Source organism: Neoarius graeffei, chromosome 6 (genome assembly GCF_027579695.1).
Source record: "Neoarius graeffei isolate fNeoGra1 chromosome 6, fNeoGra1.pri, whole genome shotgun sequence".
Classification (NCBI taxonomy): domain Eukaryota; kingdom Metazoa; phylum Chordata; class Actinopteri; order Siluriformes; family Ariidae; genus Neoarius; species Neoarius graeffei.
In genome coordinates, this window is record NC_083574.1 from 7021264 (window position 1) to 7165442 (window position 144179).

Sequence of the window (144179 nt, forward strand, 5' to 3'; positions counted from 1 at the left end):
AAGTACGTCCCATGCACAGCTTCCGGGCTGATGAGTGCAAATTTGCCTCCAGTATTTGCTGATAACGTGCTGCATTCATCTTTCCTTCAACTTTGACCAAGTTTCCTGTGTCTTTGTAGCTCACACATCCCCAAAGCATCAGCGATCCACCTCCGTGCTTTACAGTAGGAATGGTGTTCCTTTCATCATAGGCCTTGTTGACACCTCTCCAAATGTAACATTTATGGTTGTGGCCAAAAAGTTCAATTTTGGTCTCATCACTCCAAATTACCTTGTTCCAGAAGTTTTGAGGCTTGTCTCTGTGCTGTTTGGCGTAAATTTTTGTTGGTCTACCTGACCGTGGTTTGGTTTTAACAGAGCCCCTGATTTTCCATTTGTTAATCACAGTTTGAACACTGCTGACTGGCATTATCAATTCCGTGGATATCTTTTTGTATCCCTTTCCTGTTTTATACAGTTCAACTACCTTTTCCCGTAGACAATTCTTTTGCTTTCCCCATGACTCAGAATCCAGAAACGTCAGTGGCTGGATGAAAGATGCAAGAGTCTGTCTGGATCCCAGAAACTCACTCAGCTTTTATGCACACACACTGATTACAAGCAAACAGATCACAGGTGAGGATGTTACGGTACCTTTAGTAGCCATTCAAACCCATTTGTGTCAACTTCTGTGCATGTTATCGGGCCAAAATCACCAGGGTATGTGAACTTTTGATCAGGGTCATTTGGGTAGTTTCTGTTGTCATTATGATTTAAAAAGAGAAAACACAGTCGTTTGACAATAAATGGTTTCACCCAACCACTAAGCATGAGTGGAAAAGATGTTTTTATGTTATCATTCATATTCTCTGAAAAATGGTCAAAAAATAATAGATTCTGCCAGGGTATGTAAACTTATGAGCACAACTGTATATACACAAACATGCAACAAATTAAAGGAAAGTAAGGTGGTGGGCAGGGCAACTATGAGGCACCAGAAGAACTTCACTGCATCTTGTCTTGAAGAGTACTGAATAAGTGAAAAGTATTCAGTTGGTGTTTTGATAATAGTTTTTGACGATAATCTTGCGTTGCTGTCCCATTGCTTTGAGATCTAATTACTATGAGGGTCGTAGTATATGATTTACTGGACATCATTTATCATCATCATCATCAAACCCTTCAGTGAGCGCTTGTGTCCTGTGAATGGAAGCAGGATCACGCACACGCCCATGAGGATGGAAATGATTCAATAAAAGTGATCAGTCAGAAAAACAGATTACACAAGAGAGCTTGATTCTGTGGGAAGAAAAAAAAAGCTCCAGTTAAGTGCTTTGGTGTAACTCTAGATGCTGATTTTTCTGTACACTCAGTAACCTCTCAAAATATGAATATCATCATTTTAGAAACAGCTAAAATACAACATTTACCAACGCTATATGATGTTGGGAAAAAAAAATTCATGCTTTGGTTCATAAAATCTAGATTCAACTATTATGTTTCTGGCAGGCTGCTTTTCTGTTTCTTTAAATAAAGGTTCAGCTTTTTCAGACTGAAGCAGTTTGCGTCTTTCGTAGGAAATAGGCATGTACCGATATATCGTTGTCAATTTATGTTTTGAATCGATGAAATAAAAAAATGAACCTTGATTATTATCAGGCTGCATATCGTCTTAGTTTTTCCAAGCTGTAATTGTGTTGCTTAGACATCTCCGGGTGCAATAACATACATACAGGACACTTTATCAATGGAATAAAAACCTGTGTTCTATCCCCTTCTAGCAGGTTTATGCAATATTGTTAGCATATTGCTTGTCCTACGTGTATTACGTCACTCTACCCAATGGAGAATGAGCGTTGAGTATGGTTCACGATATTGCATGGCTGTCAAGACAACATGACGTCACATGTCGGAACTGAAAAAGTTTTCTGCCGCGCATGTGCAGAAGCATTTCTTTGTTCGCTGGGAAAGAGAAAGATGCGTTTAACATCTACCAAAACTTCATTAGATACTCATCTTTGACTCATTCAGTATCATGCTAGTGAATGGAATATATCGGATTTCCCACTCGATGCCAGCCAATATTATTTAAATAGAGGGAATACATGTGACTTCGCCGTAGGCGGAAGTAACACAGCTCTAATGCCATGAAAATGCACAAAAACTGATCCAAAATTGGAAAGAACTTATGTGATTGACTGTACAAATAGATTTAACAAGAAATCAGAGCTCTCTTTTTACAGACTGCTGGAAGATAAAGAAAAGCAGATGTGGGTAGTACAAATGCTCATAAGTTTATTAAGAAAAGGCCTATTTGTTGTGCTTTATTTTCAATAAAAGAAATATTTGAGTTAATCGGCTATTATATTTATTTTACTCCAGAACAGGGGGAAAAAAGTTGATAACATGACTAACTTGGTGCACTCTGGTGCAGGAGGTCCTGGGTTCACGCCCCTGTTGAGGCAACTCCAGTGAAGGCCTGTAGGCAAAGCCCTTAATATGACCTGCCTACCTCATAAAAATGAGAGACAGAAAAGCAAGAGTCATGCCAGCTCAGACATCAACAAGGTCCACATCAGGTGTTTAGGAACCAGGGCAACCTGATGAGAAATGGGCAACTGGAACAAGACACTCATGGACAAGAGCTGAGAACACTGGTCTATTGGAATGCTACGTGACCCCCAAACTGGGAGTGGCTCTAACAGAAGAACATCCGAGATCTCGGTCCAGAAAAGCGCAGTCTTAGGAACAGCTATGATACTGCACGGGACCTTCACACTCCCGGGCCCTCTGCCAGAGGGCCCGAGCTTGAGGAAAAAAAGACCGCCCAAAGGAGGGGCGAGTGGGGAAGAGTGTGCATTTGTTTGTTTATTTCACACACACCCGTTGCATTTTTTATTTTCAAAAAGATCATGGGAAAATGGAATTATGAACCCAATACCGTGAATTATGTGAATCGTTACAGACCTACAAGGAAAATCCAGAAGCACATCATGCCATTCTTAATTAAGCCTTACCGGCTGCTTATTAAGTTCTTCACACTCATGAGACAGGAATACTTTTAATCCTGATGTTCCCTCACAGCTCAGTCAGTGGAAGATTTTTTTTTTAAGGTTTATGCAGAAAAATAATAAATCGGCACAATACAAACCCAGGCAAAAGTATTTTAATGAATAAAAGCGTTAATTAATTGAGAGAATTTGTTACTATTTGTTAATACAACAGTCCTAATAACAAGTAGGATATTTTATGGACCAATTATTACCATGACCTGGATCATGAGGTCAGATGGAGTCGTGCAAAAATAATGATTTGAGTAAAGTATCTGATATCCAAGCTAGTGTTTGATAGATTGTTCAAATCTAGAAACCAGTGTTGGGTCCTTGAGGAAAACCTTTAACCCTTGGTTGCATAGAATTATGCTTAACACCATTATGTTTCAGTTAAACGTCACTTTGGATAAAAGCGTCTGTCAATCTCAAATATAAACTTACAATCTGGAGGCTTCAGTGTAATTCAGTCAGTCGAAAACTTTAGATTTAATCTTGGAAGAAGAAACAGGATAGAAATATACTGACTGTACAGATTTCTTGTTTTCCACCTAAACTTGTCACATTGTCTTTTGTTATAAATTTTCTCCTCATCATCCCCCGTCTCAGTCCCATTCCTCCTCGTCTCGGTCTACGTTATCGTCCCTGGGTGGATCCTGGAATTGGATATTAGCCAGCATGTCCCTCATGGCCACCATCAACCGGTTCACTTCCTGGTTCAGTTCTCGACCTGCATGTGGTACTTCGAGGTCATCCTCAGGTCTCTGTCCACCCTGAAATCAGAACAGTCAGTTTGCACATTTCAGGATCTCAGAGAAGATGCGAGTGGCGATGAGAGTCCACTCACCTGCAGGTTGAAGTTGGGCAACAAAGAGCGGAAGAACAGCGACAAAGTGCTCTCATTTGAGGCTCTCGGATTCTGCCTAGAAGGGGTTTTAGAAAATTTTAATTACTAAAACACATTCTTAACACGCACTCTGCACCAAACATCAGGTATAGAAATAAGGGGGGGGGACCCCAACCCACATAAAGAATGGACACTTGATAGTGTGGTGTTATATGAAAATAATCAGTGACCAGGTAAGGGGAGATACTGCGAGGTATGGAGCACTTGCATGTGACGTCACAGCCGATCCAGATTGTGACAGACGCCATCTTGTCGGTCAAACGCCATATTCCGCCTTCTACTTCTACCTTTTCTTCTGGAAAACCCTACTATATACAATTCTACTACAACGGCTGCGGCTACAAGCTCTCCCTACCTGTGCACGGTTTTTTTAATGTTTTTTGTGTGTATTTTTGCGTGTTGTTCGTCTGTATCAATATCCACTACAACCGTATGGACTTACTGGACATTGGTTTCCAGCAGAAAATGACGGTTTGTAGCGATTTCCATCGCATGCACAACATTCCGGACGAGATAGCGAGACCAGTGGGGTCTCCGTGGATTGTTATCGGAAGCAAAGCGAAGGAGGCGGCGCCGGGAGCGGAAGCAAAAGCGAGGCTGTAGAGCGGCCTGTTGACTAAGCTCAGAAAACAGCCACTCAAACCTCCACTGCTAAGCCTCTACCTCTCCAACGCCAGATCCATGGTAAACAACACGGACGATTTGGAATTACAGCTGGAATTACCTTATTCTATTCTATAATCGGCTGGTCAGTGCTATACTCAATACTTAAGTGACTTACCCATCCAATGAGGATTCTTGTTTACAAGACGCCACATCTGAGTCGCTGACAAATCCTGAATTTCTGTAAAGATAACTGTCCAGAGATTTATAGGCACGCAGTGCTTCACCACTGAACAGCGAGGGAAAGTTAATGAGGTAATTATACACGTCTGGGTATTCCGCTGGCAGTTCAAAATCCGGTCGTGAAAACTCCGTCCGGAAAGCCATAAGGGTCACAAATCTGTAGATCGTTTATTTTAGACATATATCTAGTTATCTGTTCATTAGAAAAATGAGCTGTGTAGTCCGCCGGTTGAAATTGATCCATTCTGTACACGAGTGCAGCAGTATTCAGCTGTGTTTTTGACCGACAAGATGGCGGTTGTGTACTTTCCGGTCATGTGACTGCAAGATCTCTATAGTTTACGAAATTATAGCATGTAATATCTTAAGTGTTGTATCTCTCTCATACCACAGCTGTTTGATCTGTCTAATGTCCTCATATTTTTTTTCTTTTCATCTGAATTTAATGTTGCGGAAAGGCCACAAGACAAGTTAGTGTTCCTGTTATTAATGATGTAATTAATATCAGCTATAAACATACGGTTAAGGTTTACTGGTCAGAAGGTTGGGGGTTCAAGCCCCAGCACTAACAAGCTGTCATTGTTAGGGTCAAGGGCTCGATGTCATGGCTGACCCTGTGCTTTGACCCCCTAACTTCCTAACAAGCTGGGATTATTGAAGAAAAGGATTGCACTGTACTATAAAGCCATGGCCTAATAGTAAAAGAAGCAGCTTTGGGACCAAAAGGTCACCAGTTTGAATCCCTGGACCAGCACGAATGGCTGAAGTGGCCTTGAGCAAGGCACCTAAACCCCAACTGCTCCCCAAGCTGCTCTGGGTATGTTGTATGTCAATCCGGATAAGAGCGTCTGCTAAATGCCGGTAGTGTAATGCAGGGCTTAATTTGAGCCGGAACCTCCGTTGTCGGATCCGGCAGCTATTTTCATTTCATTCGGTGTTCCGGCAGCTATTTAAATGGATCAGATCACCTCCGTGACCATCACAAAGGGAAAAAAAATCAAACAAATTAAATAAGTAAATAAAAATTTGTTTAGTGTTCGGTTTTGATTTTGATATCTGTTGTTGATTTCTCTCCTATGACATCCACAAAATCTATGCGAAAGGGGAAGGGGGGGGGCATGAGGTGTATACTTCCGCTCAAAAGAACACCGGGTTTTTTGTAGCCGTTAGCTTGCGCTGTGGAAAAAAATGGCAAAAAAACAAGAAAGCTTACTAAAATTTTTAAAATGAATTCTCCAACTTGTTTTGTAAAGCCTTTATTTCTTAACTATTACTTGAATTGATTGCACTTATGTTTGCTGGCACTGCTTTTAAATTATTCTCTTTTTTGGGCTTTTTCCACCTTTATTGGATAGGACAGTGTAGAGACAGGAAATGAGCAGGAGAAAAACAGGGAGGGCTCGGAAAATGACCGCAGGTCGGAATTGAACCAGGGTCCCTGAATTTATGGTATGGCGCCTTATCCACCTGAGCCACGAAGTCCCGCTGGCACTGCTTTTAAATACCCTACTTAAATCCTTAAAATGAGTCATTTAACTCATGTCTTGTGTGATCTGATCTCCAATGGTGAAATAAATCGGTTGTGACAAGAGTACAGTCTTATTTTAGAAGATAAATTTAATATATAGCCTAATAAAAAATAATATTTTATAACATAATATCACGACATATTACTGTCTGTAACTGTTCGTCACTAAAGCATTTTCTAAGATCATAATGTCTGATATTTTTTTTTTTTACACACACAATAGGCGTATGTGCGTAAAGTTATAGTAAACCACCCCCAGACTTTTTTTTTTTTGAGTCGCCGGACCCACCCACCTCCTGCATTCTGGGACCTCCCACTTCACAAATTAAGCACTGGTGTAATGTAAATATAAATGTGTGTGTGTGTGTGTGTGTGTGTGTGTGTGTGTGAGAGAGAGAGACAAATAAAAGCTGCTTATTCCTGCTTTATTTTCATAATTTCTCATAATATTTCTTTTCCCATTATTCAGCAAGGTGACCCTGGAAGTAAAACTCTTTTGGCATGGAATTTCACACAACTTTTTTTTTTTTTAAATCACCTGGAGCCTTGTGTTGTCTCAATACAATACATTTTCATAATGTGCTTTAGATTCACATTTTCAATTTAAAAAAAAAAAAAAAGCTAGAAACAAGCTTAATCTTTATTGTGCAGTCCAGGCTTTTTTAAATTCACAATCAACGCATGCATCAGGGAAGTGCAGAGCCTAAATCCTATACTTTAGAGTAAACATAATGTGAAAAACTCTTCAACTGGACTGTCAGACTATTCATACCCGTGTCCGAAACCACTCACTCGTTCACTTCTCCCTACTCACTATAGAGGGAATTACTATATAGTGAGCTCATTGGTAAAATGAAAAAACGCTTTCGGACACTACTCCACCGCGCCGTTATTTACGTCATTACTGTCGCACAATTAAAACGTGCCGGATCAGTCGGCTGGTGGGTTTTCAAAATAATAAACACATGCATGTAATTTTGTGATAAATCCACATTATACGGAGTCTATTTCTCACATTAATAAATACAAAGTACTGTGTGTCTGCTGCATCTTTCAGTTCTTTTAAATCAAAGCTGAATACTTTCTTTCTTCTTTGCTGCTGTCTTTTATGAGATCAAATTTGAGGCTTTTGATTAATTCCTCGCTCTGCACTGGAACATTTACTCTTGTATTTTATCTGTCTTAATCCATTTTAGCTTATTTTCTATTCTCTTACTGTTTTTAATTGTACTTGAATGTTCGTTTAGGGGCGGCACGGTGGTGTAGCGATTAGCGCTGTCGCCTCACAGCAAGAAGCTCCGGGTTCGAGCCCCATGGCCGGCGAGGGCCTTTCTTTCTGTGCGGAGTTTGCATGTTCTCCCCGTGTCCGCGTGGGTTTCCTCCGGGTGCTCCGGTTTCCCCCACAGTCCAAAGACATGCAGGTTAGGTTAACTGGTGACTCTAAGCCCATGTTTACATTAGACCGTATCAGCGGATCATCAGATTAACGTTTTTAAAACGATTAGTGTGCACACAGCAACACCAATACACGATTCGCGTGCACACAACAATACCAATACGCGGATACGCTCGGCTCCGCAGGCATCCTGCGCTCCAAATCACTCCGCCCTGAACAGCGAGTGCCCTCTGGAGGGTGCGCACTCCGGCCCTGCGCAGCTCACAGAACGCGCGAGTGAAGCACACTAGCAGTGATTCGGGACTGAGCCGCTGTGTGTGTGATCTCAGCGCATATCACTTAACACTTGCAAGTGGAAGGATGGCAAGCCTAAAGACAATCATAACTACACAATGGGCAGTATTTGCATCAGTATTTGCAGTATTTTCATACTTTTATACTCTTTAATGAAAGGTGATACAAGGCGGAAGTCCGCGCCGTTTTTCAGCAGTCGCGTCACATGACCAACGCCAGCAAATCAGGAAGGTGGATGTCACAGTGACGTTGTCCAATGACGACGCCAGCTAGAGCTCAGCACAGCGTATCCGCGTATTCTCAATGTTTACACAGCACCGGACCAGACACGATCTGGATTGAATACGTGGACGCTGGCGGATTCCCGTTTCCCGACGTTTCCAGGTGGTTTAATGTAAACGGACAGTGCATCCACGAAGGAAACGAGACAGATATGGTCTAATGTAAACTTGGCCTCAATTGACCGTAGGTGTGAATGTGAGTGTGAATGGTTGTCTGTGTCTATGTGTCAGCCCTGTGATGACCTGGCGACTTGTCCAGGGTGTACCCCGCCTTTCGCCCGTAGTCAGCTGGGATAGGCTCCAGCTTGCCTGCGACCCTGTAGAACAGGATAAAGCGGCTAATGAGATGAGATGTTCGCTTATAATGTGTTTCTTCCTCCATCCGTTCATCCCAACACACTTTTTTTTTTTCAGCATGACCACAATGCATGCTGCTTGGTTAGTGCCCATCGGTTGTACACTGCTTTTCATGATGCATTGTGTGATACTACGAGTGCACTATATAGGGTGTAATAATTCTCACTATACATTCGGACAGCACTACAAAATGGCGAACTCACTATATAGTCCACTACATAGTGAGTGATTTCAGACACATGGATAATAAGGTGTATGTCTGAAAGCGATCAAACAGAGCAAATTTGCCCCCGATTGCTTTCTGTACAGTTAGTTTAAAAGCATATTGGTTAGCATTGAGGAATTTTTGGTCAGCGTACTGAACAGATCGGAAAATCAACAGACCGAGTCTTTCCACCCAAAACTCTCGTTTAAGGAAATTCCTCTCCTTTTCTTTAATTGCATTTGGTAGCACTGTGATCTACTCAAGGAATACACATCAATCTTTCAGTACCCTTATTTAGCTTGTTAACATGCATCACAAGACCTGTTTATTCTCTCTCTCTCATACACACACACACACACACACACACACACAGAGTGAATAGAGGAGGAAGAAAAGTTTTGAACCAGCCTAAAAAAAATCATGTAATTCAAGTGAACACCAAAAAAGGAGGGGGAGCATTAAAGAAAGGTTGACACTAGTATACGTAAGAATAATTCCTGCACTGTAAAATAAAAAAAAAATTAAAAATTAAAAAAATAAAATAAAAAAAGGCAGTGAGATGATGGAGAAATAAAATAAAACATTGAGAGACAGCTGTACCTCTCTGGCCTGGTGTAAGAAACGATATCATCTAGAGGAGGAAGTGGATCGTAACTCATCACTGGTTGTGTGGTCACTTCCTGCGTAAAACAAAACCACCAACAAATGGTGAAGTAGATTACAGAAAAGGTCCAAAACGTCTGGGTGCAAAACTGTTAACTCATCAGTTAATAAATAAGCAATTAACCTTTAATTACCATAATCAAAAAAGTTCACGTGCATGCCTAAAACAGAATAACCGAGTCCAGTTTGAATGATGTTTCTTAATTAATTATTACTTTACAGTCATTTCATTGTTGTAAAGAAAATGATTAGGCTTGTTTCATGCAGTCTGAATTTTTTTTTTTTTTTTAAATGTTGAATACGGTCATGCATAACAAAATTAAAAAATTCACCAGAGGCAGTGCAGATGTGGCCTCCTTAATTTCAGACAGAAGTACGTGTCTGTGAACGTTCCTGGGAGCGATCTGGTATCTCTGCTTCCTCCTGACCATGGGAGAACACGCAAACAGACACACACACACAATCAGAATTTGCTACCAACGAATATCATCTCCGTTTGAGAGTACGCTGTGCACATTCTGGATGCCACGTCTCACCGGAGATTTTAATTTTATTTTCCTTTTTTGTGTCGTTTGATGTTGAGTGTTTTGTCCGCCGGCTGTGATGTAGCTCTGGACCCAGTTTTGGGTGTTGGTTCCATCCAGGCCTTGGTGTGCTGTGGGTAATGCCTGTGCTCCTCGCTATGGATTGCACTGAGCTTGTTGCTCTTTTAACATCGTGGTTATCCAGCGCTCTGTTCGGCGGTGCTTTTGTGCTTGGCGTGGTGTTCCGAGCGATGTTGCTCGGTGGCATAGCGGTGGCTGTACAGGTGGTTTGGGACATGCCAGTGCTCTGCGTGGCAGTGCTTCTGTGCTTGCTTTGTGGATCCACGGCGCGGTGTTCCAAGCGATGTTGCCCGGTGGCGTTATGGAAGCTTGGGACTTATTTTTATGCGCCTTTTGATGGAACTGTAGTAGCTACACCACTGGAATGACATCCTGACCTTTTGGTGAAGTTCCCCCCCCAAATTGTAACGCGACCTTGGGTATGAAAAAGGCACTATATACGTAAATTTAACTGACTACCATCATGCCCTATCTCAAGAGGAGATGAGTAGTGTTCTCCGAGAGGAAAGCTGATGTCCTTTTTGGTCTCCTAGTGTAATTTAGAATTAAATTTCCTTTTCGACTGCATCTTTTAATAAAAACAGATAACACGCAAATGCCATGAGCACAAAATACAATTTTGTTGTAAGATCTACGTGTATGTCCATGATGCCAATCTCACACACACACACACGTTTGTTTTTCTATTATGCTGTAATGGTGCTTTGCAAGAATAGGAGCAAAACTGTAAAGTCAAAACTTTAATCTATCCCGCTGGCGATCTTGGAAGACTTGTACGGTAATCTTTTGCCACAGCTCCAGGGCGCACTGGAAGCATTGGAGTTGCGCATTATGACCGGATGTGACACGTTTCCCCACAGGTCTGAAACGTACTTGTAGTGGCAGCTGGTGGAAACAGCCACAATAATAATGTACTGGATCACTAAAAGGAACTGTGTTGTGCTGGAATGATCATCCGACCACATGAACACACTCCGTGTTATGGTAACGTTGATAGTAACGCGTAATGTGCATAGCTCTCCGGTCATGTGGCTGGATCATCGCTCCAGCACACCACAGTTCCTTTTAGCGATACAGTACACTCATTATTTATCCATCACACAGAGCAGAGCATTCTCGTTCTACAGTGGTGCTTGAAAGTTTGTGAACCCTTTAGAATTTTCTGTATTTCCGCATAAATAGGACCTAAAACATCATCAGATTTTCACACAAGTCCTAAAAGTAGATAAAGAGAACCCAGTTAAACAAATGAGACAAAAATATTATACTCGGTCATTTATTTATTGAGGAAAATGAGCCAATATTACATATCTGTGAGTGGCAAAAGTATGTGAACCTCTAGGATTAGCAGTTAATTTGAAGGTGAAATTAGAGTCAGGTGTTTCCAATCAATGGGATGACAATCAGGTGTGAGTGGGCACCCTGTTTTATTTAAAGAACAGGGATCTATCAAAGTCTGATCTTCACAACACATGTTTGTGGAAGTGTATCATGGCACGAACAAAGGAGATTTCTGAGGGCCTCAGAAAAAGCGTTGTTGATGCTCATCAGGCTGGAAAAGGTTACAAAACCATCTCTAAAGAGTTTGGACTCCACCAATCCACAGTCAGACAGATTGTGTACAAATGGAGGAAATTCAAGACCATTGTTCCCCTCCCCAGGAGTGGTCGACCAACAAAGATCACTCCAAGAGCAAGGCATGTAATAGTCAGCGAGGTCACAAAGGACCCCAGAGTAACTTCTAAGCAACTGAAGGCCTCTCTCACATTGGCTAATGTTAATGTTCATGAGTCCACCATCAGGAGAACACTGAACAACAATGGTGTGCATGGCAGGGTTGCAAGGAGAAAGCCACTGCTCTCCAAAAAGAACATTGCTGCTCATCTGCAGTTTGCTAAAGATCAAGCCAGAAGGCTATCGGAGACATGTTTTGTGGATGAATGAGACCAAAATAGAACTTTTTGGCTTAAATGATAAGCGCTATGTTTGGAGAAAGGAAAACACTGCATTCCAGCATAAGAACCTTATCCCATCTGTGAAACATATCATGGTTTGGGCCTGTTTTGCTGCATCTGGGCCAGGACAGCTTGCCATCATTGATGGAACAATGAATTCTGAATTATACCAGCGAATTCTAAAGGAAAATGTCAGGACATCTGTCCATGAACTGAATCTCAAGAGAAGGTGGGTCATGCAGCAAGACAACGACCCTAAGCACACAAGTCATTCTACCAAAGAATGGTTAAAGAAGAATCAAGTGAATGTTTTGGAATGGCCAAGTCAAAGTCCTGACCTTAATCCAATGGAAATGTTGTGGAAGGACCTGAAGCGAGCAGTTCATGTGAGGAAAGCCACCAACATCCCAGAGTTGAAGCTGTTCTGTATGGAGGAACGGGCTAAAATTCCTCCAAGCCGGTGTGCAGGACTGATCAACAGTCACCGGAAACATTTAGTTGCAGTTATTGCTGCACAAGGGGGTCACACTAGATACTGAAAGCAAAGGTTCATATACTTTTGCCACTCACAGTTATGTAATATTGGGTCATTTTCCTCAATAAATAAATGACGAAGTATAATATTTTTGTCTCATTTGTTTAACTGGGTTCTCTTTATCTACTTTTAGGACTTGTGTGAAAATCTGATGTTGTTTTAGGTCATATTTATGCAGAAATATAGAAAATTCTAAAGGGTTCACTAACTTTCAAGCACCACTGTATTTGCCGAAATGGGTCGCCAAATTAAAGTCCCGCCCACACAAGTAAAGTGTGAAGCTGAATCCGAATACTCAGTATGCTCCAACGCTAATTAACTATCTATCTATTACTTGACCATGTTCTGTTACCTTTGCATACTACAACTGCTCAAGTACTACTAAATGCCTGGGGAGTATTCGGACACCCTACTGATTATATCCTACGGTCCTTATCTCCCACGAAGTCAGAATGTCCAGGGATCCAACGTTTTGGACTCCCATCTATTTGGAGATACTGCAATGCGGTGTGTGGGCGAATCCAGGTAGAAAGCGATTCCTGGGGTCAATGGACACACGCAAAGACCTCAACGGCAGAACTGGACATGCTCCTTTAATCCGGCAGAAATGGCAGACGAAGCCTGCAGCACTCCTGGCATCTCCAGTGATCTTGCTATTAAGTAAAGACGCCTTGAATGCAAAGTGTGTGCACCTAGGATTGCACCAAAATCAACACATTGCATAAGTCTCTCTCTTTCTCTCCGATTATGGTGTAATGTTTCTCGTGCGCTACACAGTAAGACAGTACGAGTATTCAGACGCAGTCTACGTGTGGGAAACTCTGCATGAATGACGACGCAGTGATATTGTGATGGAACTACCGACACCTAGATAATCCGAATACTCCTATGTCGCCTTGCTATCAAGCGACCAGAGACATATTTAAAACGAGTGCTCCGAGAGCACAATATACCCCCAGGCAACTTGGCCATAACTCTGGGAAAATGCGACTGAACTGAACGAAATTGCAATTGACATAAAGACTCCTGTCAAGTTTCATGAAATCCCTCCAAAAACTGAGAGAGGAGTTGATTTCAGATGGCGAGCACCCTTACCCGGACGGACATCGCCACGACATAATCCCCTTTCGGCCAATAAAAATTGTGAAGGAAGTTGATTTCAGAAAGCAAGCACACCTTGATGACATTGCCAAAGTTTGTTAATAATCAAGGGCATAATTCTGGTAAAATTTGCCCAAATTAAACGAAATTTCAATCTGCGTATAACGGTCATATAACAAAGCCTTTGGCCAAGTTTGGTGAAATTCCTCCACAAACTGTGAGAGGAGTTGATTTCAGAAGAACGTACACCCTCATGAATTTGTCCAAGTTATTTAATCAAGGGTCAAAACTCTGGGAAAACGTTCACAAACGAAATTAAATCGCAATATGGCAGATTCTACCATAACAGAGGCCAGTTACGTCCCATCTCCTTAAATTGTTGAATTGATTATTTTGATCATTCTATTAAGTTTTTCGAGTAGCATTTGGGGTCTTGGACATTCACAGTAAATTTTAGGACAGTAGTCCTGGTAACTAATTAATAAAAGCCTGACATGACAGACATGCTAAATGACAATAGAAACACATCGGTTTCTATCATCAAAATCTGACAAACTAACGTCTACCATCATATTCTGACAGACACTCTAGATGACAATAGCAACAAAACTGTTTCTTACATTATTAATCTGACAAATTTAGTAATAATATTAAAATACCTCATCACTAGAACCAAATAAAATAAAATATTGAAATCAAAAAGATAAAATTTATTTTCAAAATTGAAATATCAACAATAATTGTCAGAACAGTGACGACAGACACGACTGTCACTTTCGCGGGGAAATAACACATTGAAATGGCCTGTCGGCTGAAAGGGTCGCAAGTGGCTCTGATTTATCTCAACTTACGATAGTTTTCCTCCAGAAAAATTTAAATATGAATGCACAAATATATTCTCAATGTTTCTATCGTCAAAAATTTCTATCGTCAGGATAGCTGACTGAAAATCTTACCTTGATTTATTTGATGAAATCTAGCTGTCAGAACTCCAAGTCTTGCCCAGAAGTAAATGTCTGCCGTCACAAAAATCACGCGCAGTAGAATTTCCTCTTTGCGTCAGTCAACATGTGCGTGGCGAGGGCCTGAATTTTGCTATCGTCAGGTGCATTTGACTGACAGACTGACGATAGCATTTTTTAAAAATAACTGTGGGCTTCTCTCGTGAACGAAATAGTGTTTTCGCTGTTAATCTATTTCAACTCTATCTGTTGACACCCAAAAATGATAAAGCCTGCTTCCACACGATAACTACCAAAGATCCATAATGGCCGAGTCTATCGTCAGGTCATCTGACAGAAATCCACTGACGATAGCAACAGGGATAATGAAAGTGATTTTTAAAATGGGAGTTATGTCTGTCAGATATGTCAAAGAAATAGAACTTTATTCTTTAAAAATCTTTTATTGATATACTCAGTGTATTTTTAAATGACGTGCTGTTTTAGAAGACCAAATACCATATTTTCAATCTTGAAAATATTACCTCACTGAAAAAAGGACAAGAAAAATTTCTTATTTTGTGGGCAAGTGGTTAATGGATCCAGTTACGGTAGAATCTGCCATATGTGTATTACCGTCAGGGCCTCTGCATGCTCTTGCGACAAGGCTTTCGCAGATAGCTTTTCGCAGACAGTTGTAATTTATCGTTGAGCGGGGAGTAATAGGCGTGCGCGATGTTATTCACCGCCACAACGCAAGGGGGCGTGAAGTCGCGAAATCGCTAGGAGTAGTTGGTGGGTGTGGTTAGTGGAGTGTTTATCCTCCGGTTACTTATAATGACTAGAACTGGAGTCGTATAGATGTACGTACTTCCTCACTTCCTCGATCAACCGCTCTTCGTGCTGCTCCATCTTCGCTCGTGTTTTTAAAAATGGCAGTCGTGAAAACAAAACAAACCGGGAAAGTAGGGAAGCGGAAGTGCGTGTACAGCGGATGTAGAGTGAACCAATCAGAGCCCTCGTCTGCGACGCTGTCTGCGAGGCTTCTGCGGTGGTCACAATTTTTGGGAGGTGTGCGCAGAGCGTCTGTGAAGGGGGGGGCTACGCAGATGCCATCTGCGACGCCATCTGCGAGGACTGCGTTGTCAGCATAAATTGGCCTTCATATAACAAGGCCTTTTGCCAAGTTTCGTGAAATTTGTCCAAAAATTACGAGAGGAGTTGATGTCAGAAAGCAAGCACACCTTCATGAAATTGTAAAAAAGTACAAGCCTGTTAATCAAGGGCTGCAACTCTGGTAAAATGCGACCGAATTGAACAAAACAATATGCGTATTACCGACATATAACAAAGCCTTTTGCCAAGTTTCGTGAAATTCGTCCAAAAATTGTGAGAGGAGTTGATTTCAGAAGGTGAGCACCCTTCCCGGGACGGACAGAAATAAATCGCCAAACATAATCCCCCTTCGGGCCTTTCGGCCAGCAGGGGATAACAACAAGGAAAGAAAAAAGATTGGTAGGTACCGTACGGTATGGCTGGAAATTGTCATGAATTATAGGTCATATCTGGTCTCGCATGTTTTACACGTTTCACGGAGGTTCGTGCTCTGTAGCATCCTGATAAATACAGTCAGCTGGGAATAAATGATGTCCGTTACTTTACTGTTATGGAAGACTGAGTGGGGATGAAAATTTGTTTTTACACGATACATTAATAGGTTTTTGTACGTGAACAGGGCTTGTGCTTCTTACTTGTTCTGGCAGTCCTCCACCACTGGGTCCTTATTATCGACCCTCCTCAACACCTCCCGGACATTTCCCTCCATCCACAGCATCACTCCGGCCTCCTTCCACAGGCTGTGACAGCGACCCAGGTACAGACCCAGGAGCTCCGACAGAGCAGGGGGCTGCCTAGAGGGGAGAGAGAGAGATTACATTTAATGCTAAAATAGAGCAATTAACTGTGCAATTAGAGGACATCTGCCCATGAGCCAAAATCTAATTGAATTTAATCTCAACATTAGATTAAAACACGGACAGCGTGGACATGAATAACTACCCCAAACGACTTTTAGGACCAAAGAAGGCATGACAGGAAACGGCAGCATCGGGCTGGACTGAGCACTGGTCCAGCAAAGGCATCAGCACTGCAAAACACACACACACACAGCCAAAAATTATTGTAGGGGTCATTAAGCCTTACTCACATCACAAGTCTGATCACTTGAGGCTGTTTCGAGACCATTTTAGCCCCTTTTCCACATCCTGGGTGGCAATTCAACCAAAGTTTTGGCACCTATTTCAGTTTCACCTGCCATTCCAAATATTTTCCCCCCACAGTACTGAGGAGCACTGATTTTGCAAGCCAGCCAAAATATCCTAGTGTTCCATTACATTCAAAAAGCAATTCACGCACACGTTTCAACTTGTGCACCTCACAGTCGGCCTGTAATCCTGAAACGCTGGAGCGTTAGTGTTGTGTTCTGCTTCATAGATTGGACCAATGATGCCAAGCATCCAAAGGTGCCAATACTTCAGAATTAGCACAAACTGATGATTCAAGGGCCACTATTAAGGTTCGACATCATTAATGACCGTATGTAGGGAATATATATATAGTGATCATGAAGCTAGTTAGTAAAACTGGTGGATTTTTCTTGGAAATGCAAGATTTAGCAAAATGTCAGTGAAAAAAAAAAACATTAAGTAAATTTGACAAAACATTTGCTCATTGGATTGTGCACTTTTTTTTAGTGCACCATGCTGTAACCACACTGCCTGGTGGAATAATGTCATTGTGTGTGTCTCACCATGAATCACTATACTGTAACAGTGTGTGTGTGTGTGTGTGTGTGTGTTTTCTCACCTCCAGGGAAGAAGATGAGCGCATCCTGCAGCAGTGTGTCAGATCTGAGCTTCATGCGTTGGCTCTCCTCAGGTGTCGTCTCCTCTTGCTGACTCACGTGGTAGCAAGCCAGAGCTACCGAGAAGGCAAAGTTAGGCAGCTGGGACAGGTTCCGATGTACCTAAAAAAAAAAAAAAGGTCAAGAAATAAAACCACATCACTTATTAGACATGAGAATTAGACTTAAGTATCATAATCATCTAGTAAGGGCAGAAATGAGAATTATGATGTGCACTGAAGCCCACACTATTGAAAAGACAGACAATTCAGGAAAGATTAACGCAGTCTGTTTAACAGAAAACACTGTTAATTAACAATTATTCGCTGAAGCAAATATCGGTGAATAATAACAGAGACGAAGCTGAGGTTGTTATTCACAGATATTCATTGAGCCTGAGGCAGATAATTGTTTTAGTATAAATATACAAGTAATTTTAAAAAACAAATAAAAAATAATTTCAAACTTCAAAAGTGGGACGTAAATGTAATAATGGCGCGATGCAGACTTGCGTCATTTATCGATGCCGGGTCACTATTTTGAAATCGATAAAATAAATCACAATTCAACCTTACCTTTGAGTAGTTTTAGATCAAACTTCATAGCATCTTTAGTGCTTTTAGGAACAGCATTTTTTTCCCTCCTATTATTTCTATCTCTTCCTCACTTGCGGTGATGAAGCGACTTGCTCGAGGCGATTATCGAGAAATAGTCTGAATTTCTTGACCAATCAGCATGCATGATTTGCTACCGTATAATCGCTTGCGTATTTATACTAGATAGCATTTAAACACCTTTTCGAATTCTTCAAATCTGATTGGTCAGAAGGTGTTGATTAATATTCTAAGAGCGAGTCTGACAACAGTTCCAGCTACAAATCCAAACCTGCTGATACGGTGAAATTTTCTGTAAAGTGGTGTTTATTTAACATTTAGGGAAGGAGTCTCCAGTGTCAGCGTTTTGCACCAGTCAGCAAGCGGTGGTTTAACGGTTAAGGCTCTGATCTGAAGGTCAGGGGTTCTAGCCCCAGCAGCTCTTAATCCTCTCTGCTCTAGGGACGCTGTATCATGGCTGACCCTGTGCTCTGATCCCAACTTCCTAACAAGCTGGGATATGCGAAGAAAAGGATTTTCACTGTGCTGTAATGTATACGCAATAAATAAAAGGCTTCTTCAAGTCTTTAGGGGGGAGAGAGAGAGAGAGAGAGAGAGAGAGAGAGAGAGAGAGAGATGCAAGTTTAAGTTTTATTTTCTCAGTAATGTGACCAGGAGTGGAATGTGTCTTATTAACTTTATATTTAAAAAAAAAAAAGAGAGGCTGTTGAGGGAATGACTGTTTATAGCTGCTATAACGTAACTCATAACAGGACCCAACATCTCAGGGATGTTTAATAATACTAACGGTCACTAAAAACCAGGGCTTTGAACTGGTTCAAGGAACGAAAACCAGGAACTTTTTCTATTTCACATGGAACAGAAACGAAACCAGAAACTTTATTATTTTTTTATGTTCCGGAACAGAAACGCTTTTTAAAAATAATGGTAACCGGTTAATACCAGTTTTTATTTCGTTCCTCAAAGTTTCCGTAGCCTACAAATAAAAAAGTCATTCTTCTCCTGCGCAAGTTTCTATGACCCGCTGGGGTTCACTTCCTGTGTGACGTTCGCTGACTGAATGGAGAGAGCGGGAGGGTGGACTACTATTACATCTCCACATCTTAAATAAGAGGTAAATATTGCAGTCTATCGTTATTCAAAAACGTCAATTTCAAACACGATATCAATATATTTGTCCACGTTAATGAGAGGCTCGCGAACATTAAATGACGTTAACCTCTGTTAGCCTATCAATGCATAGGGCCTGACTCGCCTTTGGTAACACACTAAACGAATTATCTTTCATTTTTGGCACTTTTTCTGTTTGTGTAGATGGGAAGACATACTGAGAATCCAAATCGCCAACATTTGAAATAATAATTGTTTTGAATTATTTCTTGTCTTATTTAATGAAGGTTGTAATAGAATTAGCCTACATTTGGCTTAAGCTGGATGAGACAGACATAATTTTATAGCCATTTGTTAAACAGCTGACAGGGAACGTAATTAACCGTTCTGGGAACGAAATTTTTTTGTTCTAACCGGTTCGGGAACGTCTATTTAATGGTGGAACCCAAACCCGGAAAAGTTAAAATTCCGTTTCTGTTCGGAACGAACCAACAGGAAAAAAAATTCTGGTTCAAAGCCCTGCTAAAAACGGTTAAAAAGAATGACTTGTTTATTAATGAACTGAAAAATGTAAAAGTGTTGGGTGGCGCAAGAGGAATAAAATCGCTTCCGGATCAGCTGTTCTAGGAAAATAATCAACTGCTAGGTGTAATAGAAATCTGCTTCATCACGTCACCCTGTTGTTGTTGTTTATTTTCCAATTCCGGCACACCCACTAATGTTTATTCCTGACAGAGAAATGTGTACAGATGAGATCTGGAGGGGTCTTACCTCCCACTCATCATACAGTCGGATGAGAAAGGTGTATTCTCGACAGCGCAGACACAGAAAATCAATCAGCAACAGCATGCACAGAGGATCGCCGTCTGGGTCCAGACTACACACACAACACTTACAGGTTAAAGAAGAATTCACAGGCACTTTGATAATACTAAGTGTATATTAATAAACTGGTATATAAAAAGCAAGGCATTACATAAAAGACTGTTTTTCACAGGCTGGGAAAAAAAAAAAGCGTAATAAAGAGAACTCCACAAAGAGATGTACCTCAGGATGAGTTTGCAATACTCAAGAGCTGTACGTGGACATCCTCTTTTCTCCAGGAACATCATGTGCTTGTATACCGCCAGATAAAAAGCCCTGCACAAGAAGGAGAGAGAAAAAAAAAAAATATACAGAACTTAAAGCTATATCAGTGTAACAGCAGCAAAGCATGAAGCCTATTTGAAGAGTCCACGCTTAGAGAAAGTGTGATGATGGGCTCTAAATATTTGATTCAACTCCAGAATTACTGGCACACCATGTAAAGGAGTAAGTAAGGATTAAAACATTTGGGGGAGGGGTTGGGGCTGTTATCGGAAATTATTATACATACAGGACACTTTTTTTTTTGATGGAATAAAAACATGCATTCTATTCCCTTCTAGTGGGTTTCGTTCATTTGGTTTGATAGCATGCAATATTGTTAACATCTCTCTTATCCTACATGTATTACGTCACGCTACCCAGTGGAGAATGAGCGTTGAGTATGGTTTACGATATTGCATGGATGGTTGTCAAGACAACATGACGTCACACGTCGGAGACGTAAAACTTCCGCACTAGCGAGCGACTGTGACAATTTGTAAACAAGCATGGCTGCCAGGTTTGCTTTGTTACAGAATATTTTGAGATAATTTTCAAAGAGAAAGACGCATTGAACACCCGAAAGGAACGTGCACGTTGTAGGTACCGCCTGTCTCGTCTTTTAGGACTACAAATCCCATCAACCAACTTCCGCGTTGACCTACGTCATGCCTGGGCGGGATTACCTACGTCACATCCTCCATGAAGCCATAAGTAACTGGCCAACACTTCTGTCTTTCTCTTTGGTGCTGTGAATCTTGCCGCGGACCGGCGCGTTCTACAGACAAAGAGGCCCGCTCACCAGAACATCTAAAACCAAGACATCTGCTTTGCAAGTAAGAATTCAGCGCGTTTTCATTTACCACTGGCCACGGTAAACTTCCAAAATCGCGCGATCTAACTCAGATTGAGTTACAACCGGTTTTTATGTGTTCATTATAAGTAACGTTACAACTGCAGCCCAAGGCAGTTAATTAAAAGTTAGAAGCGACCAGATTCCTTCTGACTAGAGCGCTGTGCACATTGTTTGATCAGAGACTTTTCCTCACGAACGCTGAAGTTCGGACCAAAGACCCTCCTCTGCTTTTCCACAGAAACGACCTACGTGCTCCGGTGGACTCCAGAAGTTTCGGAACGTCTCCATAATCTTGCATAAGCAAGATACTGGAAGTAAGACTGGCATTTTTGGGCAAAAAGACTAGTCTTAGGAATTAGCTTTATGAAGTAGTGTGAATTTAAACTCAGGAACGGTTTAATTGTGTACACTGTAGACACTCGGTGTTGAATTAATTATTGTTCTTTTTGATCTCTCAATTGTTAATAGATAGGCTTTTGCATGCTCTCTATTCCTTTCTAACACTTTAATTTCATTATTACACATATTTTGACCTCATCAAGATTTCAGTGGATTTAGTAGTGTTATAAGCTAGTGGAGTTAGCTACCAAGGCTAACCCTTTTGTTTTAGGCCACACACACACACACACACAAACACACCTCAGCTAGCAACCAAGGCTAACCCTTTTGTTTTAGGCCACGAGGCCACACACACACAAAAACACACCTTAGCTAGCAACCAAGGCTAACCCTTTTGTTTTAAGCCACACACCCACACACACACACCCACGCTCGCTCTCTCACTCACGCACACGCACTCTCATATACATACATCCACAAATATCACTGACGACCATTTGAATGTATTTCAACTGCTATTACTCATTTCTATCTTTGTTATAATAAATTCAATTATTATTGAAACTGTGTGTTTATTTGTTGCTCCTAATATACTATGGTCATGAGCTTTGGGTAATGACCGAAAGAACAAGATCGCGGATACAAGCGGCCGAAATGAGTTTCCTTCGCAGGGTGGCTGGGCGCTCCCTTAGAGTTAGGGTGAGAAGCACAGTCACTCGGGAGGAGCTCGGAGTAGAGCCGCTGCTCCTCCACATCGAGAGGAACCAGCTGAGGTGGCTCGGGCATCTTTTTCGGATGCCTCCTGGACGCCTCCCTGGGGAGGTGTTCCAGGCATGTCCCCCGGGGAAGACCCAGGACACGCTGGAGGGACTATGTCTCTCGGCTGGCCTGGGAACGCCTCGGTGTTCTTCCCGAGGAGCTGGCCGAGGTGTCTGGGGAAAGGGAAGTTTGGGCTTCCATGCTTAGACTGCTGCCTCCGCGACCCGGTCCCGGATAAGCGGAAGAAGACAAGACGAGACGAGAATATACTTGAAGTCACACAATCTAAAAGCCCTCCAAATTACCTTCAGTGTGCTATTGGCTGTAGCATTTATGTGATACGGTAAGTTATACATTATTGCTGCATTGGTAGTGATCATAATAATTTGGAATATATCATAATTTAGCTGTTTGGTAATTTATTATTAAGCACCAAAATTAATGGTATTACTAATGAGACTGATTTAATGAGATTGATCACTTAAGACCAATTGCCCCTACAACGTATTATAATAATAATAATGGCTTTTTTTTCCCCCGTGGTATATCAGATATATTCCATTCAGCTAGCATGATCCTGAACTCGTCTTCAACTTGTTCGACATCCTGCTAGCTGAATGGAATATCTCTGACAGCCCACTCAACACCAGCCAATATTATTTAAATAATCACAGATGAGGTAGTGACATGCAGCCTGATATGATGCAGACTTACTGTTACCAGTATACAGCATGTCCAGAAGTGCCAATGAATTCCAGTTCCAATTTTTAATTAATTATATGCTCCAAATGTTTGGGACAGAATACAGAATTATACTTTTTCAAAACAACAACAACAAAAAAATTATATATATAAAGTTCATGGTCCAAGGAAAAGAATCACAAACCTGTTCTCTGCTCTCCGGTAGTCCAACCTGCTGCTCCCTGAGGTGAGGCTAAACATGGGGTGGAATGCACACTCGAAGCTGTACAGAGCCCTCTCTGATGACAATACACAGAAAAACAGGACATAAAAGTCAGGAAACTTAAAGCTGTACTGATTGAAGAGAGCTTTCAGAATGAAGAGCAGGATCCGGCGCAAAACAAAACGCGCTTGTTCGTACTTTCAAACCAAAAGCATTACTGGTGACATCTTTCAAAATTAAGGACGCTTCTGAGAAGAACGAGGAATACTGAACAATCACCAATCTGCTCCTGCTCGTAGCACTGACTGTATTCCCTCCTAGACGCATCCCCCCGGTACATGAGCGAATATTACCCTGTTTTCTACATTACATTACAGGCATTTCGCAGACGCTTTTATCCAGAGCGACGTACAGCATACTTAGAGCAGCCTGGGGAGCAGTTGGAGGTTCGGTGCCTTGCTCAAGGACACTTCAGCCATTCCTGGTGGTCCAGGGAATCAAACCAGTGACCTTTTGGTCCCAAAGCTGCATCAGTAAACCATGGCTTCTTCACATATTACATTCTAAAATGTAAACTGGGGTCCTATCTCCGTTTAACAGAAAGAACACCTTATATTGTCTGGGCGGGTGCGGACAATTGAGTGCGTTCTAGCCAGCGGTCCTAACCTCACGGTCTGGTAGGGCAAGTAAGGGCCTCTGCATGCTCTTGCGACAAGGCTTTCGCAGATAGCTTTTCGCAGACAGTTGTAATTTATCGTTGAGCGGGGAGTAATAGGTGTGCGCGATGTTATTCACCGCCACAACCCATGGGGGCGCGAAGTCGCTAGGAGTAGTTGGTGGGTGTGGTTAGTGGAGTGTTTATCCTCTGGTTACTTATAATGACTAGAACTGGAGTCGTATAGATGTACGTACTTCCTCACTTCCTCGATCAACCGCTCTTCGTGCTGCTCCATCTTCGCTCGTGTTTTTAAAAATGGCGGTCGTGAAAACAAACCAAACCGGGAAAGTAGGGAAGCGGAAGTGCGTGTACAGCGGATGTAGAGTGGACCAATCAGAGCCCTCTTGTCTGCGAGGCTTCTGCGGAGGTCACAATTTTTGGCAGGTGCGCGCAGAGCGTCTGCGAAGGAGGGGGGGCTACACAGACGCCATCTGCGACGCCATCTGCGAGGACTGCGTTGTCAGCATAAATTGGCCTTAAACCTTCTCAGAACGCAAGCTCTTACAGCAAACCGTGCAGAGCCGAGATGATTATCGGGTTCTCTCTCTCTGCCCACCAGCATTGTGGACACTCCCTCCCACGAACACTTACCGGAGGCATCAAAGCATCTGCGCTACCACCAGCAGACGTCAAGAGACTCGAAATTAGTCTCAGTATAAATCAGTAGTATTTTAAACACTTCAAAGCCCTAATTCAATAACTTGGATTAAATTAAATGACTTTATTAGGCACATCTACCTTGTTGCCACATTCACTGGTCCTTTAAACTTTGTAGATGTATATAATTTATTATTATGTATTCGTGGCTTTGCAACTGCACAAACAGTCTGCCAAATCAACTCCTTGCTCAGCCTGATCCAGCAAAGTCGATTTAATTAGATAATCATATCACCAGTCAGCTAAACACACCACATGCAACAAATTAACATTATGTAAAAATGTGTACAAAAGGGACCAAATCAATCTGAACAATGCAGGTTTATGTGCATATATATATATATATATATATATATATATATATATATATATATATATATATATATATATAAAGCCTCAGTGCCTGTATTTAGGTTATACAAGTCAGTTGACTTTTCAAATAGGGACGTGATTTGTTCCATGAAGCCAAAAAGTAAACATCATTCCAACACTGCTGTACGTTTCAGGTACAGCTTTCCAAAAAGGAATTGCAATTTCCTTTCCAAGACAGAAGAAAAATCGCATTGTATAAGAATTTTTGTGCAAATTTGAAGCTGAGCATTTATCAAATTTGGGGAAAATTGCATAATGTAATTATCCACTGTATGATAATTGAGTTAAGTTGATTTGACTCAGCAGTCTGCTTCCAAAACTGATTATGGAATTTAATATCCAAGCAGGAATGTGAAAACTGAAAAGAAGGTAACAATAACAAGAGTGATTTCCTTTTCTTTTTGGAAAGAGGCATCTGGCTCACCGATCAGGTCTCGGGCCGTCTCCTGGTCCTCCTGAATGCGACACACGTCGGAGAGTTGCAGCAGAGAGTCGATGTGGTAGGGGTTAAGCTGCAGCAGGGCCTGTTTAACAGTTTGACAGTCATTTAACCATCGTGACACCACAGTGATGCCGATTTCTCAATTCTGATTGGTCAGAAGGTGCTGAGAAATGTAATTGTTGAATATTTTGATAAATAAAGATTGCCAAATTGCTTGGAGGAATAAAACACTTATGGAATAACCAGCAGCATCTCTGGTGTGGCAACAGTAACTGTTTAACATCAGGCGGTATGACGCAACCAGGCTGTTGATTTTTTTCCTACAACAGCATGCTGCGAGTGTTTTATTTCTTACTTATAGAACCATCTTGATTCTGATTGCTCAAAACGTGATTTTTTTTTTCTTCCTATAACTGCAGCTCTGACTGTAGTGCAGCTGCAAGTTACAGGTTGATACCAACAGTTCGTTCACATTGTGTACATTCATGCACTGAGCTCTGTATAAAATCTGGAGAGCTTATAGCCTATTCCCTGCTATAGAGATCTTGCATGTGACATCACAGCCGATCCAGATTGTAACAGACGCCATCTTGTTGGTCAAACACCATATTTCCGCCTTCTCCTTCTGGTTCTACTTCTACCTTTTCTTCTGGAAGACCCTACTATATACAATTCTACTACAACGGCTGCGGCTACAAGCTCTCCCTACCTGTGCACGTTTTTTATGGGGTTTTTTTGTGTGTATTTTTGCGTGTTGTTCGTCTGTACCGGACTTCAATATCCACTACAACCGTATGGACTTGCTGGACATTGGTTTCCAGCAGAAAATGACGGTTTGTAGCGATTTCCATCGCATGCACAACATTCCGGACGAGATAGCGAGACCAGCGGGGTCTCCGTGGATTGTTATCGGGTCTGGCAGGCGAAGGAGGCGGCGTCGGGAGAGGAAGCAAAAGCGAGGCTGCAGGCAGAGCTGGCCTGTTGACTAATGCCGCTTTTCCACTACAAACGCGGCTGAGCCGTGCCGTGCTGAGTCGAGCTGAGTCGAGCTGAGCGGGGCTATTGAAGTTGCATTTCGACTACAACTGCGCTGAACCGTGCTGGCTGGAAGTGGGTGGACACATTGGGTGGAGTTAGCGAAAGTGGGTGGACGTCACGTGATGTCGTTAAGCAGCGCAAACAGTGACATCAGTGACAGTGGCGGAACAAGTCAGAGCCGGGCCGGGGCAAATGACCGGGCATTTTATTAAAGCTTATCATAACATCATTTTAGGCTACAAAATGTCCGCAACTGCGGTGTTTACCAATTTCAACACTACCGGGTGCAACTATGTTATTTAGTACATCAAGTCCTTCAAACGAACATGTAACTCAGAAACAAAAAACATTAGGATACTGTACATGGCTCATAATAAAAGATCAATAGCCTATACTGCGCACATTATTTGAAGGGCATACGAATGAGCGCTCAGAGGTTGCAACGGTGACAGGAACAGTCAGAAATAAAAGGAGGGCGGTGCAAACCTCACTGAATGCACTGTGATTACCAATTTCAACACTCCGGGGTGCAACTATGTTATTTTGTACATTAAGTCCTTCAAACGAACATGTAACTCAAACAAAAAAACATTAGGCGACATACTGTACATGGCTCATAATAAAACATCAATAGCCTACTGCGCGCATTATTTGAAGGGCATACGACGAGCCTTGCGCTCCGCGAACTCGTCCACGATGCTCTGTATGTCACTGATTCAGTGATCTTTTAAGCGGTAGTCTCACCACCCGGATAGTAAACAATAAACATGGAGGACATGGAGTCGTTAGTGTTGCTGGTCTTGGTGCTGTGGCTTGTTGTCACCGACAACGCCAACAGATACTGGCAAGAGCGTATAGATGAGGCGAGGCGCATAAGGCTTCAGAAATTCTCGTAATTAGGGCCCGAGCCCTATAGGGCGAAGGCCCTATTGTTCTTGTAAGAGTTCACTATTATTATTCTTCCGTCTTCTTCTTCTTCTTCTTCTTTATTTTTCTCCGCTGTTGGGCCATTTTCGGGGTGCTTGCCATGGGCGAAAACGCGCCAAATTTGGCACCAGTTCCGAGAATTGCCACCGCTACTCAGAACCAGAAGCCCAAACTTGGCCGGGGCTCAGGGCCTCTATAGCGCCCCCTAAGTCGTTGTGATTTTGGCCTCCCGCATTACGGTGCCTGGGTGCCATGTAGTTTGTAGTAGTGGCATGCCATTTGGTACGCATATGTATCTCACTAAGCCGGACAAAAATCTAATGCCAATGCATTAGACACGCCCAACAGGAAGTGAGGTAATTTCACTTTTGTGCGAAATGCATGGCCACGAAGACGGCGCAACTCCTCCTAGACCGTTCATAGGAATGTCACCAAAATTGATACACATCATCTAGAGATATGGCTGACAAAAGTTACTAAATACGTTTCACGTAGGATAAACCGTTCAGAAGTTATACGTCAATCAATTTTCGATGCAAAATTTTACATGCTTAAAAATTCATAAATCTTCTGATTGCTCAAAACTGCTCATAATTCACACGCAAATCACTCATTGGGCTTCTGACATGTTACCCAGTTTCTGTGATATTTCGCCACTGGGGGCGCTATTTTTGGGCAAAAATTCCAATCTTTCCTCAAATTTGGTCAAACTTCACGGCCACCCTCTTACTACCTCCCATGTCATGTATACCACGTTTTGGAAATTTTCGTCCATGGGGGGCACTGTTTTGGGCCGACGCAATTGCTCCAAAACGGGTTTTTGGTAAATTATTCCATACTGCTTTTCCTTCACACCACTACCTTGTGATAGTACGTTGCTGTTGTAGACACTTATTTTTCCAACTCATAATCACTCATGTACAGCACAGCGCCACCTACTGACATGGGAAAAACCAAAAAATTTATTCTTCAAATATCTATATCTCATCTTCTATTTACTCAATTGTCATCAAACTTCATACGCAAACTCTTCATAGCTCACCTGACATATACGCCAAATTTTGTGCACTTTCGCCACTGGGGGCGCTATTTTTGGGCAAAAAATCCAATCTTTCCTCAAATTTGGTCAAACTTCACGGCCACCCTCTTCCTACCTCCCATGTCATGTATACCACATTTTGGGAATACACGTCCATGGGGGGCGCTGTTTTTGGCCGACGCACTTGCTCCACAACGGGTTTTTGGTAAATAATTCCATAATGCTTTTCCTTCACACCACTACCTTGTGAAAGTACGTTGCTGTTGTAGACACTTATTTTTCCAACTCATAATCACTCATGTACAGCACAGCGCCACCTACTGACATGGGAAAAACCAAAAAATTTATTCTTCAAAAATCTATATCTCATCTTCTATTTACTCAGTTGTCATCAAACTTCATGCGCAAACTCTTCATAGCTCACCTGACATATACGCCAAATTTTGTGCACTTTCGCCCCTGGGGGTGCTGGTTATGGCAAAAATGATATTGCAGCTTCTGATTTGTCAAACTTGGCAAGCAAACCTTTTACAAGACCCTTATTGGGGCGCTTGCCATGGTCGACAACGCACGAAATTTGGCTCCTTTTTCTTAGACTGCCACCGCTACTGAGAGCCAGAAGCCCAGATCCAGGCCGGCCTCAGGGCCTCTATAGCGCCCCCCGAGCACCGTTCAGTGCGAGACCCTATTGTTGCCATGTTTCCATTTCTGTGGTTTGTCGCCATTGTGGGAGTAATGTCTCTTGCCGAAGAAGCTGTGGAAGGTATTTCGCGGGGACGCATGCCCCCGCCCCCCTTGGCCGCTGGCGCGAGGGCCCGTCGAGGCCGCTTGCGGCTTTAATTCATAATTATTCTTCTTCCGGGTTTGCGGTGTTTACAGATCCCAGCGTGCTCGAGGGCGTGTGTGGGCATGTGAGGACACTCCTCCTCACCAATCAGTGCACAGGGGAGTGTCTGCTCACGCCCCCAGCCTCACTCGGCACGGTTTGGCTCGCTTCAGCCCCACTCCAAAACCGTGCGAGTTTTAGGGGCTAAGCAGGGCTGAAGCGAGCTGAGTCGTGCTGGTTTTTGGTAGTCGAAACGCGAGCCGTGTCGGGCTGAAGTGAGCTGAAGCGAGCTGAAAAAGGGTAGTGGAAAAGGGCCATATGCTCAGAAAACAGCCACTCAAACCTCCACTGCCAAGCCTCTATCTCTCCAACGCCAGATCCATGGTAAACAAGACGGACGATTTGGAATTACAGCTGGAATTACCTTATTCTATTCTATAATCGGCTGGTCAGTGCTATACTAGATACTACTCATATATCTAGTATCAGTACTAGTAATACTTAAGTGACTTACCCGTCCAATGAGGATTGTTATTTTCTTGTTTACAAGATGCCACATCTGAGGGCGGCTGACAAATCCTGAATTTCTGTAGAGATAACTGTCCAGAGATTTATAAGCACGCAGTGCTTCACCACTGAACAGCAAGGGGAAGTTAATGAGGTAATTATACACGTCTGGGTATTCCACCTCTGGCAGTTCAATATCCACTGACACGGTCGTGAAAACTCCGTCCGGTAAGCCATAAGGGTCACTAATCTGTAGGTCGTTTATTTTAGACATATATCTAGTTATCTGTTCATTAGAAAAATGAGCTGTGTAGTCCGTCGGTTGAAATTTATCCATTTTGTACACGAGTGCAGCAGTATTCAGCGGTGTTTTTTACCGACAAGATGGCGGCTGTGTACTTTCCGGTGAAGCCACCTGGCTGCCATCTTACCACTCACATACAGTATATGGTTTGTGTGGTAAACTGTCGTATCCGAACAAATCTGCCCAAAGAAACGGATCTCCTGACTTTTTAATTCCCCTTCATTACCTCCTCTTATTCTATTTTCTCAACTTCACCCACATTCCTCGCATATCTTTATAGCGATTTTATAATACATAGATATTTACCATCTGGGAGGTCCGTATGGTGAAATACCGTGACCGAGGTCTTGAAAGTACTGAGCGAGGCCCTCTGGGCCGAGGTCAGTATTCAAGGCCGAGGTCACGGTATTTCACCAAACGGACCGGCCTTAAGCTGGTAAATAATATATTTATTTTTTTCTTTACCAAAGTCTAACAGAAAACGAGAGCGTCCGAAAGGGACAACCAAACCGAGCCGAGCCGCCATTTTGAATCCTCATTCACAGCTGTAATGCAAATGGCTTCCTCCTCGGTATACAAGTGCACTTCCATAGCAGGAAAAAAAAAACAAAAAAAAACTACATTTTGCCGCCTATGTAGTCCCCTATTTATACAAATAGAAGTCATTCAGGATTCAGCCATGATTTTGCTCGGCGTTAGCAGCAGTTACAGGTTTTTAGCTTTCTCCTGAAATGTTTTCTTTTATTTCTTCTTCGTCAGGGTAGTAAAACTCGCTTTCGCTGTGAACGCTGTCGTTATCGCGATCCAATATGTAAAATTAATGCTACTCTCCTGAGAAAAGCGAAAATAAATGTTGACAAAAATTGCTACTGTTTGTTGTTGTTGTGAATAAGCGAGTCGCCAGAGGTCCATAACGTAGGATACGGACACGCTCAACAGCCAATCAGAGCGCAGGATTTGATGGAAACCGGACTGCGAAAAAAATAAATACATATTATGCAATTCCTGATTTGTCATATTTCCTGATCAGTTGTCAGTGAAATATAAACATGATAAATGTCTCCCATTCACTTTGTACAGGAAATCATATAATCGGACGCCGTCTGGGAAATAACCCGTTGACCGGGAACTATGACCAACCCTGATTTAAGAGTACCGTATTTTTCGGGCGATAAGGCGCACTGGATTATATGGCGCACTGTGAATTAACGTGTCTATGTTCACACACAAGGCGCACCGGATTGTAAGGCGCATTAAGCAAAACAACACAGTCCGGTAAATCAAACTTTATTCCACTCAGTTGTAACAACAAATACCGGTACAGAAAAATACACTCACTTATTGATTCATTCCTCTTCCAACCCGCTTGAAACCCACTTCGTAAGCATGCCTCTTAACAAGTGCCATTTTGGGGGTCCTTTTACATGTACTGTAATATAATGTTGAAGCACAGTACGTATTACGTATAAAAAGTGGCAGGGGTAAGCGTACTAAATACTGTTCTCTGATTGGTTTATTGTTGCTAGCGTGTACTCCGGGCCCGGGCTGCCTTACATGAATGCGTTTCTAGTTTAGACATTACAGTCAGGCAGTCTTGTAGACTGCTCAGGGGTCCTGTTACGAGGCCGATCAGGTAGTGACACAGCGTACCATAATGCTCCGAATATCCATTGAGCGGAGTGGCTTCGTTGCTTACCAAAGTTGTACTTATACATTTCGACAAATTTTTGAGCGCATTGTACCACATAAAATCGGTCAGTAAGCACAACAAGTAATCATACATAAGGCGTGCTGGATTATAAGGCGCACTGTCAATTTTTGAGAAAATTTAAGGATTTTAAGTGTGCCTTATAGTCCCAAAAATACGGTAATTATCAATGCACTTGGACTCAATTTAAACTAAAATCATGTAGCAAAAACAGACAATCATGCCCATTTTGTCAATTTGTGCGACACGCGTAAATGATCTACACGATCAGTTGTGCTTAAATGAAAATAACTCCTGACCAAACAACAACAATAACATCTCTCACTGTCATTTCTGCTTAAGGCGATGGTCCTTCTTTCATTTAGGCTACTGAGGCTAATTTACTCAGTTCATTTTTCTTTCTGAATTTGAGCCGTGGAGCTCGAGCTCTCACATTCAATATTAAACATGTCTCGACTTGGGCTTTGATCTAGTCTGGGATATTTCCATCAAAAATCTGACAGTGTTCATCCCAGATATCAGTGTCAGATTTTCAATCTGTTTTTTTTTTTTTTTTGCTCTTGCAAACAATCATAAAATGCTGTAGGGGGTCCACGCAAATGGCATTGTGCACGTGCGTAAAAATGATTACACACTCGCAGCTGAACTGTCCGTTAGAGCTCTGCACTCCCGCGGGAGTCCCACGGGACCCGACGCAAAGCAGTGCGGCGCGGGACAAATTTTGAAAACTCATTGCGGGCGGAGGCGGAGTGCACAATGCGGGCGCGGGTGGGAGAGGTGATAAGCTGCAGTTTTAAGCTAGCTTAAAACGTGTTTAAAATAAAATTTATAAATTATTAATTTATGTCTATCATATATAATTTGTGCTGGATATTTTATTTGGCATTAACAAAAACATTTTAAGATGCCTAAATTTGCGGATGTGGTTGTGGCAGCGGGGGCGTGGCCAAGCAGCAGTCTGTGAATGGAGGGCGGGGTTGGGGAAGGTAGCATGTTTCAGCACCACTGTAGTAATCCCTGATGCGGGTGGAGCACAGAAGCACGGCAGGCGAGAGTTCGTGTTCACACCCACTCACTTTATTGAGCTTTTCAGCTTTCTTTCTTTCTTTCACTCGTTCACTCACTCACACACGTGTTGTGGTCGGGGAGCGAATCCCTCTTCTCTCCTCTCTCCCTCCCTTTATACTCCATCCTTGCAACAAACAAACACACACAACTTGACATCAGGTGTAATGACCTAGCCACTTACCTTCCCCGACCCCGCCCTCCATTCACAGACTGCTGCTTGGCCACGCCCCCGTTGCCACAGTGGTCTAATCTCGCGTACGTTTCCGATTCCTTTCCGCTCTTCCGTGTTTGAGATCTCCGATCATGGCAGAAGAGCAGAGCTCCTCTAGTGAAGCTCACAATGGGTATCTCTGTAAAGCCTCAGCTGCGCATGCCGCCTGGCAACGCGAACCCTCGCTACGTGCGCAAGGTGAAGGATCGGTCAGTGGAGAGCTCAGCTAAGCTCAGCATGTTTAATTCCCCAAGCCAATGACAAGAACTTTCGTGAGAAATAACGTGAACGTCTGCATCATGCGGGATTTGCAGGCGGGAGCGGGACAAAATATGGCAGGCGCGGGTGGGAGCGGGACTGAAAATCATAATTCTTTGCGGGAGCGGGTGGGAGCGGGACTGCACAATGCGGGAGCGGGACTGAAAATTCTGTCCCGCGCAGACCTCTACTGTCCGTCCACAACTTCTGACTTGACGGTTTGTACAGCTCACTGCTGCACATGCAGTCATTTTTCTTATAACTTTCTTCTCACCAACTACGTAAATAACTTGTCCAGTTTTGTGTAGCTTCCAGTAGTCTAAATAACCGTTCCACTCCGCGATTCGAGTGGCAAGATGGCAGCCAGATGGCTTCAACTCTGACGGACCTATGAGCTCTCCAGATTTTTATACAGAGCTCAGTAGCACCGACACTGCAGGATATTCCAGTATACATTAAAAAATAAAAAAAAGTCCCACAAAGTCTGCTCCCTGAACGCAAGTCTACCAATAATCGATCTTCGGCATAACCCTGAGAAGCATAATGAGCACAGGCCCTGATTTATCTTACCACGATGTTATTCGGCTCCATAGATTCCACAGCGTCGAAGAACTTGAACTGGACTTGCTGGTAATCGCGACTGTGCTCGAACGCAAAGAAGTGGAGGCCATATTTTGACTCCAGCAGACTCATGGAGATGCCTGGATCAGGATAAGAAAGAGAGGCAGGAAATTTCACAAATTATTTCATCTGACAGTCTGTATTAAAGATCTGATGACACGAACATGACTCTATGCAATTTCTTAAACTATACAACATGGCAAACATGTTAGATTTCTGTTAATAATTACGTGAAAAGAAGCTGTTGTTACGCGAATATCCAACTTTTAATTGCACAGCGCAAGAAAACTGGGTCCGTGGCTCGCGGCCATGCTGTGACGTCAGCGGAAGAACACGCTGCGGTTCACTGGCTGTTCTACTCTGGTTCTACTCAATGGAAATGGCGCATGAAAATGCCGGTGAACTCTCTAGTGCTAGCTCTTCCTCTTCTGGGAGTCTAGAATTGTGTTGTGAGTGGGACAGATCGGAAGAATCTAGTGATGACGAACACGGGTGCATCCAACCGTACAGGTTTGAACCTGTTACTGTGCACCAATCTGAGAGCGACTCCGACTCCGAGATGGACAGCGGACTGGCAGACAGCCCAGCATTGACGAACACCACAAGGTTGGATAACAAGGATTGGTAGGTCAACCCGTATTTGTTCAAAATGCTACGGAATCAATATTTTAATATTGTGTATTGTTGTCTTGCACGTGTAAACACTGCTTATATCATGTAAGCCGTATGCTACACTGAATACATAGTTCCTAATGGAGCATGTAAACGGCTAACATAAGCAGCTTACGACTATGCCTGATCCGTGATATATTTAGGATAATATTGGCAGGCACGTCTTCTAGTTTATGGCTTCTTTAGTTTTATCCTTGAATGAAGCAAAATATTTGATAACCTACATCAGCATAAGCAAATGACAATCTGTAGCCTACCCTCTTTACCCTTTGCCTCTCGTTGCTAGGCGGCAGTTACATGAAAGCCGCAAGCTTTCACAAGCAAATACATGACTGATATCACGCCGACTTTATGATTATCATGAATGTGTACTCTATGATGTGTACTCTATGAGCGCTCTGGAGCGAGTCACTTCCAAGATGGCCGCGCAGACCGCAGTGTTACTATTCTTAGCATCATCTCGGAGCACTCTATAGCTCTACGTACCTTTATCTTATGTCGTTTCACAACACATGTTCTGACAGGAGGACTGTTTTTGGAGGAGTCGCCTTGTCCCAGGCGACTGCTGGATCCGGCATAGCTACTAGTAGACCCCCTCCGGAATACTGTAGGCACTGCTGATGGTAGTAACACACGTTTGTGCTGAACTGAACACCCAAGAGATTCTTTTAAGCTGGGAAGGGTGTCAAAACAATCCAAATCGAAGTGTTCAGAGCACAGGACGGATGTTGGTGAGGGCTCCCACTTGTCACGAGTGCGCCTGACTTGCTTCACCCACTTCGCATGCAGCTCGGGATCTCTGGGAAACTTGAATAAACTTACCCCATCCTTGTGGGTTTTGGAGCAAAAGCCGGCAACACAACGCGAAGGCATAATAACTATATAAAATGTATAATAATACTACTAATAATGACAAACTGAACACCTGTCGCATCAACAACAAACTGGTAAGTGAGGAGGAAGATTCTTTCGCTGACGTCATATAGCTCCTCCTCCTCTTTCGTCTCCTGGGTGCTGCAGCCCCGTCAAATTTGCCCAAATAGCCGCGTTTTTTATCATAACTTGTAAAATAGGCGCCTTCGTGAATTAATATATGGATCATCGGGAATTACTTTTTATGTTAATAAAACATCGCCAAAGATGTCAAAAACGTGTCATCAGATCTTTAAAACCAACAACCACATTCAAATACACAGAAGAAATCCTGCTCAAGCATGAGACACACTCTGCATGAACACCAGGCCCTGTACAGTACTAGGAGTACTACGGTACTCCTGGCACAGCCGTCCTCTAACTTGCACAGGTTTATAAATAAACTTCGTATAAATACGCAGGTGATTCTAGAAAAAAAAAAAAATCGCACACGATGATTGGGCGAGAATTTCGATAATCACCTCGAGCGACTCGGTAAAATGACGGCCAATCGCGTCGTCACTGTAAGTGAGGAAGAATTACAGATGATGAAAGAAAATGCTGTTCCTAAAAGCACTAAAGATGCTACGGAGTTTGGCCTAAAACTATTCAAAGGTAAAGTGGGATTGTGATTTACTGTATTTCATCAAAGTATTTTCTGTGACTCGGTGTAGATAAGTGACAAGTCTGTGCTGCGCCTTCATTACATTTACATTCCACTTTTGAATTTTAAATCATTTTTTTTCTACTTTTTTTTTTAAATAATCACCTGTGTATTTATACGAAAACAATTATCCACCTCGGGCTCAGTCAGTGAACATCGGTGGACAATAACCTCAACTTCATCTCGGTTATTATTCACCTTTGCCTTCAGCGAATAATTGTTAAATATAAACTAAAATCCAAATGATTGCAGATTTTACCTGGTCGACTAAAGCGAGCCCACGTGTCTTTCGGGGCGGTCATCCACGTGCTGCGATGAAACTGTCTCTGTCTTTGCCTGGGTCTGGATGGAACACACACAGAAAAACAGGAGACCTCACTGGGAACATGTGAAGGATATTGATGCAAATTTCTGTTATAATTACACGACCGTTCAAAAGTTTGGGGTCACTTTGAAATGTCCTTATTTTTGAAAGAAAAGCACTGTTCTTTTCAATGAAGATCACTTTAAACTAATCAGAAATCCACTCTATACATTGCTAATGTGGTAAATGACTATTCTAGCTGCAAATGTCTGGTTTTTGGTGCAATATCTCCATAGGTGTATAGAGGCCCATTTCCAGCAACTCTCACTCCAGTGTTCTAATGGTACAATGTGTTTGTTCATTGCCTCAGAAGGCTAATGGATGATTAGAAAACCCTTGTACAATCATGTTAGCACAGCTGAAAACAGTTGAGCTCTTTAGAGAAGCTATAAAACTGACCTTCCTTTGAGCAGATTGAGTTTCTGGAGCATCACATTTGTGGGGTCGATTAAATGCTCAAAATGGCCAGAAAAATGTCTTGACTATATTTTCTATTCATTTTACAACTTATGGCAGTAAATAAAAGTGTGACTTTTCATGGAAAACACAAAATTGTCTGGGTGACCCCAAACTTTTGAACGGTAGTGTATAGACCCCTTTCACATGACGTCACCGCGCCGCGAGATTTTGTTAGGCGCCATATTGGAAGACCAAGTACATGCACTCACAATATAAAAACAAAGTACGAGCGAGAGTAAAGTGACACGATGGATGATAATTCTGGTTATGTGAGTACATTACCAGCTGCAGAAAGGGCACGGTATGTGGAGAAACTGGCTGTGATTGATGGCTTTGACCCATATGATAAGACTCGCGGCAAGGGAGAATAGAAACATAAGGAGGACCGGACACCAAGTCTGCCATCTGTTTGCTACCCAGACATTGTAAACTATTTGTTGTTTACACCCAGTGCCTACACTCAGTGTTCGAACTATGCCGATATTTTCGGGGGGCCCCTTTTTTTCCCTTGGGGGTGTGTGTGCTTGCGCTTGTCTCGGAGCGCGGATCTCCAAACACATGAGAAGCCTATCTTACGCACATATCACGCGGACTCCACACCACACACGCATCGCGTCTGAAGTCATAACTCATCAGGGGAAATCGTGTCCGCATTGGCATGTTCAAAAAACAACCTCGCGCCAACAATGATACCACACGCAAGAAAAAAAAAAAAAAGTCAGGCTACTCAACAACCAACCTGGCAGCAGCGAGCAAGCCCCAAACCATCCTAAATTATTATTATTAAATTGTAGAAGTCTGGGAGGCTTGCTCCTCATACAGTTATCAACTTGGGGCCACTTTAGCATGTTTTAAATCTGAATTTCTTGCGTTTGCTTACCTCAAAGTGTCCGCAGATCATGCACAGACTTATCCATTATATCCACAGTTTTTTGCCAAGTCTCACACAGGTTTCTTTCAAGTCTACTGTTGGGCCAATAAATCATAAATAAAACAGCTCAGATTTTTGTTTAAGTCGTTTGCCACTCCACTTTATTCTCGTGGGTTCACATACCGCTGCTGTTATTATCCCCTTATCACGAGTTTGTTGGTCTTCCAAAATGGCGCAGGGTCGGTTTACTTCCAGTTTCGGGTGACGTCAGTGAAAGGGGTCTATACACATTATGAGGTCTTTTCTAATACTGACAGCATTAACACTAGCACATTTCATTCAGAATAGACGTGAAGCAGGTTTAGTATGCACATACGCAAACAAACAGTAAGAACCAACCTTTGGTCTCCAAGCACAGCACGAGCTCCAAAATATCTCTTTAGTTCATTCTCAGGGTTAAGATTCCTAAACATGAACAAGACATGAAGCATAAGACGTTATTCTTTAAAGCTACAGAGACGTGGGTTTCAATCTGAGTGCACAGAATGAAGCGGTCAGGGTCTATGCATGTGACCACGCAAGCGCTTCTAAGCGATACGTTCTGTGTAAAACAAGTCTGCAGTGAAGTAACAAATTCTCACAACTGGCTCAAACGAACGTGCAAGATGACGTTTCTTCAGGCTCACGATGCTGGTTCCCATTTACTATCTGGCGTGCCAAAATGGAAAATGTGTACAGAGAAAGAGGTATGATGAAGGAAAAAAAAAAAAAAAACAGAGCTTGGAAGAAACTAGTAGACATCATTTGCATTTCTGGCGAGTTTACATAACTAGCTTGCTAACAAAGCTAGTACAAGGCAAAGCTTCAGAAGCCACACCCACAAGTTAGGACAGTGGTATTTGACACGCCCACCGCAAGAAGAGACAAACTACAAACGACTCTGCTCTCTTATAAAACGCAGAGAAAGTGAATCATCAATTAGTCGTCCTAAATCACAAGGAAGACTGATTGGAGAAATATTTGCAGGCTCTAGAAAAGGAATTTCAAACAGATTGGAAATCCGTACACACATTGTTAAAGTGCATATTCTGGACCAATTTCTTTTTTTTTTTTTTATATGAAAGTATGTCCCTTTACACACTCATCCAGAAGGGTAATTTTGCACAAGGCCATCTGTCTACAGCAGAAAAAAATAAAATAAAACGCGTCTGGAAAAATCCCAAGGGAGTCTGGAGCCAGAATCGTGACGTTACCTACGGAAGCGCCAGCAGGCTGCGAGAGCTTTGCATGGTTTCAGTGCACAGCCTGTGTACACCAAGCGCTCCCATTTCTCTCTCGTTGTCCGGTCTTTTGGGAAACGATGAGTACTAATCCCATCAAGATTGGTGTTGCTACACCCTCCTATGATACATCTGTTAACCATTTTAATAATTACACGATAACGTTGAAGAAATTTGCAGAAAACCACCAGGTCGTTTTCTCATAAACAAACCAGCGCTGACGTAGGATTCACAGGGATGTGATTTGGGGCTGGTGAAATCATCTGAAATTTTCACCGGGGGTTTGGGGGCCGCAGGCCCCCAGCTGGTCCAGGGCAGAGCCCTGGTGGGGGGACAAGGGGGGCGAAGCCCCCCGAAGCTCCTGGGTTCTGGGGTTTTCTGACTTAAAAATTGTACTAAAATGGCAAGCAAACACACAAGAAAAAAAACTTGTCATGATTAACAAATTCAAGCCAATTTAATGGTCAGCATGCAACTCTGAGCCCCTATAGTAAATTCAGTCACTACGTTTACATGCACATAGAGAGAATCGAATTTCTGCCGTTGCTTGACTGAAATCGAAGTTCAAAATGCCATGTATACACCTTAATTCGGCTGAAATTGAACCGAACTTGATTTCTCGGAATCGAGCTACACGACCTAGTTTATGCGATTTCTGCCGAGCTACTTTGTGCATGTATACCCTATCGAGCTAGTTGTTGAGCTACTTCCGGAAGTGACGAGTGACGAGACCACAAGCGGGAAACACAACAGCCTCGGTCGGCATGACAACAGTAGTAGCGAGCAGCAGAAGAGGTCAGGAGGAACAAACGAAGAAGAGAAAATGGCGATGTAGAGCTCTCTGAAGTGTGGGTGGAGCACAGAGGACGGCAGGACAAAGCTTCTGGTACTAATAGGCTTTTTATTGTCAGACTTTTCAGTTTAACAGCCTACTTTTATTCTTGAGAGAAAAACACACATGCACACTCGCACACTGTGTTCTAGTCCCGGGATGAGCTCTCCCCTCTGCTCTCCCTCTGCCTCCTTAAATAGGGCGCGGTTACTGGGAAGACACACAAACACAGGTTAATTACCGTCAGGTGAAGTGATTCTGTCACTCACCTTCCCTGGCTCCGCCCTCCTGTCACAGACCGGCGCTTGACCACGCCCCCACTGCCACAGGCAAGCAGAAACGTGCACTTCTGGAGCAATGAGGAGACAGAGTTCATGCTCATTCAGCTTAAGGAGTTGAATATATTAAAATTCATGGACGGGAGAAAAACGCGCAATGGAGAACACGGAACTGATAACTTTGTTTACACTCTTGAATAGCTCTTCTTCATGACGACAACCGGAAGTGTACCAACACGATGGGGCGTGTTGCGCCACCTGTGGCTCGGGTGCACAATGTACCTCACACAATAGCCCGATTTAATTGTGTGCATGTAGGATTGGATTTCTCTGGCACCCCTGCTGGGACCTTCAAGTCGATTATCGACAGCAGCTCGATTTGGATGTGCATGTAAACGTAGTCAATGATTCTTAACTGACAAAAAGCCAAAACATGAAACCTAAAAATGTCATTCTAAATTAAATCATCTGCATTAGAATAAATAGAAAATTGTATAAGGAAAAACAACATTTATACTTTCAATTACTGTAGAATTTGAACATACCTAAATGTGCCTTTTCAAACGAACATGATGCAACATAAGAATTCATCCACAATCTTCAGGAACTCTCAAAGAAAACAGATTCTAGCATCCATGTCCAGTTCCAGCATATCAGTCACTTTTTTTCTGCAGTTTCTACTCTAGCAATGTCAACTTCATATACATAACTCTATAGCGTTCACTCACCAAAGGATAGTCATAACTCCACAGTGTTCATTCACTTAAGGATATTCAAAACTACTGCGTTCACTCACTTAGGTTTCGTTTCTATCCCGGGCTCCAGCCCGACTTTGCACGCTCGTAGCTCGGGCAGGGGAGGTCCCAGCATCCCCAAACTTGACAGCCAGAGTCCTCTGCCCTCCCCCCAAAGAACCAGCGCGGGCAGGGTGCGCCAGCCCCGCGCCTCGGGGCGGAGAGCCACGGTGCTCGGCTTCAGTTTCGCTTTCCCATCGGCGGCTCCAGCCCGACTTTGGACGCTCGTAGATCGGGCAGGGGAGGTCCCAGCTGCCCCAAACTTGACAGCCAGAGTCCTCTGCCCTCCCCCCAAAGAACCAGCGTGGGCAGGGCGCGCTAGCCCCGCGCCTCGGGACGTAATTCGCCCCGAGGCGAGCCGCGGCGCTCCGCTTAGGTTTCGTTTCTATCCCGGGCTCCAGCCCGACTTTGCACGCTCGTAGCTCGGGCAGGGGAGGTCCCAGCCACCCCAAACTTGACAGCCAGAGACCTCTGCCCTCTCCCCAAAGAACGAAATCGCTGAACAAATGTCTCACAGTCTTATGTCCAACGTCTGTAGCAACCTCTTTCTCCAACCATTCCCAGCGGAACTTGTTTTTCACTATTCTGTCGATTTCTTTAACTCGATTTGCATCTTAACGCTCGATCACGGAGGCTGCCATCTTTCAACTCTTTGTTTGAAGCGAGCTTACATACAGCTATCTAACAAGCGCGTTCATTGGTTGTTACAGAGCGATGGGCCAATCACGTACCTCGTTTCATCTCAATGACGGAATTACTGAAAGTCGGAACGAATAGGATATGAATGCAGATTTTTGAGCGAAAAATCGGAAAATTTTTTTTCGAATTTTGAGGTGGAAAAAAGCGGAATTCCGCGAATTCGCGGAAAAATCACATCCCTGGATTCAGAAGGAGGCGTCCCGCACGCGACGTCACGAAAATCAATGTTTCCCGGGAAATCCAAATGGCAGGTTTTTTCAGAGGCGGACCAATTCGCCTCAAATGGCTTGATTTCAACTGAATTTTTCTGGTATTGCGCAAGGTAAAAAAAAATTGCACAAAATGTGACAGATATTTGACCAAAGTTTAATATAAAATAGGAGAATTACATTGATCTTGCTCCTGAATTTACCTGTGATATGCACTTTAAGCTGGTCGGTAATTAAGTGACCGTTTTGACCAAACCACGGGGCGCACAAAAAAGGGGGACATCCCTTTCTCGATTCTGAGCGAGTTTAAAAGATCTTGAAGAATTTCTTGGGTAAAACATGCAAAAGGAAACCAGTCTCTCATTTATTTTAAAACACGGTTGGGTTCTTGAACTCAAAGATCACAAAATCACATGATTACTGCTTTAATCCAGTGTGATGAAGACGCCTTTACCTGTGTTCCACATAAAGCAAAGGTCTGTGTCCTGAAACTCCACCATCCTCACTCTGAACACACAAACTGTTCTCCTTCTCTATGGTCTCCAGTAATGCATCTATATCATCATCATCTTTAAGTGGCTCCTCCTACAAAAAACACACACAGAGAAAAACCACAAAGAAAAACGCTGAAAGAGGACTTTCTCTCTTCTCAAGCTGGATACTTGCACATTTATGTGCAAACTGTTCACAGGAGCGTTGTGATATTCTTGACGATTCTATCCACATTCACTGGATATGAGCAATCGCATGCTCCGATTGGCTACTCTACTCCGAGGATATCAGCTCATATACCGTGAGTAGAGAAAAACAAAATGGCGGAGCATGTTGCTGAACCAACCGAGGACGAAATAAAAACAAACCCCAAAAAAATACTACAAAAAAAAAAGTATCTTTTTTGATTTTTCAAGAATTATCATTCTAGCTTTTTCACAAATTGCTCCCGTCATATCGCCGGTTTGTTTACATTCTAAGCGGAAATTATTTTGTCAGATGTTTTGTATAAAGTGTTTATTTATCAAATTTGCAAAAGAAAAATGCTCCATTTCTCAAAATCCAGTGAATGTGGATAGAATAAAACCGGTTAATCCACCCAATCTCGTCATACATGGATTATAGCCGGCTATCAGTTCATGTACGACTCGATTTCGTGGAATAACTCTTCAATATCCGGTCAGTTTTGTTACCTTCAGCTCTCTGTGAGCTGCCCTGCTTTGAGTTGAGTTTTGTCGATGTGACTGAATATAAAAATCAACTGTCCTACGAAGCCAAGATTTCACTAAATCAGTGATTCCCAACCACTGTGCCGTGGCACATTAGTGTGCCGTGAGAGATCATCAGGTGTACCGTGGGAAATTATCCAATTTCACTTAATTGTTCTGAAAATTATTATTTATTTACTGCAAATAATTTGTCTTCGTTCGTCTATGCCAGCGACGTATAGTGACAGGCAGAACAATTAAATACTCTTCCACTAGATGGCAGCAGGTAGCTAATTAACCTGTGTATCTACCTGTTGCCATTCAAACAATAGAATTAGTAATGCTTTGGGTGTGACAGCGGTGATAGCAATGGATAAATATTTGAAAAGAAAAAGTACACAATCCAAACTGGGTCCTGGAGAAAATTCTGACCCAGATGAAGGCCCTAGTATGAGTAGAGGTCAGAAGAAAGAAAAAAAAAGTGATTTTCCACAACCTATCTATGCGAGCTGGGCTTTTCAAGCATGACTGCTATAAAAACTAAAAAAGAAGAGTGACTCAAAGCTGTTGAGGAAGATCTTCGTGTGTGTCTTTCTTCAATTCCTGCGAGTATAGACCCCTTTCACTGACGTCACCCGAAACCGGAAGTAAACAGACCCTGCGCCATTTTGGAAGACCAACAATCTCGTGATTAGGGGGAAATAACAGCAGCGGTATGTGAACTCACGAGAATAAAGTAGAGTGGCAAACGACTTAAACAAATCTGAGCTGTTTTATTTATGATTTTTTTGCCCAACAGTAGACTTGAAAGAAACCTGTGAGAGACTTGGCAAAAAACTGTGGATATAATGGATAAGTCTGTGCATGATCTGCGGACACTTTGAGGTAAGCAAGCGCAAGAAATTCAGATTTAAAACATGCTAAATTGGCCCCAAGTTGATAACTGTATGAGGAGCAAGCCTCCCAGACTTCTACAATTTAATAATAATTTAGGATGGTTTGGGGCTTGCTCGCTGCTGCCAGGTTGGTTGTTGAGTAGCCTGACTGTTTTTTTTTTTCTTGCGTGTGGTATCATTGTTGACACGAGGTTGTTTTTTGAACATGCCAATGCGGACACGATTTCCCCTGATGAGTTATGACTTCAGACGCGATGCGTGTGTGGAGGTGTGGAGTCCGCGTGATATGTGCGTAAGATAGGCTTCTCATGTGTTTGGAGATCCGCGCTCCGAGACAAGCGCAAGCGCCCCAAGGGGATAAAAGGGACCCCCCCCCCGAAAATATCGGCATAGTTTGAACACTGAGTGTAGGCACTGGGTGTAAACAGCAAATAGTTTACAATGTCTGGGTACCAAACAGATGGCAGAATTGGTGTCCGGTCCTCCTTATGTTTCCATTCTCCCTTGCCGCGAGTCTTATCATATGGGTCAAACCCATCAATCACAGCCAGTTTCTCCACATACCGTGCCCTTTCTGCAGCTGGTAATGTACTCACATAACCAGAATTATCATCCATCGTGTCACTTTACTCTCGCTCGTACTTTGTTTTATATTGTGAGTGCATGTACTTGGTCTTCCAATATGGCGCCTAACAAAATCTCGCGGCACGGTGACGTCATGTGAAAGGGGTCTATATCAGCTTTGTGTTCAACTCAACAGGCCCAGGTTTCACACTGAGTAAGTAAATTGAGACTAGATGATCATTATATTTCATTATATATACACTTTTTGTGACATTTTTGTTTGGTGGTGTGCCGTGGGATTTTTCGAATATAAAACATGTGCCGTGGCTCAAGAAAGGTTGGGAAACACTGCACTAAATGATTGATCATGGATGTCAATAATTAAAGAAAGAAAATAAAAACAACAAAATACACAAATCATACCGGTGCGTCTGCAGCAGACGCCTTTTTTCTCTTCTTTTTCTTCTTCTTTTTCTTATTGTTTGTCTTTTCATTAGAATCAGACTGAAAAGAAAAAAAACAATAAAAAAGTCACCTTTTTGCAGAGACGATGCCGCCTTCATCAATGAACATTCGATAAAGATTTGTACATCACGTCTAAGTCTACGACTAAACCTCAGATAGATTTCATGGTTATTATATAAAGAATTAAAGCATAAATTAACTGCTGTGTGCACGCGAGTGCATTTTAAAGGAGCAGCCTGTAATGTTTCCAAACGATTCTAGATAAGTAATCTTCAGATAATTTCTGAGATAACTCAGCAAAACTATCATCATCATCTTGCCCGGGACGGAGTCCACCAGGGGTCGAGGTATTATTTTTGGTCGGGTTTCTTTGTTGTTTTTTTAAAAAATGATATTATGGGAAAACGGCTAAATCAATCTTCATGAAACTTTCAATAAATATAGATGGGCACTGGTCTCAAATAGAACCTCCAACATTTTGAAGGTAATCTGGTCAAAGTCAAGGGTTTTGTGGCTACTGCTTCATATACAGTGTTATCGTGCTGTAAGAATGTAAGAGTGTAACAATCGCGCACTGCGTATGCGCATCACCAGAACGGTGAATCGTGATCTCGTGATATGAACAGTTGACAACAACACATCTCAAAAAAGTTGGGACAAGGCCATGTTTCCCACTGTGAGACATCCCCTTTTCTCTTTACAACAGTCTGTAAACGTCTGGGGACTGAGGAGACAAGTTGCTCAAGTTTAGGGATAGGAATGTTAACCCATTCTTGTCTAATGTAGGATTCTAGTTGCTCAACTGTCTTAGGTCTTTTTTGTCGTATCTTCCGTTTTATGATGCGCCAAATGTTTTCTATGGGTGAAAGATCTGGACTGCAGGCTGGCCAGTTCAGTACCCGGACCCTTCTTCTACACAGCCATGATGCTGTAATTGATGCAGTATGTGGTTTGGCATTGTCATGTTGGAAAATGCAAGGTCTTCCCTGAAAGAGACGTCGTCTGGATGGGAGCATATGTCGCTCTAGAACCTGGATATACCTTTCAGCATTGATGGTGTCTTTCCAGATGTGTAAGCTGCCCATGCCACACGCACTAATGCAACCCCATACCATCAGAGATGCAGGCTTCTGAACTGAGCGCTGATAACAATTTGGGTAGTCCTTCTCCTCTTTAGTCCGAATGACACGGCGTCCCTGATTTCCATAAAGAACTTCACATTTTGATTCGTCTGACCACAGAACAGTTTTCCACTTTGCCACAGTCCATTTTAAATGAGCCTTGGCCCAGAGAAGACGTCTGCGCTTCTGGATCAGGTTTAGATACGGCTTCTTCTTTGAACTACAGAGTTGTAGCTGGCAACGGCGGATGGCACGGTGAATTGTGTTCACAGATAATGTTCTCTGGAAATATTCCTGAGCCCATTTTGTGATTTCCAATACAGAAGCATGCCTGTATGTGATGCAGTGCCATCTAAGGGCCCGATGATCACGGGCACCCAGTATGGTTTTCCGGCCTTGACCCTTACGCACATAGATTCTTCCAGATTCTCTGAATCTTTTGATGATATTATGCACTGTAGATGATGATATGTTCAAACTCTTTGCAATTTTACACTGTCGAACTCCTTTCTGATATTGCTCCACTATTTGTCGGCGCAGAATTAGGGGGATTGGTGATCCTCTTCCCATCTTTACTTCTGAGAGCCGCTGCCACTCCAAGATGCTCTTTTTATACCCAGTCATGTTAATGACCTATTGCCAATTGACCTAATGAGTTGCAATTTGGTCCTCCAGCTATTCCTTTTTTGTACCTTTAACTTTTCCAGCCTCTTATTGCCCCTGTCCCAACTTTTTTGCGATGTGTTGCTGTCATGAAATTTCAAATGAGCCAATATTTGGCATGAAATTTCAAAATGTCTCACTTTCAACATCTGATATGTTGTCTATGTTCTATTGTGAATACAATATCAGTTTTTGAGATTTGTAAATTATTGCATTCCGTTTTTATTTACAATTTGTCCCAACTTTTTTGGAATCGGGGTTGTAGAATATAAAAGTACAGACACTTGGTATATTTTACTTCTGTGATTTTTAAATTGTTCATTTTTGAATTACGCTTCATTTTTGTGGCTACTGCCTCATAGAGTGTGTGTATATATATATATATATATATATATATATATATATATATATATATATATATATACACACACACACACACACATATATATATATTTTTTTGTTTCCGTTTCCGGTTGAGAGTACGTTGGCTGCCGCTTCTCACCAGAGCTTTTTTTTTAATTTTCTTTTCTTTCTTTTTCAATTTTCATTTTATTTTTTTTTCTGTGTGTTTGTGTAGTTTGATGTTTGTTTGAGTGTTTTGTCCGCTGGTTGTGGTGTAGCTCCGGACCCAGTTTTGGGCGTTGGTTCCCTCCAGTCCTTGGTTCGCCGTGGGCGATGCCTGTGCGCCCAGCTGTGGACTGCAGTGAGCTCGCTGCTCATTTTACATCGTGGCTGTCCAGCGCTCCGCGCTTTAACGCTTGGCGTGATGTTCCGAGCGATGTTGCTTGGTGGTGTCACGGCGGCTGTGCAGGCGGTTTGGGACACACCAGCGCTTTGCGTGGCAGAGCTTCTCTGCTTGCTTTGTGGATCCATGGCGTGGTGTTCGAGTGATGTTGCTGACGGCGTCACGGCGGCGGTGCTGGAGATGTGGGAGTCGTTTTCATGCGCCTTTTGGTGGGACTGTGGTTGCTACACCACTGGAATTACATCTTGACCCCTACTTGGTGGACTTTTTACTTTTATTTTTTATTGATTTATTTTTTATTGTTTTTTTTCTTTGTCTATAATTGTAAAGCGCTCTTGGGTTTCTTGAAAGGCGCTATATAAATTTAACTTATTATTATTATTAATATGCTATATTCACTGTATGGACATGGGATCAGAAAACTATTTTATTTATAAGCAGTAGCCACATGGACCCAAAGGGTACCTATTTTTTTTTTTTTTGCAATATCTTCCTTCACATTCATCATAAGTGCTACTGGGTGAGGTTTGTTTTGCCTGGCAACACATAATAATAATAATAATAATAATAATAATAATAATAATAATAATAATTTGTCAAATGAAGTGCACATGTTTTTAATTTTAGGTTTGTCTACATATTTCTGGCCCAGAAATTTGCCCAGCCATTTCCTTAAACAGCAACTCACAAAGAATACACAAGTGGAGTCACTTGGGATGAACAGGAGGCTTCTTTTTTTTTAAAGAATGCAATTGTAATACTCCTCACACGCAGCAGGGGGCACCAAAAACTAAACAGCTCCGTTAAATACTGCAATAAACTAGAATTTAGTCTAGCGTAAAAGCTGCTAGCTGTAGATTTGTCGCCATTTTAAAACACAGCCTATTACACAAACAGACAAGTTTCTTGACATTTAAATACTTATCAACCTTTTCCTGCTTTCCTGGTGCTGGGATGCTCTCGTCATCGCTCTGAGTTTTGTTGCCATCGGTATCAGCAGCTTCGCCAATCTGTAATTGAACAACACACGTAAACACAAGCGTTATAACACCAGCAAGCTTTAAGAAAGGTGTATGGGGGTGTACTTCAGTTATTTACTTCATAGCTCGCCAACTCGAATCTACATGGAATTAACAGAGAGAGAAACTTGCGCAGTTGTTTACATGGCGTCAAAAACGGGAAAGAATAATATGCGCCGGTATGCGTAGAACAGACTTCTGGCGGTGTACACGCTCTGAAAAAGTTGATGACGCATACTTTTACTTTTTAGGCTCTATGTGATTATACACTCACCAGCCACTTTGTTAGGAACACCCATACATCCACCTGCTGTTTGATGCGGTTCTCTAAATCAGCCGATCCCTTGACAGCAGTACAGTGCATCAAATCATGCAGATACAAATCAAGAGCTTCAATTAATGTTCACACATCAGAACGGGAAAAATTGTGATCTCACGGTGAAGTGTGACTTTCTTTCTTTCACAGTGGTATGGGTGTTGGTTTGAGCCAGATGAGTGTTTTTGGTTTGAGGATTTCAGAAACTGCTCATCTCCTGGGGTTTTCACACACAACAGTCTCTAGAGTTTATACAGAATGGTGCGAAAAACAAAAAACAAGCATAGAGTTGACTGAGTGAGCGACAGTTCTGTGGGCAGAAACAAACGCCTTGTTGATAGAGATCAGAGGGAAACGGACAGATTGAGCAGTTCAAGCTGCCAGGAAGTAATTCATTTAATCACTCTTTACAACCGTGGTGAACAGAAAAGCATCTCGGCATACAACAGCAGAACAACACATTGGGTTCCACTCCTGTAAACAGGAATCTTAGGCCATGTACACACATAGCCGGGTATTTTTAAAACCGAACATCCCCCCCCCCCGTTTATAAAAATGTTTTATCCACACCACCTCGTCTTCGAAAAAAATCCCTTCCACACATAACCGAACATCTGCGTTTTCAATCACATTCATAAGCATTCCAAACCTGTAGATGGCATTATTTCCCCAAATCCTACCTCCTAATCACATCAGAATAGCCCTCTGTTGGCGTCACTTCCGCCTAAACATAAAACATGGCGCCAAGCTCGTTCGTCTGGACAGACTCGGAGACAGAATTGCTTCTAAACACAATTTTGGAGTATAAACTTCAAAAGACGCAAGAAAACGTTGATTGGGAATCTTGTTAGTAGTTGGGCTTCTAAAATTAAACATGTAAATAGCACCTGCACAATAATTAACGCTTTCAAGGCACTACTCCGATCCATTACTCTTTGTCCATGCTTAATCTGGCTTCTGCAGTAAACAAAGGTCGCACGTTTGACGTCAGGGCAGATTTGGTGTCATTTTTTTGGCGCAGATTGTGACGTTCTAAAACGCAAACCTCCGGTTATCTCTGTCTACACGAAAAGGCATACACGGAGTTTTCAAAAATCTTCACTTTGCCCGGAGTTTTTTTTAAATATTCGTTTTTGATGTGTTTTCATGTGGATGACAGGCCAAAACGTAGAAAAATATCTTCGATTTAGCAGATACCCGGCTACATGTGGACGGGGTCTCAGGGCCCGTTTACACGAGGACGCTGTCGGGTAAAAACGACTAAATATTTTATCAGAAGTGCCTTTCGTTTACACGAGGATGGCGTTTCCGAGGCTGAAAAACGGATAAAATTGAAAACGCCTTCCAGAGTGGATAAGTTAAAAACGGCCCCCGTTGCATATCCGTCTAAACTACCCAATACGCGAAACTCTGCTCGGATCTGCTCACGTCGGGTACGCGTTTACGTCATACATATGTCATATACTGCACATGCCAGCCCGGGAAGTAAGAAAGTAAGTAAAAAAGTAAGAGCATGTCTGATTACATCGATCTAACGGACCTTCAAGCTGCTCTGTGTTTTAATGCAGTAGACGTGTTTTCCTGCTCACCCGCCCGGCTGGAGCTCCTCAGTTTGGTGTCGCCAAGTTACACACACACGCGCGCGCCGCCTATTCAAGCCGCTCGTGAAACCATAAACCCGAGACTGAAAACAAAACTAGCAGCTGAACGGGTTTATTTTGCTGAGATGGACACTGCCTTTTCTCTTCTTCACCGAAACAAGAGTGAGTGTTACTTAATAAAGGCAGATTAAAAGAGTTTCGGTTTGCTCCTGCTCCTCCCTCGAGCGCTACAGTACCTCAGCCGGACCGGTGTTCTGTAAAGTTATCCTAGCAAGTTCTCATACAGACCGTTTTATTATTCAAAACAAGTCATTACAAATTATTTGACTCGGCCAATACGCACAAAACATAAAAATCGGCAAATGCGTGAAATTCTCACTGATTTTCTATCAGCCCAGCTGATCGGTGGGACAAAACTACTGTTAAATTTTCCTACCCTCCTGGACTTCGCGCATGCGTAGTAGGCTTGGTAGGATAACTTGACAGAACAGCGGCGCAGATGTGCAGATCAGACAAGACAGAAGACGTTGCGCATGCGTGCAGACATAGCGGAGACATTTATGCGTCACCGTATAGACGCAGATTTCCTCCTTGAAAACGGTCGTGTAGACGCGGAAAAAAGTGAGAACGAAAACGGACTTTTGCGTTTTTGTTTTATACCGTCCCCGTGTAAAGTGGGCCTTAGAATCAAGTTCCTATTAATGCGGCCAGTGAGCGTACATACGTTATAACCGCTTCAAACTAACAGAGTACAGATCGACGACTATGTTTACAGTGAGCGTGATGCGAGAGGACAAGCTCAAGAGAGCACCGAGTTCTCCAAAACTCTGAACGGTTGCATTCTCGGACTCCGAGTCCAGCGTTTGCTGTCTGCACCATTTCTATCCTGAATTTTTCATACGTCAGTGAACGTCTCTGGAAAATAGCGAGAAAAGAAACTCGTTTTTACAATCCTACAGTGAAATCTGATGATTATGCCTCATGTTTGAGTGTTGATTTTTTTTTCCTCCTCAAGAATTGCGCTTGCAATAACAGGCTTTATTTATCAAATCTTTTTATTAAGTTGTTTGTAAATGCTTGTGCAAGTCAAAACAAAACTAAACTCTTCCACCACGCTGATAAAAGTTCAGGAAATGCTAATTTTCTTCACACTCGTTTGCACATGTTGATCACTCGTAACATGCAAAGCGTAATCCTGACACAGCTCATTTGCATGTTGTGACGCCCACAAAACTCCACAAAAGACGAACACGCACAGACAGATCGGAGCACAAAATGAAAAAGGAAAAAAGAGAATAAAGTTGTGCTTTCTTCATCAAACACTTGTGAAATTCCTCTCTGCATTTAACCCATCTGAAGCAGTGAACAGACACGTGAGCAATGAGCACATACACATACCCAGAGCAGTGGGCAGCCATGCTAACAGCGCCCGGGGAGGAGTTGGGAGTTAGGCGCCTCGCTCAAGGGCACCTCAGCACAAGGCCGTCCCGTGTTAACCTAACCGCATGTCTTTGGATTGTGGGGGAAACCGGAGCACCCGGAGGAAACCCACGCAGACACGGGAAGAACATGCAAACTCTACACAGAAAGGCCCTCGCTGGCCTCGAACCCAGGACCTTCTTGCTGTGAGGCGACCGTGTTAACCAAATGAATGATCAGGGTAAAGACTGAAAATGCTGGAAACGAGTTTAGGTTTATATTCATCCGCCTTGTTACGCGTAAATGCGCACACACTCAGGAGCACGAATAGGATACAAGCGCTTTTCAGAATTTAGGCTACAGGTTTCATGGATTTACACGAATACCAAATTTCTTGATAAACGAGACTCATTGTCCTGCCGTGACACCAAAACGTGACACGACCGCTCACTTCTGGTGGGAATAACCAAAATACAGAACCAACCAACCAACCAGCTCGTTCATACCAGAAATCACTAAACACACATCAGAAATATTTCAGGATAAACATATTTAAAGGTGCGTTATGTAACACGAGTCTTTTTCAAGATTTGGTCTCGAAAGTTTCGGTGGGTTCAATGTTTGCATAAGCCCCAACCATTTTCACAAAGCTCCACCCCCAGGATCTACAGCGGCCAATAAAGCATCTATAAAATGACAAAACCAGAAATCAGTTTTCCAAACAATTCTCTCAGCGATTTAATACACTTTTCCTCAGGCCAAGTTTAATATATCTTTTTACTTTCATGTTCTACATATCTTTGGTTATTTGTACAAGTGAGGAATTAAAAAAACAAAAAATTTAAAAAATAAATAAAAAGATTGCCTATTGCACCTTTAATGTGTCCCAGGATAGAGTTTTCCTTTAAGATTGTCTATTATTATCAAATGTGGTTGGCCAAGGCTCATATTTACTTGGACTGGAATGAACAATTGAATACAAATATCTGAGAAAATCAGAAATCATTTGAAGGCATCATGAAAACATTGCCATGGTGTACAGTTCTGGTCAGAAGTTTACATACACTCATCATGGACATAACTATCATGGCAATATTCAACAGTTCCTTTGAGCTGTTCGTTTTTCTGTCACAGAATGAAGTTTGTAGTACGTGTTAATTTATTTTGAGTTTTCTGAAATCAACACAGAGTCATACATACAGCACACTTAATATTTGGTTAAATGTCCTTTTGTAAGTCTCATCTTGACCAGATGCTTTTGGTTGCCATCGGCAAGCTTCTGACAGAAGTCTGGTTGATATTTCACCGTTCTTCTTCGCAGAATTGATAGAGTCAATTAAATTTGTGTTTCCTGGAACAGACCTGATTTCTAAGCACAATCCATAAGCATATTTTCAATAGAGGGTGAGGTCAGGACTTCGGGAAGGCCATTTCAAAAGCTTAACATTAGCTGGCTTTATCCATTCACAATCTGACTTGATGTGCGTTTGAAGTCATTGTCCTGTTGGAACACCCAATTGTGTCCAAGTTTTTTCTATCTAGCTGACGGTTTGAGGTTCTGCTGAAGAATTCTGAGGTCATCCTTGTTCTTCTTTATTCCATCCAGTTCCACTGGCAGCAAAACAGCCTTAGAGCAGAATGCTACCACCACCATGCTGAATAGTTGGTACAGTTTTGATTAGTTTGTGAATGTTAGTGAATAGTAATGCTGGTGTTCCAGCAGCTTCCAGTCCATGGCAGTCCTATAACTTATTTGTCACATGCACACTTCAAGCACAGTGAAATTCATCCTCTGCATTTAACCCATGTGAAGCAGTGAACACACACACACACTCAGAGCAGTGGGCAGCCACACTACAGCGCCCGGAGAGCAGTCAGGGGTTCGGTACCTTGCTCAAGGGCACCTCAGCCCAAGGCCACCCCACGTCAACCTAACTGCATGTCTTTGGACTGTGGGGGAAACCCATGCAGACACGGGGAGAACATGCAAACTCCACAGAGAAAGAAAGGCCCTCGAACCCGGAACCTTCTTGCTGTGAGGCAACCGTGCTAACCACTACACCACCATGCCGCCCAACCAACTTGGTGGTTCCTGACCATCCAAACCAACTTCCTTTCATCTGAAAAAGACAGTTTGGGTCTTCTTCCAGCAAAGCAGCTTGACAAATTTGTTACGCTTCCAAATATCTTATACTTGTTGAACTGATAATCTTGGAAGCTGTACTTGTTTAGAAATGGCTTCAAGAGACAGATCTCTGATCTGCACTGAGCTCCTTGGACTTTCTCACCGTACAGCACATTGGTCAACGCAACTAGTGATGTCAAGAAATCCTCATCTCATCTCATTATCTCTAGCCACTTTATCCTGTTCTACAGGGTCGCAGGCGAGCTGGATCCTATCCCAGCTGACTACGGGCGAAAGGCGGGGTACACCCTGGACAAGTCGCCAGGTCATCACAGGGCTGACACATAGACACAGACAACCATTCACACTCACATTCACACCTACGCTCAATTTAGAGTCACCAGTTAACCTAACCTGCATGTCTTTGGACTGTGGGGGAAACTGGAGCACCCGGAGGAAACCCACGCGGACACGGGGAGAACATGCAAACTCCACACAGAAAGGCCCTCGCCGGCCACGGGGCTCGAACCCAGGATCTTCTTGCTGTGAGGCGACAGCGCTAACCACTACACCACCGTGCCGCCCTCAAGAAATCCTTTGTATGTCAATTAAAAAAAAAAAAAAAAAAAAAATCACTATCAGGAAGTTAAGAGGTCTTGGCAAATTAAAAGACATTCTGGGACTGAATCAATAATCGAAGTACTTGTGTAAAAATTTGATCCTGTAGATAATTTTGACTCCGTGTTGATTTCAGAAAACCTAAAATAAATTGGACTAAATTCTTGTTTTTTTTTTATTATTTCTATTAAAGTCGTATGATGTACAATTATTCTTCCACAGAAATAAGAACAGGTCAAAGAAAACACTAATGGTGTCCATTAGGAGTGTCTGAACTTCTGACCTCAACTGTATGTTTTAAAAAAGAAAAGAAATTAATTACAAGATTTAAAAACAACAACAACTAGCTAGCAAGTAATGCTAAACGCTGTAACTCTGACCAGTTCATAAATGTTGCTGATATTTTTCTGATTTTTGCTCTTCTTCTTCTTCGCTTTCTCCCTGCTGCTCTTAGCCGGCTGTAAAACCACCACCTCCTCTTCTTCTTCTTCCTCCTCCTCCTCCCTCTCCTCTTCTTCCTCCTCCAATTCTACTCCTTTCCTTTCTCCACCGGTCAGTTTCAGGTCCCGGATGTTTAGGTCCTCCTGTCCCCGCTGTTTCCCTTTCAGTCTCCGCAGCGCTCGGCTCGACATTTTTACACAAACCGGCTCAAACAGCTGCTTCGTGGTGCTAACGCTGTGCTAAACACACTCAACACGGCCATAAACAGGATCTGATTGGACAATCATACGGAAGCACTTTCAGTCTTTAACGGAAGTTGCGTCGTTAAGCAGGTATCACTGGATTTTTTTTTCTCCTACCTGTATTGCGCCTGCTTCAATACGATTGGTCAGTTGTTGACAAACTAACCAATCCTTGTACAGAGGCGGGGTTTGATGTTTATCTGGATGAATGCTCCAGGGGAGACCTGTACTTCAAATTATTGTCCACTAGAGGGCATTGCGGTCTCATCTCATCTCATCTCATCTCATTATCTCTAGCCGCTTTATCCTGTTCTACAGGGTCGCAGGCAAGCTGGAGCCTAGTTAACCTAACCTGCATGTCTTTGGACTGTGGGGGAAACCGGAGCACCCGGAGGAAACCCACGCGGACACGGGGAGAACATGCAAACTCCGCACAGAAAGGCCCTCGCTGGCCACGGGGCTCGAACCCGGACCTTCTTGCTGTGAGGCGACAGCGCTAATCACTACACCACCGTGCCGCCCTGCCTACACTGTATGATCAAAAATATGTGGACAGCTTGCGATTACATTCATATGTGTTTGTTAAACAACCCGTTCCAGATCCCTTTCCTGTAATAAGTCAAAGAAAGAAAGAACAACTTTATTCATCACACACTTGTGAAAATTCCTCTCTGCATTTAACCTATCTGAAGCAGTGAGCACACACACATACCCAGATCAGTGGGCAGCCATGCTAACAGCGCCCGGGGGGCAGTTGAGAGTTAGGTGCCTCGCTCAAGGGCACCTCAGCCCAATGCCGTCCCATATTAACCTAACCTAACCGCATGTCTTTGGACTGTGGGGGAAACCGGAGCAAACCCACGCAGACACGGGGAGAACATGCAAACTCCACACAGAAAGGCCCTCGCCAGCCACTGGGTTCGAACCCAGAACCTTCTTGCTGTGGGGCGACCGTGCTAACCACTACACGACCGTGCCGCTCAAGTCAAGTTTATTTGTATAGCACTTTTAACAATAAACATTGTCGCAAAGCAGCTTTACAGAATTTGAACGACTTAAAATATGAGCTCCCTAATCTATCCCCAATGAGCAAGCCTGTGGCGACGGTGGCAAGGAAAAACTCCCTCAGACGACATGAGGAAGAAACCTCGAGAGGAACCAGACTCAAAAGGGAACCCATCCTCATTTGGGCAACAACAGACAACATGACTATAACATTAACAGTCCTAACATAAAGTCAGCTTCGTTGATGCTATAAACCCCCCACCGACGGAAACCCGAGCGCAAAACCGTTCATGACAACCGCAGTCAGCAAGTCAACTGCAGTCCCCAGCCACAAAAGCACCACTGCCAGAGTCCAGAGCATCCTCCAGGCGCGACCCCCAACTGTCCATATGGGGCCGCCCTCCACAGGAGCGATGCGATGAGACTCCAACCAGACACAGGGCACCAGGATGGATCAGGTAAATAATAACTCCCACTCTTCTAAGAAAACTTTCCACTACACTGTCAGAAATAGGGATACAGTAGGAGTCCATTTCTGTACCCCAAGGTAGAATCTGCATTAATAAGGGCTCATTATTGGACCTCAAGGCCAAAAAGCCAAAAAGGTACTTATATATTCCCAAGCAGTATATAAAGGGTACAAATCAGTACCTTAGAGGGTAGTGATCCAGTGGCAAGCTGTCTCATCTCATCTCATTATCTGTAGCCGCTTTATCCTGTTCTACAGGGTCGCAGGCAAGCTGAAGCCTATCCCAGCTGACTACGGGTGAAAGGCGGGGTACACCCTGGACAAGTCGCCAGGTCATCACAGGGCTGACACATAGACACAGACAACCATTCACACTCACACCTACGCTCAATTTAGAGTCACCAGTTAACCTAACCTGCATGTCTTTGGACTGTGAGGGAAACCAGAGCACCCGGAGGAAACCCACGCGGACACAGGGAGAACATGCAAACTCCATACAGAAAGGCCCTCGCCGGCCACGGGGCTCGAACCCGGACCTTCTTGCTGTGAGGCGACAGCGCTAACCACTACACCACCGTGCTGCCCGTGGCAAGCCGTTGTACTCATAAACATACAATAATGTACTTTATTTTCTGAGAGTGTAAATTCTGAAGTGTGGTCCAGGCCTAGGGGATTTTTGTCAAATCAGCTTCAAGAGGATTAGTCCGGTGAGGAGGTCTGGGGTGCAGTCGGTGTTCCATTTCATCCCAAAGGCGTTCAGTGGGGATGAGTTCAGGCAGGGACACTCAAATTCTTCTACTTTAATTTTAACACACAACTGAGCTCTCTTTGTGCACAAATGCAATGTCATACTGGAACAGGTTTGGGCGTCTTAGTTACAGTAAAGAGAAACTGTAACACTACAACATACAAAGACATCTCATCTCATCTCATTATCTCTAGCCTCTTTATCCTGTTCTACAGGGTCGCAGGCGAGCTGGAGCCTATCCCAGCTGACTACGGGCGGAAGGCGGGGTACACCCTGGACAAGTCGCCAGGTCATCACAGGGCTGACACATAGACACAGACAACCATTCACACTCACATTCACACCTACAGTCAATTTAGAGTCACCAGTTAACCTAACCTGCATGTCTTTGGACTGTGGGGGAAACCGGAGCACCCGGAGGAAACCCACATGGACACGGGGAGAACATGCAAACTCCCCACAGAAAGGCCCTCGCCGGCCACGGGGCTCGAACCCGGACCTTCTTGCTGTGAGGCGACAGCGCTAACAACTACACCACCGTGCCGCCACATACAAAGACATTCTAGAGTGAATTGTTTGCTGCTAGTATTTTTTTTTTTTTTAATCTCATTTTTCAGGGCCTGGTGGAACCATCAAGAAAGACAAAAAGTGGCCCAACGTGGCAGCTTTTTGGGGAAGAACCACATATGGGTGTGATGATCAGGTTTGTACAGACTTTTGGCCATGGATTGTATCTGTGCATGAAATGAAACGAGTTACCTTGAAATAAATCGTCCTTTGTTACACCAAGACCAACAACAGGAAGTTAAAAACATTATTAAGATATCTCTAATAAACAGCTGTCAAATTCAGATTAGGTGTTAACTATGTGACTAAAGTACGGTATGTGGGTTTTTATATTTCATGTGACTATTGCAAACTGGTCTTAAAATTATTATTGCTAACTTTGACAAATCCTTTACTCCACATTTATTCATCGTTTGCATTAGCAAACCAAGGAAAATGCTCAACTTTTTTTCTTTTTGTATATCAGTTTTTTCATCCTTGATTCAGCTAGAATTAAAATGAATAGACCCTATCTCTATAAAATGAAAACTATTACTATAATATCTATGACTGGAGCCATTTTCCATGAAAAAACAAACAAACCATTTCAAACTCTTTAGTATTGTTGTTCTTTAATTCGGACCAGCTCTTCAGATAAGAAAGTCTGTGTCCTGCAATATGTTCTATCCCTTAGCAAAAAGTAGTATACTTAAAGTTCATTTTATTAAGTATGCTTCAGTATAAGTATAGCAAGTATACTACAGACCATGTACTTTTAGTGTACTAGAAAGTATACAAATTTAATACTTTTTCGGACTAAATTGGAACATTTCAAGTTTATAAAAGTATACTTTAAAGTTCATTTTAAGTTTGCAAAAGTACACTCTAAAGTATACAACAAGTACACTCATCTATATACTAGGTATATCCCTCTTGCATGCTTAAAGTATACAAGTACACTTATTGATATACTTCTTTTTGGGGGCTTTTTTCACCTTTAATGGATAGGACAGTGTAGAGACAGGAAATGAGCAGGAGAGGGATCAGGAAATTACCTTGGGTTGGAATCAAACCCAGGTCCCCAGATTTATGGTATGGAGCTTTAGTTGACTGAGCCACAACACCCCTTAGTTACATACTTCAAGTCCCTATTTTTAGTTTATTATTGTATACTTTAAGTATACTGTTATAAACTTTGGTTATTTCACTAGTTTACTTGTTATACTTTAAGTTTGCTTGGCATATTACTTGTAGCTTACTGTTTATATACTGGAAATATACTCCTTAATGTATTCTTAAAGTTTACTCATACTGTATGTACACAAGAGTGTGATGCATTTACAAAATCACAAGACAGAATGTTGAAAACAAGTTTGATATATTTTCAAACATTTCAAAAATAAAGACCTATGAAATCAAGTCCTTCCTTACTGGAGAAATTGATCAATAAAGTCAAGTCAAAAGTTTTTCTGTTTTTGTGTATGATTTTAAGGTACATAAAGATAATGCAATTGAGCACACATACTATATACTGTAAAGTTTTAAACTCCAGCATTATATTATATTAATATATAAATTAAATGTTAAGCATGAGTCAATGACTTGACCTTATTATGCACTTGGAGCAAGATATACTAAGTATTAGTACTTTGTGGCAGAAAAACGTGAAAAGTATACTAAAGTATACGTTTTAGTATTAAAGTATAAGTCTTAGTATTAATGTACTTAGTCTTAGACTTTTATTTATACTTTTCAGTATAAGCCAAGTATACTTCACTATACTATTCTTAAGTATACAAAATATAGTTTATAAAAAGTCAACTTCAAGTATACTTCTGCAGTTTTAGTAAAAAAATAAGTATACTCATAGTACACTTGAATAAACTTCTTTTTGCTAAGGGATCTTTATTAGGATGTACAGCTATAGGGAAAAAAAAATGAAGAGACCACTTTTAGTGGCCATTTTATCCTTTATTGTCCTTTATCTTTATGATTAGTTCAAGTATTCCAGTAATGTTGAGCTGTGTGCTATTTAGATATGCTGTCAAGTAATCTGTCATCAAGATGTTTGCGAACGTGATAAAGATTTGCAAGGAAATCGTGAAATGTTTCGAGGAAGTGTTTGCATATATGTGTGTGTGTTCTTCCTTCTGGTACAGAAGTAAAAGATATGGATTAATTCATGGCATTCAACACAGTTAACCTTCTCTGTACTCATAGACACAAAACATTCCTGGCATAAAGGTCATTCTCTTAACAACAAAAGCCAAAGCACTGAAGGAAGTTTTCTTTTTCTCATCAAGGAAGTCATAGTTGTAAAAGCAAAGCTTTGCTGGTGTTATTTGCCTAACACAAAAGGCCAGAGAAATACACAGTTTCCTCTTTGCTAAATATGTGATGTGAAACACATTTCGCCACTATGGTTCATCAGTCCATCAGTCTCAGCATATGTGCTGCTGTTAAAAAAAAAAGGGAACGAAAAGATTTCCCCATATTTTGCAATTTGGGTGAAATAGAGAGCAACGAAAAAGGAGAACATTAACTAACTTAAACCCTGCTGTGTGTGAATCTCTGAGGAAAATAGGAGATGCTTACCATCCAGGCTTAATAATTAACATCTTACATGTCACCTTGATCATGACAGAATAAAGCACGATGAATAAAACTCTGATTTTACTCAAACAGGTCATGTGTTTAATCTCAGAACATCCAAAGGCCTTCCAGTAAAGTGTCGAAACTCGGCAGCCATCTTGGTAATACTTAGTTCTTTTCGGGTCATAAAAAACACACACACAACCCTAACCTCCTGCTGTATTTACTTGAATAAAACTTCCCCACGTTGCGCCTACTTCCTCAATCTACCCACCGCCAGACGTTTTCTGCTAACGTCCTACAGGACACACTGTATGTAATACAGGCGCCATGTTGAGCATCACACCCTGCCCCATTCACATTTTTACAGAATATTCAGCCAAATAAAAACATCTGGGATAACATTACAAGCATGACATATAGTAGGCTATTTATTATCACTGAATACAGAGCTGTAACACAGTCCAAATAAAAAACAGATTTGTCGGTTAAGGTGCATCAGTAGCCCCCTAAAAATGAAAAGTTCCTTCGATCATGTTCCTTTTGGTAAGGAAACACACTGGGTGAAATATTTTGACAAAATTCTAAAGTTTAATGGTGGCACCAGGAGCTCAAAGTTATGGAAAAAGCTGCTATTTTATGACAAAATTTCGATCACTTTTCATGAAACATTATGGCATCTTATAGAGTATACCAAATATCTTAGATACACATTTTTAGTGCATATTCTAAATATATTATCAAGCACAGTTTGAGTTTTAGCGGGTCATTGAATCATTGTTCAACTACTTTTAAACAATACAAATGTATTATGAATCACATTAACGCTTCTCAGTCCCTTGCAAAAGGTTCTTAACATGATCTCTGGGTCACAAGAAATCAATAAACGGAGTCCAACATTGTGATTCAAACCTTACGCGGGAACATAAAATAAGCGTTTTTTTGGCAAAAAAAAAAATGAACCTCATGGTGCCACCATTAGACTTTTGAATATGGTCCAAAAATTTTACAGGATGTCTTTATTGGTGAAAAAGAACACCCAGACAAAAACGCATCAGATTTTATGAAAGTGAGGGCAACTGATGCACCCTATTGTCGGTACAGATATACTGTATCAGTCTATCGGATGTTTCATTAACATTTGTTCTTTTTGAAACAGTGTAGATATTAAAATATACATATATATATGTAAAAAAAAATTATAAAATTGTGATAATATAAATACACTGACAGATTGATGACATATGAAGCACATAGATTATTAATCACCAGTGAGTTTTGCTTTCATTTCCTTGAAGACAAAAATCCCAAGTTCAGCCCTTTTTGTGATTTTATACACACACACACACACACACGTGTTCATACACACCTTCTGAACGAATGCGGGTGTTAACTAATTGTGGTGGTTTTGGACAGAAAAATCATCCAGTATGACGTGTACACACTAGGATTTTTTGGTCAACAGTAATACTTATCTGTACAATGTACAGTTGAGTGCACCTCCCTGGTTTCGAGTATCTTAATATCAAAGCAAACGAGTCTAACGAGCTCTCTTAGCAATCTCAAAAAACGTTTGCACCCCTTTTCACAAACCTCAGTGAATTTATTTAATTTTTATATTAAAAGTTCAAACAGGTTCAAAGTCCGGAGCACTTTGCCATGACTAAGATCTGACCAAAGAGTTGAAGATAAAATCCTCCAAGACAAGTGGAATGAACGTTAGGATTCAGAAATATTATTTCATTCCTTTCATTGTTGTGTTATTTAATAATTATGACTGTAATTAAAACCAGTCATATCTTGAATTAATTTGAGGGTTGGTACTGTATCATGAATGTGATGTAAGGGTGCACAAACTTTTGCACTCAACTGTACAAAGCTGTATAAATCTTCTCCATAGTGTGACAGAAGCAGAATAATCAGTGTGTGACCAGACCATCTTCTTGCAAACTACCTCACAAAAACACTGATAAAATAAGCAGTAACATGACATTAAGACTGCAAACAGGACCGAACACATCTCTTTAAAAGTCGTTCATGTGAACGGAGTGATTCTGCAGTAAAGTGTGTATGCACTTCTGTCTCGTTGGTGCAGCAGGTACTCCGTCCTTTCTCTCTCCCTCCCCCTCGGTGTGCCAGCTGAATTAGAATCCTTACGATTTGGCTGTTCATTGTTCGTCGGCAGTCACAGGCATGGGGTTGGTATATGATGCAGCCTCGAGGTCATCCGTTCTCTTCCTGCGAATCTCAGGAGGAGGGCGTGGTGGGGGGTTCTGAGGGGGCTGCCTGATGCTTGGAGCAACACGTTTCATGGGTTCTTCCTTTGGCAAAATGGGTTCCCAGTGCTCGCCGTGAATGGCTGCCTATGGAGCAACAGTGAAGAGTTATTTAAAGCAGCATCCAGTCATGCATTAGCAAGAAACAAGTATAAAGATGACTTAATATCTCAGTATCACTCCTGAGGGTTATGATGTATGTTACTGAGGGCTCACTGGGTAGGGATTTGTACAACTAATCAGAAGATTGTGAGATCTTATTTTTTACAAGATTTGAAAAAGCTTGCAAAATTTTTAACCCTAATCTGCTTAGCACAAGTGGCTTGTAAGTCGCTTTGGACAAGATTTAAGATTTTTTTTGGTTGTAAGTCACTTTGGCTAAGATTTGGACAAGATTTGTCACTTGTAAGTCGCTTTGGACAAGATTTGTAAGATTTTTCGGTTGCAAGTTGCTTTGGATAAGATTTGAAGAATTTTGCAAGCATTTTAACCCTAATCTGCTTAGCACAAGTCGCTTGTAAGTCACTTTGGACAATATTTGGACAAGATTTGTCACTCGTAAGTTGCTTTGGATAAGATTTGGACAAGATTTGTAAGATTGGTCAATTATGAGTCGCTTTGGATAAGATTTGTCGCTCGTAAGTTGCTTTGGATAAGATGTGGACAAGATTTGTCAATCGTGAGTCGCTTTGGACAAGATTTGTCGCTCGTAAGTCGCTTTGGATAAGATTTGGACAAGGTTTGTAAGATTTGTCGCTCGTAAGTCGCTTTGGACAAGATTTGTAAGATTTTTCGGTTGCAAGTTTCTTTGGATAAGATTTGAAGAATTTTGCAAGCATTTTAACCCTAATCTGCTTAGCACAAGTCGCTTGTAAGTCACTTTGGACAAGATTTGTAAGATTTGTCACTCGTAAGTTGCTTTGGATAAGATTTGGACAAGATTTGTAAGATTGGTCAATTATGAGTCGCTTTGGATAAGACTTCTAAGATTTGTCGCTTGTACGTCGATTTAGACAAGATTTGTCGCCCCCAAGTTGCTTGGGATAAGATTTGGACAAGGTTTGTCAATCGTGAGTCGCTTTGGACAAGATTTGCAGCTTATACGTCGCTTTGGACAAGATTTGTAAGATTTGTCACTCGTAAGTTGCTTTGGATAAGATTTGAACAAGGTTTGTAAGATTTGTCGCTCATAAGTCGCTTTGGACAAGATTTGTAAGCGCTTGTAAGTTGCTTTGGACAAAATTTCAATTCTTGCAAGATTTTTAACCCTAATCTGTTTAGCACAAGTTGCTTGTAAGTTGGTTTGGACAAGAATGTCTGCCAAATACATTATGGATTTTAAATTCATAACAGTATCCATTTCTTCTGCTTATTTGTTGGGGATCATTATTGGTGCATTGCAGTGCAAGAGATACCACAACGTGTGTAATTTATAAGAAGCCTTTATTTTGTACACTAGAACACAATGAAATTCTTCCTCTGCATTTAACCCATGAAGCAGTGAACACAAGTGAGCAATGAGCGCGCGCACACACACACACACACCAGTGTGCAGCTATACTACAGCGCCTGGGGAGCAGCTGGGGGTTCGGTGCCTTGCTCAAGGGCACTTCAGCCACGATACAGAGGGAGGGGAAAGTGCTGTTCATTCACTCAGCTCCCCTCACGTTTTTCCTGCCGGTCCTGGGAAGCGAACTAGCAACCCTTTGGGCCCAAGGCTGCTTCTCTAACCTTTAGACGAAACTTAATTTAGGATTTGCTTGACCTTACCCAAACTAATGATATTTCTTTAAAAGGGGTAACAATAGTACCAACCTCAAACTGTCCCGACACACCCAGGACGTCTCCGGAATCATCTCCGTATTTAACTCCCTCTGTCCACAATGATTGAGCTCAACTGCTTTCTCTATGTCTCACTCGTTCTGTCATACTGTACAATAGCTGCCACAGGTTAAGAGGTTGTGGCCTCAGTATATTAATTTGTGCTCACACTTTATTAAAGAACAATCACCATTTCACCTTAACACTTCTGTTACCTGTTAAAGCATGTTTAACAGTTGTCTTTATTGTCAATCTCAAAGGTTTGTATCGCCATTTAATTTTGAATTAGTCACTGTCTAGTGACATAAAATACACTAGGGTTAAAGAATAACCAGTCCCTGTGGTGCTGGATGCTGGTTTCTTTTTTATTCACTGTGAAATGAAAGTTGAACTGGAAGTGCGGATTTTTTTTTTCCCCTTTTCATAAACCAGAGAAGCATGTGGTGTCTACAGTAGGATAGGAGGGTTACCATGTGATAATTTGAGGGAATTTAAAAAAAAAAAAAAGTTTCACCAGATCAGAGTAGAAATAAACTATTAAAGACACACAAGCTGTTCATGAGAATGAAAGGAAAATATCTACAGTGTTATGAAATACAGTATGCCTGACATGTTTATAGTTTAAAATATTACAGTGAACTAAAGTGCAGCCTGGTCTACGTTTCATATAAATGAGATGTACAATATATACGGATATAAATAGATTTAATTGTTTGTGTTTTTGTCTTGTTTAAGTGAGGTTGTGGTGAAGGGGAAAAAAAAAAAAAAACCTGTGGCATTTCCTATGACGAAATAGTGAACGTGATGGAACAGGAATTTTCACAAAGTTATCCAATACTCCCACACGGTCCAGTTCATAAAACTGGGCGAGGATCTAAAGTTACTTCCTTGTCACTGGATTTAATTAATCTCATCTCAATTTCTCTAGCCGCTTTATCCTGTTCTACAGGGTCGCAGGCAAGCTGGAGCCTATCCCAGCTGACTACGGGCCAAAGGCGGGGTGCACCCTGGACAAGTCGCCAGGTCATTACAGGGCTGACACATAGACACAGACAACCATTCACACCTACGGTCAATTTAGAGTCACCAGTTAACCTAACCTGCATGTCTTTGGACTGTGAGGGAAACCGGAGCACCCGGAGGAAACCCACGCGGACACGGGGAGAACATGCAAACTCCACACAGAAAGGCCCTCGCCGGCCACGGGGCTCGAACCCAGGACCTTCTTGCTGTGAGGCGACAGCGCTAACCACTACACCACCATGCCGCCCCGGATTTAATTAATATTTAAGCTAATCTTCTACTACTTATTATTCGGGGAAGTCATGGCCTAATGGTAAGAGAAGCAGCGTTGGGACCAAAAGGTTGCTAGTTCAATTCCCTAAACCAGCAGGAATGGCTGAAGTGCTCTTGAGCAAGGTACCCAACCCCTAACTGCTCCCCAGGTTGCTCTGGGTATGTTGTATGGCACTCTGGATAAGAGTGTTTGCTAAATGCCTGCAATGTAATTATTATTACGACAGTACTGGGTATCTCCAAGATCCCTGGTACTATACTGAACTTGGGCTACTGTTTGTACTTTATCTACATCTTTGTTTTCCCTGTGATCACATGGGCTTCGTCCAGGTTTTCTAGCTTCCCGCTACCTCCCAAAAACATGCCAGTAAGCAGACTGGTTACACTAAAGTGCCCCAAGTGAGAATGTGTGTGCATGGTGCTCTGTGATGGATTAACGCCCTGTCCTGGGGGTATAATTTTAACTTATACCAGGGCGTGATGTGAATAGGTCTGGGGCTGTGTTCAGCAGTATAACATGAACTGTTTAGAAGACAGACAGACAAAAAAAAAAAAAAAAAAAAAAACTTATAAGAAGAACTGCTGAAGTAATTTCCTGTGGCCGTGTTGCTGTTGAAGGTACTAAAAGAACGTGAAAAAAAAATGGACGTGTGGAGAGTAATAAATATAAATGCATTTTAATCTGTATTTATATCAGTGCTAAAATCGTTAGAACACACGAGACAAACGACATGACTGTGGCACAAGCTTGGTGCAAACTTTCTACAGGAAATACAGTACATTATTGTACCTTTAGGTGTACAATGGCTTGTGACTGGATCAGTACCCTCCAAGGTACTTATTTGTACCCTTTATATACTGCTTGGGAACATGTATGTACCTTTTTGGCCCTGAAAAGGTACACAGTTACCTTGAGGTCCAATAATGAGCCCTAGGGGGTACATTAGTGTAGACTGTACCTTGGAGGACAGAAATGGACTCCTACTGTACCCCTATTTCTGACAGTGTAGACATGAGCAAAAAGACGAAAAGCAGTTACAGGACAGAAATGATGACACTGACACAGCAAATGTTTCAACAACTATTCAGCCAGAGATGGACAGCAACGAAGCACATTCGCTTGAGTACTGTCCTTCAGTACACCGAGTATCTGTACTTTACTTGAGTATTAATTTTTTGGCAACTTATGACTAACTTCACTACATTTGAAAGACAAAATATCGTACTTTTCACTCCACGACATTTCTATCAAGGTCCTCGTTACTATGAAGCAGCTTTTTTTTCCTTTTCTAAATCGTGACGATTTTTTCACAGGTGACGCTGAGACAGCCGATCAGTAATCACTAGGGTCACGTCATGTCCATAGACTGTATAAAATCAAGTTCAATGATCTCTCCGCAGCATTATTTAACACGATCAGTTGATGGCAGAATGGAAGGAGGCGGTTCTTCTGGGGAACGTACGCACCCACCCATGGCTTTACGTAGAACCCATGTTTCAGTTTTCTGAAAGGGTTAAAGATTCATTTTGGTTTAAACGTTTGCTTTGTTTGCCTAAACCGGACCATATCACAGCCTACAAAAACTCGCCGTCCGACCTGCGAAAGCATATTGAGGTATATAAACGTTTTATTCCAAGAGAAAGCTTGCAATGAAGTTGTCTGTGCTTTTAGAGCTAGCGATAACGTTTCAATAGCTATGCAGTCTGGTTAGTCAAATGACTTTCTCTGGATTTGCCCGCCAAGTTGCCGTAGCCTTGTCCACAGCTAACGTTAACACATAGCTAGTTAACTTGGACACTGTTAGTTAGCATGTAAACACAGAGTTACACTAACATGAATAACGTTAACTTACCTGAAGTGCTTTCAGAAATAATGTTTTCGCATAATCTTGCCAAATACACAGAATGTAGAAATCTCTTTTCTAGTAACGTTAGCTACCCAATATGTCAAGCTTGAAAAGATTTTGCTAGGATGTCAGGTGGAGCTTCAGTGACTAGCTAGCTTAACGTTAAACCACCATGATTCCACAAGCAGATTCATATGTGCATCAATACATACAATTGTGTGCACACACACACGAGACCTGTGAGATGGACAGTATTGTACTAGTTAGTCACAACAACTTTGTTGAAATTTTTTATTTTGATGTCAGATTATGGTCTTGCTTTTTTTTTTTTGTCTTGCTTAAAGCAGTGTTGCTGTTGGGCAGTTATTAAGCTCGAGGTGCGGACTTTGGTTTTAATCAGGTTGGATTGTCGTTTTTATTTTCTGAGCAATCTGTATTTATAGCTATTGCTATACATATACAGAGCTGGGTCAGAACACGGCCATGCTGCTTTGTGGGGGTGGGGAGGAGCGTTAGAAAAAAATTTTTTTTTAATGAAAATGACAGTGGTTTTTTTCAGTTCAGTTGTGTTTCATTTTGTTACATTCAACCAGGCGTTGATTCTACAGGTTCTACAAGCAAGTCAGTAAATCCAGTCGGTTGCTTCGGAGGAATTAGGTTTTGTAAGCGTTGTGGCAATACAACAATGCGTTGACGGAAAATGTACTTTTAATACTTAAGTATTTTTAAAAGCAAGTAAAAATTTGACTGGACAACTTTTGTATCAGAGTAACATTTGACCAGCGGGACCTGTACTTTGACTTAAGTAATGAAGTTTGGGTATTTTGTCCACCTCTGTACAAGCAACAAGATTAAGGAGAAGTTTCAAAACAAAAGGCAGCTGAAGCTGAAGGGTTTACTTACTGAGAAGTAGATAAGACTGGCTATCCCAAGACAGACACAGCCTAAAACTGTCGCAAGCATGAAACCTCCAGGAACACTGAGCCTAAAGAGGAAAACAGTTATGTGACATTGAAAGAACAGAAATATGAATGGCATTTTGACGAATGGTGTGAATGGCATTTTGAGGAAGTATCAAGAAAACAAACACACCTCTGTCTGTCACACAATGTGCTTTTTTGATAAGACAAAAAAAAAAAAAAATGCAGTCGGTACAGGATTCTACTTACGCCGCATGAAGTACTGCTCGAACGTAGTAATTTCTAGTCAGAGGGCCAAATGCCTTGACACACACAGTGAAGCAATACTGACCACTGGGGAAAAAAAAAAAAGTTTTACAACAACGAAACAACTTCAACTTCCTCATGACACACATCTATAAATACACTTTTATTACAGACACTAGAAATACAGTACAAGACAAGTGTTTTACTGGGAAATACACCACTCGTATTTTTCATAGGAATAGGATATAGAGTAACAAATTTTTCAAAATCTTCACTCCTGAGAAAATCGATGAATTGTTTTGATAAATTTGGGGACTGTGTGAATGGATCAATAAAATAAAATAAATCACACGTCAGCTTGAAGATGGGGCGGCACGGTGGTGTAGTGGTTAGCGCTGTCGCCTCACAGCAAGAAGGTCCGGGTTCGAGCCCCGTGGCCGGCGAGGGCCTTTCTGTGTGGAGTTTGCATGTTCTCCCCGTGTCCGCGTGGGTTTCCTCCGGGTGCTCCGGTTTCCCCCACAGTCCAAAGACATGCAGGTTAGGTTAACTGGTGACTCTAAATTGACCGTAGGTGTGAATGTGAGTGTGAATGGTTGTCTGTGTCTATGTGTCAGCCCTGTGATGACCTGGCGACTTGTCCAGGGTGTACCCTGCCTTTCGCCCGTAGTCAGCTGGGATAGGCTCCAGCTCGCCTGCGACCCTGTAGAACAGGATAAAGCGGCTAGAGATAATGAGATGAGCTTGAAGATGTGAAGTTTATCTTCTCGTGTTAAAAAACTTGCATTTTTCATACAAAATACATCGCGGATCCGAGGGACAATTTAAATAATATTAGCTGGCTGTTCTTCATGGTATATCAGATATATTCCATTCAGCGAGCATGATACTGAACAAGTCGAAGACAAGTAGCTGAATGGAATATATCTGATATACCACGAAAAAAAGCCAATTATCATTATACATACACATTCCTTTCGGGTGTTCAACACGTCTTTCTCTTTCAAAATTCTCTCAAAATCTTCCGTATTTAGCAAAGCGAAGCAAACCTGGCGGCCATGTTCGTTTACAAATTGTCACAATCACTCGCTTGAATGGAAGTTTTACATCTTCGATGTGTGCCACGATGTTATCTTGACAACCATGCAATATCGTAAACCATATTCAACGCTCATTCTCCATTGGGTAGAGTGACGTAATGCACAATATGCTAACAATATTGCATGCTATCAAACCAAATGAATGAAACCCACTAGAAAGGAATAGAACATGCACTTTTATTCCGTCAAAAAGGTGTCCTGTATGTATAATAATTCTTGATATGGTATTTCCCTCCGATGATGTCACTCCCAGTGTTTTCCTGTTGACTAGACGTGTATTGTCAAAATGGTGAACCAGTTCAAAATTAAAATTCTTTTGATTAACTTGCGTGTTTTTTTTATCCATATAATATAAAGAAAATTACACGGTGGGGCGAAGATATGAAGTTTCTTCTTGTGTTGAAAAATATATCACTCGTTCGCTTCACTCATTCGTATTATATACATTCGCCACTTGAATATAAACTTCATATAATATCCTCCATTTATATACCATTTTTACAACAGAAGAAACACATACACAAAAATGATACAACTAAAGAGTGGAAGGAAGAAAGGTAACTAAAAAAGAGGGAGGGGGGGGAAAAAACCTAAAAAAAAAAAAAACTACCCAGTATGATGACCTGGAAATTTCTTAAAAGGGAAACAGACTTTATATCACATGATGATTTTAGAGTGTTTCATCATTAATGTTATTTTTTGTTACTTGTGAAATCCTGGAACGTCTGTAAATGCAAACTCAAATACATAAAATACTGGTTTCATTATTTAAATGCATGCTTTATGTGCACACTTTTTGCACTCAACCGTATTTCCTGAAAGGAGCAACAGAGAGCTCAGAGCACATCAAGCAGAAACACTTACGTTCTCGCAACACTGGTTCCTTTGGCTCTCCTGCTGCGTGGGTACTCCAGCACACACACGAACACACCTGCAGCTCTGTACCTCAATTAAGGGCACTAAACAATACATTCATCATAACATTCAACAATAAAAGTGAATGACTTGGAAATAACCGTGAAACTAAACAGAAGGTGTGGCGTTCAAAGAGGAATGTCAGCCTATACATGGATGCACTGACTGACAAACCCTGGAGTGTTTCACCACACACAGTGCAACACCACTGGACTTAATTCATTTTAAATATTAAAATGAATTATTAAAAGCATTTAGAGTCCTTTGAAAAATAGAAGTATAATGCTGGAAGTAACAGATGCTTTTTATACAGATTGAGTCACTAGAGTCGCATCCAAAAATATTATGTAGATGACATTTTAAACCCATTAACTCTGTCCATGTTAACATATTTAAATGACTAATAAACAATATTCATTTGTACACAGCCCTAAAATCCAGAAAGGTGATTTTTTTTTAAAAAAGTGCAAATTAAATCCCGAAGTGATTCATACAGTATCAGTGGTTTGTAGTACACACACACACACACCATACCAGTCAAAAAAAAAAAAAAAGTTTGTACACCCCATACTCTACTCATTCATAGGTTTTTTTCTGTATTTTGATCATTTTGTCTGCTGAATAAGAATAAGACATTATGTGATAAACAAGGTGGTTTTTTTTTTAATATTTTAGATTCTTCAAAGTAGACACCATACCAGTCGAAAGTATGTACATCCCATACTCTACTCATTCATAGGTTTTTTCTGTGGCGGTAATGCACCAAATACGCTAGTTTGCCAACCGCCATAAAACCAGAAGAAGAAGAAGAAGGTTTTTTCTGTATTTTGATCATTTTGTCTGCTGAATAAGACATTATGTGATAAACAAAGTGGGTTTTTTTTTAAATATTTTAGATTCTTCAAAGTAGCCACCATACCAGTCGAAAGTTTGTACACCCCATACTCTACTCATTCATAGGTTTTTTCTATATTTTGATCATTTTGTCAGCTGAATAAGACATTATATGATAAAACAAAAAAAGTGGTTTAAACACACACTAATATATGAGTGATTCCACGCTTATGGGTACTGAAATGGGGACATGAACTTATTTTTAAAAATCCACCTAAAACCATTTCTTTTTTTACCATCAGGTCACAAAACATGTAATCTTTAATGAATGATATGTTAAAAGATAACTTTAATTTTCTGAGATGTAATAAAAACATATTTATATGCCAAAGTCAGAACGTAACAGAAGTGTTGTGGACATATATATTCTCAATTTTAACAATGTAGAATTACTTTTTGAAACATAGGAAGGTGATGTTTTAGCAAATATAATTAATAAACATGTGTAGTAGAATAAACATACACATTCTTTCAATAAGATTAACATGGTATATAGCTAGATTGTAATTAATTTGTAACAGACGCGAGATGGACAATCGTAACAGAAGTAATGTAACAGACATCATTTTGGAACTCATAGGCTTGACTTTGGCATATAAACATGTTTTTATTACATCTCAGAAAATTAAAGTTATCTTTTAACAGATCATTCATTAAAGATTCCATGTTTTGTGACCTGATGGTAAAAAAAGAAATGGTTTTAGGTGAATAAGTTCATGTCCCCATTTCAGTACCCATAAGCGTGGAATCACTCATATAGTTTTTTTTTCTAAACAGTATTTTATTTTATATTTTAGATTCTTCAAAGTACCCCCACTCCATTTTCTCCCCTTTCTTGGAAGGAAAGACTTGTTAATAATGACTTGTTGCCAAAGTGGATAAACACGATTATGATTTTTTTTTTAAAATAATAATTCTGTGAGTCGACAATAATAATAATAATAATGAGTCGTTTGAAAGAACTGATTCGTCCACAGTTCTTCATAAACAAATCCCTGAACAACAGCATGTAAGTGGTTGTGTATTTATGTGCACACAGATGATTTCTTCAAAACCAACTGATTGATTGATTGATTAAAGCATGAAATGAAAGGATACATCCCATAAGCAGCGAACTCCCAGTCTCTGAACTGACCTGCCACTCCTACGATGCCACCAGTGAGATAAACTGAAACAGGGAAGTTGAGAAAAAAAAAAACTTTTATTCCTTCCAGTAGGCCACTTCATCATCAATTCATCACATTACAGATGTTTAGTGTTAAGCAGAAAGACTGTTTTTCCGTGTTATTGTTACTGTTGTGTAGCTGGAGATGTTTCAATAACTCGGTATCAAACACATCCACAGGCTCCAGGAGACATTTATCTGAGTTTATGTTTACAGCAAATAAATCACAAACCCTGAGCAATCCCTGATTTCCTGAAACTGTAAACATGCTGTAAAGAAGCTCGGGCTCCACTTTACAGACACTACATGATCACCATGATGATGATGATGATGATATATTAAAAAAAAAAAAAAAAGTTTTGCGTGAAAGTTGAGTTTACTCACTGAGTCCAGCCGCTAGAGCTTGTTCATTAGCCCACATTGCCCACTCGATCTTGCCCATTGTCACTGAGGTGGTTTACAGAGCACCGATCTGCTGCTTCTTCTCACTTTCTACACCTTCACTGAGCCGAGGAAACACGCGCCTGGACACTTATTACAGAGAACAAAGGTGGGCGTGGCCAGAGCACCCAAGCTCCGCCTCGTGATTTCGTCACGTCCTTGTTTTCTTGCTTGAAGCGAGTGATTTCAGTCTGGATTTCACGCGCTGATTTTTATCTCTGACTGAGAGTTAATACCAGTTCAGATACAGCCCATTACACAATTATTGGCACCCTGAGTCATATTTAGAGTTTAAACATATGGGGACGCTTCAGCTTTATTAAAACTAGACTTCTTTTTCAAACACAACGTTTTCTCAAGTAGTGTGATCCTATCTATCTATCTATCTATCTATCTATCTATCTATCTATCTATCTATCTATCTATCTATCTACCGTAAAATACCAAATAATAGCCGAGTTCCAATTAACCGCCGAGTTCCCTTTAACGGCCGGGTGTACGCGTGTGTTGTGACAAATAAAGGCCGGTTCCGAATACTCGCCGGGGTCTAAAAAAAAAAAAAAGCGTCCGAACGTTCTATCTAGAATCTTGAGGCCCAGCACTTTTCTGGTTTTCTGGTGTTTAAACGATTTTGCATTGCATAGTTTTCTACCGAAACAATATGAATGAATGAATGAATGAATGAATGAATGAATGAAATTATTTCTATAATACTGTTTACAACATTTTGTTACGTGATAATAAACATGCCATTTCAATGTTATAATCTTGGTCTACCGTAATATTTCTTGAGGAATGCAACTCCGTAACTTTTGACAGATGTCTTAGCCACCCCTTTGGGTATACCCAACGAAAGCCAGCGTGTGTGGTGACATTGAGGACTGCGGGTTTCCAAGGTTGGACTGCTGCTTCTGTTAAACGACCTAAATTGCCGAATGCATGCGTCAAAGCACACACTGAGTTTTATTAAAGACCTTATACCATTTCACTTGCCCTTACCCATTCGGATCTGGAAGACGCTTTACAAAAAAGGTGAGAGCGTTCTAACATGCATTTCAGTCTGCTCGCGGCCAATCTAATCCAAGGGGCCTTTTCAACAAGTAATCTGTCGTGCAAGTTGGGCAGAAGCGCGCGTCAGGCAGGCAACATGTAGGCCTACAAGTCAGTAACCTATTCAACTAACTTTCATCCGAACTTTAAGTTTTCTACGGGGTCGAGCCACCGTACCAACTCACTCGGGGAATAGGCTCATATCCGCCAAATAGGGAGACGTCTTGGAGAGAAACGTGAGAATGCAAGATGACAGTATGTAGCCACTGCAGGTCACTTATTTTTCAGCATAAGAAAAAACCCTTTGGTTTGACACTTCGCACCCTAATTATGTTGCTTCAACGTCGCGCCCTCCATGCAATTTCAGACTGACAGACATCGCGAAGCGCAAAGGGTGGAGGCTGCATGGGTGAGGGTGATAGCAAGTGACCATAACTTCATCTCATCTCATTATCTCTAGCCGCTTTATCCTTCTACAGGGTCGCAGGCAAGCTGGAGCCTATCCCAGCTGACTACGGGCGAAAGGCGGGGTACACCCTGGACAAGTCGCCAGGTCATCACAGGGCTGACACATAGACACAGACAACCATTCACACTCACATTCACACCTACGCTCAATTTAGAGTCACCAGTTAACCTAACCTGCATGTCTTTGGACTGTGGGGGAAACCGGAGCACCCGGAGGAAACCCACACGGACACGGGGAGAACATGCAAACTCCACACAGAAAGGCCCTCGCCGGCCACGGGGCTCGAACCCAGGACCTTCTTGCTGTGAGGCGACAGCGCTAACCACTACACCACCGTGCCGCCCTGACCATAACTTTGCAGAGTAATTAAATCACAGTGCTGCGCACAGACAATGGTGTGGTTTCTTGATTATTTTGTAAAGCATGCGCTTAACTAGTCATTAACAGGAAAAGGTGTGTGATTTATCCTTTATCCACCCCGACTGTGCCATGCGAAGATGCATTCTGCGTCTTCAAAATTCCCCGAAGTCGGCACCGTGCTATCTGTAATCTAACTCTAAACAAACTGTAAGTTATACTGGTTAAAAGTAGGCCTATCTGAGAATGATTTTTCCCCGTTTTGAGGTAGATTTTGGGGAAGGTATTTGTGAAGAAGGAATTAATCGCCTGTTCCAAATAGCCGCCTAGTCTCTAATGTGATTGAGACAAATAATCGCCCGGGCTATTATTTGGTATTTTACGGTATCTATCTATCTATCTATCTATCTATCTATCTATCTATCACTTTAACAGGAACTTGTTCTTGAGTCTAAGATCCCTGTTCTTGGCTGCAGGACTGGAACCCAATATCCATCCATCCATCCATCCATCCATAGCTAGGGTTGCCACCTGTGTCTGACAAAAATCCTGGACATTTCGACCATCCAATCGACCTTTTCGCTTGTAAGCAACGGCGCCCTTCGCATATCTAACCCAAGACAAAAAAAAAAAAAATCGCCCTTCTACGCTGAAATTGTATTGCTCTAATTGGTAAAAATGACGCTTTTGCTAGTTATTTGTTTAGTTAATTGCTTTACATAATAAAGCAGGTCTTCATTATTTTGGTTTATTTCCAACAGTTTTTGGTTGTGGACACCTGGGGGCAGTAGTGGGCACAGGTAAAAGGGGAATACATAATTAAGTTCTGTTTGTTTGCTTATGTGGAATAAAAATAATTAATTTTTCATTGTATCTAAGAATACCTGAATGTAACAATGTAAGGTGTAGTGTCAAACAGCTTACCTGGTTGCTTAGAGTGTGGTGTGTGCTTTGCTTGTGCTTGCCGGTGCCTCTGCTGCTTGTTGCTCTTGGCTAAACAAATACATAGGAGGACATGTAACTGATATAACTGGGCACATACAGGAGTATGTACTACACTACACTATTTCATTTAATTCACCAAAACCTTACCTAATCTTCCATTTATATTTGGTGTTTTTCTTTGCTGCTGCTATGAGTCCTGGCTGATTTTCAATGAATGTCTTGAACTCAGTACAGGACAACTGAAAGTTTAGCCTGACTTGAAGCTCAGCCTTCACCATTGCAACAGAGAGTCTGTTTCTTTTATCAGTCCAAGCATCCTCCATTGCCCCTTTTCCACCAAAGCAGTTCTAGGGCTGGTTCGGGGCCAGTGCTTAGTTTGGAACCGGGTTTTCTGTTTCCACTGACAAAGAACTGGCTCTGGGGCCAGAAAAAACGGTTCCAGGCTAGCACCAACTCTCTGCTGGGCCAGAGGAAAGAACCGCTTACGTCAGCGGGGGGCGGAGTTGTTAAGACCAACAACAATAACAAGACCGTGAAAGATCGCCATTTTTAAGCGACGAGAAGCAGCAGCTGTACAAACGCGAAGTCAGCCATCATCATTATTATTGTTGTTGTTGCTGCTGCTTCTTCCGTGTTGTTTTTGCTTTGATATTCGCGCCAAGGTTTATGCAAATGTAGCGCCGTAACTGACGTATACAGCGACGTAAGTGACGTATACAGCGACGTAATGACGTGGCTCCGCTTAGCACGGCGAGCTCGGAAAAGCAAACTGGTTCTCAGCTGGCTCGCAAGTTGAAATACACATTTTGCCCATTATGTACAAAAAACCGGGACATTCAGTGTCCCGGATTTTTTTTTTTTTCCCGGGACAGACCATGAAAATCCGGGACAATCAGGAAAAACTGGGACAGGTGGCAACACTATCTGTAGCCACTTATCTTGTTCTACAGGGTCGCAGGCAAGCTGGAGCCTATCCCGGGGTACACTACACCCTGGACAAGTCGCCAGGTCATCACAGGGCTGACACACAACCATTCACAATCACATTTAGAGCCACCAATTAGCCTAACCTGCATGCATAGGGGAAACCGGAGCACCCGGAGAAAACCCACGCAGACACGGGGAGCATGCAAACTCCACACAGAAAGAAACACCCTCGCCAGCTACTGGGCTCGAACCCAGGACCTTCTTGCTGTGAGGCAACAGTGCTAACCACTACACCACCATGCCACCCTGGAACCTAATGTGTTCTGTTTTCTGAGATGCTTTTCTGCTCACCACGTATATGAGTCCTTCCTGGCAGCTTGAACCACCTTGAATCTGGGCATTTTCTGATCTCTGACCTCTCTTATCACTGGCGAGTGGCCTAGTGGTTAGCGTGTCCACCTCTCGATCGGGAGGTCACGAATTCTACTCACGGTCGGGTCATACCAAAGACCATCATTAAAAAATGGTACCTACTGCTACAATACAGATGCAAGTCGGGAGACAAACTCTCACAGTTACCAGAGTACTAGCCCCCCACTGTAACCCTAGCGATGTGAGAGGCCAAGGGCTACAGATATCGGCGCTGCCCTATGCACCACATAGCGTGGGAAGGACTTCCACCCACAGAACTGTCACTCACTCAACTCACTGTTTTTTGTTTTTCGCACCATTGAGACTGTTGTGTGTGATTAGCCATTTCTGAAATACTCAAACCAGCACCCATGCGACAGTGAAAGAAAGTCACACTTCACTGTGAGATCACAATTTTTCCCATTCTGATGTTTGAACATTGTGAACGTTAACTGAAGCTCCTGATTTGATGCATTGTGCTGCTGTCGAGGGATCGGCTAAATCAGTAGGTGGATGTATGGGTGTTCCTAAATAAAGTGGCTGGTGAGTCCATCCATCTATCTATGCTGTATGATTAGATTGTTTTCCCTTTTCTTTTTTTAATTTATTAACAGATTATCAGACTAGCCGTAACCAGTGCAGTTGCTTTGACGAAGAAAACGGGCACAAAAAATGACCTGGTCATAAAAAGGACAGACACTTATACCATCAATAAATGTATTTTTATAAAACATTTTTTCTTTTCAAATTTGAATGCAAATACAATAGACAAGATGGTAAAAAATCTGGACACAAAAAGTGCTCGTCAATTGTAATAATAATAGGTTTAATTCAGTTATATCTTCATTGCTCTTTTGATTCTTGGGAAGGTTGATAGTCTTCATTCAGTCCATTAACGCTCAGGCCGGAAGTTTGCTTGGGAAGTCCATCGGCACCTAACAGATGAAACGTTGGATCGTCTACTGTACGAGGACCAGGGCCAACCTGGAGACAAATAATACATATACTGTATAAGTGACTCTCGAGGGTTTTAGGTTTTGCACTTCACGTCCTGTGAGGTGTAACTGATACTCAGAGATGTATGGTGGGTAAAAGTACATTTCCACCACGGGCGATTGCTCTAAGACAACGAGGGAGGCTCAGCCTCCTCTAAAAATGACGAACATCGTGTAGGATGAATTGCGCTAGGCTTATTTTATAGCCGACCTTATAACATTGCTATTTCAGATCCAGAATCATAGAAATGTATGTGCACAACCCAACTACAGTGCGAAATCATTCCGTTATAACTTTCCCCAGTTCGCCTAATGTGTGCGTGAGTTTTTCCCCCTCGTGTCAGCGCAATGCAGCCCAGCCTCAGTGGACTTCAATGGCATTTGAGAGCTATGCGCTTTTCAATCTCAAAATGGAAGACGATTATTGGATAAATACTGCGAAAACGCCCGCCCACGGACTCCCAGCCTCACAGTGGGAGGGATATGGCAGTTTCCGCGAGGAGACTGGTGATTGGTGAAAGCGGCCGGATATTTTCTTTGATTGACAGCTCGTTTCAAATATAGACAGGCAGCGGTGAATCTCAGTTCAGTCCCATGCGGATTCGCAAGTGCTGTGGTGTATTGTAAGAGATCAGCTTACATTTCGATTTCATTCATTACATACGGTTTCTACCAGCTTTAGTTTGTATATATTTTCACTGTAAATAAAGTGTAAATATAGTGTTGTCAAGTTTGCTATCTTAATTCCAGAAATTTCGTTTATTTGAGTGACTGAACTTGAACTTGAGGGGGCTAGTCAGCTAGCAAGAAAGCTGCGCACGGATGCCAAGCATTGCGGATTTAATTTTGGCGAAGCCATTTGCCAGTCTTCCTTTCGAGGAAAAAATTAAAATTAAAGAGCAGGGTAGACCAACGCCTCAAATTGACTTGGTGAAAAAGGTAGGGAATAATACTCGTTCCTTTCAGCTCTCCTGGTACGAGAAAGTGAATTGGCTAACAGCAAGTGACCCACATCAACAACAGTAAATAGGCTACTTTAGTAATATGTCATGGACGGACCAAAAATATAGAATCTATTTAAAATGTTTATGCTGAGTATATTATATTGGAATATATATTTCTCTGGACATGAATTAAACACAGCTACAATTTGGAAAACATTTTTAAACAAAAACACAGCCGAGAACATTTCACACTACAGACCTGGATTAAAAGTGAAGGGTTATCAAAATTGTCAATAAAACATTTCTCAGTCAAAATAAGTAAAATATAGGGAAAGTGTCATTGAATGAAACGTGTGGCACCCAGCTCTATGTTTGGCTCCCCAAGGTCAGTGCTTGTGCCTATTCCAGAACACTCTGCTGTTACTGCTGAGGTTCCTGACAAAGAGCTGCTTTCAATAATGATCAATTTTTAAACAACATGCCACAATTTTAAAATATAAAATGTTAGAATATACCCCCCCCCCCCAACACCACCATCATGTATATTGGACAGTAGGCTAATGGGCCAAAAGAACCTGTTATTTCACAATTTGTGACCTTGCCAACAATCAGCCAGATCAGAGGCAAGAGTATGGGCAAAATTGATGTGTTTTTTCTTTTTTCTTTTAAAATCTGGAAATATCGTAACCGACCAGCCTCCCCTGTTTGAAAGACTACCAGCCGCCACTGATTTCCACAATGCTGTAAATACGGATTTCATTTCACTCACTGATACATGGATTAACTTATCACTCCACAATTTAAAACCGTCTCAATTTCACATGACTTCCCATCAACTGCTCATAAAATTTAGAGACTTATGTTACCTTGCATCACTTCACAGTTCACACCTTTTTCTGTCTAAACTGGCACCGGTCTTTGAAAATTAACGAGTTGCAGACATCTTATTGTACTGTGTCACTGCAGTGTGTTGAAATGACTATTATATAAATATGTGAGTCAGTCTGGAAAATCCCTTCACATGGTGCCATTTTCTATAAAGTATACAAAGACCTCTGAAAACTACAGGCTTTCCTGAAGTGAAACGTTTCTCTTCCTCTTATCTCAACCAGACATCCAAACATTTTTAAAGTCTTATTATACCCGAAAGAGAAAAGGGAGAAAATCTCATACAAGAAACAATTTATTGATCTCATTTGCATGTAACTTAATATTCAATACATAAGCTGTAATATTTTAAAATGTTAAAGCTCGACGGCCTTTCGATTTCATAAAAATCAGTGAAATTTAGTTCTGTCTGAAATTTGCTTATTGTGATATATGTTTGTTTCTGTAATATCTCACAAAATATCAGGCCGTTCTGTGGCTGGGAAGTTATTTAATTTGAGGGGATTAAAGCAAATAATGTGCATGAAATCGCTCGCTTCGCGCAGTCAAGCAGACAGAGGAAGTCCGTGTGTGTGTGCATGCGCAGGTTTACCTTTGAGCGTACACTGACAGTTCCATCATTCTGTCGCTAAACACTGAGCGCTGATATTTATTAGTTTGGTCCTGCGTTTCCTTTCCTTCGTATATAATATAACGTCTTTTCTTCTCGCTTTCTTTCCATTACTGTAGTCAGTCTTTCACGTTTCATTCGCACACTCACGTCCTACATTTTTCTCTCTGGTTTCAAATTTGTATCCCACAATGCCTTGTGTGAACGGGGAAAGCTCACCACGTGATGTGATGCATGACGTAGTATCTTGAATTGGGTCATGGTGAAGCAGGAAAAAATAGCAGAGAATTTAGGGCCACGTGGCCCTAAATTCATTAATTGTTCTGTTTAAAAAAACAAAACTAATAACATTGGAAGTCTGTGATTCGAATTCAGTATCTTTCAGTCCACTAAACAAAAATGATCAGGTGTCGAGGAAAATTCATTTTATGACCTACACTTGAAAAATCTGGAAGGCAGTCTAACTTTAATCACTTAAAAAAAAAATTATAAGGTTACGACAGGAAATCAGTTTGATCATCAGGGTAACTCCATCTCGAGCTCTATGTTCACCGTTCGCTCTTACGTCGCTGTGTGTTCTCTTTGGGTTGGTTAAATTTCCTATATATTTATCAAACACTGTAAAATAACATGAGTAAGAGCTCTTCTCTGTTTTGATGACAAAACATGACATTATCCAACAACTTGATTAATGCTGTGTGAGGAAATCACACCGAGCTAGTGAGGTTTTAGTCATCTTTATGCAGATGGACTGTTTTTATCGCCGTGTATTGATCGGGGCTACGGAGACGAGAAAGGCCGCCAAGTGCCGTAAACATGAAGTGAAGTGAATAGAAATATTGCGAGGCCATTTTGATTTTTTGCAAGAATTCAGCCACAGTGAAATTCCGATACATTTTCCCAGACTGCAGTGCAACTCACATGAAATAAAGCATACATGCATCATAAATGTGACTAAATGAATAAAAAGATATCCTTTTTTCCCCATAGTCACATGACTAGGTGTCAAAAGTTGTCTCCATAACACCACACCTCATGATGATCATTTAGCATTCTGTGAGCTTTCCCTGATGCGGAAATAACCACTGCTTTGCTGTGTTAGGTATGAGTTATGTACCTTCGTGCAGATGATATAGCTGATGCCCTTTGGCGTAGGCTCCATGCCAATATCACTTATTAACTTGTCAGGCAGTGAAGTGGAATGCACAGGGTGTCCTTTTATAAATCTGCAGAGACGAAAAAAACATCCAACACAACACCACCGTTCATTTTTATCATATGATCACTGAGAAAGATGAAATCATACTAGTTTGGACAAATGCAGATTTAATACAAGTGTTGCCAGACAAAATAAACCTCGCCCGGTAGCACTTATGATGAATTTGAAGGAAGATATCGCAAAAAGACGATTTTGACCTTTTTGGTGACCTTGACCTTGATTTTGACCTTGTGTGTGAACATACTTGGCCAACATACTTGTTCCCCCTCCTCCCCTGGGTGGGAAGAAGGGTAACAGGTGGATAGAGGATGGGAAGGAGCAGTAGCCTAGCCTAACAATAAGCAATACCGGACAATGTGCAATATAATGTGCAATATAAAGTGCAATATCTCTCCTGTTGCCCCCCCCCCCTTCCCCATATCTTATTCGTTTTATATTTGTATATACAAATAATTTACTTTAATTTATCTAGAAGTGTTCTCTATTTCTTTTCTCTGTTTATCTGTAATGATGCTGCTGGAATCTTAATTTCCCTGAGGGAACCCGCCCAAAGGGATCAATAAAGTTTTATCTCATCTCATCTCATCTCATCTCATCTCATCTAATCTAAACATGGTTCTGATTACCATTCGCACACTGTACTGCTCTCGGCCAATCAGAACACACCGTACTGCTCTCGGGCCAATCAGAACACACCGTACTGCTCTCGGCCAATCAGAACACACCGTACTGCTCTCGGCCAATCAGAACACACCGTACTGCTCTCGGCCAATCAGAACACACCGTACTGCTCTCGGGCCAATCAGAACACACCGTACTGCTCTCGGGCCAATCAGAACACATCGTACTGCTCTCGGGCCAATCAGAACACACCATACTGCTTCCGGCCAATCAGAACGCACTATACTGCTCTCAGCCAATCAGAACACACCGTACTGTTCTCGGGCCAATCAGAACACACCATACTGCTCTTGGGCCAATCAGAACACACCATACTGCTCTCGGCCAATCAGAACACACCATACTGCTCTCGGGCCAATCAGAACACACCATACTGCTCTTGGCCAATCAGAACACACCCTACTGCTCTGGGCCAATCAGAACACACTCTACTGCTCTCAGCCAATCAGAACACATCTGAATGAATATGAAGGAAGATATCGTGAAAAATCAATTGTGACTTTGACCAGATGACCCTCAAAATGTTGGAGGTTCTATTTGAGAACAATCCTGAAAGTTTCATGAAGATTGGTCCAGCCGTTTTCCCGTAACATCGCTTCCAAAAAAACAAAGAAACCCGACCGAAAACAATACCTCGCCCCCTGGTGGATTCCATCCCCGGCTATCTTATGTCATGTTATGATATATGATATGATATATGATGCTGTTGATGAAAGTACTGACTCTCCACCGCTGGATTCTGGAGGGAAGAAATGACGGACAGCCTGGACAAATTCAGGTACGTGGTCTCGCAGGAGGTAGATCACTGCATTCGGGCCCGCATCGAACGTATATGCCGCCTGAAGGATTTAACAGAGACAAGAAAAGTATATTTGTCTTTGCACTGCACATGAATAGAATAGAAGAGAGCTTTATTACACACTTGTAATTATACATTCTTATGAAACTTTTTTGTTTCTTTGCTATCCTATACGATTCACACTGATTACTGGACTATAAATATGAATTACAGTAATTCAAAATCAAAAAATGCAGAACACAATTTCTGACATGTACTCAACTCCAGAATTTATGGCACCCTTGGCAGAATGAAAGCTTTACTATAAAAGAAATATTTATGGTTAATTAGCTTAATCTCATACTGAAAAAAAAGAGAGAGAGAAATCTAACCTTGGGAAATGCAGAAAAATAAAGCTGTTCGCAAAAAGTAATTTTGGTCATAATTATTGACACACCTAAAAATTCTTCTGGGGAACCCCCCTATGAACTTTTGGACCCATCTTTACCACAGGTGCCAATACTTCTGGAGCTGACTGGAAAGAGCTTCGGCTAAAGTTGCTGCACGAAACACAAAAGTGCTAAATTGAGAAATATAATGTTAAACAACTCTCAGTCATGTTTCGTGGTCATTAAATGACTTGTACTGAGATGCATATGAATCATTTTTACGTGCTCTGGTGTCCATCATGGAAGGACATGATGGAGCTGAAATAATTTGTTACTGTATGAGCTGTAATAATTAATATTGGCTGTCTGTTGGATTTAATAATATCGTGAATAGTGAGACTCTGTAAAAGACGTAAATAGTAATTAGTTAAATTCAAAAACAGAGCAATGATTTCGGGGAATCCAGGGACTGCTGTACTCACTCTGGTCTCGCGGTAATGTTGATTGTAGCGATGCACCAGGTTGATGACTTTGCGGGAAATGTCATTGAGGTAGAATATGGGTGGGAAGGTGTCCAGGCAGGTGGCGTGAAACTGGTTGCTGTCTTTCATGGTGAGTTCAGCAAATGTCGCAAAGTCTCGTTCCTGAATGGCCCTGATCATGCTGTCCATCCGAGCGGGGACCACGCTGTCTGCACGGTGCTGTGTTAGACCGGGGGGAAAGTTCACAAGAGTTCATTTCATTTCTATTGCTACAAAAAGAGCCTGAGTTGATAATAATAATAATAATAATAATAATAATAATAGTAATATAGGTTGAATTCGAGGCAGTGTTTAGTTTCTACCTTCAGCAGTTTGCTTGTCTTCACACTCGTCTGCATCCCTGAAGTGCTTCCAACTGGCTTCCGCTCTGCACTGACCTGAATGAACGTGAGAAAATAAATAAATAAATAAATAAATAAATAATATTCACTTCATTAAAAGAAAAAAATCCGTCAAAAATAGCATGATTTGCTGATTTAGGAATTGCATATTTACAACCCCGATTCCAAAAAAGTTGGGACAAAGTACAAAGTGTAAATAAAAACGGAATGCAATAATTTACAAATCTCAAAAACTGATCATGTATTCACAATAGACCATAGACAACATATCAAATGTCGAAAGTGAGACATTTTGAAATTTCATGCCAAATATTGGTTCATTTGAAATTTCATGACAGCAACACATCTCAAAAAAGTTGGGACAGGGGCAATAAGAGGCTGGAAAAGTTAAAGGTACAAAAAAGGAACAGCTGGAGGACCAAATTGTAACTCATTAGGTCAATTGGCAATAGGTCATTAACATGACTGGGTATAAAAAGAGCATCTTGGAGTGGCAGCGGCTCTCAGAAGTAAAGATGGGAAGAGGATCACCAATCCCCCTAATTCTGCGCCGACAAATAGTGGAGCAATATCAGAAAGGAGTTTGACAGTGTAAAATTGCAAAGAGTTTGAACATATCATCATCTACAGTGCATAATATCATCAAAAGATTCAGAGAATCTGGAAGAATCTCTGTGTGTAAGGGTCAAGGCCGGAAAACCATACTGGGTGCCCGTGATCTTCGGGCCCTTAGACGGCACTGCATCACATACAGGCATGCTTCTGTATTGGAAATCACAAAATGGGCTCAGGAATATTTCCAGAGAACATTATCTGTGAACACAATTCACCGTGCTATCCACCGTTGCCAGCTAAAACTCTATAGTTCAAAGAAGAAACATGATCCAGAAGCGCAGACGTCTTCTCTGGGCCAAGGCTCATTTAAAATGGACTGTGGCAAAGTGGAAAACTGTTCTGTGGTCAGACGAATCAAAATGTGAAGTTCTTTATGGAAATCAGGGATGCCATGTTATTCGGACTAAAGAGGAGAAGGACGACCCGAGTTGTTATCAGCGCTCAGTTCAGAAGCCTGCATCTCTGATGGTATGGGATTGCATTAGTGCGTGTGGCATGGGCAGCTTACACATCTGGAAAGACACCATCAATGCTGAAAGGTATATCCAGGTTCTAGAGCAACATATGCTCCCATCCAGACGACGTCTCTTTCAGGGAAGACCTTGCGTTTTCCCACATGACAATGCCAAACCACATACTGCATCAATTACAGCATCATGGCTGCGTAGAAGAAGGGTCCGGGTACTGAACTGGCCAGCCTGCAGTCCAGATCTTTCACCCATAGAAAACATTTGGCGCATCATAAAACAGAAGATACGACAAAAAAGACCTAAGACAGTTGAGCAACTAGAATCCTACATTAGACAAGAATGGGTTAACATTCCTATCCCTAAACTTGAGCAACTTGTCTCCTCAGTCCCCAGACGTTTACAGACTGTTGTAAAGAGAAAAGGGGATGTCTCACAGTGGTAAACATGGCCTTGTCCCAACTTTTTTGAGATGTGTTGTTGTCATGAAATTTAAAATCACCTAATTTTTCTCTTTAAATGATCCATTTTCTCAGTTTAAACATTTGATATGTCATCTATGTTCTATTCTGAATAAAATATGGAATCTTGAAACTTCCACATCATTGCATTCCGTTTTTATTTACAGTTTGTACTTTGTCCCAACTTTTTTGGAATCGGAGTTGTATTATTAATTATTATTAAATATTTATTATGATCAGGGGTATGTATGAAAAAAAAATCAAAAGGAAATTAAAAAAAACTTAATAGACTTGATTGATAAATAAAAATATTAATAATCATCATTATTATATGTACACTATATATAATCTGCTGTACCTTGCTTTTCCACATATTATAATCTATTACAATATTATAGTTACACTAGTAAATAGTTCAATAATAACTATTATTTTTGTTGTTTCTTATTCATTTATCATCATTCATTTATCTAAAGCAAACGTTTTAATGAAAAACATACTTATGTCAGAGATTAAGTTCAGTTCATTTTGACTTGAGTGTAACCAACATTAAAAAAAAAGAAGGCGATTTACTTCCTGTCACCTGACCTCCTTCAGGATCTTCCAGGAATTTAATGTACGGTATGCTCAAGCATTCCAATAAAAGGTGTGCAAAGTATTTCGTAATTTAACAATTCAATAACAAAAGAGATCAACTGAGTCAATGCGGCGTCCATTATCATAGAATTAATGATCAGAAAACATAAAAACAGAAAGACCCAAAAGGTCCAGTGTGACTCACCACCAGGACGAGAACTCTGAGCTCGGGCCAATGTGTCTCCGGTGCCACCTGCTCAGCCACGCTGTCTTTCCCGTCCTGTCTTTCACCTATCTTCCACTGCACAAAGCCTCCATACATACTCCTGCAGGCGCTGCCCGAACCCTGGCGTGCCACCACCGACAGCTCTGTGTCCACGCCGAACAGACGGGACAGCGAGTACACTGAGAGACACGCAGACGCGTTAACGACAGGTCATAAAAAGTCACAACAAGTATGTAGACTTACAGGTGTCCCTGAGCAACTCTGATTCGGATTAGAACTGATTTTAATTAACAGGTTCAGGAAAAATTCAGTTACGCGGAATCAGACTTGCTCACACTGATACAGAAATTATCTCATCTCATCTCTAGCCGCTTTATCCTGTTCTACAGGGTCGCAGGCAAGCTGGAGCCTATCCCAGCTGACTACGGGCGAAAGACGGGGTACACCCTGGACAAGACGACATGACATGACATGACACGTCAGAGCTGATGAGAATATCCAGTGAGAAACTTCTCTGCTGTGCATACGCACAATCATTTCTTTGTTCGCTGGGAAAAAGAAAGACGCATTGAACACCTGAAAAGCTACCAAAAATTCATTAGATATTCTTCACGCATATTTACAAGAGAAAAACATACCAATGGACATCGAAAAACTGGAAAAGAGACACATCAGAGATGTAAAACTTCCGTGCGACTGTGACAATTTGTAAACAAACACGGCTGCCAGGTTTGCTTCATTAAACATGGAAGATTTTGAGAGAATTTTGGCTGCCAGGTCGCTCCGTTGTGTGTAACTGTCGATGTTGATTTTAAAAGTAACTCAGAAAATTACAGACAGAAATGAATATTTAAGTCTGAGTGAAAAATACTGTAGTGAGCGTGCAGCGTGGAAGAAGAGTCTCATTCTCATTATCTCTAGCCGCTTTATCCTTCTACAGGGTTGCAGGCAAGCTGGAGCCTATCCCAGCTGACTACGGGCGAAAGGCGGGGTACACCCTGGACAAGTCGCCAGGTCATCACAGGGCTGACACATAGACACAGACAACCATTCACACTCACATTCACACCTACGGTCAATTTAGAGTCACCAGTTAACCTAACCTGCATGTCTTTGGACTGTGGGGGAAATCGGAGCACCCGGAGGAAACCCACGCGGACACGGGGAGAACATGCAAATTCCACACAGAAAGGCCCTCGCCAGCCCCGGGGCTCGAACCCAGGACCTTCTTGCTGTGAGGCGACAGCGCTAACCACTACACCACCGTGCCGCCCCGGAAGAAGAGTCTGGAGACAGAAATCTTAGTTGCTCGGTTGTTAGTCTGTGCTACTTGCTCTCGAAGCACTGGCTTGACCACTTTATTAATTAGCATTCGCTAACACTAATGATGAACGCTATACTGGCTGGAAGGGGACTTCACTGCTGCGCTAACAGCACCAATTCGCTAGCCTAGCAAACTACAGTAGACCCACCCGCCTAGCGGCCAAAAATATTTTTGCCTACGAGTGGGTCTAGCCTCGGACCATATCAACAACACACCCCGGGCATCAAATCGTGCCTGCCAGTCACAACGCAAGGTTTTTGTTTGGATTCTTTGGGCGGGCTTTTGCTAGTCTGGCTAACGCGACTTCAAAGCTCTGCGAGCATTTCGTCTGGCAAAGCTATTAAGCCCAACCGTTTCCCAAAGCGTGTGGTTGACCCGCCTCCCTGAAATGCCTCAGTTTGCTACTGGTTGAAGCCAGAAAAGGCTGTGACGAAGCTTAAACCAATCACATCACTCTTTCCTCTGACGTATGTGACGCGACAGGGCTAACTGGTAGATTAAACCATAGACATCCTATTATTAAACTCTTACCGAAGCCGGTCGGAAGCAAGGCGAAAATGTCCTTCCTTTCAATAAATACCTCCAGGGCTGCTCTTTGCTCCGTTTTCAATGAGAACTTCCCGTTGAATGCTTTCAATACAGCATTCGTGAATGAAGCGCTTCCGGCATAGATTCTGTAAACAATCTATGGCTTCCGGTCGCAGTTCTACTACGTCAGTGCCTTGAACACGCCTCTACCCAGGGCCGTTGGAGATGCTCAAAGTTGATTGGCTCCCGATTTTTCGGGAGCTTGGAAAAGCTGTAGATAGCTTGCCTTGCCAGACTAAGTTCGCAACAGGCCCTCGTGTTGCATCACACTTAGGATGGGCGGGCCCAGGCTAGGCTTTTGTAGGAGTGATGACAAGGCTGTGCGACGCTGGAGAAAGCACAACAGGAAAGATGGCTACGGCTATTGAGCAGGGCTCGTTTGACTCCACTTTGGAATCAGTTTTAGAAGAATTAGACTTGGAGTTTTCGTTGAAACATGAGCAGGAAGAGGCTCTCCGCTCATTCCTTTTCAAGAAGGACGTTTTCGCTGTTTTGCCGACCGGCTATGGCAAAAGTCTGATCTACCAGCTGGCTCCGCTCGTAGCCAAAAGGATGGGGCTAGTTTGTGCAGTACGAAGAATTAATAAACAGCTTTGAAACATTACTTTTTGATTGTTTCTTATTTTCCCGTTATTTTAAATTTAAGGGGAATTATTTCACCAAACACCACTAAATAAAAACTCTCAAAAACAGTTTAAGCAAACCCTTGAAAAACACTTTAAAAAAAAAATAAGAGTGTATGTTAAGTATGTGGTACAGACTCCAAACTTGTGGTCATTATCTCCAAACTTCTTAATATCTAGAACCTGTTTATTAATTAATACGCATTTTGAAAAATTATTTCAAAGCCTCCCCCACTGCTTTCTGTCGCTCTGACTACGTCGCAGTCACTGTTGCGCTGATTGGTCAGAGCGTTGGCCTATACGCACAGAGACAGTTTGAAAGACAGCGGGTTGTTCCTCCTACACCCTTCGGAAATGTCTACGACCGAGACCAGACTAAATATTCACATTTAGTCTGGCTTGCCAGGCTACCAATTCGCAGGTAAGCTAGTGTTGGCCTTTGAGTATGCTGATATGAAGCGTGTATGTATAACAATAAGTCTTTTTTCGTAGTCTATCCGATATATTCCATTCAGCTACTCATCTTCGACTCGTTCAATATCATGAATGGAATATCTCTGAGATACCATGAAAAAAGACAGCCTTTAATTATTTAAATATCAGTTACCTCTCCAAGACAAAATACCGACTAGTGGCCTAGTGGTAGCGTGTCCGCCTCTCGATCGTGAGTTCTATTCACGGTCGGGTCATACCAAAGACCATCATAAAAATGGTACCTACTACCATCTGGCAAGGCACGCTGCAATACAGATGTGCATGGGGAGTTGAACTCTCGTGGTTACCAGAGGACTAGCCCCCCACTGTAACCCTAGCTATGTAATAGGCGAGAGGCCGAGGGCTACGGAAACGGAGATCGGCGCCGCCCGATGCGCCACCATCAGAGTTGGGCCTGGTTAGTACTTGAGTGGGAGACTGCCTAGGAATACCAGGTACTGGGCGTGGGAAGGACTTTGACTTTTTTGACTCCAAGACAAAGGACAACCACATGACTACATGCTGGATGGATGGTTAAACTAGAGCTCGGTGATATGACCATATAATATCAATATCATGACAAATTACAATATCACAGCACACTTTTTTGAGACATCGCAAGTACCATGATCATTTTTCTCACATTTCTTTTGACCAGGAATTACAAATTCTAATCGAAAGTAGCTGATTTTATGATAAAAGTTTGTCCTGAACCTTTAGAATTGTAAATGTATTGTAAGAATGCATAAAAATTATTACAGTTTATACTTTCATTTTAAAGAAATGGATTTTTGTGAGACTTTTTTGTGCGTCTCTCTTCCCCCCTTCACTCCCAACAACAAAAGCTAAACACTCCCATAACCGATAATTTAATTTTATCCAGTGAAAAATAATCCAGCATTTCAGGCTTTAACAAGCTACAAAGTACTCCATTATTTTTATAAGAATTTTTTTGCACATTTCCTTCCACACACAAGTGTTAATTGTGCAAATTTGTAACAAAAGCATACTCTTAAATTGCATAATTTTTTACTGATCCTTCTTAAAACAGATTTCATGCCTTTGCTATGATAGTCATGCGATAAGAGTTTTCATGCTGTTTTGATGATGAGGACAGGCTTGTAGTACTCGAGTCTGACTCGTGCCCTAATTTGAAGGACTCATGACTCGACTTGGACTTGAGCACCGATGACTCGGACTCGTGCATTAACTGCCTTCGGACTTGTAAATTGGAGACGAGGGCTCGGATTTTTTCTTTATTTTTTTTTGTAATATGCCATAATAATTTCTCATCATTCTCATTATCTCTAGCCGCTTTATCCTGTTCTACAGGGTCGCAGGCAAGCTGGAGCCTATCCCAGCTGACTACGGGCGAAAGGCGGGGTACACCCTGGACAAGTCGCCAGGTCATCACAGGGCTGACACATAGACACAGACAACCATTCACACTCACATTCACACCTATGGTCAATTTAGAGTCACCAGTTAACCTAACCTGCATGTCTTTGGACTGTGGGGGAAACCGGAGCACCCGGAGGAAACCCACGTGGACACGGGGAGAACATGCAAACTCCGCACAGAAAGGCCCTCGCCGGCCACGGGGCTCGAACCCGGACCTTCTTGCTGTGAGGCGACAGCGCTAACCACTACACCACCGTGCCGCCCGCCATAATAATTTAGCAGAAGATATTTATAGCTACATTCATTTATGTATTAATTTCATGCATGTGCGTCACACCTGTGCGCCTTGGCACGCGTGTCAGATAGACTCTCAGGGGCGCTCTGGACAAGCGGAATTTCGTGCACGCATCGTAAACAACTCGCACCTGCACAGGATTAAGGCGCAATCAGTGTCCCAATATAAAAACTGTGAAAACGCACTTACTTTGCGAAGTATTGAGTTGTGTTACTGATACATTACCGAACCTTATTTCCTTGTTTGGTTTCCTGATTTCCTGTTTCTCATCTTTGATTCTGCCGAGTCTACAATAGCCTTAATAAACACACCTTCTGCACTCACATCCATCTCTGACAGAATACTTCACACTCCCCGACAAAGAGAATGCACAAGCACCTGTTCATACGTCATGTTCAGGAACAAACTAATATTAATGGCGTTAAAACAGCCACCGTCAAATGGTGCGGTTGGAGTCTTGTTCTCGGACTCGACTCAAAATTTTCTTTAACGACTTGGACTTGAACACTGGGGACTCGAGACTGGACTCGGACTCGAGGTTTAGTGACTCGACTGCAACACTGGATGAGGATGATGAGGATTATTATTATAAAACTCACCCAGGCAGGCATATCCAGCTGCAGAGGAAGCCAGCCCAGCTGCTGTTGGGAAGTTATTCACAGAGCAGATATGCACCCGATGAGAAAGCGTAATCTCAGCATTAAGATCTTCATCATTCCGTCTTTTCCGTGCTAACCGTCGGACTGGTCGAGAAAACGACAAGAGAAATCTTTTTAACGTAACATCACAGTTTGTTTGCATTGTGTATATTTTGTGTGCAGGTTGAACAGGAACGTACTCTCGCGAAGACACGACTGCAGTCTCGGCTGGTTGACATCTTCTTCTTTGCCGTTCAGCCAGATGCGGTCCTCCTGAAAATTCCTGCTGCACGCAACTGTAGTGGTTGTTTTAAGCTGGAAAAGCCACCAATGTGAAGTTAAGGACAGGATCGGTACACTGTATTTACAGTTATAAAAAATATATATACTTTAGCTTCCTGATTATTCTGCCTTCAGGGGTTTATCAAAAAATAATCCATAGACTGACAGATGGTGGATTAATAAATACAACTTCACTCTCTTGAAGATGGAAAAAACAAACAAAGTTTTGTGCTTCTTGCGACTGCAAGAAGAAAACACACGTTTTCTTTTTTAGTTTTAAAATAATGGCAAGTTCACCAGGCTGTTATGGATCACAAAGCTAGTAAACTTGTCTATTGTTAAAAATCCTGAGTTTCCCCACCCATAAATACAATTCTGTTTGCCATATGAATGAAATTGCATTATTCATCTCCAGTAAGCACTTAATAGACGTGAAGCCCATCTGGGAAAACTGGGCATTCAATCAGGATCCCACCCTGGATTTGGAAAATTGTAATGGCGGCACAGTGGTGCAGGGGGTAGTGTTGTTGCCTCAGAGCTTCATGGTCTCCAATCTGATCCTGAGCTCGGGTTACAGTCTTTATTCACATGGGTGTCCTCTGGCTTCTCGATTTTCCTCCCACCTCCCAAATCAATGCTGGTAGATGGACTGGCGACTAGGTGTGAATAAGAGTGTGAACGCTATGGACTGATGTCTCATCCTCATCCAGGGCGTATTCCTGGGACAGACTTCGGATCCACCTCGAGACCAGGATAAAGCACTTGAATGAGAGATGAAAACTGGCACCAATCAAATTAGCCATCTGTGGTGGTGGTCGTCATCACTGCCGAATCCGATCTGAGCTTGAGGAGAACCATGCTTGGTTGACTTTGCCAGAATTGCAGCAGTAGGGTGGCCGGTTCCTTTCTGCGCACTCACATACATTCACACTTATGGGCAATTTAGAGTAGCCAGCATGTCTTTGGATAGTAGGGGGAACCAGAGCACCCGGAGTAAACCTACACAGACACGGAGAGAATATGCAAACTCCAGACAGAAAAAACCCCGTCGGCCGCTGGGCTCGAACTCAGAACCTTCTTGCTGTGAGGTGACAGTGCTGAGCTCCTACACTACCGTGCCACCCCATCTGTGGTCACATGAGTTAAAAATGGAACAATAATAAGCCGATAATAATCTGTGCAGAGTAGACAGGCTCATTCACAGCATACAATGCAATTTGACTCGAGTGTACACTGTGAAAGAAATGTAAGGACAAAAAAACCCAACAACTTTGATATGTTTGTTTTTGTTTGTAAATATCACATAGGGCACCTTTAACGAAGTGGACAGGTGTCACATGGGGCATCTTAATGAAGTGGACAGATATCACATAGGGCACCTTTAACGAAGTGGACAGATATCTCATAGGGCACCTTTAAAGAAGTAGACAGATATCACACAGGGCACCTCTAACGAAGTGGACAGATATCACACAGGGCACCTCTAACGAAGTGGACAGATATCACACAGGGCACCTCTAACGAAGTGGACAGACATCACACAGGGCACCTTTAACGAAGTGGACAGATATCACATAGGGCAGCTTTAACGATGTGGACAGATATCACATAGGGCTGCTTTAACGAAGTGGACAGATATCACATAGGGCTGCTTTAACGAAGTGGACAGATATCACATAGGGCACCTTTAAAGAAGTGGACAGATATCACACAGGGCTGCTTTAACGAAGTGGACAGGTTGATGATCTCACCTGATCCTGATGCAGAGTGACACTGAGTGAGGAGTTAATGGGCAGAATCAGTTCTTCATCCCGTTTACCCCCTGTGTGCAAAAAATGAAGAAACTTCAGCACAACTTCTACAAAGCAACTCTTCCTCTAACTGTAAATGCACAAAAAACACAATGCACACACAAACACAGTCATGCACACTTACAGTATTTAATAACAGCAATGTTTACTGGCGCCGTGCACGTGATCATCGAGACAGTTTGGCTGCTCGCTTCGGGTATATTCATTTTTATATTTATTTTTATTAAATTAAAAAAAAAATCCACTACAAATACGTTTTTACAAAATAGTCACCAACCTCAAGACTAACCTGCGAGTGAGAATTACTACCCACTGACATTTAGGTCGCCATGATATGACACCAACGACTGTGATTGGTTAGAGTACGGACACGAGCCTCAGCTCTCCGCCAATCAAATCCTCCGTTGTACGTCCTCTCCAGAAAACAGCCAATCGCAGAGGTCGGACCATCCTCGTGCGAAAGGAAGGCTTGACGTAATGTGACTTAACACCGCCCTTTTCCCCCCCAATCTATTCCAAGCCATTCAGAGCCGAATCCAAAACAGCTCCTCATAGAACAGAGTGCACTACTTAGGGTGCACTACTTATGCGTTAAGAGCCTGTGTAGTGCACATATACAGGGAGTACGCAGGCATTTGCGATTCAGCTCCTTTAAAATATCATGAATGAGATGTGAGGTAAATCGATAAACTATTTCTGAGGTAAAATATGAATTTTAAACGGTTCTCGAATAGTTGAATTTAATGATAAAAATTTAATGATTTTGTGTCAAATTTGTTAATACACATTATAGAAAACAGAAAACATCCCAAATCAAGGGTTTTTGTTCGTTTGTTTGAATTGAAAATATTTTCAGCATTTAAACTGATTCAGGGATTGTTACAAAATGGCTGGAGTTGTGACGTCACAAAACAGGCTGCATGGATTTTGACCAATCATGTCCGATATGCAAATTATTATCCGTTGAGGACGTGCTTTCTAGAAATTAGTTAATTTCTATAGGTAATCATATGGGGCCGAGTAAAATTAAGGATTAATTTCACGAGTGATTTCGAAGTTTTGAAAATTGCCCGAGTCGCAAAACTTTGAAATCACGAGTGAAATTGATCCTTAATTTTACGAGGAAGCGTACGATTACTTGTTTATAATATACAGGGCCAAATTCGTACTTCGGAAGCCATTCAAGTTCACAACATTTGTCATTCATGTTTTCTGAACCAATCAGGGCGCGAGACTATCTTGTACGTTTGAATCAGTTTCTAAAGCGTCTTTCATCATGACACGGCGACACGAGGATTTTGAAAGTGGTTTACAAAATTTTATTGGAACTTCTTTACAAAAGCCCGCATTACTTTAAGAGAGTCTGGTTCATAGTTTTCCCCATTTTCTTTCCTCATTTCTGCATAAAACTGCGATAGCACCTTGTCTAACTCACAGCATTCATATGTTACGAGAGAGTCGTTTATTTGTCTTTCTGCGGCCCATTTCTTAAACACAACGGAAAGCCAACAATTCGTACTTTTTTGGGTATTTTCATTTTTGCTTGCAGCTTTCAATTGGTTTATCATTTATTCGTCAAATATAGCGAAACGCGGCATTGCTGAGTCAGCCATTTTGTTGACAAAATTTGCTAATTTTTGTAACCAAGCAACGAACTAGCCAATAGCATTTCAGAAATATGGCCCCGTGTCCTCCTTGATTGACCAATCAGAATTGAGTAATTTGGCCCCATGTATTATAAAGTTAGTAATAAACGAGTAACTTTGATTGCAATAGTATATATTTGACAGGCTTGACTGCTGTTATATAAATCACAAAAAAATAAGATAACGCAAGCAGACACTCATAAAAATTTTTTTTAAAAAAAATTCCACTCGTCACAAATAGGTAGCTACACTATATGGCCAAAAGTTTGTGTACACCTGACCGTTACATACTTATGTGGTCCATCTCCAAACTGTTGCCATGAAGTTGGAAGCACACAATTGTATAAAATGTCTTTGTATGCTGCCGAGTTATGGTTTTCCTTCACTGGAACCAAGAAGCCCAAATCTGTTCCGGCACGACAATGCCCCATGCACAAAGCAAGCTCCATGAAGAAAGACATGGCTTGCCAAGATTGGAGTGGAAGAACTTGAGTGTCCTGCACAGAGTCCTAAACTCAACACTTTTGGGATGAACTGGAACACTGACTGCACCCCGGACCTCACTAATGCACTTGTGGCTGAATGAACAGAAATCCCAACAGCTTTCCAACCTAGTGGAAAGCTTTCGCAGAAGAGTGGAGCTTATTATAAGAGCAAATGGGAATACATCTGGAATGGGATGTTCAACAAGCACATATAATCAGGTGTTCAGATACTTTTGAGAATAGTGTATTTAAAAACAGTAGGACATAATACATATTCAAAGAATCTGGAAATTTATTAATAAGGATAAAGAGAGGTATGGTGATGTTCCAAGGCTATTTCTGCATGGCTCAAACCAAGATTTCGAAAAAAAAAAAAAAAAGTATATATTTTGGATTTTTTTTTTTTAAATGTAATATCATATAAAATACTTTTTTTTTTTTTTAAAGTGATACATGATATACAGCACAGTATTTAAGATTTGCTACCAGAATATCAACAAAATGGCAGCCCTTATATAATCGTTACTTGAAGTTAAAATGGAGTGTGATCTTTTTTTCTTTGACGATCTACAAAAAAAAAAAAAAATCAATCGTTTGTTCATTTTCAGTAACCACTTTATCATGGTCAGGGTTGTGGTAGATCCGAAGCCTGTCCCAGTACCACTGGGTGTAACGTCCATCACCTTTGGATAATTTAACATAACAAATCTGCAGGTTAGTTTGGAAATCAGAGAACAGAGGAAAAAAAAAAAATTTAAATCCAAATCAGCTACTTACTCCAGGATGGATGTGCTCAGTTTTAGAAAAGTTCTGACAACTCACGAAAACAATGATCTCCTTCTTGTTTGAGTTTCTCTCTAGTGTGTAGATGCACAATGCCAAAGATAAGATTAAGAATATTAGGTAACAGTTGTACAAGGCTTTTTTTATTATTATGTAAACAGTTGCACAGGAGATCTGCAAATTAAGAGATGACAACGAGTCCTGTTCCATTTTGATGCTTAAAGAAAAAAAAAAAGTATTCCCAAAGCAGTCTCTAGAAATTATACTGTAAATTGTCGTTTTGTGGCAAAAAAAAAAAAAAAAGTAGTAGTGAAAGTGTGTGATATAATAGAAACAACATGAATCAGAAGTTCTTGTGTGTCCAAAGGAACAGGAGTCTTTTTCCTCAGGATGCTCTCCACAGATCAGGCCTTTGGTCAGACACCGGTGCTTCTCGAGATCCAGAGTAACGCAGTCATCTCTCACCAGCACATACTGATTGGAGCAAATACTCATTTTAATAATCGTCGTCTTCATCAGAGTCCATCACTCGCCGCCTGTTAAACTGGAACAGAGCAGAGGGAGCGTTTCAGAAAGCTGAAACAATCTAAAATAATTCTCAAATATGTTTTAGATTATATTCTTAACTCCAGCGATCCATGTTACAGACAGCGTTAAAACTGATCCGACTAACTAAAGCGGTTCACGTTATGATCAGGTGTCCAGTTACCTTGACGGTTGTTTTCTTCTCTGTTTGTTGACTAACTTTTTCAAGGATCTCTATTAAACCGGACTCCGAGATCTGAAAACAGGAAAATGTGTACAAAGTTTGATCATTTCACAGAAAATTACTTTGCAGACAGACGTTTATACAACTGCTCCGTTTTTACATCATATAGGAGAAAGAAATAACCGAAATATATATAAAAAGGGACAAAAAGCTTTAAAGTACAACATTTTCATGCAGAAGAGACAGATTTACGTACTACTCAAACATATTATACAATGAGAGGGAAGGAGGACAGAAAATAAAGAGGAATAAGAGAACATAAGAAGGGAAGGAAGGAATATTAGGACAGTAAAAACAAAGAAAGAAAGGGTGACAAAACAAAATGAAAAGCAATACAGGAAGGAGATGGAAAAATAGTAACAATGAACAGAAAAAAAGGCATGCAGGAAATGAAATGAAGAGGAAGTAAAACTAAGAAAGTGTAATATACTTGTCATTTATTTTCATTTCCTGCTTTTCATCTTGCTTTTTTACTGTTAATGTCCTTACAGTTAGGTCCATAAATATTTGGACAGAGGCAACATTTTTCTAATTTTGGTTCTGTACATTACCACAATGAATTGTGAACAAAACAATTCAGATGCAGTTGAAGTTCAGACTTTCAGCTTTAATTCAGTGGGTTGAACAAAATGATTGCATAAAAATGTGAGGAACTAAAGCATTTTTTTTTTTAAACACAATCCCTTCATTTCAGGGGCTCAAAAGTAATTGGACAAATTAAATAATTGTAAATAAAAATGTTCATTTCTAATACTTGGTTGAAACCCCTTTGTTGGCAATGACTGCCTGAAGTCTTGAACTCATGGACATCAGCAGACGCTGTGTTTCCTCCTTTTTAATGCTCTGCCAGGCCTTTACTGCAGCGGTTTTCAGTTGCTGTTTGTTTGTGGGCCTTTCTGTCTGAAGTTTAGTCTTTAAAAAGTGAAAGTGATCAGGTGACTGACTTGGCCATTCAAGAATATTCCACTTCTTTGCTTTAATAAACTCCTGGGTTGCTTTGGCTTTATGTTTTGGGTCATTGTCCATCTGTATTATAAAACGCCGACCAATCAGTTTGGCTGGATTTGAGCACACAGTACGTCCAGTGGCGGCTCCTGAATTTTTTTTCAGGGGGGGCAATTTTCCCCCGTTATGCCTACATGGACCGTAAATGTCCAAGGGCTGAAGTAAATTGACCTAGGTAGCAAATCAATTGGCCGAACTTGTTTTTGCCTGGTAAATTCAGATATCAATACAGACAATATCCCTTCTCTCCACTAGGTGGCAACACTGAACAAGTTAAAGGTGGCAAACTAAGGTAGCCTCGTAAACTAGACCCACCCGCCTAGCAGCCAAAAATATTTTTGCCTACGAGTGGCAAATATTCACATTTAGTCTGGCTTGCCAGGCTAAAACTAAGGAAGATTCATTGTGAAGCCTTCAAAGCAAAACATTTGGCATCACAATCAATTAATATTACATTACTCATTTATTTTCTCATATTATTCCAGTATTCTATAATAAGTAGACACATTCTTAATTATAAACATTCTAATTTATTCAATTCTAAAGAATGCAATTAAAGTGGCAGGATATAAATCCAAAACAAGTGTTTATTTAAGTTTTGAAAAAGATGAAAAGCATAACCATCAAACAAACATGTGCAGCTTAATTATGTGGTTTTTTTATATGGAATCGCACCATTTTAACAACAAATAATTCTAAATAAATTCTGCAGTTTTTTTTCCCCCAAGAATTCCTCCAGAAAGCCATGCCTTAAAAGGAAATTTAAAAGTATTACAAGCATGTCAATGAACACAAAAGGCTTTAGTTATTTAGCTATATACACACACAAGGTTACACAAGGTTTTGTAGTCAGTGCAACTTGGCTTAACAAGTTGGAAAAAAGGTAAGGTGCTGCTGGCTCCAATGAACACATACTGTACAATATATAAAAACTGAAAATATGCTTAATTTACACCAAGTCAGAGAGAACTTGAGGCTACTGAAATATTCCAAGCATGGCAATGTTAAACTGCCATTGGTAAAACACACACACAAAAACAACTTTTGCCTAGTAAATTCAAATATCAGATATCACTGTACCGTCTGCTGTGCTACTTCCAGGGTGGAAGAGAACGCAAGGGGAGCAAAAACGAGCATTGACTACATCACAGCCAGCTAGCCAAGTTTTCCGGTGGTACCAGTTCTTGTTAAAACCTCTTGAGTAGGTCTTCTCCCCCTTCGTAGACACTTGCTTGATGTTTAAATTCGGTCTAGGAGGTCCTAGCTGTTTGATTGCCATTTTCTCCTCATTGGTACGACGACTAAAGGGAACTTCTTTCAGAGACGCTATCGTATTGTTGCACTCAACACTCGCCGCCATCTTCATAGAATATTCACACATTTCCCGCGCAAGTTGCGTTTTCCAGCGCAAAATTATGTTCAAAACCCGCCAAAATGCACTAAAAACCAATCTGGCAACACTTGTGCGGCGCAACAGGCGTATGACGTAAGCACGCTGCTTGTGCGAGCACATGAAACCTAATAGAAAATGCATTGGGAGCAGGATTTTTGAAAAAAACGTATGTACCATTAGTGTCAATGGGAGATTTTGGGGCAAATCTGAACCTGACAGAAATCGCCCCAAAAGGGCGTGGCTACACCAGGCGCGACCTTAGCCTGATTGGACAATGACATTACTGTTGGTAGTAGGAGTAGATCAAAAAAAAAAAAATCTCCCTCCCCGTTTGGGAGTGCGTCGCCCAAATCGCCCCTATTAACGAGCCGCCAGTGAGTACGTCTCTGAATACCTCAGAATTCATCCGGCTGCTTCTGTCCTGTGTCACATCATCAATAAACACTAGTGACCCAGTGCCACTGGCAGCCATGCATGCCCAAGCCATCACACTGCCTCTGCCGTGTTTTACAGATGATGTGGTATGCTTTGGATCATGAGCTGTACCACACCTTCGCCATACTTTTTTCTTTCCATCATTCTGGTAGAGGTTGATCTTGGTTTCATCTGTCCAAAGAATGTTCTTCCAGAACTGTGCTGGCTTTTTTAGATGTTTTTTAGCAAAGTCCAATCTAGCCTTTTTATTCTTGAGGCTTATGAGTGGCTTGCACCGTGCAGTGAACCCTCTGTATTTACTTTCATGCAGTCTTCTCTTTATGGTAGATTTGGATATTGATACGCCTACCTCCTGGAGAGTGTTGTTCACTTGGTTGGCTGTTGTGAAGGGGTTTCTCTTCACCATGAAAATTATTCTGCGATCATCCACCACTGTTGTCTTCTGTGGGCGTCCAGGTCTTTTTGCATTGATGAGTTCACCAGTTTTCTTTCTTTCTTTCTTTCTTTCTTTCTTAGGATGTACCAAACTGTAGATTTTGCCACTCCTAATATTGTAGCAATTTCTCGGATGGGTTTTTTCTGTTTTCGCAGCTTAAGGATGGCTTGTTTCACCTGCATGGAGAGCTCCTTTGACCGCATGTTTTCTTCACAGCAAAACTCTTCCAAATGCAAGCACCACACCTCAAATCAACTCCAGGCCTTTTATCTGCTTAATTGAGAATGACATAACGAAGGAATTGCCCACACCTGCCCATGAAATAGCCTTTGAGTCAATTGCCAGTTACTTTTGGTCCCTTTAAAAACAGGGTGGCACATGTTAAGGAGCTGAAACTCCTAAACCCTTCATCCAGTTTTAATGTGGATACCCTCAAATGAAAGCTGAAAGTCTGGACTTTATGTCCATTATATAACTATAACCTGAATATGTTTCAGTAAACAGGTAAAAAAAACAAAATGTGTGTCAGTGTCCAAATATATATGGACCTAACTGTATATTCTCTCTTTCCTTCCCCCCCTCTGTCTTTTGTTCTTACTTTTCCCCCCTTTTTTAACTTTCATGTCTTTTCTTCTTTTTGATTTCTTTTCTTGCTTGCTTTTCATCATGTTGACTTTTTCTGGCTCAACTCTTCTTTTTTTTTTTAAATTTATTTTTCCTAGTACTTCTAAAATCAATCAATAATTCTCTCTTTCTTTCTTTTCTTCATCCTTTTACTCTTCCCTCATTCTTTTTTGTCTCTTTTATACCATTTCTTTCTTACCAGGGTTATTTGTTTCCCCCCATCTCTTTCCTAATATTTCTTTATTACACTTCATCTTTTCCACCCATCCTTCCTTTTTGATTTTTTTGTTCCATTTATTATTCTTTCTTTCTGACTAATGTTTAGTTATTATGATGGTTATTATTATTATTATTATTATTATTAATTTCCTTGCTCACCTTTCCCCCGAGCTGGCCGAATCGGGCCATTTGGATCAGGTAATTCTCCACAGCTTTTGCTTTGTCAGGCTTCACCAGCGCCAGGTTACTCACTGAAATAAAACAGAAAGAAAAGGGATTATGAGGGTCAGCAGAACAGCGCCACCTGCTGGAGTGATGTTTAATATCAAAGATTTACAGTACTGTGCAAAAGCCTTAAAGGGCACATCTTGGGTAAATTCAGGAGCAAGATCAATGTAATTCTCCTATTTTATATTAAACTTTGGTCAAATATCTGTCACATTTTGCGCAATTTTTTTACCTTGCGCAATACCAGAAATATTCAGTTGAAATCAAGCCATTTGAGGCGAATTGGTCCGCCTCTGAAAAAACTTGGCATTTGGATTTCCTGGCAAACATTGATTTTCGTGACAACGAAAAACAACTCCCTTAAATTCTGATTTGAGCACAGATTTGGAACTTATTCGGGTGGAACGAAGTTATTTTTCCATTGTGATATACAACCCCGATTCCAAAAAAGTTGGGACAAAGTACAAATTGTAAATAAAAATGGAATGCAATAATTTACAAATCTCAAAAACTGATATTGTATTCACAATAGAACATAGACAACATATCAAATGTCAAAAGTGAGACATCTTGAAATTTCATGCCAAATATTGGCTCATTTGAAATTTCATGACAGCAACACATCTCAAAAAAGTTGGGACAGGGGCAATAAGAGGCTGGAAAAGTTAAAGGTACAAAAAAGGAACAGCTGGAGGACCAAATTGCAACTCATTATGTCAACTGGCAATAGGTCATTAACATGACTGGGTATAAAAAGAGCATCTTGGAGTGGCAGCGGCTCTCAGAAGTAAAGATGGGAAGAGGATCACCAATCCCCCTAATTCTGCGCCGACAAATAGTGGAGCAATATCAGAAAGGAGTTCGACGGTGTAAAACTGCAAAGAGTTTGAACATATCATCATCTACAGTGCATAATATCATCAAAAGATTCAGAGAATCTGGAAGAATCTCTGTGCGTAAGGGTCAAGGCCGGAAAACCATACTGGGTACCCGTGATCTTCGGGCCCTTAGACGGCACTGCATCACATACAGGCATGCTTCTGTATTGGAAATCACAAAATGGGCTCAGGAATATTTCCAGAGAACATTATCTGTGTACACAATTCACCGTGCCGTCCGCCGTTGCCAGCTAAAACTCTATAGTTCAAAGAAGAAGCCGTATCTAAACATGATCCAGAAGCGCAGATGTCTTCTCTGGGCCAAGGCTCATTTAAAATGGACTGTGGCAAAGTGGAAAACTGTTCTGTGGTCAGACAAATCAAAATTTGAAGTTCTTTATGGAAATCAGGGACGCCGTGTCATTCGGATTAAAGAGGAGAAGGACGACCCAAGTTGTTATCAGCGCTCAGTTCAGAAGCCTGCATCTCTGATGGTATGGGGTTGCATTAGTGCGTGTGGCATGGGCAGCTTACACATCTGGAAAGACACCATCAATGCTGAAAGGTATATCCAGGTTCTAGAGCAACATATGCTCCCATCCAGACAACGTCTCTTTCAGGGAAGACCTTGCATTTTCCAACATGACAATGCCAAACCACATACTGCATCAATTACAGCATCATGGCTGCGTAGAAGAAGGGTCCGGGTACTGAACTGGCCAGCCTTCAGTCCAGATCTTTCACCCATATAAAATATTTGGCGCATCATAAAACGGAAGATACGACAAAAAAGACCCAAGACAGTTGAGCAACTAGAATCCTACATTAGACAAGAATGGGTTAACATTCCTATCCCTAAACTTGAGCAACTTGTCTCCTCAGTCCCCAGACGTTTACAGACTGTTGTAAAGAGAAAAGGGGATGTCTCACAGTGGGAAACATGGCCTTGTCCCAACTTTTTTGAGATGTGTTGTTGTCATGAAATTTAAAATCACCTAATTTTTCTCTTTAAATGATTAATTTTCTCAGTTTAAACATTTGATATGTCATCTATGTTCTATTCTGAATAAAATATGGATTTTTTTAACTTCCACATCATTGCATTCCATTTTTATTTACAATTTGTACTTTGTCCCAACTTTTTTGGAATCGGGGTTGTATTTCTTTTCTTCTTGAGATAAACTCAGCACGAATTCAGCAAGTTTTATCAATGTGCGTTTTTAAAGTTACTTAGTGTAGAAATCTATAACACAATTTGTATGAGGGAGGAACCAAGGTGCCTCAGACTTTTGCACAGCACTGTGTCGATAAATAAAACTCACATCTGGCACGGGCCGACTGATCCAAAACCTGGGCCAGTATCGTGTTCCTCATTTCTGTTTCTCTGTAAGGAGGAAGTAAGAATTCAGTGCAGAAGGCAGTACAAGGTCATGACCTTTAATAAACTACATTTTCATTCAAGTTTAATTCTTTTCACCTTCAAAACCAACTCATGCAAGAGCAACATGAAACTTTTTTGGACCAGTCAGAAAAACCCTATTTGTCCAAAAAAAAAAAAAAAAAATTATATATAATTTTTGGTCAGTGTAGTTTGAATGATCAGCTGTGTTTATTTTTATTTTTTTAAACAAGAACCATCTCTAACTTTTGACATTTTAAAACTGACAAAAAAAAAAAAAAAAAAAAAAAAAAAAGAGACATTATGATTCTGACTTACAAATCCTTTGTATAATTGTCATCAGGGCTCAATGCTCAACGTTTTCAGCAATAATGCTCTTTACTGTATTTTACTTCTTTGATGCACATCGTCCACACACACGGAAAATAATTTGTGCATGAATATAAAAATGTATATAAATATAAATCAATAAAATGCAACTTCTGATTAGGCCAAACAAAATAATATACGTGTTTCCTGGGTTTTCAAAATAGGGTAGGTAGGTAGGGGAAAAAAAATTTGTTTATCTCAAAAGTTGACGACAAATTTTCTAGGGCAAGTAGGAAAAAGTGAGAAGTTTCCTTTGAAAACTTTTTTTGCAAAATACTCGTTAAACATTTGCAACTGATCCCAGAATGTCAGAACTGTGTGATTTGTTGTAGGAAACAACGTTGTAGTTACTCTATAGTTCTTCATTTGGAAATATTTTTCATTGTTGTGAATATCTTTTGCATTGCAATAGGCTGATTTGACAAGCAAACATTTCTGTCCACGGTGTCGCTTTTTGTTCCGAGGCGAACCTCCATTTTATAGGCACCCGGAAGAATCGATGAAATATACTGCGCATGTGCAAGCAGTCATTTACATCCGACCCTTCGAGGCATGAACACAAGGGTGGCCAGTTTTTCTACTTAAAAATCTAAGATAATCACATGGATTAAAGCAAAAAAAAAAAAATTTGACTGTTATGGGAGGATTTCGATGAAATTCTGAGAATGGTTAACTTAGAACTGATAACTTTATTATCAATTAATTAATGGATTAATATATTCAATTTATTGCACTTTCTTTCCATTGCTTCCGTATATTATTTTTTTGTGGCAAACCACACAAATGCAAGAGCCTGGAATGTTTAGTTTTTTGCACCATGAACTAAATGGCTTTCCGTTTTCACCTATTTCGTACAGCCAAGCCCACCTCCACTTGTTTTTTACACCTTTATCGATGGCAGACACATCAGTGCCTTCTTTCATGTGAAGCGCATCCATGCTGCCGAAACCGAAAGCAGAATGACATGCTCCTCTGTGCTCGACGTCAATATAGAAAAAAGTTTGCATCTTCGCTTAAATTAAAATTATAATTTGACCTTACTTTGTGTTGAATACGACTTCAAAAACAATTCAAGATTTTATTAAGAGAAATATTGTGGCCAACACGAGTGTTAAGTTCCCTAAAAGATCGCATGAAGTTGGCTGCTATCTACTTTGCGTTCGTTCTCATTTTCCTCCATCATTTCATAGGCCAGAAACAGATGTTTTGACGTAATTTAACTTAGTAGGCTATGATTATTATTTAACCGTAGTCTTCTAGACATTTTGACTGTTTGGGGCATTGAACGCTGGTGTATGATTTTCAGGGAATAAAGTTTAGCGCATGTCGGAACATCATTGCGCTCGCAGCCTCCAACTCCTCAAACGTCCTTTAAATTGTGATATAACGTAGGCTATAAGGCACGGTTCTAACATACCTTACACATTGGCCTAACGAAAATAATAATTGTTGGGGCGTCTGCTGATTTGTTAGCTATAAATTTAGGTCTAATTACTTCTGACAGTCTGCAAGCATTGCACCGTCGGGTCTTCAAGTCTGGCTGAAGCAGAGGAGCGGGCTTTCCGGGGTTTATTTTTTTGTTTTTTTTAACATGCTCCATTTCTATATGTGGGCAATTCCATGTAAATGTCAACCTCACCATGCAAAAATAAAGCAACATGTAATACATCAAAACCACTCCCAGAGATATCACCTAGGCCTGTATTTTACAGATGTGAATAAGTTGAACCAATTTGTAACCAACCTAATATGTCACTGTCAGTCTTTCTTTCTTATAATGTAAAACCCAAGCTAAAATCAACTTTGATCATGTACAATTCTATATTATTGCCACAAGCCACAGAAATGTATGCTAAAATCCACAAAACAGCAAAACAATAGCCATCCTAAATATTATTGAAGAACTTTGATAGTTTTAGCTGATATTTAGAGAGTTTTTCAAAGGGTTATGGTGGTTAAATTGCTGATTTTCTAAACATATGCCATGTCTATTTCAGACGCGTCACATCCATAACGGAATTTCGTCACATCCATAACGCTGACTTTTCCTTCTGAAACGCTGCATGAAATATAAAATATTTTAAACAAAGGTTTTTTAATATTCACCTTGGACCCCTCTATCAAACGGATATCTCCATTTCGACATTAGGTTTACAATTTCACAGAGTTTGATAAAAATGTACAGTCACCCAAGAAAAGTGATACTTTTTCTGTCACATCCATAACGCATCTTTTATTGGCGTTTTCTGGCATGCCCTAGATGTACTATGGGAATTGTTCTTGTTCTATCACTTCTCCAGTATGGTACAGCCTTAAAATATGCAACACCTGTTTAAATACTGGGAGACAATAAAACATGCACTGGCTCATTTGTTGCCATTTTGAGTTCAAGTGTCACGTCCATAACGCTGGAATTGCTCATGTCCAGGTTTGAACTAAGTCATTTTGGCAAGATTTAATTTAATACAAAACAGAAATGGTCAGACACAAGCACGCCAAGCACATGGGAATGTATTTTGCCAATTTTGACAGCGCATGTTTTTTTAATGCCGCACCGTAGACAGCGAACGTTTAAACATGATCAAACATAGGAAATGAACGACACAAAGCATGGCTCAAAAACAAAAAAGTTAAATAAACCCTGCTGATAGTTGATGGTGTTGCAACACATCAGTGTTATAACCCAATCTCTACCCAACCACCCGTCATTTTAATTCTCCTCGGATCAGCACCGACCTCACATCTGGCCTTGGGAGAGTTCAGTTGACAGAAATCCATCACACGACGGAAAACTTTAATCCATGTAATCATCATTGTAACACTAGGAAGAATACTCAGCATTGTTCAGCTATGTATTCGATTGCATCTAACGGTGACCCCTGTCTAGAAATGCCTACGAAATTTGGCTTTGCTGCGACCTTCAGTGTCTGAGTTATAAACATTTAAAGGTGGGCTGGAGCCATGGATCAAATCAAAACTTAAGTCGCTGAGCAGCGCTTGCACGGTGGCGAATGACTGGCCGAGGCACCGTCCTACCAGGCCGTGCCCGTGCTGGTTTGAAAGGGCTGGGGTAGAGGGAGGTGCGTGTTGGCTGTCAATTTAATCCTGACGGGCCTCGTGTTTTTCGGCAAATACCGAGTGGTTTATAGGACACGCCCTAGCGGTTCTCGTTTGACTCGCCAGGTGGCTGCCAAGCAGGTAGGGTCGGGCGCGAGAAATAGTTTGTTTATCGTGGTCATAAACAGTTGAAGGGTCGCAGTGTTTTTACAGGGTCAGTCGGGTAACCGGAAACACATATATTATTTTGTTTGGCCTTAGTGTCACGTTTTAGAAACAAATTACAAAGACCACTTTCAACAATTATAAATTAAACACAACTTCGTTAATTACCTCGCCTGGGACGGAGTCCACCAGGGGGCGAGGTATTGTATTCGGTGGGGTTTCTTTTTTTGTTAACACTATTACGGGAAAACGGCTGGATCAATCTTCATGAAACTTTCAGGATAGGTGGGCATTGGTCTCAAATAGAACCTCCAATATTTTGAGGGTCATCCAGTCAAAGTCACCAAAAGGTCAAAATCATTTTTGTTGTGGCTACTGCCTCATAGGGCTTTGACCTTGGCCCAAAAATCATATTCGAAGTTCGTTTGGAAATTAATCTAGACATTCGAATAGTATTCGAACTTTTATTAATTATATTATTCTTAAATGCCTCACTAACACCTCGGCATCAAAATTAAATATGATATTCAGTCCACCAGGGGGCAGTGTTCAGTCAATACCAATAAGATTACGTGCAGGAAATATGAAATATTCAGGCGTGTTTTTACAACCACTACTAATGAAACGTGCAGTGTCGTAGTAATTGGCATTATACCGGCTGACACTTTTAACGTTACATAATCCACAAACTTCGTCGTTTGTCCGTTGCCTTTTTTGTGTGAAACGCTGTTCCTTCGGTTTCCTGGTTGCTTGTACTGATGAAAGCCTCTAAACTGTAGCCTCACTGACAATCAAAGGGGAACGTTTACAAAATGAGCAGGTACTGCTAGGCCTACACCTAATCTGTGAGTTTATAACACTGCCGTTCCGAGCTCATTCGTGTTGGCTTTTGAGAATGTTTGTTTTGAATGAGACCGGTGTCAGCTGTCATGTCACTGCTTCCTGCTCGCATCTCTGATTCACAATTCAAACAAACACGGACACGATATGTTATAAGATCACAGATTAGTTTTACGTGCTCACTTCGTTAACTTATGAACTTCATGGTATGTAAATTCCACCATGTGTAGGCTAAATTAATTTAGGCCTATAGGCTACTTGCGCAAGTAAGCTAATAATTATTATTTTTTTTTTTTTTTAGCAACTATCCAAAGTTGACAAAAATAACAGCACATGAAAGCATTACTGCGCAGTGTCGCATAGTCTACGTTAGTAATTTCATTTCTTATGTTATAACATCAGGTGTACAAAAACCAACCAAATATCTGCAGAAAAAAACAAACACCGATATTTTCAGAAGAAAAAGTCACATTTTATATTGCATTTAATCACATCAGCAGTTACATTACACTTCATTTATTGTAGGCCTATGTTGTACTTAATAAAGTCAGACTCTGTCCAATCTCGCAAAAATGACTGACTTCTGATGAGGAAATGAAAAATATTAGAGTTAATATTAGGAATTAGAGTGTCTATCTTCACCTGCCGGCGTATCACAGACCCCTCTCGCAGCCCCCTCTCACCTTCTAGCGCTCCCGCGTGCAATGTCTTCAAGTGGGCCCTCAAGTTTGAAGTTGTTGATTGATAGGCCAATTTGTTTCCACATATTTTACAGGTAACCTTTTTTTATCGCATTCTCCATCTTTTTTTTCGAATCCAAAATAGCACCACGCATCACTTTTTAAATTCTCCGGAGTGCAAATCTCCAACATGCTAGCATCTGACTCCATTGTTCAATGCGTGCCAGCTTGACGCTAACGTCTACAGGTGCCCAGATAAGACAAAAGACAATGACCTTCGCGATTCACATAAATTCCACAGACGTTAAAAAAAAAACAAACCTGCGACCTGAACTGAACGTTTACAACCACATTCACAAAAATAAAAGAATTATGCCTAATGATACCATATACAGGTTCGAATATTTAGAGCTGCCTAATATTCGTTCGAACATCACTTTTTTTCACAACATTCGAATTGTATTCGAATATCGAAGTTCGAAGTCAAAGCCCTACTGCCTCATATAGAGGCGTGAGCCACTACGTCATCATGCTGGAAGAATGTAACCGTTGCGCACTGCGCATACACATGCTCCGATTAAAATGGCCAGTGAGTGTATACAATTCGGTTCACCATTCGAAATAAATGGACTAGACTAAAGAAATCGCTTTCAGACATGTTTATGCTTATTACAGACGGAAAGTGCGTTCCACCGAGCTCTAGCGCCGGGCCATTTCCGGGAAATAAGAGTTTGGGTCATGGCGACAGCGTGTGTATGTCAGCCTCAGTTCGGAGGTTTCAGTTTCGAAAACTGTAAGAGGTAAGAGTAGAATAATGTAAAGTACAACCCCAATTCCATAAAAGTTGGGACACTGTAAACTGTAAATAAAAACAAAATGTGAAGATTTGCAAATCATGGAAAGCCTGTATTTCATTGAAAATAGTACAAAGACAACATATCAAATGTTGAAACTGAGAAATTTTATTGTTTTTTGAAAAATATTAGCTCATTTTGAATTTGATGTCAGCAACACATTTCAGAAAAGTTGTGACGGGGCATGTTTACCACTGTGTTGCAGTAACTATTTTTAACAAGACTCTGTAAACATTTGGGAACTGACGCGACCAATTGCTGTAATTTTGAAAGAGAAATGTTGCCCCATTCTTGCCTAATATAGGATTTCAGTTGCTCAACAGTTCAGGGTCTCCTTTGTCGTATTTTGCGCCAAATAATGCGTCAAATGTTTTAAATAGGAGACAAGTCTGGACTGCAGGCAGGCCAGTTTAGCACCCAGACTCTTTTACTACGGAGCCATGCAGTTTTAATATGTGCAGAAACCGGTTTGGAATTGTCTTGCTGAACGAAGGAAGGTCTTCCCTGAAAAAGATTTTGTCTGGCTAGCAGCATATTGCTCTGAAACGTGTTTTTATCATTCAGCATTAATGATGCCTTCCCAGATGTACAAGCTACCCATGTCATGTGCACTAATGCACCCTCATACCGTCACAGACGCTGGCTTTTGAACCATGCACTGATAAGCCGGATGGTCCCTCTCCTCTTTAGCCTGGAGGACGTGGTGTCCATGATTTCTAAAAAGAATTTCTACTTTTGATTCATCAGACCTCGGGACAATTTTCCACTTCGCCTCAGTCCATCGTAAAAAGAGCTCGGGCCCAGAGAAGGTGGCGGTGTTTCTGGATATTGTTTATATCTGGTTTTAACTTGCTTTTGTGGATGCAGTCATGAACTGTTTTCACAGACAATGGTTTTCTGAAGCGTTCCTGAGCCCGTACAGCGATTTCCACTACAGACACGTGTCTGCTTTTAATGCAGTGTCTCCTGAGGGCCTGAAGATCACAGGCATCCAGTGTCAGTTTTCATCCTTGTCTCTTGCATACAGAGATTTCTCCAGATTCTCTGAATCTTTTAATGATATTATGTACCAGAGATGATATGATCCACAAATTCTTTGCAATTTTACATTGAGGAATGTTATTCTTAAATTGTTGCCCTGTTTGCCCATGCAGTCTTTCACAGAGCGGTGAACCCCTCCCCATCTTTACTTCTGAGAGACTCCGCCTCTCTGGGATGCTCTTTTTATACCCAATCATGTTACTGACCTGCTGACAATTAAACAAATTAGGGTTTGGTTTTTTTTCAGCATTACACAACTTTTTCAGTCTTTTGTTGCTCCTGTCCCAACTTTCTTGAAAGGTGTTGCCGACATCAAATTCAAAACGAGCATATATTTTTCAAAAAACAATAACCTTTCTCAGTTTCAACATTTGATATGCTGTCTTTGTACTATTTTCAAAGAAATATCGGGTTTCCATGATTCACAAATCTTCACATTCTGTTTTTATTTATGTTTTACCCAGTGTCCCAACTTTTTTTGGAATTGGGGTTGTACAGACACTTGATGCATTTTACTTCTGTGATTTTTAAATTGTTCATTTTTGAATTACGCTTCATTTTTGTGGCTACTGCTTCATAGAGTAAATATACATACGCTATATTTACTGTATGGACATGGGATCAGAAAACTATTATATTTATAAGCAGTAGCTACATGGATCCATAGGGTACCTATTTTTTTTTTTTTCACAATATCTTCCTTCATATTCATCACAAGTGCTCCTGGGCGAGGTTTGTTTTGCCTGGCAACACTTGTTATTAACTTTTTTCCTGTAGTTTTAGTGACGCTGGTGGACTGATGTACCTCTGCTTGGCTTCCTGTTGTCCTTGATCACTGGAGGAGTCCTAAAATATAAAAATAATTATTTTATTAAAAAACAAACAAACAAACAAAAACTATTTAGGCATTTCAGACAGATTTGGATAAAACTTTATTTTTTTATTATTACCCCTAAAATCTATCCATGCATGATGTATTTCTTTGCAGTGTCCAAAGGGGTGTTTACACGGCAACTTTTACTCCGGTGTAGCACCGGGGCTGCCCCGGTAGAGCGTTCACACGGTACAAAGTTATACCGGTGTCGCCCCTGAAAGCTGCTTAAACCGGTGCAAATCTAACCCTGCTCGGGAGGAGGTTTAAGAAATTTACTCCGGAGTAAATGCTAGTTTGCGGGGCAGCGCCGATATAAAATGGGACGTCTGAACGCTACAGGGGTAGACTCGCTACGCGTGAGGAGAGTTGATTACATACGGGCATTGCATAACTTGCATCCTGGTATTTTGCGCTTCCAAAATGGCGAATATCAACAACAACAGAACTGCGTGTCTTCCAGTGTTGCCAGATTGGGCGGTTTTAAGTGCATTTTGGCGGATTTGAACATATTTTGGGCTGGAAAACGTCAGCAGTATCTGGCAACACTGGTGTCTTCATCCACGTTGTTTTCCCGGCGCTTGGTGATGCCATGACAACCGGGAAAAGGAAGTACATTTTCACGCATGCGCATATTTCATTTCTGCATTATTACTATCGTATAGCACGGTCGCAAAAACTGCTGTGTGAACGCACGTGGGGCTGCACCGGTGCTAACACGCTTCTCTCTAGTAAGCAGGTTTGTGACGTGTGAACGCTCCACAAAATTTACACCGGTGTAAGATATATCGCAACAAAATACATCGGTGCAGCATCGATGCAAATATGTGCCGTGTGAACACCCCTAAAGTTATTAATTTTTCATAGTTAGCTTACTTATTTGATTAAAAAGCAACGACCCAGAAATATACAGTGGTGCTTGAAAGTTTGTGAACCCTTTAGAATTTTCTATATTTCAACATAAATATGACCTAAAACATCATCAGATTTTCACACAAGTCCTAAAAGTAGATAAAGAGAACCCAGTTAAACAAATGAGACAAAAATATTATACTTGGTCATTTATTTATTGAGGAAAATGATCCAATATTGCACATCTGTGAGTGGCAAAAGTATGTGAACCTTTGCTTTCAGTATCTGGTGTGACCCCCTTGTGCAGCAATAACTGCAACTAAACGTTTCCGGTAACTGCTGATCAGTCCTGCACACCGGCTTGGAGGAATTTTAGCCCGTTCTTCCGTACAGAATAGCTTCAACTCTGGGATGTTGGTGGGTTTCCTCACATGAACTGCTCACTTCAGGTCCTTCCACAGCATTTTGATTGGATTAAGGTCAGGACTTTGACTTGGCCATTCCAAAACATTAACTTTATTCTTCTTTAACCATTCTTTGGTAGAACGACTTGTGTGCTTAGGGTCGCTGTCTTGCTGCATGACCCACCTTCTCTTGAGATTCAGTTCATGGACAGATGTCCTGACATTTTCCTTTAGAATTCGCTGGTATAATTCAGAATTCATTGTTCCATCAATGATGGCAAGCCGTCCTGGCCCAGATGCAGCAAAACAGGCCCAAACCATGATACTACCACCACCATGTTTCACAGATGGGATAAGGTTCTTATGCTGGAATGCAGTGTTTTCCTTTCTCCAAACATAACATTTCTCATTTAAACCAAAAAGTTCTATTTTGGTCTCATCCATCCACAAAACACTTTCCAATAACCTTCTGGCTTGTCCACGTGATCTTTAGCAAACTGAAGATGAGCAGCAATGTTCTTTTTGGAGAGCAGTGGCTTTCTCCTTGCAACCCTGCCATGCACACTATTTGTTGTTCAGTGTTCTCCTGATGGTGGACTCATGAACATTAACATTAGCCAATGTGAGCGAGGCCTTCAGTTGCTTAGAAGTTACCCTGGGGTCCTTTGTGACCTTGCCGACTATCACACGCCTTGCTCTTGGAGTGATCTTTGTTGGTCGACCACTCCTGGGGAGGGTAACAATGGTCTTGATTTTCCTCCATTTGTACACAATCTGTCTGACTGTGGATTGGTGGAGTCCAAACTCTTTAGAGATGCTTTTGTAACCTTTTCCAGCCTGATGAGCATCAACAATGCTTTTTCTGAGGTCCTCAGAAATCTCCTTTGTTTGTGCCATGACACACTTCCACAAACATGTGTTGTGAAGATCAGATTTTGATAGATCCCTGCTCTTTAAATAAAACAGGGTGCCCACTCACACCTGATTGTCATCCCATTGATTGACAACACCGGACTCTAATTTCACCTTCAAATTACCTGCTAATCCTAGAGGTTCACATACTTTTGCCACTCACAGATATGTAATATTGGATCATTTTCCTCACTAAATAAATGACCAAGTATAATATTTTTGTCTCATTTGTTTAACTTGGTTCTCTTTATCTACTTTTAGGACTTGTGTGAAAATCTGATGTTGTTTTAGGTCATATTTATGCAGAAATATTGAAAATTCTAAAGGGTTCACAAACTTTCAAGCGCCACTGTATACATGTACAATTTAAACAGAGGATGCTTTCGTTGAGGCTGTTGAAGAACGGCAGACAAAAGTCTCAAAGTTTTTAGTTCTATAAAGCTGCTGTAAGCTAGTACCGTAATTTATTTGTTAAAGTGGATTCGCAATTAGACCAAGCTGAGCATCAAGAACATGCAATAGCAATGCAAAACCAACATCTATTCATGGGCCGCTTTAGAAGAAAGCTCCACCCTGAAACACATTTCTCTGGTGCTAATTTGAGAGTTGGTGCTGTATATATAATCTGTTTGAGCAGAGCGTACAGATGAGTAGGATGAGACAGTTGGACAGGAAAAAAGGACTAAAGCGCTGCCGCATCACTATCCTTAAGTAGAGACGAAGAGAGTGCCAATGTTGCAAGTGAGTACAAGTTGTAACTTGTAATTCCAGACCTAGGACCAGGAAAACGGCAAAGAAAAAAAAAGCCCTCGGGTCTTAATTCCTACTCATGAACTCGGGACGCTCTCGTCAAACTCCAAGTTCAGCAAGTGGCGTCAACTTGACACGGCTGCATCGACACAGCATGAACAGTAAACACAAGTAGTACTTCTTAGCTTTAAATAAGTCATGCTGTACACACACACACAAACAGATCAATCAATCAACGTGTAGACATATTAGCTTGGTTAAATCTACAAACGTTGACTATACAGTTGGAGGGAAATGCATCACTCATCACTCTTAGCTGGCTAGCCTGATGCTAACAAAAGATGATCGCCATTGAAGCATACATGGCTTTTCCCACTTCATATTATTTATGCACCAAGGTTGAAAATAACCTGAGAACTACCACATACGAGGTTCTGCTTTCAGCATGGTGTTATGGGTAATGTAGGAAACCAAACTGAAAAATTTCAAGTTTAAAAAACGGCAACTCATTTCATTATCAAATAAATCTTGGACGCCGCTGAAGATCAGCTGCTAATAATAAAGATTGATGCGCAAGCTGTGCAGGTTGGACGTTTCCTTTTAATGCAGCTGCAAAAAAGACTGATATGTAAACACAATCAAACTCCATTTTCCAGATGTTTTGATGTTAACAAATTGACGTCAACATGCATTTTACTCGTTCTACAAATGTGTCCATGTTATTTGTAATAACAAAAATTAAAATCTTACATATCACACCTTTAATACGCTATTCTGTACCGATGCTGCAAAACCCAACTTAAAGAAAATTATTAGGCAATTATTATATGGACATTTTTAAGAATCCACTATGATGCTTTCTGGCTCCCAGCTAATAAACCCAACAACCATCATCACTTATTCATTAAATCAGCACTTCATCCAGGTGCAGCGGCTAAGGAAATGTGTCACACTTCTAACACCAGAGCTCATGGGAGTCTGAGAGGGCAAAAACACATCACACGAGTGACCTAAAAGCCAGATAACAGCAGAGACGAGAGCAGACTGGAGCTGGTAAAATCACAGCAGTGTGTTTAAGGTGTGCACATATTTATTTATATGTGGTTCAGTCTGCTGATATGATTCTTGGCCTGATATGCGACCTGGGGAAAAAAATAATAATCTCACACACCTTCTCCAGCACATCAGTTAATCATCAAACCCTTCATGACAGGGATGTAATTGAGACTGCAATTGAGTACCAAAATTATAAAAAAAAAATAATAATAATTGGTGCATAAGTATTCACCCCCCCAACTGCTGTGACACCCTTAAATTCACTTAAAAAAAAAAAAAAAGACATTTTGATAGCAGAAGTAGGAAAGCATCAGTGTGTTGCTCTATATTGCCCCCTAGTGCACCAACAGTGTATGGCTCTTTTTTCAAATCTTTCGCTTCATTTATAATTTCACAAGATGATTTTATTTTAGAAAAGGGATGTTGTTTTAGCTATGAAAAGTAGGTTCAGCCTGTGGTACACATGCCAAAGTTAAATGAGCAAAAAAAAAAAAAACCTCCTCTTTAGGGCTGGGCGATAATTATATATAAAATATCCAATCAATCACGATGAACGATTGGGCGACATTGTCAAAACTGTGTGTCACAAGGTTGTCATAGTAATCTGTTTCTCACTGATCACGCAGGTTTCCCTGTCCTGCCATCATCCCCATCCTTTACACATTTTAGATGCCATTTTCAGTCAGCATATTTTTATTTTTCTTATCGCTTTTTATGAACCTTTTTATTTATCTCCTTGTTCATCAGCTGTATTCTTGTATTGTCCATTTTAGTTCCACTGAGTGTAAGGCACTTTGGGTCAACTCCTGTGGTTTTTAAATGTGCTATACAAATGAAATGACCCGACTTAACATATTCGAGTAAGACCCGGCTTAAAAACTACAAAACCCAGAAGTCAGTAGTCACGTGAGGGGTCTTGTGACTGGCGGAAACACGACACAAATTATTTTCTATTTGTTGTATTTTCATCACTAATAATATGAATATAAAACAGGTTTGGTTTGAGTTTTTGAATGATTTAGTTCTACATTTAGTGAGTGCCGCTGAAATCAGTACTAATAAAGAACTGCAACTACTAAATTAAATTTTCTGATAATCTGGCCTTACGTTTATTTGTAGTTGAAGTAAAATTAAATTTCATGTTCAACATCACCCACGTCTGAAGACGTTGTCTTATCGCCCAGCCCTGTTCCTCACTGCATGAGAAGGTTTCACACTAAAAGCACCTTTAAAACAGCTTTTCATTCATCAGCCTTTAAAACTCCTACAGAACACACAAGAGAGCTTACCGGCTCCATCGGGTTCCACACTACACCCTGAGGAGGAAACCAACGTTCATTTTGTGCACGTGATGGTTATGGTAATGGTTTCCAATCCTTTAAAAATTCATCAGCAGAAATATTGTGAACAGATGAAAAGGAGAGCAAGTTCACTTTATTTTTTTTTATTTGCTTCGTGAAAAGGGAACACAGATGAGCAGATAGCCTTTTATTTGATGGTTGGTCGGATCACTGCAGTGACACTGACATGAAAGTGTGTGTGTGTGAGAGATGGAGTTAGGAATGTTTTAAGAAGCATTCAGAAGGTTGTCAGAGGGCGATGAGTTTTAGGCCGAATCCCATTTCACCCCTTGGACCAACCCCTTGGCCCTTCCCCTCCGTTTTGCGCGTTCACGTGAAGGGGTAGGGGTATCCCAATCCCAGTTAACGCGGAGGGGTAGGGGGAGGGGTAGGGCTTCTGTACCCCTCCAAACGGAGATTTTCCTGGAGCTGACTCCGAACGAAGGGGTTTGAGTGATTTCCCACAATGCCATGCGGATTTCAGCGAGATTTCATGCGGATTTCAGAAAGATGGCGGTTCCCGCGGCGAAAGATTGTCATAAATGTATTTTCTCCATTATTTACGTGTTTTAAGTTGTTATCCAGAGGAAACACGCCGCTTGATTCGCTTTCGAGCTGAGAATGAGCAGCGATTTCTGAAATCCAAGCTGCTGCTAAAAAGCTTTGGGAGTGAGTATTGTTTTCGGTTGCTTTACGTTTTGTTTTACGTTACGTTTTGTTCTGTTATTCTTGCTTTTATTGTTTACATGAGTGTTCTGACACCTCATTCTGTCGGATGTGGTGCACGAAGCGCCAAAGATATCCCATTCAGTGGTGTTAGTTAACAAATCACACCCTGCCAGCAGAGATTTCTGGCTCTGACTGTAGCGGCTGGTCGCAGCCAATGACGCATTTGGTCGCGTTTTGCTAACGTAAACGCTGACGGAGGTACGCGATGACGTATGCGATCGTTGAAGGGCTATCCCAATACGTAAGGGTTGAATTTCAAGCCCTATCCCTTGTAGCTCAGTTTCAAGGGGAAGGGCCAAGGGGAAGGGAGAGGGGAAGGGGGAGGGGTAGAAATTAGAATTGGGATTGGGCCTTAGTCTCCGAGTGTATGCCTCTAAATTGACCAACAAATGCAAAGAATAATGTTGTACTTTTTATTAGGTCATGTTACTAATAAATATGTAGAGGATATTACATGGTTGCGGGAAGATATGAAGTTTATCTTCCGGGTGTTGAATTTATACTTCACAAGTGAGTGAAGCAAACAAGTGAAAATATTTTTCAACACGAGAAGATAAACTTCATACTTTCGCGCCACCGTGTAATGTTCTTTATATGGACACCTCCACAAAAAAAAGGAAGTTAATCAAAAGAATTTTAATTTTGAACTGTTTCACCATTTTGGCAACACACATCTCATCAGCAGGAAAACACTGGGAGTGATGTCATCGGAGTGAAATATTAGGAATTATTCTACATACAGAACACTTTGTTCTATTCCCTTCTAGCAGGTTTCATTTATTTTGTTTGATAGCATGCAATATTGTTAATATATCGCTTATCCTATGTGTATTACATCACTCTACCCAATGGAGAATAAGCGTTGAATATGGTTTACGATACTGCATGGTTGTCACGACAACATGACAACACACATCAGAGACGTAAAACTTCTGTGCTAGCGAGCTACTGTGACAATTTGTAAACAAACATGGCCGCCAGGTTTGCTTCGTTAAATACAGAAGATTTTGAGAGAATTTTGAAAGAGAAAGACGCGTCGAACACCCGAAAAGAATGTGTACGTAATAATAATAATAATGGCTGGTTTTTTTCATGGTATATCAGATATATTCCATTCAGTTAGCATGATATTCAACTCGTCCAATATCATGCTAGCTGAATGGAATATATCTGATATACCACTCAACGCCAGCCAATATTATTTAAATACACCACTCGGATTTCATATTTTGTATGAAAAATGTGAGTTTTTCAACACGAGAAAATAAACTTCATATCTAAGTCAACGTGTGATTTTCTTTTTATTAAATCAAGACATTCACAAACAAAAAGTCCCCAAATTTATCAAAACAATTCATCGATTTCCTCACAAGTGGCATATAGAGATTTTTTTCGCGCTCCAGTTTCCATCAAATCGTGCGCTCTGATTGGCTCGCGAGTTGTCGATCCAGAATCCTACGATCCGGACCCCGGTTATGGACCTTTGGCGACTCACTCGTTCGCAACAAACACAGTAGCAATTTTTTGTCAACGTTTATTTTCGCATTTCTCAGTATAATAGCATTAATTTTACAGCATGGATAGTGATAACGACAGTGTTCACAGCAAAAGCGAGTTTTACAACGCTGATGAAGACGAAATAAAAGAAAACATTTCAGGAGAAAGCCGAAAACCTGTAACTGTTGCTAACGCCGGGCAAATCCAGCAGTTTATCGAGGAGCAAAGGGCAGAAAATACAACAAAAAAGACGACCTACGACCTCAATGTCTTTGGGAAGTTCTGTCGAAACCTAAATGAAGGTCGAAAAGCGGAAGACATACCTGGCGAAGAACTAAACATGTTGCTGTGCAACTTTTTCATGTCCGCAACAAAGAAAAATGGCGAGGTGTATGAGCCGTCCTCGCTCACGTCTTTCCAGAGAAGTATCCAGCGCTATCTGAAATATGATTTCCCTTTCGGGCGCTCTCATTTTCTGTTAGAATTTGGTAAAGAAAAAAACCCCCATATATTATTTACCAGCTTAAGCTTGGTCCATATCGTGAAATACCAGGACCTCGGCCCAGAGGCCTCGGTCAGTATTATCAAGACCTTGGTCACGGTATTTCACGATATGGACCTCCCAGCTGGTAAATAATATATATTTATTTTTTTCGCGGTCCGGTTTCCATCAAATCCTGCGCTCTGATTGGCTGGCGAGCGGGTCCGTATCCTACGGTACGGACCCCAGGCGACTCGCTTGTTCACAACAACAACAAACATAGTAGCATTTTTTGTCAATATTTATTTTCGCATCTCTCAGGAGAATAGCATTAATTTTACAGCATGGATAGCGATAACGACAGTGTTCACAGCGAAAGTGAGTTTTACTACCCTGAGGAAGAAGAAATAAAAGAAAACATTTCAGGAGAAAGCTAAAACCTGTAACTGTTGCTAACGCCGAGCAAAAACATGGCTGAATCCTGAATGACTCAATTTTGTATAAATAAGGGACTACATAGGCGGCAAAATGTTTTTATTTTTCCTGCCATGGAAGTGCACTTGTATACCGAGGAGGAAGCCATTTGCGTTACAGCCGTGAATGAGGATTCAAAATGGCGGCTCACCCTGGCTCGGTTTTCTCTTTCGGGCGCTCCCGTTTTCTGTTAGAATTTGGTAAAGAAAAAAATAAATATATTATTTACCAGCTTAAGGTCGGTCCGTATGGTGAAATACCGTGACCGAGGTCTTGAAAGTACTGACTGAGGCCTCTGGGCCGAGGTCAGCATTCAAGGCCGAGGTTAGGGTATTTCATAATACGGACCTCCCAGCTGGTAAATAACACATTTATGTCCTGGTTTTGGTTCTCCATGTCCCGGATGAAAAATACAAGTGGCGTATTTCCCAGTAAAACACTGGTGTCTATATAATAGAAAGCACAACCTCTTCCGTTATTAAAACTTTCCTGTGTTGCTGAAAAGCTTATACACCTTTCCAACAGCTTCACCTCTGACACTGGAGACTCCTTCCAAAAATGTGTTGCGTCACCACCTTTTAACCAATCAGAATCGAGAATTCAGCAACAGTGTGATCCCTGTCCATGTGCCTAATTTTATAATAATAATAATAATAACCTCCTGAGTTTCTTTCCACTGATGAACAGGGCTTATATGGGGAAATGACAAATTGTGCACATGCGGCATTCCAGTCATGTGGGATAATTCGGGAATATGGGAAAACTTCCCGAAATTCCGACTTGAACGTGTACACGCGCTGTAGACAAATTGTAGTTTTTTTTAAACCCAATATTAGCTCTCATTAATATATAGCTTCAAAACACCTGCTTTAAAACGTTTTATAATCGTAAACTAGCTGCTAGTTATGCTAAAAAGCTAGTTTTTTTTAAAGCTTGCTAGGTGCTAAGCTAAGCTAAGCCACGCCCCTCTTTCTGCACTGCAGGCTGAGGCGAGTTTATTAGCGAGCAGAAGCTAACTAGCGTTTCACCGCAGCTAAATACACGACACAGATACAAGTTTCAAATAAACCAAGAAGGAAGAACTAAAATACACGAATAACTAATAAATAACACTTGGTCTAGTAGCGTATCATCTTGTTAAACGATTTTAATTTGTATAGTTTGGCCTAAAACGTGCGTTCCCATATATGGTGGAAAATGACTTGGTGCTAGTTGATGTTTACAGTCAGTTTGTTTCTTACCCCATGTTTTGCCTGAAGTTCTGCCAGACGCTGCTGCCTGATAGCCTCCAACTCCTCATCAGCCATCTTCTAATAATGTACAATTTACTTTATAAATGCAAAATATAAGAGTTACAAAGCCCAAGCTGAACACAAATGATATGCAACGGTATAGAAGCCAGCCAGGCTGAAGTAATCAAACCCAGAGCAATCGAGCAGTCGCTCTAGAGATGCACGATGACAACGATGCTTTCCTCAGAAAGAAAGAAGGGTTTTTTTTAAAAGACATTTTCTCATCTCATTATCTATAGCCGCTTTATCCTGTTCTACAGGGTCGCAGGCAAGCTGGATCCTATCCCAGCTGACTACGGGTGAAAGGCGGGGTACACCCTGGACAAGTCGCCAGGTCATCGCAGGGCTGACACATAGACACAGACAACCATTCACACTCACATTCACACCTACGCTCAATTTAGAGTCACCAGTTAACCTAACCTGCATGTCTTTGGACTGTGGGGGAAACCGGAGCACCCGGAGGAAACCCACGCGGACACGGGGAGAACATGCAAACTCCGCACAGAAAGGCCCTCGCCGGCCCCGGGGATCGAACCCGGACCTTCTTGCTGTGAGGCGACAGTGCTAACCACTACACCCCCATGCCGCCCAAAGACATTTTATACAGGAAAAAAGTAATAATTTACAACCATCCGATGTGATGGTGTCAAAATCAGTGTCGGCAACTGTTTCAGGGGAAAAACAGTTAGAATTGCTTATCAGAATCTAGTTCATTGTCAAGTCCATTCTCACATACCATACAAGAAATTTACTTTGGTGGCTGGTGCCTGAACAGTTAAGATAGAAGAATTTAAGAAAAGACAAAAGTACGGGGGGCGGCACGGTGGTGTAGTGGTTAGTGCTGTCGCCTCACAGCAAGAAGGTCCGGGTTCGAGCCCTGTGGCCGGCGAGGGCCTTTCTGTGTGGAGTTTGCATGTTCTCCCCGTGTCCGCGTGGGTTTCCTCCGGGTGCTCCGGTTTCCCCCACAGTCCAAAGACATGCAGGTTAGGTTAACTGGTGACTCTAAATTGACCGTAGGTGTGAATGTGAATGGTTGTCTGTGTCTCTGTGTCAGCCCTGCGATGACCTGGTGACTTGTCCAGGGTGTACCCCGCCTTTCGCCCGTAGTCAGCTGGGATAGGCTCCAGCTTGCCTGCGACCCTGTAGAACAGGATAAAGCGGCTAGAGATAATGAGATGAGATGAGACAAAAGTACGGGCAGGTAACATCTCTGCGGACCCATCACACCCTGGTCACAATCTGTTTAATCTTCTCCCCTCAGGGAGGCGATATAGATCACTGTATGCAAACACAACCAGACACAAGAACAGTTTCTTCCCTCAGGCTGTCTCTGTGATGAACAGCTAAAATACAGATCAGTAATATCACTTGCAAAATATCTGCACACTCATACTGTCATTCTGTGCTCACTGTTACTTATATTATATTTATACTTATTTAAATTTACTATTTCATCTTTGCACTATGCACCATATTGCACCAAAAGGGAAATCCTTTCTGTGATGAACAGCTAAAATCCAGATTCATATATCAGTAATATCAATTGTAAAATATCTGAACACTTATACCATCATTCTGTGCACAAATGTATACTTTATATTTATTTAACTATTCCATACATGACTTACCTGGATTACTTTGCACTATGCACCTATTTTTGTTGTTGTTTGCTTGTTTGTGTATACACTTTATCTGTTTTGTACTATGAGAGCTAAGTGAACCACAGTCAAATTCCTCGTGTGTCCCCATATACCTGGCAATAAAAGTGTTTCTGATTCTGATTAATAGAATAAAAAATAAGAATCTAAAATACACAAATTTGAAAAGTGGACATATATTGGGCGGTGCAGTGGTTAGCACGGTCGCCTCACAGCAAGAAGGTTCTGGGTTCGAACCCAGCGGCCAGCAAGGGCCTTTCTTTCTGTGTGGAGTTTGCATGTTCTCCCCGTGTCTGCGTGGGTTTCCTTCGGGTGCTCCGGTTTCCCCCACAATCCAAAGACATGCCGGTTAGGTTAATATGGGACGGCCTTGGGCTGAGGTGCCCTTGAGCAAGGTACCTAACTCCTAACTGCTCCCCAGGTGCTTTTAGCATGGCTGCCCACTGCTCTGGGGTGTGTGTGCTCACTGCTTCAGATGGGTTAAATGCAGAGAGGAAATTTCACAAGTGTGTGATGAATAAAGTTGTGCTTTCATTCTTTCTTTATTTACCCCTTTATGTAAGGGGTATGTGAAGGGTTGTTTTGGAGTCCAAGCTGTACAGTAGGTCCCTAAATGTGCAAAAACTGGTCACAGGATGAAGATGAAGAGTATATGTAGGGTATAAGCGTACACATGGGGAAGGCATAGCCTAATGTTTAGAAAAGCAGCTTTGGGCCCAAAAGGTCACTGGTTTGAGTCCCTGAACCAGCTGAAGTGCCCTTGAGTAATAATTTAATATAATGTCCACATTCATTGGATATGAGCAATCGCACCCTCTGATTGGCTACTCTACCACGAGGCTATTAGCTTATATACAGTGAGTAGAGAAAAACAAAATGGCAGAGCATGTTGCTCAACCAACTGAGACGAAATAAAAGTGCTACTTGAAAACAAAACCCCAAGCAAGCAACAAAATATGGAATAAAAATATTTGATGGTAAGAACATATACTCAGCAAAAATAAAAACTTGACACTCATTATTTTTCAAATAGTGTTTAGAAACTTTTCTTGAAAGAGTTCTTGTTGTGATTGTGGTTAAATGCATTGTCAAGGGCATTACGTCACACATTCATTCTACTGGTCGGGCCTATGTAGCACGTGCGAGAGCACTGCACGCTAAAATCACGTTTCCACGTGACACAAGTGACGTGACCTATTGATACACGTGCAGTTGATCTCACGGTAGCAGAGTAGAGTGTCATCTCAGAAAAACAAGGTTTTATGGTTAATTATTCGTTAATTTGCAATGCCACGACTGTCAAACATTCAGCGTGAACGTGCCATTGGCATGCTGAATACGGGAACATCCGTCACTGACGTTGTGAGGGTTATGGGATGCAGTCGACAGACCATCCATAATCTCCAGACACGTCTCCATCAAACTGGCACCACAGCCGACCGTAAGGAACCCTCCACAGAACTTGCAGGAGCTTGGTGCCATGCTGGTACAAATATGGCGGCGCATTCCCCAAGCTGTGTTCAGATGCATCATCCAATCCATGAGGAGACGTTGTATCGCAGTTGTGAACGCCCATGGAGGACACACCCGATATTGACATGATTTCATTAAGTTGTGACTCACAGTTTTTGATCATGGACATTGTCGTCGCATTTCCGGTGGAACCGATTCCATGACAAACATGATCTGTATGGTATAGCATCTTTAATGACAAGATAATTGAATACAATCGTTATTTCAAACCTATTTTCCAAAATGTTCAAATTATTGACTTTGAAACGAGTGTAAAGTTTTTATTTTTGTTGAGTTTATATTTATTATTTGTCAAGAATATTTATTAGGGGGCGGCATGGTGGTGTAGTGGCTAGCGCTGTCGCCTCACAGCAAGAAGGTCCTGGGTTCGAGCCCCGCGGCCGGCGAGGGCCTTTCTGTGTGGAGTTTGCATGTTCTCCCCATGTCCGCGTGGGTTTCCTCCGGGTGCTCCGGTTTCCCCCACAGTCCAAAGACATGCAGGTTAGGTTAACTGGTGACTCTAAATTGACCGTAGGTGTGAATGTGAGTGTGAATGGTTGTCTGTGTCTATGTGTCAGCCCTGTGATGACCTGGTGACTTGTCCAGGGTGTACCCCGCCTTTCGCCCGTAGTCAGCTGGGATAGGCTCCAGCTTGCCTGCGACCCTGTAGAAGGATAAAGCGGCTAGAGATAATGAGATGAGATGAGATTATTATAGCTTTTTTCACAAATTGTTACCGTCGTTTCACCAGTTTGTTTACGTTCTAAGCGGAAATTATTTTTTCGGACATTTTGTATAAAGTTTTTATTGTATTTGCAAAAAATAAAAATGCTCTGTTTCTCAAAATGGGTGGCACGGTGGCGTAGTGGTTAGCACTGTTGCCTCTCAGCAAGAAGGTTCTGGGTTTGAGCCCAGTGGCTGACGAGGGCTTTTTTGTGTGGAGTTTGCATGTTCTCCCTATGTCTGTGTGGGTTTCTCCCACAGTCCAAAAACATGCAGGTTAGGCTAATCAGTGGCTCTAAATTGACCGTAGGTGTGAATGTGAATGGTTGTGTGTTGGTCCTGCAGTGACCTGGCGACTTGCCCAGGGTGTACCCCGCCTCTCACCCATAGTAAGCTGGGATAGGCTCCAGCTTGCCCGTGATGCTGCACAGGATAAGCGGTTACGGATAACGGATGGATGTTTCTCAAAATCCAGTGAACGTGGATATAATAAAACAGTTATTCCACTCAATCTTGTCATACATGGCTTATAGCCAACTCGGTGCTACGTGCCTCGTTGGCTATCAGCTCATGAACGACTCGATTTTGTGGAATAACTGCTAATTGTGTAATGTCCATGGAAACTTATTAACTGTTTCAAACCCAAGACTCCTTCCTTAAATGTTTCAAATCTTATCTTACCATGAGAGAACAGTTTGTGTCAATTGGAGACTTTAGATCCCCTAAATCACCCCTCCTTCATGGTGTCCCTCAGGGCTCTGTCCTGGGACCCTTATTATTTGTAATATACATCCTTTCTCTTGGCCACATAATACAGCATTATGGGCTTAACTTTCACTGTTATGCAGATGACACCCAAATTTACATTCAAAACAAACCCTCTTACCCACTCCCTCCGTCCAATCTTGTCAACTGTCTAAATGCAGTTAACAACTGGATGGTGCAGAACTTTCTTAAATTAAATCAATACAAAACAGAAGCCATCCTCATTTCCACCCCTTCTATCTTGAAAAAACTGGAGCACTCACAGCTATCTATTCCTGGTTATTTCACCTTCACTACTGTTGAAGTAAGAAATCTGGGTGTTATTCTGGACTCTACTCTCTCTTTTGACTCACACATTAAAAGTATTACTAAAACAGCTTTTTTTCACCTGAAACGTAAACTCCATCCCTCTTTAACTTCATCTGCAGCTGCAACGCTTATACATGCTTTTGTCACCTCAAGACTGGACTACTGCAATGCCCTGCTCGATGGCATCCCAGCCAAGCGACTAAATAGGCTGCAATATGTCCAAAACTCAGCTGCTAGGGTACTCACTCACACCAGGCCCTGGGATCATATCACTCCTATTCTATGGACCCTTTTCACGTGACGTCACGACAAACGCGGCCGCCATTTTGGACATGTACTACCAGTAGTTTACCACAGCCAGCATTGAGGAACGGCAGCAAAGAAAGTGTTTATTTTCAGCAAGACTTCCATCATGCCACTATATTGTTGTGCACCTGGATGTAGTAACCATCAACAAACAAGGCAAGGGTTATCATTTTATCGGATCCCGGTAGATGCTGACCGACGGAGAAGATGGATAGCGGCATACCAACGCTTGTGTAGTGACCACTTTGTTGGAGGTAAGACGAATAAAATTAGCCAGAAAAGGCATTACATTGCTGTTAACATTCCATTCTAGTTTACTGTAATTATGATCTGGCAGCTATTTACACCGGATCCAGTGTAAATAGCTGCCGGAGCCAACATCCGAGGTTCCGGAGCGCGCTAGCTCGCAGCCAGCCGGAGCGCGCTCCGGCAAGCTCGGACGTTGGCTCCGGCAGCTATTTACACTGGATCCGGTGTAAATAGCTGCCAGATCATAATTACAGTAAACTAGTAAATACAGTTTTCTGCATCTCGCTCCTTTTTCTTTTATGTTTGTCGCCTTCCTCGCATTCAAACCGATTCGAGCCGAAGTCCACTACATGTCCAAAATGGCGGTCGCATTTACGAAGGTCACCCGACTGAAAAGGGTCTATACGACCCGCACTGGCACCCAGTTAAATACCGCATCCAGGACAAAATTATCTTACTTGTCTACAAATCCCTACATAACCTGGCCCCTCCCTATTTATCAAATCTCCTAACTCCATATCAGTTACCTCTAAATCTTCGCTCCACAGATGTCGACCTATTAGCAGTCCCTTACTCTCGGCTCTGCTCTATGGGTGACGGGGCTTTCAGTGTAAATGGCCCTAAGCTGTGGAATGCCCTGCCACTAGCGTTGCGCCAATGCTCAACACTGTCCTCTTTCAAAAAACAGCTAAAAACACATCTCTTTAGCTTGGCCTTTTCTCTTTGATTTTTAATAACATTATTATTATTGATTTCTTATTATTTTATTATTGTCCCGGTAGATGCTGACCGACGGAGAAGATGGATAGCGGCATACCAAAGCTTGTGCAGTGACCACTTTGTTGGAGGCAAGACGAATAAAATTAGCCAGAAAAGGCATTACATTGCTGTTAACATTCCATTCTAGTTTACTGTAATTATGATCTGGCAGCTATTTACACCGGATCCAGTGTAAATAGCTGCCGGAGCCAACATTAATTGGACGTACAGCACTCTGAAGGAGCTGCTGTTATAGAAAATTAATCCATCCCTTTTGATATGAGATTTCAAGTGGTACAGGGGTGCACAGTGGGATAAGAAATGACAACATTTCTTATAGAAAGGAGTCATCTTTGGTCATGGAACCTCAAACCAAAATACTATAACTGCTATCAACAACAGAGACAAAATGGAGTGGTGGTAGTGAGTACTCGGGGAATTGGCACAAAGTAAAACAGTTCTTGTTTATATTTCCACATTACTGCAGATGCATGTACCAAGTTTATTTAAGAATTGCTATTACATTCTCCAGAATACGTCTAGAAATTATATTTGTACTGCGATTTAACCCAAACGCTTCAAACACAAAATCCTGGCTGTGGAGATGAAGATACGGTAATAACCTGCTGTTGTACTCAGTTTTTTTTTCCATAAATGTAGAGTTTATTTTGTTTTGTAACATGTTCTGTCCTGTCACATTAGTTGAAGTTTCACATCAGTTTTACTTCAAGACATGTTTGAAAGTAGGACACAAGCAGGAATAGATCACAATACTGACCTCTGTCATGCATTTTCATACAAGCGAGCTGTCTTTAATGACCTGTAACAGCTTAAAAGTGCCCCTTCAGCCAGACACCAGGATCAGACAGATCAGCGTGAATGAGTGTGCATCAGTTTTGGTCCCTGTGCTGGTTAACTCCCTCTGTAGGTGCTGTACGAAAAGCGACTCAGGAGCAGCGGGATGTGGAACTTCTGAGAAGCATCAGTGATGGTGAAGACAACCTGCATGCAATAAGTCCGTGGCGTCAGATTTAATGAACAGACACTGATCAGACAGTCGAAACAGTATTATTCATGAGACCAGTGATCAATATTCTTTCCTTTACACTGAGAAAGGAAGGGGGGGGGGGGGGGAACGGTTCTTCAAGGGTTCTTTAAGGGTTCACCGGATGATTAAGGGTTCTTCGCTTCTTAGATAAGGGAACGTTGTTTTGTACAATCCTTTTACTTTAGGATTAGTTGTATCTGTGTGTTTGGGATGTGCTATTGTATGTGACTGTAATGTGACTTGGGGGAATGATAAAAAAAAAAAAAATCAATTAAAAAAAATTATTATTACCTGGAACATTTTTTGGAAATTTAAGGTAATTCTTTTTCTTCATTCCTTCTTCACTGCTTTCTTCCTTCTTTCTTCCTTCCTTCATTCTTCTTCCTACTTCACTTTTCTTTCTTTCTGTCTTTCTTTCTTTCTGCTTCAATGCTTTTTCTCTTTTTTCTTCCTTCATTCCTTCTTTTCTTTCTTCCTACTTCACTCTCTTCTTTCTTTCTTCATTCCTACTTCACTTCTTTCTTTCTTTCTTTCTTTCTTTCTTTCTTTCTTTCTTTCTTTCTTTCTTTCTTTCTTTCTTCACTTCTTTTTTCTTTCTTTCTTCCTCTTTCTTTCTTCTTCCTACTTCACTTCTTTCTTTCTTCTTTCTTTCTCCCTACTTCACTTCTTTGTTTCTTTCTTTTGTTTTTCTGTCTTCTTCTTCCCTTCCTTCCTTTCTCTTTTCTTCCTTCCTTCTTCCTACTTCACTTCTCTTTTCTTCCTTCCTTCCTCCTACTTCACTTCTCTTTTCTTCCTTCCTTCCTCACTTTTTTCTTTCTTTCTTCCTTCTTCACTTCTGTCTTTCTTTCTTTCTTTCTTTCTTTCTTTCTTTCTTTCTTTCTGCTTCAATGCTTTTTCTCTTTTCTTTTTCTTTCTTCGTTCTTTCTTTACTTTTTCTTTCTTCCTTCACTTTTACTCTTTTTCTTTTCTTTCTCCCTACTTCACTTTTGTTTCTTTCTTTTGTTTTTGTCTTCCTTCTTTTCTTCCTTCATTCCTTCTTCTTACTTCACTTCTTTCTCTCTCTCTCTGTCTTCATTCCTTCTTCCTACTTCTTTCTTTCTTCCTTCCTGGCTGTCTTGTATTGTTTTCACTGCAATACAGGCCAACAATTATTTACAAATCATTGTTTTCAGTAATAATTTCAACACACCGTCTTGTTTTTTGATTGGGGGTTGGATATCTAAAAACTCATAGATGTAATTAAAAAGAATTACAAAATGAAAGATGAATAAAAATAAATAAATTAAAAAAAAAAAGTTCCTACAGTGACAAATATATTTGTTGATACTGTGGTCGCACATAAAAACGAGAATAAATTGTGCTGGCTCCCAAAGAGATTTTTAATGTCATGTTTCTTTAAAATGCAGCAACAATGCAACCACATGAACATTCAAATGAATAACATCTGAAAGGAGCTTATTCATAAAATTATAAATTACATGTTTTAGTGTGACTTTTCCCCCCACTTACTTCAACATACGGGTAGAAGCAGGTCTCCCCCAGTCCCTCCCAGTACTGTCCGGTCTCAAAACGCATCTTATAGGTACCAGGACTGAAGGACTCTCGAGTGATGAGACCTGGACAACGTCCATCATTGCTGGTAGTTCTTCAGGAAACAGATTTACAAGAAACGTGATGTGATTGTTTAATGTATTAACGTTAGCCAAAGTAGTTACATTACACTCACCAGACACTTTATTAGGAACACCCTTACATACAGTGGTGCTTGAAAGTTTGTGAACCCTTTAGAATTTTCTATATTTCTGCATAAATATGACCTAAAACATCAGATTTTCACACAAGTCCAAAAAGTAGATAAAGAGAGCCCAGTTAAACGAGACAAAAATATTATACTTGGTCATTTATTTATTGAGGAAAATGATCCAATGTTACATATCTGTGAGTGGCAAAAGTATGTGAACTTCTAGGATTTGCAGTTCATTTGAAGGTGAAATTAGAGTCAGGTGTTTTCAATCAATGGGATGACAATCAGGTGTGAGTGGGCACCCTGTTTTACAACCCCGATTCCAAAAAAGTTGGGACAAAGTACAAATTGTAAATAAAAACAGAATGCAATAATTTACAAATCTCAAAAACTGATATTGTATTCACAATAGAACATAGACAACATATCAAATGTCGAAAGTGAGACATTTTGAAATTTCATACCAAATATTGGCTCATTTGAAATTTCATGACAGCAACACATCTCAAAAAAGTTGGGACAGGGCAATAAGAGGCTGGAAAAGTTAAAGGTACAAAAAAGGAACAGCTGGAGGACCAAATTGCAACTCATTAGGTCAATTGGCAATAGGTCATTAACATGACTGGGTATAAAAAGAGCATCTTGGAGTGGCAGCGGCTCTCAGAAGTAAAGATGGGAAGAGGATCACCAAATCCCCTAATTCTGCGCCGACAAATAGTGGAGCAATATCAGAAAGGAGTTCGACAGTGTAAAATTGCAAAGAGTTTGAACATATCATCATCTACAGTGCATAATGTCATCAAAAGATTCAGAGAATCTGGAAGAATCTCTGTGCGTAAGGGTCAAGGCCGGAAAACCATACTGGGTGCCCGTGATCTTCGGGCCCTTAGACGGCACTGCATCACATACAGGCATGCTTCTGTATTGGAAATCACAAAATGGGCTCAGGAATATTTCCAGAGAACATTATCTGTGAACACAATTCACCGTGCCATCCGCCGTTGCCAGCTAAAACTCTATAGTTCAAAGAAGAAGCCGTATCTAAACATGATCCAGAAGCGCAGACGTCTCCTCTGGGCCAAGGCTCATTTAAAATGGACTGTGGCAAAGTGGAAAACTGTTCTGTGGTCAGATGAATCAAAATGTGAAGTTCTTTATGGAAATCAGGGACGCCGTGTCATTCTGACTAAAGAGGAGAAGGACGACCCAAGTTGTTATCAGCGCTCAGTTCAGAAGCCTGCATCTCTGATGGTATGGGGTTGCATTAGTGCGTGTGGCATGGGCAGCTTACACATCTGGAAAGACACCATCAATGCTGAAAGGTATATCCAGGTTCTAGAGCAACATATGCTCCCATCCAGACGACATCTCTTTCAGGGAAGACCTTGCATTTTCCAACATGACAATGCCAAACCACATACTGCATCAATTACAGCATCATGGCTGCGTAGAAGAAGGGTCCAGGTACTGAACTGGCCAGCCTGCAGTCCAGATCTTTCACCCATAGAAAACATTTGGCGCATCATAAAACGGAAGATACGACAAAAAAAGACCCAAGACAGTTGAGCAACTAGAATCCTACATTAGACAAGAATGGGTTAACATTCCTATCCCTAAACTTGAGCAACTTGTCTCCTCAGTCCCCAGACGTTTACAGACTGTTGTAAAGAGAAAAGGGGATGTCTCACAGTGGGAAACATGGCCTTGTCCCAACTTTTTTGAGATGTGTTGTTGTCATGAAATTTAAAATCACCTAATTTTTCTCTTTAAATGATACATTTTCTCAGTTTAAACATTTGATATGTCATCTATGTTCTATTCTGAATAAAATATGGGATTTTGAAACTTCCACATCATTGCATTCAGTTTTTATTTACAATTTGTACTTTGTCCCAACTTTTTTGGAATTGGGGTTGTATTTAAAGAACAGGGATCTATCAAAGTCTGATCTTCACAACACATGTTTGTGGAAGTGTATCATGGCATGAACAAAGGAGATTTCTGAGGACCTCAGAAAAAGCGTTGTTGATACTCATCAGGCTGGAAACGGTTTCAAAACCATCTCTAAAGAGTTTGGACTCCACCAATCCACAGTCAGACAGATTGTGTACAAATGGAGGAAATTCAAGACCATTGTTACCCTCCCCAGGAGTGGTCGACCAACAAAGATCACTCCAAGAGCAAGGCGTGTAATAGTCAGCGAGGTCACAAAGGACCCCAGGGTAATTTCTAAGCAACTGAAGGCCTCTCTCACATTGGCTAATGTTAATGTTCATGAGTCCACCATCAGGAGAACACTGAACAACAATTGTGTGCATGGCAGGGTTGCAAGGAGAAAGCCACTGCTCTCCAAAAAGAACATGCTCATCTGCAGTTGGCTAAAGATCACGTGGACAAGCCAGAAGGCTATTGGAAAAATGTTTTGTGGACGGATGAGACCAAAATAGAACTTTTTGGTTTAAATGAGAAGCGTTATGTTTGGAGAAAGGAAAACACTGCATTCTAGCATAAGAACCTTATCCCATCTGTGAAACATGGTGGTAGTAGTATCATGGTTTGGACCTGTTTGCTGCACCTGGGCCAGGACGGCTTGCCATCATTGACAGAACAATAAATTCTGAATTATACCAGCGAATTCTAAAGGAAAATGTCAGGACATCTGTCCATGAACTGAATCTCAAGAGAAGGTGGGTCATGCAGCAAGACAACGACCCTAAGCACACAAGTCGTTCTACCAAAGAATGGTTAAAGAAGAATAAAGTTAATGTTTTGGAATGGCCAAGTCAAAGTCCTGACCTTAATCCAATCGAAATGTTGTGGAAGGACCTGAAGCGAGCAGTTCATGTGAGGAAACCCACCAACATCCCAGAGTTGAAGCTGTTCTGTACGGAGGAATGGGCTAAAACTCCTCCAAGCCGGTGTGCAGGACTGATCAACAGTTAGCGAAAACGTTTAGTTGCGGTTATTGCTGCACAAGGGGGTCACACCAGATACTGAAAGCAAAGGTTTACATACTTTTGCCACTCACAGATATGTAACATTAGATCATTTTTCTCAATAAATAAATGACCAAGTATAATATTTTTGTCTCATTTGTTTAACTGGGTTCTCTTTATCTACTTTTAGGACTTGTGTGAAAATCTGATGATGTTTTAGGTCATATTTATGCAGAAATATATAAAATTCTGAAGGGTTCACAAACTTTCAAGCACCACTGTACACCTGCTGTTTGATGCAGTTCTCTAATCAGCCAATGGCTTGACAGCAGCACAATGCATCAAATCATGCAGATACAAATCAAGAGCTTCAGTTAATGTTCAAACATCAGAATGGGAAAAACTGTGATCTCAAAGTGTGACTTTCTTTCACAGTGGTATGGGTGTTGATTTGAGCCAGATGAGTGTTTTTGGTTTGAGTATTTCAGAAACTGCTGATCTCCTGGGGTTTACACACACAACAGTGTCTAGAGTTTACACAGAATGGTGTGAGAAACAAAAAACATTGACTTGAGGCCGTGAGCGAGAGTTCTGTGGGTGGAAACAAACGCCTTGTTGATAAGAGAGGTCAAAGGAACATGGCCAGATTGAGCAGTTCAGGCTGCCAGGAAGGATATAGTAATTCATATAATCACTCTTTACATCTGCGGTGAGCAGAAAAGCATCTCGGCATGCAACAGCAGAACATACTGGGTTCCGCTCCTGCAGCCAAGAACAGGGATCTTAGAATCAAGAACAAGTTCCTATTACATTGGCCGGTGAGTGTATACCACAGTGATCCAACTATTTTACCCTGTTGTTAGGTGGTTCCAAGCTGACGTCGTAGGATCCAGGAAGTACAGAGTGATGCTCATGCCGGCAGCTGGTACACCCCGGCCAGTGTTCAGCACATGAGTGGTGAGGGGGCTCGGCGACAGAGCGCTCATTTCTGAACACTACAACATGGACAGTGTTGGCTTTGGAGTTGTTTACTACAGTATATATATAAATATTAATAATCTGTGTACCTTTGACCAGCCCATAGGTTCATCCTGATATTTATATAAAGGCCATGATGAGCATTAAAGATCATAGGCAACGGTTTTCAATTTATGCACATTTTAAACTTTATATGTTAAAAAACCCTCTGTAATTCCCTTCTGGTCCCAAGAAGTATTGTTAATAAGTAATAATTAAAATAAGTTAGTGCCGATTGCGACGAATTTCTGTTCGGCGATTTTCGTGACCACTCGGAGTATGACGTCATTCAAGACAAACAAACCATTTGAGTTGAGTCCACTTCCACTTACTTGCATTGACGTTCGGCTTGAGTGCAGACGTGTGTTCGGGAATTTCCAAAGAAAAACCATGCTTTATTGTTATGCAGTGAACTGTAACAACGGGACCGGTTCAGGAAGAAGTTTTTACCTTTTTCCAAGAGAGGAGAAGAGGCGGAGAGAGTAGATTGGCTTTTTCCGAAAGAGCAGAAGAGGCGGAGAGAGTGGATTGTGCGTGTGAAGCCAGTGGGTTGGCTTTTTCCGGAAGAGGAGACGAAGCGGAGAGAGTGGATTGTGTGCGTGTGAAACAAAATCAAGCAGTCAAAGAAGAAACGGCGCAGCAACGCTCAAGCAAAAAGGAGAAGATTGGAGGGAAACATTTTTACTTTTGCTTGCAATTGACAAGTCAAGAATCCTGAGGGATCCTGTACAATCATTGTGGAAATGAGACAAAGGGATATTTCCTCGCTTAGAGTCGGCTATAAATAGGATAATGCCGCAGATGGCAGGCTAATGTGACCTACCGGCGCACTGTCCAGTAATCGTTCCCTATATCCACTAGGGAGGGCGGTTTAATTATTCTTCAAAAGGGCTCTTATTTAGTATTACGACAAAAGTAGGAATTTATCATAACTACCAGGATAAATCGTTTGAGCGCGAGTCTTGTTGAGGTCTGGGGTCACCGCGATCAGAGTCGGCCGAGTCGCTGTCCGATTCCGAGGCCGCACGGTCAAACCAGTGAGCCACAGTCACCGATTGCTTCGCAACGGCCATAGGGTCATATATATATATGGTTTCACCTTTCAATATTCAATTTGGAGAGTTCCGACTTCAAAATCACCATCACTATCAGACATTTTACACAACCTCTTACGACCAAAGTCCGTACACGTGTGCTTGGTTCGCAAGTAAACACAGAGCTGCTCCCGGTCTGTTTGCCTTGAATGATGTCACAACGACTGCCCCCTGGCGGAGAAAGTGCGCATAAGTAAGATGTAAACAAACCTCCGGAAATTGGGCAAAACAGTATGATTTAACTGTTTTATTCAATCTTAGAGTGCAAATTAGACACTAGGAAGATTGAATTCACTTTTTGGGTCGTTTTTCTAGACAATAAAGTTGATGTTCTGCGTTTCACCTCTGACCGTTGCCTATGACCTTTAAACTGTCCTAATGCTAACATTGCTAACAAGAAAATCCTAACAGGTAGAGAGAGAGAGAGAGAGAGAGAGAGAGAGAGAGAGAGAGAGAGAGAGAGAAGTTTACTCTAAAAACTGATGTTGTTGGACAAGAAGACTCCATGAAGTTGATTCTACAGTGTAAATGATAGAGTACAGCACTTTTTCTGACCAGAGATCACAACCCTGCCTTCTTGTTTTCTAATAATTCAAATCCAAGGCTCGTGAATTCAAAATAAAGTCAGCCTGAAACGAAAATAAAAAAATCACGACTAGAAGCAAACACGTCTTTCATTTCCTGTATCCTTTCCCTTTCAGTGAATCCAGCAATTTTATTTGTGTTCAGTCTGACAGTTGCTTTCCCGATAAAAGTAGAAAAGAACGCTTTTCATAAATGCTCCATGTTGGCGGATCCTTTTTATATTTTTGCGTGCCACATTGCCATCCTTGGTCCAATACTTTTGGAGTCTATCTAAGCTCATGGGTAATTTTCCCGAAATCAACTTTATCCACTGAAATTGCGAAAGCCTCCATTTTAAAAATGTGACTTGAATGCTGTGTTAACAAGTTTCACCCGTAATCAGCTGTCTGAGAGAAGATACCAATTACAAAATCATGTTTTTGAGTTTAAATTCACTTTTACATCAAGTTTAAATGAAAATTGACATGGTTTTAGATTTTCGAATTAAAAAATGGTCAGTCTGGTGTTATTTTAACTTAATCTGTTGTGAAAACTTTTGAGATTTTCACTCACACACACAAACACACACTGTCATAAGCTAATGAATAGTATTATACATACAGGACACTTTTTCCATGGAATAAAAATGTGTTCGATTCCCTTCTAGTGGGTTTATTGATGGCATGCAATCTTATCGTATCGCTTATCCTCCATGTATTACGCCACTCTCCCCAATGGAGAATATGCGTGCAATATTGTTATAATACTGCACGACGTCACACGTCGGAGCTCATGCAAAGATCCGATGACAAAACTTGTCTGCTGCGCATGCGCACAGTCATTTCTTTGAAAGAGAGAGGATCCAGTGCTCAGTTTAAGCATGAAATAAACAAACTGAAAACCGAAACCAAAGACGCGCTGAACACCCGAAAAGCTACCAAAACTTCATTATATATTCTTCATGCATATTTACAAGAGAAAAACATACAAATGGACATCGAAAAACTGGAAAAGAGACACGTCAGAGATGTAAAACTTCCGCACTAGCGAGTGACTGCGACAATTTGGAAACAAATACAGCTGCCAGGTTTGCTTCGTTAAATATGGAAGATTCTGACAGAATTTTGAAAGAGAAAGATGCGTTGAACACTGAAAAGAATGCGTATGTATAATAATAATAATAATAATAATAATAATGATGGCTGGATTTTTTTTTCGTGGTATATCAGATATATTCCATTCAGCGACTCGTCTTCGACTCGTTCATGATCATGCTAGCTGAATGGAATATATCTGATGTACCATGAAAAAAAGCCAGCCAATATTATTTAATTATTTTACTCTTGTGATGATTCCTCTTTTTTTTTTTTTTACCTGATTTGCTGATAAAATATGATCTCTAATATGCTGCAATCTGGTGCTCATGTGTATTTCTTGTCTCTTCTAGAAGCCTTAAAACCTACAGAATGAGCACATAGAGTGACTTAGTACTGTCAGAGTTTATTATAGATATTAATCTCATATTTACAGCTGAGAGTCCATTATTCTGGGACACTGAAGTGTGCTCAGAGTTTGTAGTTTACAGAATGCCACTGCTTATCGAGAAATGATATATATTGTGATAAAACTCATGATGTAAATGCATTAATTTGTCATTAACTGTGTACTTACAGTGTACAGGTTGGATGTGAAAAAGTGTGCAGGAGAAATACAGCTCACTGACCTCCCTGTCATTCACCTGTCAGTGCAAAGGGCAAGTGCGAACTTCATGTAAATAAACACATAAATTACAAGCATAAACTCATATATATATATATATATATATATATATATATATATATATATATATATATAAAAGAGAGAGAGAGAGAGAGAGAGAGGTGCTGACGGTACTCAACCCAAAGCTCACGTTGCTAATATTGTTTTTCGGGAAGTTAAAAATCAGGAAGTAGTGAGTCACGTGACTGGGATAAAGTTTCTGATTGGCTGGATAATCTAATTAGTTTCATTTGATAGAATTCTTCGCAAATACATTTTATTATTATTATTATTATTATTATTATTATTATTATTATTATTATTATTATACATAAAATGAAAGTAATATACCATTTAAATAATAATAATAATAATAATAATAATAATAATAATAATAATAATAATTGTGCACTGATCCAGCAAATGGATTGATGCATCTATATATATGAGAGAGAGAGAGAGAGAGAGAGAGAGAGAGAGAGAGAGAGGTGCTGACGGTACTCAATCCAAAGCTCACGTTGCTAATATTGTTTTTTGGGAAGTTAAAAATCAGGAAGTAGTGAGTCACGTGACTGGGATAAAGTTTCTGATTGGCTGGATAATCTAATTAGTTTCATTTGATAGAATTATTCTCATCTCATCTCATCTCATCTCATCTCATTATCTCTAGCCGCTTTATCCTGTTCTACAGGGTCGCAGGCAAGCTGGAGCCTATCCCAGCTGACTACGGGCGAAAGGCGGGGTACACCCTGGACAAGTCGCCAGGTCATCACAGGGCTGACACATAGACACAGACAACCATTCACACTCACATTCACACCTACGGTCAATTTAGAGTCACCAGTTAACCTAACCTGCATGTCTTTGGACTGTGGAGGAAACCGGAGTACCCAGAGGAAACCCACGCGGACACGGGGAGAACATGCAAACTCCGCACAGAAAGGCCCTCGCCGGCCATGGGGCTCGAACCCGGACCTTCTTGCTGTGAGGCGACAGCGCTAACCACTACACCACCGTGCCGCCCTGAGAGAATTATTCATCTCATCTCATTATCTCTAGCCGCTTTATCCTTCTACAGGGTTGCAGGCAAGCTGGAGCCTATCCCAGCTGACTACGGGCGAAAGGCGGGGTACACCCTGGACAAGTCGCCAGGTCATCACAGGGCTGACACATAGACACAGACAACCATTCACACTCACATTCACACCTACGCTCAATTTAGAGTCACCAGTTAACCTAACCTGCATGTCTTTGGACTGTAGAGGAAACCGGAGTACCCAGAGGAAACCCACGCGGACACGGGGAGAACATGCAAACTCCGCACAGAAAGGCCCTCGGTGGCCACGGGGCTCGAACCCGGACCTTCTTGCTGTGAGGCGACAGCGCTAACCACTACACCACCGTGCCGCCCTGATAGAATTATTATCAAATAAATTTTATTATCTCATTTCATCTCATCTCATTATCTCTAGCCACTTTATCCTGTTCTACAGGGTCGCAGGCAAGCTGGAGCCTATCCCAGCTGACTACGGGCGAAAGGCGGGGTACACCCTGGACAAGTCGCCAGGTCATCACAGGGCTGACACATAGACACAGACAACCATTCACACTCACATTCACACCTACGGTCAATTTAGAGTCACCAGTTAACCTAACCTGCATGTCTTTGGACTGTGGAGGAAACCGGAGTACCCGGAGGAAACCCACGCGGACATGGGGAGAACATGCAAACTCCGCACAGAAAGGCCCTCGCCGGCCACGGGGCTCGAACCCGGACCTTCTTGCTGTGAGGTGACAGCGCTAACCACTACACCACCGTGCCGCCCCATTTAAATAATAATAATAATAATAATAATAATAATAATAATAATAATTGTGCACTGATCCAAGAATTTGGATTGATGCATCATCCGTGATGCACTTACCTCAAATATCTTCATGTCTGAAGAGGTTAATTAGTTACCATGGTTACCAGGTGCTAGCAAATGAAATTGGTTGGAAAAAAAGAATATTTATGCAAACTCACGGTCTTATTCGTCTCTGATTCCACCCTCGCATCAGAGGAATCAAAGCTGATTAAAGCTAGACTGCCTTTCAGATTTTTCAAGTGTAGGTCATAAAAAGAATTTTCCCCTACACCCAGTTATTTTTGTTTAGTGGACCGAAATCTACTGAATTCAAATCAGACTTCCAATTTTATTATTTAAAAAAAAAGAACAATTAATGAATTTACAGTCACGTGGCCCTAAATTCTCCACTATTTTTTCCTGCTTCACCATGACCCAATACAAGATACTACGTCATGCATGACGTAGTGGGCTTTCCCCATTCGCGCAAGGCATTGTGGGATACAAATTTGAAACAGGAGGGGAAAATGAAGGCTGTGAATGAAACGTGGAAGACCGACTACAGTAACGGAAAGCAAGAAGAAAAGACGTTATGTTGCGAAGGAAAGGAAACACAGGACCAAACTAATACATACCGGCGGTCACAATGTTCGAAGCACACAACTGTATTGAATGTCTTTGTATGCTGTAGTGTTATAATTTCCCTTCACTGGAATGAAAAGATCCACACCTGTTCCAGTATAACAATATCCCTGTGCATAAAGTGAGCTCCATGAGGACATGGTGTGTTAAGGTTGGCGTGAAAGAACTTGAGTGAACTGCACAGAGCGCTGACTGAACTCAACCCCACTGAACACCTTATGGCATGAACCAGAACACTGAGTGCACCCGAGACCTCCTCACCTAACATCACTGCCAGAGCTCACTCATGCTCTTGAAGCTGAATGAACACAAATCCCCTGGGCCATGCCCCAAAATCTAGCAGAAAGCCTTCCCAGAAGAGTGGAGCTGATTATAACAGCAAAGGGGGAATAAATCTGGAATGGGATCTTCAAAAAGAACATATGGGTGTGATGGTAAGGTGTCCACATACTTTTGGTGATATAGTGTATTTCTGATACTTGGGCTATAATTCATTAGTGACTTTATTGAGTGGGCTGTGATTTGCTTACTGTATATTAAGTTGCTTATTATATACGTCAAGCTTGGAAAATGTTCGTCAAGTCAAAAAACAATAAAAGATCTATAATTAAAATAGTGCAAAAGAGAACAGAATAGCTCCAGATGCTAAAATATACAAAATTGTGAATGTAAAATTAAAAAAATGTCAGATATGCACCATGTTGTCACATTACTGTATCACACCACATTGTGATCAGATATAACATCTGGACATAATCTTCATTTGTTGTGCCTTGGTGAAACAGTTGTGCTTTTTCTGTAGCGTAAATGTCACTTTTATGGACTATAAACATACATTATGGCAGCCATAATCACAGAAACAGGCAGTAGATTGACCGTGAATCTTTCTGCTCCACTGAGTCTTGCGCTAAAAAAAACCCCTCAACAAACTTTGTTTGAGCACTCAGTTCACTCACACTGTGGAGCAAATTGGCTCGCTGCACTTTGGACCTTAAAAAAAAAAAATTGGTCTTTTTTTTGTTGCTGTCTTTTGTGTCACACACACAAATGTGATGATTGTGCATTATTTCTGGCACAGAAGCAGTTTTGGTCCCTGTGCTGCGCCGGGCCCCCAGCTGAAACTCTGCAATCTTCTGACCTAACAGCATGGCGTGTGCTGTGTGCCTGCAGCATAACACGATTTTATATTCCCACTTATTCCCTCTGAGTGGTCTCTCAGGCCAGAAAATCACATACACACACCAAAAAATCAAACAAGAGGTTTTATTTTATTTATTTATTTATTTTTACCAATATATAAAGAATATTTTCTGCTGTGGCTCACTTCATGAGAATGCAAAAGAAGAAAAGAACCCGTTTCCGACAAACAACACGACACTTCTAATGAAAGAGTCTTAGATATTTCCTTTATTTGTTCTCTTTTCCAAGATTAAAAACAGAAAGCAAGATAAAATCAGACAGCGAGAAACACACGAAACAAAGTTTTACAATATTACACATTATTCCACACTGAGCCACACAGATACGTTCAGGCTGAAGTGCCATGGACACAGAAGAAGAGGATCTGGGAGTGTGACTCAGTCAGAGAGTAATGAGGAGTTCAAATAGCCACGTCTTTACAGGGGTAAGCAGAATGAGGAGAGAGAGAGAGAGAGAGAGAGAGAGAGAGAGGCAGGAAAGAAAGAAAGAGAAAGAAAGAAAGAAAGAAAGAAAGAAAGAAAGAAAGAAAGAAAGAAAGAAAGAGAAAAGCAGAAAAGTAGGGTGAAGGAGGGAAAGAAAGAAGGAAGGAAGGAATGTAGAAAGGAAAGGGATAAGACAAAAAGAAAGAAAAAAGAAAAAGAAAGAAAGAAAAGCAGGAAAGTAGGGTGAAGGAAGGAAGGAAGGAAGGAAGGAGAAGACAGAAAAAGAAAGAAAGAAAGAAAGAAAGAAAGAAAGAAAGAAAGAAAGAAAGAAAGAAAGAGAAACGCAGAAAAATAGGGAGAAGAAAGGAACACAGAAAGGAAAGAGATGAGACAGACAGACAGAAAGAAAGAAAGAAAAGTAGGGTGAAGGAAGGAAAGAAGGAAGAAAGGAAGGAATGCAGAAAGGAAAGGGATAAAAAGAAAGAAAGAAAGAAAGAAAGAAAGAAAGAAAGAAAGAAAGAAAGAAAGAAAGAGAAAGAAAGAAAGAAAGAAAAGCAGGTAAGTAGGGTGAAGGAAGGAAGAAGACAGAAAAACAAACAAACAAACAAACAAACAAACAAACAAACAAACAAATAAAT

The 144179-nt window shown here is 41.3% G+C and overlaps 5 protein-coding genes across 8 annotated transcripts; all 5 read right to left on the reverse strand.

The window, feature by feature from the left end:
* Positions 1-3129: 3129 nt before the first annotated feature.
* tcf25 (transcription factor 25 (basic helix-loop-helix)) lies at positions 3130-55455 on the reverse strand. The gene is made up of 18 exons (XM_060923246.1): positions 55114-55455; positions 48565-48645; positions 45065-45145; positions 42437-42567; positions 38290-38355; positions 36456-36538; positions 33898-34028; positions 25424-25523; positions 23235-23328; positions 20317-20409; positions 20041-20146; positions 17509-17668; positions 16702-16789; positions 16395-16553; positions 9839-9929; positions 9444-9523; positions 3877-3952; positions 3130-3802 (listed from the first exon to the last, which is right to left on the reverse strand). Exons 1-18 carry the CDS (start codon positions 55363-55365, stop codon positions 3635-3637), a joined length of 2040 nt encoding a protein of 679 aa, XP_060779229.1. The 5' UTR covers positions 55366-55455; the 3' UTR covers positions 3130-3634.
* A 5734-nt stretch (positions 55456-61189) lies between these two features.
* LOC132887714 (cytochrome b-245 light chain) lies at positions 61190-73791 on the reverse strand. The gene is made up of 6 exons (XM_060923247.1): positions 73638-73791; positions 73187-73256; positions 71144-71218; positions 69186-69269; positions 68920-69001; positions 61190-63139 (listed from the first exon to the last, which is right to left on the reverse strand). The coding sequence occupies exons 1-6, from the start codon at positions 73693-73695 to the stop codon at positions 62945-62947; spliced, it is 564 nt and encodes a 187-aa protein (XP_060779230.1). The 5' UTR covers positions 73696-73791; the 3' UTR covers positions 61190-62944.
* Positions 73792-78598: 4807 nt separating this feature from the next.
* mvda (mevalonate (diphospho) decarboxylase a) lies at positions 78599-95349 on the reverse strand. Its single transcript, XM_060922823.1, has 10 exons — positions 95146-95349; positions 94962-95032; positions 93129-93243; positions 92890-93033; positions 87565-87764; positions 85202-85276; positions 84840-85058; positions 83914-84029; positions 82408-82516; positions 78599-78837 (listed from the first exon to the last, which is right to left on the reverse strand). The coding sequence occupies exons 1-10, from the start codon at positions 95225-95227 to the stop codon at positions 78697-78699; spliced, it is 1272 nt and encodes a 423-aa protein (XP_060778806.1). The 5' UTR covers positions 95228-95349; the 3' UTR covers positions 78599-78696.
* A 2707-nt stretch (positions 95350-98056) lies between these two features.
* pdcd5 (programmed cell death 5) lies at positions 98057-123127 on the reverse strand. Its single transcript, XM_060922824.1, has 6 exons — positions 122935-123127; positions 113133-113173; positions 105245-105306; positions 102976-103067; positions 98645-98716; positions 98057-98479 (listed from the first exon to the last, which is right to left on the reverse strand). Exons 1-6 carry the CDS (start codon positions 122998-123000, stop codon positions 98432-98434), a joined length of 381 nt encoding a protein of 126 aa, XP_060778807.1. The 5' UTR covers positions 123001-123127; the 3' UTR covers positions 98057-98431.
* A 6674-nt stretch (positions 123128-129801) lies between these two features.
* uraha (urate (5-hydroxyiso-) hydrolase a) lies at positions 129802-139633 on the reverse strand. Of its 4 annotated transcripts, XM_060922827.1 has the most exons (6): positions 139571-139590; positions 139344-139410; positions 139047-139131; positions 135850-135992; positions 131827-131962; positions 129805-130271 (listed from the first exon to the last, which is right to left on the reverse strand). In XM_060922827.1, the coding sequence occupies exons 3-6, from the start codon at positions 139095-139097 to the stop codon at positions 130182-130184; spliced, it is 420 nt and encodes a 139-aa protein (XP_060778810.1). In that variant the 5' UTR covers positions 139098-139131; positions 139344-139410; positions 139571-139590; the 3' UTR covers positions 129805-130181. The 4 variants fall into 4 exon arrangements, with proteins under 4 accessions (XP_060778808.1, XP_060778810.1, XP_060778809.1 ...); XM_060922825.1 differs by lacking the exon at positions 139047-139131 and having other exon boundaries at positions 129802-130271; positions 139571-139633; XM_060922826.1 differs by lacking the exon at positions 139571-139590 and having other exon boundaries at positions 139344-139526.
* Between the last annotated feature and the right edge of the window lie 4546 nt (positions 139634-144179).

Excerpts from the sequence above, each read along its gene's own strand:
- tcf25 (XM_060923246.1), bottom strand. The coding sequence starts at position 55,365 with ATGTCGAGCCGAGCGCTGCGGAGACTGAAAGGGAAACAGCGGGGACAG. Across the intron at positions 25,524-33,897 it reads TGGAGCCGAATAACATCGTG|GCCCTGCTGCAGCTTAACCC; the intron begins GTAAGATAAATC and ends ACTGTTAAACAG. Across the intron at positions 16,790-17,508 it reads GCTCATCTTCTTCCCTGGAG|TGCTGATGCCTTTGCTGGAC; the intron begins GTGAGAAAACAC and ends TGTGTTTTGCAG.
- LOC132887714 (XM_060923247.1), bottom strand. The coding sequence starts at position 73,695 with ATGGGCAAGATCGAGTGGGCAATGTGGGCTAATGAACAAGCTCTAGCG. Across the intron at positions 69,002-69,185 it reads CGAGCAGTACTTCATGCGGC|GCTCAGTGTTCCTGGAGGTT; the intron begins GTAAGTAGAATC and ends TTTCCTCTTTAG. Across the intron at positions 63,140-68,919 it reads CCAGTCTTATCTACTTCTCA|GCAGCCATTCACGGCGAGCA; the intron begins GTAAGTAAACCC and ends GTTGCTCCATAG.
- mvda (XM_060922823.1), bottom strand. The coding sequence starts at position 95,227 with ATGAATATACCCGAAGCGAGCAGCCAAACTGTCTCGATGATCACGTGC. Across the intron at positions 93,034-93,128 it reads GCAGTCGTGTCTTCGCGAGA|TCCGACGGTTAGCACGGAAA; the intron begins GTACGTTCCTGT and ends TTTCTCGACCAG. Across the intron at positions 84,030-84,839 it reads AACATTACCGCGAGACCAGA|GCGGCATATACGTTCGATGC; the intron begins GTGAGTACAGCA and ends TAAATCCTTCAG.
- pdcd5 (XM_060922824.1), bottom strand. The coding sequence starts at position 123,000 with ATGGCTGATGAGGAGTTGGAGGCTATCAGGCAGCAGCGTCTGGCAGAA. Across the intron at positions 113,174-122,934 it reads AACTTCAGGCAAAACATGGG|GACTCCTCCAGTGATCAAGG; the intron begins GTAAGAAACAAA and ends TTTATATTTTAG. Across the intron at positions 103,068-105,244 it reads TCAGTCGGCCCGTGCCAGAT|TGAGTAACCTGGCGCTGGTG; the intron begins GTGAGTTTTATT and ends GTTTTATTTCAG.
- uraha (XM_060922825.1), bottom strand. The coding sequence starts at position 139,406 with ATGACAGGGAGGTCAGTGAGCTGTATTTCTCCTGCACACTTTTTCACA. Across the intron at positions 135,993-139,343 it reads TCACATCCAACCTGTACACT|TGTTCAGAAATGAGCGCTCT; the intron begins GTAAGTACACAG and ends TCCATGTTGTAG. Across the intron at positions 130,272-131,826 it reads GCTTCTACCCGTATGTTGAA|GTTGTCTTCACCATCACTGA; the intron begins GTAAGTGGGGGG and ends TATTGCATGCAG.